At 41.0% G+C, this 144,179-nt stretch overlaps 1 protein-coding gene and 1 pseudogene across 2 annotated transcripts; both read left to right on the top strand.

Annotated features, from left to right (window-relative positions):
- The first annotated feature begins 37,084 nt into the window (after positions 1 to 37,084).
- GNG12 (G protein subunit gamma 12) lies at positions 37,085 to 143,495 on the top strand. Of its 2 annotated transcripts, none has more exons than XM_016164527.2 (4): positions 37,085 to 37,207; positions 82,491 to 82,544; positions 141,309 to 141,427; positions 143,159 to 143,495. In XM_016164527.2, the coding sequence occupies exons 3-4, from the start codon at positions 141,335 to 141,337 to the stop codon at positions 143,282 to 143,284; spliced, it is 219 nt and encodes a 72-aa protein (XP_016020013.1). In that variant the 5' UTR covers positions 37,085 to 37,207; positions 82,491 to 82,544; positions 141,309 to 141,334; the 3' UTR covers positions 143,285 to 143,495. The 2 variants fall into 2 exon arrangements, with proteins under 2 accessions (XP_016020013.1, XP_016020016.1); XM_016164530.2 differs by having other exon boundaries at positions 37,090 to 37,207; positions 141,299 to 141,427.
- Positions 87,217 to 87,335, top strand: LOC118605503 (annotated as a pseudogene).
- Positions 143,496 to 144,179: the final 684 nt, after the last annotated feature.

Below are 144,179 nucleotides of genomic sequence, written 5' to 3'. Positions count from 1 at the left end.
TAAGCTGATTGAAATACAACACAAGGACTCACTTAGATTCCACTGCATATGTGGATGAAAAAGGGGCCACATAATAAACCTGATGAGCTTAGGGGAGGCCAGCTCACAGGCCCTACAAACTCAGAACTAAGGTCAGCTCACGGGCCCTACAAACTCAGAACTAAAAATTCCTAACTGAAAGAAGGTCATAGCCAATAGTCACCTCCTGTGCCTATAGCTTTCTTGACAAAGGTCAATCTTTACTTTTGCATCTAAAATAACCTACCCCTGAAATGTCAGAGTAATCTCTATTTTCCAGATCCCTCAGGGCGCAGCCCACTGTACCAGAGCTGAGACCACAGAACCACTCATGGTTACCTTGCCCACATATACCATCTTTACGTGTTGTAAATGTTAGTTATTAACTCTTCTGTGCCCACCAATGTAAAAGAAGTGTGTGTCCCGTTTTACTTTTTATTCAGTGCCAGAAATTTCCGTCTTTGCTTTCTCCCAATCTACCAGAGTGGATTTCATGTAACCTTCCTTCTGTCTTCTTCTTTGATTCTAATGTATAAAATGAGCTGAAAAACTGTCATTCTCTGGAGCATTTTTTTAATCCGTTGAGATCTTGTTTCCTGGCAATTGTCGTCAGTTGGCTCAAATAAACTCATTGAAATTCTCTACACGTTTGGATGTTTCTTACGTCAACACACAGAAAGAGGATAGAAAATCCTGGAGTACTCAGCTTGCCACCAAAGCAAGCTGACTTCCCTGACATCACTGCTGAACCCTTCAGCCTCAGGGAAGAGTAGCCAAGTCCATGTCCTTCTTGGGGAGGAGAACAATTGAGAGTGAACTGCCAGCCACATCAGATGTTCTAACTTTGGCCAGAGAGACCAGTAGCCGGAAGTAAGCTGGGTGCTTACTTCAAAGAGCTAAGTCAGATCTAGGATGAGTGGTCATAGCCTAACAGTGAGGAGGTGTGACTGGTAGTAGTGTTCTGAGTTGGCATGTGGAAAATGAGGCAGATAGGTGAAGTGCTACCTCACTCTTGCCAGCTGGCTAGGTGATCCTGTGCAAATCAATTCACTTGTTAATTGTATTTTTTAAGTTTATTTTTAGTGATTGCTCTTGGAATTATATAATATAATATATATAATTATGACTTACTTCAAGTTAATAATTCTGGTAAAACATAGCAAATTTGTTCCAATATAGCTCTATTTCCTTCTTTCTTTGTGCTATTATTGTCATTATATATATATATATGTATGTATGTATATGTATGTATATATGTATGTATATATGTATATATGATAAATATATATGAAATGAATATATATGTATATATACATATATATGTATGTATCTAAGTATATGTGTGTGTGTGTGTGTATTTTTTTCTTCCTATGGATTTCCAGGTACTGTCTGGATATATAATATGTAGGTTTCAAGTCTGTCCCAGCTTTTACTTTCCACCGGCCCCACCAGAACTTCTAGTACTGCACATCCTATCAGTCAGCCAGTGATGTGTGGAGAGCTTATCTAATTTTCAAGGTCTCCCAGTTAAATTTCTGGCCACAGCCTCAGGCTGGCAAGACTTAGTTGTTTCCTATTTGCTTTCTAAAGAATTTTCTAGTTTCACAGACAAGTGCCCTGGACTCCACATTAAGTCAGCCACCTCTGGCAACTCGGGGATGGTTTTCTTAGGCAGCCTCACCCTGGAAGGAGGGATGTGCTGACCTGGTAGGTATACGTGACAGCCCCAGGCAAGAAAGCTTTAGATTCCCATTGTTCCAAAGAAAGCTCAGCAGCATTTCCTGAATAAATGTTTCTCAATTTGTTGTTTGCCTTTGTCAGTTTCCAGAGCTCTGAAATGGTTGTTTTGCCTCATTTTCCCAAGTTGTTTTTAAGAGAAAGGATTTGTCATCTTCTTCACTTTGATGGCTGAAAAGTCCTGCCTCCTATTCACTTTAATGGGCTTTGAGTTTCTCATCAGTAAAATTAGGTCTCTTCCTCTCTAGCCCTGTGCTATTTCCACTGGACTGGGATTTCCAATGGTTTTGAGGGAATAGAGTGTATTAGGAGATAACATGGGACATATCACCTAAAGTTTGAGTATAAGCAATCTCAGTGGACTCTGACTGGCTGAAGTATTTTAGAAGGACGGGGGACAGCTCAGACACAAGAATGCTACTAGTACAAATCTAAAAGGATTCTCCTTCCCCAAGTAAAAATATTACATCAGTTAATTATTGCACAACTAAATATTATACTCAGGCCACCCAAGGAAAGTAAAGACCAGGCAGGCAGCTATCTCACCTGTAAAGGAAGAAGAGAAGGGAAAAGGGAAAAGAGTGAAAAAATAAAAGGAAAAAAAAAAAGGAGGATGGCTTTAATTCCATAAATCAAGCTTATTTTTAAAATCAGCGGCTTAAGTATATGCATCCCATCAGAATGAAATGTGACTGAAGCCTCTTGCTTTGACACTGCTGTAGTCTGAATGTATGTATCTCCCTCAAAATTCATATGTTGAAATCCTAATGCACAACAAGGGTCTATTAGGAAATAGATCCTTTAGGGTGAATAGATCATGAGGGTAGAGCCCTCATGAAAACAGAGTAGTGTTTTTATAAAAGAGACCTCACAGAAATCCTTCTCCCTTCTACCATGTGAAGGCACAGTGAGAAGTTGCTGTCTGCAACTCAGAAGAAGTTGGCCTGTCGCCTTTTCCAGAACCTGACTCTGTTGGCAGCCTGATCTCGAACTTCTAGACTCCAGAACTGTGAGAAATAAAGTTTTGTTGTTTATAACCTACTCAGTGTTAAAAAGAGAAAAACTACAGGACCCCAATGGTGTCACTTATGCTAAAGCTCATGATACCAAAATTAGACATAATACCTGACCTAACTGCAGTTTTGACCTTCACCAGAAATGTAATCTTAATTGACTAGTCTGATTTTCTAATTTTCTGGTGGACACCAATGAGGCAATCTGAAATGTGGGCCCTCCCCATCTTTCTACCACCCACATAGGAAGAAAAGGTAATCTGCATGATAAAACCCTTGCCAATCCCTTTCCCCCCAAAAGATGTCCTAATCTGAAACTAACCCCCTCTTTTCTTTTTCTAATAACTCCCCTGCCACACCCTTCTTCCTATAAAAACCTTCCATTTTGTGCAACCCCTCAGAGTATCTCTGTTTGCTGGAGAAGATGCTGCCCAATTTATGAATCATTTAATGTAGCCAATTAGATCTTCAAATTTACTTGGTTGAATTTTGTTGTATAACACCAGACTGCGGTATTTTGGAATGAGCAGCTGGAATGAGCTAATACAGAAATATACCCCCCATTTTTCGGGCCTCTTCAAAAAAAATTTGCAAGGGCAGAAGCAGAAGCTATGGCTACACGCTCATATGTGCCCGCATTCCCGGCTTCTTCATCACATCCTGATACTGAAGCATACACACCATTGGCAGTAGGCACAGTCCATGCCTTCAGCCCTGCTCCCTAACTAAGGGAACAATGTCTAGATGAGTTTGCTCTCAGATGCTCTGATAGCATCTGAGAGAAGTGGAAGAATAGGAAAAGCAACCTAAGAGAATACTTGGGGTTTCACAGGGACAGGACCAGGCCGTGCACATGCAGTTATCAATGAGATCACATGCACATATATGCAGATCTCCAAGGTGAATGCCGATACAAGTTTGCTTCATCAAGAGCTCTCCTCTCCTGCTTCAAGATGCAGCCAGAAGTTGTGGACTTTCCATAATCTATCCCCATTGTCACAGGACTTAATATAGATCTATAACATGACCGCTTTCTCTCACTTAGATGTGTAGTTTCAAGCAGGGAGGTTGTTTCAGTAATTCCTAGACTACACATTAGATTCCTTTAATGATTAGCATATCTATGTACAGGAATAAGCAAAGTTGCTAACTGACATGTTATGAGAATTGGGCAATCTCGAGCAACATGGAGTCAGAAAGACTGATTATTTTATTTTATTAGATGCTGGATACTCAAAAAACTTAGAGCACAGGAAAAAGAGCAGTTTGAAAGACCCAAAATGCAGCATACCACCACTAGGGTAAATGGCCTTAAACTATATTTCATCACCCCATTTCTCTATTAAAGATACAAATTCCAGAAAGCAAGCATCTGATAGACCTTTCTTGGGCTGTGTGTCTATACTTCGGCCAGAGCAGGGCAAGGCATCTTGATTAACAGCCCTCGAGCACTGAATCTAATCAAGAAGAGTAGTTCCCCAAAATAAAATTAAGGTGCTGTTCTCCCAGAAAGGAGAACCCACAATGAGCAGGTAAAAATAACAGATGGCTAACACACAAAAAATTAATTAGGGATCAGATTTCTTTACTGTAGGACTTCTCAGAGACTTTAATTAGCAAATTTTGCTTTTATAAATCTTTAATAGGAGATAAAATATGCAGAATTTCTCAATTATTTTAGCAAGGGACTTTTTTTTTTTTTTTACAGAATATTTCAAGAGAACAATAAGTGTCCCCAGAAAACACCTTTAGGGAAATTCGATCATGTTGCCTATATGCCTACAAATATTGTAGCCCAAGAGGGCAAGAAATTGCCTGTCTTATTTACCACTAAATCTCCAATACCTAGAACAGGCCTGGCACAGAGAAGACACTCAATAAATGGGGACACTGAATGAATCAGTTTACATTTTCTCTGCATTCCATCCCTGAAAATCTGAATTACATGAGGCATTGCAAGCACCATGCTCATCAAAAAGAAATGGAGTTAGGTCATTTATATTGTGCTAGCTCTCCATCCTCTGCAGAGCCCCGAGTCATATTGCTAAAGGCGAAATCCAACCATGTCACCCCTATGCCTAAAACACTTTAACGCCAATCTCAGGCGTACTCAGCATAAACTCCAGAACACGCACTATATACAGCAGCTGCACCCCTTCTAACCACATGTCCTGCTAAAGTAGGGAGGAGACATGAGAACTAAATGTTGAATAAGCTGTATTCAGAGCCTGCCTTGTGCTGCTGCCAGAACAGAGGAAGATTCCTGATGGGATTACTAGCAAACCATTTACCCATACCATGAGGGGAAAACAGTCTTTAAGTTGTAAATTGAAGTGGGTGTTCGGGAGAGGGTGAAATGGGTAAAGGGGATCAAATATATGGTAGCTGAAGGAAATTAGACTTGGGGTGGTAATCACATAATAGAATATATAGATATCAAATTATAGTGTACACCTGAAAATTATATAATTATATTAACCAATGTTACCCCAATAAACAATAAAACAAAAATCAAAAAAAAAAAAAAAAAACAAAGAAAAAAAAGTTGTAAATTGATTCCCTACAGTTAAAACCTCCACAGGAAACCTATGGAACAAAGGTTGGAGAGTGCCAGCATGCTTTCTCCTATTCGTACCTCTCATGCTACTTACCCTATCCGTCACACTGCATACCCATACCATCAAAGGAAAATAGATAAACAAAGTCTTTAAACTGTAATACATAGAAACTACGAATGATATATAAACTGAATTCTCTGAATACTTGGGGTCTGTCTCTGTCCCTCTCATGGTCTTTTCTTTCTATCTCTTTGTCCCACTCAGCTCTTTCATTCTGTCTTTGAGAGGAGACCATGACTGTGTGTGGAACATTATTCCTTCTCTGGTAAACTTTATCTTTAACTCTTGCATATGCTTGAATTCTTTCCTGCATTCAGTCAAGAACCCTCCCTCTCTTGGTGCAGGACTTGAATCTCCATTGGCAGGAATTCACCCCGTCCTGCCTCATTGCCTCTCTCCAAATCCCACTTTACTCTCCAGAAAAACAATTATATGTCTCTAAATGTGAAGGCTGTTTTACCCCTTTGTAACTCTGCAAACACTGCTTCTCTGTCTGGAACGCCATTTGGCACTCTCTTTAACCACTTAGAAAACTCATCTTTCAAAATCCAGCTTAACTGTTAACTCTACTGTGAAGTTTTCTCTGATCTCATGAAGCTGCCAGTTCGGATCTGCAAAAAATTTCTCTCTCCTCATTTATGCATTGCTGCATTCATCATATGCTATATGTTTGTTTCTCTTCCTTTTTAGCCTGAGAGCCCCTTGGGAATAAGAAACATGCTTGTTCACTTGAGTCATTGTAGTTTCTAGTCCCTAGTACCTAGCACTTAGCTGTATCTAACCAGCATGAGAAAATCCTCCAAGAGTTTCAAACAAAGAGAATGTGTTGCTAGAAACTGGATCCATGAGTGATAGAAAAGACTGAGCATCAGGGGCAGTGAGCATCTTAGTTTGGGTTTTGAAGAAGCTGGCTCTGAGATCAAGTTTAAATGCAAGCAATTTATTGGAAAATGCAAGAAATATGGGTAGTTGAGGGGAAGTGCTACAGGAAGGGAAGGCAATGCAGCCACTATAGGGCATCTTATTAAGTCATATACCAATGTGGCCAGCTGGAGTGTGGTCATGTTACCAGTCTAAAATCCATATGCCTGACACTTGGAAAGGCTAAAAGTCAAAATGTCAGAATTTGGAGCAAGAAAAAAATTGATCCAGAAGACTCCAATGGAGAAGATGGGAGACCTAATCCTCAAATCCATCTTTAAAAAGTAGTGAGTTCAAGCTTCTTTTATGTCAAGGGAAGGGGATATTGGAGGCGCTGTTTTTGAAAAACTCAAGCTGTAAACAGAGTTTCTCTAATGATAAGAACATCTATATGCAAGATTAAGCAGAAATTATTAGCCCGAAGGCCATGGTAATAGAGCAGGCTTGAACAAGATGGAGTCAAAAAAAGATCAAGCATTTCACTCTGTTACAGTCTCACATGGACTCCCGAGAAAACAGTGCAAAATACACACTTCAGAATCACCCTGGCCAAGTTGGGAGGAATCTGAAATATCTGCTCCTGTCGGTCATTAATTAAGGGCTAGCCCCACTCCTCACAAAGGGAATACTAATTCTTAGGCACTGTCAGCCTACTGTAAACACAAACAAAGTAGATTGTAGAAGCTGGAATATATAGCCCTCCAACAAAAACACAGGCAGGAGTCAACCTTTGGAAGTCAGGCTGGCTTGGAAATAAATGATAAGGGGATCCTCCTCGGAGATGTGGGCAGAGCACTGATAGTATCATAGCCGAGGGCTAGAGTGAGGCAACTCTGAAGTTTACAAAAACAGTAATTGCTCTACCCCCTAGGCTTGACCTAAGGGGTCAAGTGGGATTGTTGCAGAGCTAGAGCCTTAGAGGCATTTAGCCACTCCCACAGATGGCACAAGTGGCTGAGATGATTATTCCTACCTCCTGCTCTTCAGTTCAGTCTCCTACTGAAACCAGGAGAAGCTACTTGACTAGAGTCTGAGAAACCAGCCAGCACTTCAGTGATACATAGCAGAGTAGAGCAAAGGACAACGAATGGGCCCAGGACTGGCAGATTACCGTGATATGGTAGAGCGCTATACTCTCTGTCAAACCAGCAGCATTAGAATTACCTGGGAAGTTTGTATAAAATGCAGAATACTAGTCCCTAATAAATTCTTGGCCTAATGAAACTGAACCTTGCACATAGGATCAGATCCCAGGAGTCTATATTTTTAACAAGCTTCCAAGAAGTTTTATATAAAATGAAATTGGAGAACTACTATAGAAGTAACAATATAAATGTTTTGGAGATAAAAAAATTAAATCGAATGGAATATGTAACAAGATGAAAGTTCTATTTCTTGCCAGTCCAATAACTCAATTAATAAAAATGGTCCTTTTCAGTTAATCTAAATTTAACTACATAATAATAAGTCCTTGATATTCATTTTACAGAAAAAGTAATCAAAGTTAAAGGGTACTGGAAAATACATTTATAAAAGCCTGAGGTAGCACCAGGGAACAGAGTTCAAATTATAGATGCTTTTGTTGGTACATTTGTCGTGCTATATCATTATAATGATTTTATGGTCATTTGTTTGTTTGCTTGCTTATTTATCATCATGGCTGTCTCTCCTACTAGATTCAGTTCTTTGAGGACAAGATTGTGTCTGCATGCCCAGCACAAAACATGACCAGTTTTATACCAGGAATCTCATAAATGTTTATGGAATTAAATTCAAAATCTACAGCTGCCCCTTAGCCACTAATGACTAGGGTGGCTCTTTTAGGCACAGGCCAACTCAGGATGTGTCCAAAGAATTTCCTTTTTAATTTCCAAAACTCTTTCAGGCTTTCCATTAAATTGGTCTTTACAACTTTTTCTTTTGGTTTTGTGCATTCATGTGGTAAAGTTGTTCAATGATGCATTATACATGATATATTGTATTTATTTCAGAATAATTAAGCAATTGTTATTATAGAAACTGCCTTGCTCGATTTTATTAAGAAAAAGCCCCCTTTTCCTAAGACAGTAATATATTCAGATTAAAAAATATTCCAAGGCAAGAATCAGACAAAACAAGCATTGAAAAGCACAAATACAAAATAAGAAAAAGATTAACTGTGTTCTAAAACGAGATGAACAAAACCAATTTATCAATTTTACCATTTCAAAGGAAAGGACAAGAGGATGAAAAATGCATCAAAATTTTTTCCATTACCATAAAAACTCATATAGGGACATTTATTTACAGGGAAATAAAAATAGAAACATAATGCTATGTGTAAAATAGAAAGCCAGCTAACCCCAAAGCTACAGCCGTTTGGAAAACAGTTCCCAGAAATTAATTAAGAGGATACACTGAAATCAGCTAGACATAGGTTGAAATCCAAGACCCACCATAAAATAGCTACATGATCTTGTGCAAATTATAAGCTATGTACCTTTATCTTATCATTTTGAAAATAGAAAAAGTGATGCCTACTTTATAAGGTTGGTTAACCAGTGGACTTTAATTATTAACTACTGTCTTACTGTTTATAAAGTTTGGAGCTAAATAAAAATAGCAACTGTGCCCCTTGAATAGTCTTCTGGATACCTGGTGTGTCTAATGAAATGATCTAGCACAGAAAGGGAGAACAGAGGGAAAATACGACAGTAAGAAACTATAGCTCAGGGGTCTGCCATGGAAGGATATCAGAGGGAATAAGGAAATTATTCCTAGATAAAGCAAGCCAGGGGTCTCGAGTTTGTGTATCAGTCTAGAGTTGACAGTCATGAGATAGCAACGAAGAGCAGGGACTTTTCAGTCACCCTAGGTTCTAATTCTCACTCTGTCACTCACTAACTAGCTGCATGACCTAGGGAAAGTTACCTGTTCTCTCTGTGCTTCAATTTCATCATTTAAAAAAAATTGCATAATAATGCCTAATTCATTGGATAGCTGTCAGAATTAAGTGTGATCACGTGTGCAGTATGTTTATCACAATGCTTGGCACATAATTAATGTCCAGAAAATGCTAGCTAGTAGTATAGCAGTAGCAGAGTCTTTGTTTCCAGGTCCTGGTTCAGGAATAGAATAACAGGGTAAAATGTGGTTACTAAAACTGGGTCAAATAATCTAATTTTAACTAACAACAAATATGACACGATGGAGTTGGGCCAAACCTACCGACAGATCAAGCAGGCTCTGTTCTTGGCAGAGAACTCTGGGAAAGGCAAACAGGCAACTCATGAAAACGTCAAAACTGAAGTACAGTAGCTCCTATCTCTGTAGGGATCATTTATTCAGTAGTCTCTCTCACTTGGAAAGTAAATAAAAAAGGCTTCTAAGCAATCTAAATCATTGTCATAAAGCCCATGAAACAAATTTTTTTCACTCATAGGAAACTTTTCATCCCCTGATTCAGATCTTTTTTACTCTTTACATACAATTTTAATGAACATTTGTACTGGTTTCCTAGCCCATGACTAACATTGGGAGAAAGGGTAAACTTCTAGTGGTAGAAATCTTGTCAAAAGGGAGGCACCATAAAATTAAACATACTAGAAACAAATCTTACAAAGTATAGCAGTCTCACGCCATTTCATGCAAAGGCAAATTGTCCCAGATGCCTCATAAACCAAGAAAGCACAGTATAGTGCTAGTTGTTTACAATGATAATTTTGAGTCCCCTCATCATAATAAATAGTATTACCAGCCACCCAGTGGATCAAGCCAAAAAACCAGAAGTCACTTTCTTTGCCTCATCCTACATAGCTAATCTATCGGCAAGTCTTATCAGCCTTAAATCCAAAATCATACATGTCTCTTTACTTCTACTTAGTCCAAGCCCCCCACAATCTCTTGCCTGGATCATAGCGATGACTCCTAACTGGCCTCCACAATAACCCATTCACCTAAGTGAACTTTCAAAAACGAATATTAGTATATGTCAATTCCTTGATTTAAATCTCTTGTCGTTCTCTATTCCTTAACAGGAAAATCAAAACTCAGTGTTCTGTTCTAATTGACTACTGCTTTCCTCACTGGCTTACTCACTACCGCCCAGCCACATTCTCCATCTCTCTGCTCCTTGAATATTCCAAGATCACATCCATCTGAGACCCTTTGCACTTACTCTTTTCTATTCCTGAATTGCTCGTCTCTCAGATCACAGCGAACAGCTAAAATGCTACCTCCTCGCATAAGTCTTCTCTGTTCACTCAGCCCAAAGCAGACACCCAATCATTCTATTACTTCACTCTGTCTGAATATTTTGCATAACATTTAACACCTCTGGATATTTCTTGTTTATTTCATAGAGAGCAAGATCTATTTCCCTATATTGGCAGGTGGTCTTATAGCTCTCATTCACCTTTGGTCCCCAGTACCTAGAACAGTGTCTGGCACCTAATAAATGCATCGTAAATATTTGTGAAATGAATACAAATGAATAAATTTGCCCTCCAATTTTTTTTTTTTTTTTTGAACAGGACGTTGTCCGTGAATCTTAGAACATCATTACAGGATACACACAAGTCACTTACACCCCCCTCATCACTAATTGGGTCCTGCCAATGACTGAGAATCTCTACTATGCCTGATGACAAGAGGTGTGAGTATGTTCTTGCAGGAGGACAACTTGATGGAGATCTTTTGGAGAGATGAATCTGGATATATTACAGAGGAAAAGGCAAAAGCCAAAGCGACCAGTTAGATATATATTGTATCTATCTACGCATGAAATTATGGAGCCTGAACTAGCAACAGCAAAAGGACCAGATGCGAGGACCATAGTGTGAAAGAAATAACAGTGCTGGAGGCTGATTAGATTTGTGGAGGGAGTCACAAGGGGGGACCACTGGGAGTTCGAAATCTTGGCAATCATCTTCTCCCACTTATATCAAGTCTGCTCTATGTAAGTAACAAGCTGCTTGATTTAATAAAGAAATATAGAGTCATAAATTGATATAGCAGAATGTTCTTTTTAACTTTAGTTTTCTTTCATGATAATCATGAAAATCATGCATTCTTTTAAAAGACTGGAAAGACTTTTTTTTTTTACATCAATAACATAGCAATTGAAAATGTTAAAATAAGACATGATTCCACAGCATAGCAGTTAGCATGTCTGCTTTACACGCAGAAGGTCCTGGGTTCATGCCCCAGTGGAGCCATGGCCCATGGTCTATAACCATGCCACCCTGAAACAAGCCCCATGTCAGGGTTGGGCTTGGTTAGTACCCGGATGGGATACCATCTAGGAAGACCAGGTGCTGTAGGCATAAATAATAATAATAAATAAATGTTAAAGTAATTACAGCTATGTATTATAAGAATAAAATTCTTTTGAAAAAATTCAATTAAAAACAACAATTGGGTCTATTTTAGTCTTTTTAACACTCAACTTGGCTGAAGTTTTCATTTGACCTATATTTGCTATGGTATAACAAACTACTAAAAACTTAGTAGTTTAAACATAGTTCTGTAGTCAAAGGTCTGGCGCAGGTTTCACTGGGTTAAAACCAGTGTGGGTAGGACGCTTTCCTTTCTGTGACTCAAGGGAAGAATACATTTCCTTGCCTTTTCCAGCTTCTAGAGGCTCTCCACGTTCATGGCTCATGGCCCCCTCCCACATCTTCAAAGTCAGCATTGTTGCATCTCTTTAACCCTTCTTCCATCATTGAATTTCTCTCTCTGACCACAATCGGAAAAGATTCTCCCTATCTAAGGACACTTGCAATTAGATTGGTCCTACCCGGAACATCCCTGCTAATTTCTGTCTCTAGATCCTTAACCTAATCACATCTGCAAAGGCCCTTTGCCACGTAAGGTAACATATTCACAGGTTCTGAGGTCGAGGCATGGGTGTCTTTGGGAGGCCATTACTTTGCCAGCCACATGGGGGTATCCTATAGCTATCGGTTTTACCTGTTAACAGTAATTTTTTTTTTTTAAAGTTGCTCATTCCTGTGTTTTGTCACTGGATTTTCCTAGTGGCTACTCACTCATAGTCATGGTAGAAAGAGGCAAATAAAAAACCTGACTTAATCAAATGTATTTCCAATTTTTTTCTAAAGATATTTTATTTCGTCTATATTATACCCCCGACTTGTCCTAGAAAGAATTTAAGGACCTTAAGGATCCTTAAGAATATGATAAGGATGACGTGTGAGTTATAGGAACAGCAGCCCCCTCTCTTTCTCTCTTTTAATATGAACTATCTTGCAACATTAGAGCCTAATGGTTCAGAACATAAGCTCTTGGACCAGACTGCTGGAGGGAACGTCTGTCCCCAGCTTCATCACCTCTTAGCTGTGTTTATAGACATGTTCCTAATTTCTCTGCGATTCAGCCTCGTCATCCGTAAAATGGAGTTCACTCATTCAATCGATATTTATTGAGCACTTACTTTCTGTAAGTATAATTCTAGGCACTGGGAATTTACCCAGGAAACACACACACTGCATTGAGGGTTGCTAAGAAACTCACCCATCCTCACCCCCAACTTTATGTCTGCCCCAGCCTCTATCCTAGGATCCTCTGAACGTGCCACAATCTAGCAACTAAAGAGGTGAAGCCTGGCAGAGCAGGGGCCCTCCAGAAGCTTGCCACAGTGCCGCTGCCTGCATCTGTGTCTGGGTCGTAGCAATTGTTAATTGTGTTTTAATATGGCCTTTAGATGCAGCAATGAAAAATAAACTGACAAAAATCCCCTTTGGATCTTGATAGAGGAGACAGACAATAAACAAGGCATGCAAGTGAAATGTATATATCTTGTAGGGAAATGGGTAATAAGTGCTATGGAGAGAAATCAAACAGGGAAGAAAGAGAGAATGCCAGGTTTAAGTAAAGTGATCAGAGAAAGCTCACTGAGGAGGAGACATAGGAGAAAAGACCCAAAGAAGGGGAGGGAACGAGCCATGAGGAAACACGGCGAGTGGGGGTTGCGGGGGTGGGGGGGAAGCGGGAAGCAGAGTGCAGGCCATCAGGGAGGACCAGGTCTGGCCTGCCATGGGAACCACGAGGAGCATAAGTGAGCCTGGAGTGGAGGGAGAGGATGAAATGTAATACTAGGACTTGCCTCACGGGGTAGTTGTAAAGATTAAGTGAATTACACTTAATTAATTAATTGAATGATCCTAATCCTAACCCTTAGAGCAAGGTCTGGCATCCAGTAAATTTTAAATAATAATTTAAAAACAAAACAAAACATTATTTTAACTATTATTTCAGAAGTATGCGCTATTGAACAAAGTTCAAATGTTTCCCCCAGGGCTATAATTTCATTCCTCAAAACACCCTTTCAAGGTGTTTCATTACCTCATGGACCCAATATGTCAGGACATTAGCCCATCTCTGGAGGTGTCCAGACTTGGAGTAACAGGGGCCCTTTTCCATCTCAGGACCCTGGCAGCATCACATCCTGTGTGTTTCTCCTCCAAGGAAAGATTCTCCGATATTTAGAAATTCAGAGTTTGAGTTGGAATCCTTAATAATCATGCTCCACGTATTGTCTTAGAGATTCAAGGCACATTGTCCACCACTCTGATATTGCTGCTCTTGTGTTTCCTTATTCCCTAAATATCCTGCCCAACGCTCTGTATTTGTCCAAGGATTTTAAGGCCGCCGTTTGAGCTTTTTCTAGCCTGTGCTCAACATAGCCTCCTAGTATCCTCCCAATCAGGGTGGTGGCCTTTATCTCTATCATTAAGGGGCTCCAGTTCTAGGGGAAGATGATCAGTCTGTGATGCAGATATGGGTGCCCGAAGAGTTGTAAAATCCCAGTTGAAAGCGCGCGCGCGCGCACACACACACACACACACACACACACACACACACACACACACTGTAACCAGTATATCCTGTCCACATATTCAGAGTACAAACGTGGCCATATCACCTTTCTTTTTTACGTAAATACTCAAACACTTTTATGCCCTATTAGCAAGAGTGGTAATGGTATCTTGGGTTATGTTCAACTTTAACTAGTCCAAATATCTCCTAAAAGCTTACACAATGCAACAATGTTCAGAACCGCCCCTCCGAATCGAGCTGAAAGGGAGGTGGTTGGATGGGTCCAGGACTGCCACGCTAGTGGGGATTGGTTCTATCCAGTCCTTGCCATGCTTGTTCCCTCACTGGGACTTAGATGTTATGAGTCTTTCAGATGACACTCTAATCCTCAGGAATTTTTTCCTTTATTCTTTTTACTATGCCAGAATAGTGGTTTCAAAGGAGCTACTAATAATGAATGATGTATCATATAGAAACCAGCATTTGTCACAAACTTTAAGTCTTGATCCAGGTCATCAGCCTAGATGTCCCCCATTGGGTCTAATAGGAGGCCTGTACCCTTCCTCGGCAGGTACAGCTAACCAGACTTTGGAAACTCGCTTCCTTGTCTTCCAAAACGCCTTGGGCTCTTAGGCAAAATCAATTGTCATCTTCTCCCAAAATCTGTTTCCCCCAGGTAGCAGCCTTACTGGATGCCAAAATTCAGATATGCCTAAAACTCAGAAGAACGGGCGCCTATAAGCCCTATATTAAATTAAATTAAAACGGCTGCTCAAGAAACAGCACCACAGCGAGACGAGCCTCTCTTGATATTACATACGCCCAGACATTTCAGATGAAAACGCGAAGGCTGATGACAAAATCAGATAATGCAGTGTGAGCTATTTGTATCTGACACATTTTTATTGGATCTGTCTAAACATCAGAATACATTTCATTAATTTCCTCTTTTGTCTGATTTCGGTGAACCCAGGAAGACTTGAATAATTAAGAAGTGCAGACAGTAGTACAGATAGTGTAACTCTCTTCTTTAAATATGTTTGTACTGACAGAGCTTTCAGAAAGATATTCTGACATAGAAACTCCATTCTCTTCTCTGTTAAAAATATTTATTAAAAGCAAATTGCTAGCAGATGGAAGCCCTCAAGACCTCCCACAGCAAGAGGAGAGTGTTGCTGCTGTGGGTAAGAGATGCACAAGGTCCAAAGATATTAACCTGTCTCCTCCCTCGTGCTAAAAGGAAGTGAGAGCCAGATGCATCATTTACTCTTAATTGTGCATTATAGCCTAGAGACAAAATGCTTTAAGCCACGTGGTTTGAATGAGCTGGGAGAAACACATTCTGCTCACCAGAATTGTTAAACAGTTTATGGAACAACACTTTGGGAGAGGCTGATCCCTGGCCAACAATATCCTGGCCGCCTTAATCTCCAGATCCGTCTCCACAGTTCTTTTCGTCTGGAGCTTATTGGAAAACCTCAATTTCCTCTCAAAGGGAAAACTGATTAGGAGTTGGCTTTCTCAGACTCTGAATCATCTACCCCGAAGCCAGGGATAACAAACAGATTTTCATCTAAAGGGACAACTCCGATCAATAATGGATTCTGCATCAACATGCAGCTGACAACCAAGAGTAATGTCTGCTTAGGCATGGAAGAGGGGCGAGGAGCTTGTCTTATTCACTTTGGAGTTCCCAGGGCCTCGAACAGTGTGCCCAGCTTGTAGAAGGCACTCAATCAAAGCATATTGAATGAATTAATGAATGAACTAATTAATCTATCACCTCTGGCTTCTTTCTTTGATAAAGTGCAGGGTTGTAGAAATCATACTAAACTAGGAGATGTTAGTTCCAGGGCTTCCAACTACCTGGTTAAGTCTCCTTACCACTGAGTCTCAATTTCCCTGTCTCTAACATGAATACGGCAATATTCACCCTGATTGATCAGCAGATGAAATTATACATTATACTGGAAACAACCCAGTGCCACGTGTTTTTCTATACTGAGTCCATCAATTTTGCACTTTCCTATCAGCCATTCAGAATAAGCCTGTCTGACCCTCAGGAACTCCTGGAGACATACATGATTCTTTTTCAGCTGCAACCTCTTCCTGGAAACCAGCCTCAGGAGGACTGAGAAAGACCAGCAATCAGAATTTCAGAAAAGGTAGTTCGCAATGAATAGACTCATTGGTAATGAAATCGTTAACTCCTGAGCAAAATTAGGGGGTGAACTTTACAATAACATAATAAAAGGAGAACATGAAAAATCTAAGTGCTACACAGTGACATTTAGATACAAGAGGTTTTCAGAGGTATCTCCTTGACAACCAAAGGCAGAGTGGAGGGAGCATAACCTTCTGTAGCCTCTTTCTGTCAAAACAAACTATCACTTCATTACATCTGTTCTAGATGGAGGGCTCTCTGTGTTCCACAAAAAATCATATTTACTTATTAGAGTAGATTTCCTACTTGGTTTACATAAATTCAGAAATGAAAATCCCAGGGACATTAGAGAATCGCATTCAAAATTTTAGGGTAGCATTCCAGCTCCACAATGATCAGGCCCCACCTATCTCTTCATTCTCTCTCCTCGGCTCAGATCTCCCCAAAGGCTTTTCATTCACCTGGAATAAAACCCCAAATCCTTATAACGCTGGCAAGGCCTGCGTGATCTGGCCCAGCATTAGCTCCCCACATGCATCTGCTACCATATCACCCCTCACATACTCTGCCATAGGCATGCGCTTTCTTAAACAGCGATGCCCCAGTCCAGACCTCTGCATGTGCTGTGCCCTCATCCTGGAACACTATTCACCTAGACATGCACGAGAATCTCTCCTTCCTTTCTTTCATGTCTTTTTTGACATATTACCTTATCAAAGAGGGCTTCCCTGGCCATTCTATTTGAATTAGTACCTCCTACTCCCACTACCAATTGTCTAACCCTTTTAACATTTTTCTTCATTGCTCTTATACCATTGTAGGAGTGTGTGTGTGTGTGTGTGTATTTACTTTTGGTTTATCTTCCCTTATCAAAATATAAGCCCCTAAAGGCAGGTACTTTGCTTTGATTTCACAGCTATATCCCCAATGCCTACAGCAGTATTTTGTGTGCACGCATCTCCATACTCTAGCACATTGTTGTCTCTCCATGTAGAAAACCTTTTCCCTTGTTCATGGTTCCCAAAAGGAGCTGTCTACTACACACAAGAGTAGAACTGACTGGGAGAAAAAGACAGGAAGTGGGAAGGGGGAGCTTGCCAGAAAAGGTTGTAGTAAAAAAAAAAAAAAAAAAAAAAAAAGAGAGAGAAACACAGGGAAAATTGGAGGAATAATTTACTCTATAGAAGGAGAAGGAAAAGAATGAGGGGGAGCCCCTCAGTGACCATCCTCACCAACTGCAGCCTCGTGCCTCAGACATGTATTTAAGTGTCTGCTTTTTGCCAACGTCTAGGATGCAGTTTTTCTCACACCTCCTCTCTTCTCACCTTTCCATCCATCAAAATCTTTCTTATCCCTTCAGAATCAATTTAGATGTCCACCCAGAGGCTCTCCCACCCCAAACCCTCAGAGTTCAGAGTTCACATAACCCTGCAACCTTGGTTAGGTCCTCTGTCCAGCATTAGAGAAAGGTATGGTTTCCCCTCCCCCCCATTTTTCCCCCTCCAATTAGATCTAAACTCCTTGGAAAACAAAAATATATAGACTTCTGAGATATATTTGAATCTTGGCTCTAATATTTAGTATTGTATTTCGCTGAATACTAGCTGATGTAAGACACAGCACTATTTTATACTTCACTACAAACAGAAAACTACTGCCAGTTAGTGGTAAGAATGCATCACTTGTAACATGCACCCTGATTGCAGAGATCTGAGAATGTGAAAAGGGTGCAACAAAAATCGGTGAAACATGGAAAGCGTGTGGCTTTAGAAAAGTGTCAAAACCTCTTTGAACTTCAGACTTTCCATTGCGAAATGAAAACAATACTTTTTAATTTATTGAATAAATATTTAGAGTGCATAAGTGTTGAGATTTTTTCATTGAAAGGAACAGGAACTGGCTCTGGTTGATTTAAGCAAAAGGAGGTTTACTAGAAGGATATTGAGGGCTCAGAGAACTAAAGAGAGACTGGAGAAGCAGGCACCAAAGGAGTACTGAGACCTAGGAAACAGGAACCATGGTAACAGTATCCCACCAAGAAGGATCCGATCAGGAGAGAGATGCTGGTGGTACTCAAGGCCTCCTCTTGTTCTTGGGTAAACTCAGAAGTCTCTGATGGATGGAGCCTGCCCCCTGGTGTAAGGGTCTGTGTCAGCATCTGCCCCCTTTGGCTTTCAAAGTTGGAGGCAAGCACTTGAATTTGCCATCTCATCAAGACTATATATAACAGGAGATAATTCCAAAAGGCGATTTGAGACACTATTAGGAAGACAAGAAAGGGAAATTGGATGCTACCTGGAAGAACTAAAACCCAAAGAAAGAGAAATTTCACAAAATAGTTTCCAATATGTGACAGGCAATGCCCCAGTCTTACCTCTGCTTTCTTAAGAGTTACATCCAGTGAAAGAAGTAGGTATTACAAAATAATAATAACAAAAATGATAACAACAATAATAACAATAACAACAACAGCACTAATAATGATGATGATGATAATAATAATAATAATGGAATATTTTCAATAGACTTAAATGAGATAGAATAAGTGGGGAAATCTATTGCTTGGCTAAATCCAATAGCCCATTTTCAGGCCCATTTTTCATGAACTGTCAACAGCTTTTAACACAGCTAATCACTCCCTCTCTGTGAAAACTTTCTTCACTTGGCTTCGTGGAGATCATGTCCTCATAGTTTTCCTCCTTCACTATCTGTTCTTTCTCCTTTGCTGGATCCTTCATATCCCCAACCCTTAAAGGTTGGCAGGACTCAGGGTTCGGTCCTCAGATCTGGCTCTGTCTACGCTCACTCCCTTAGAGTCCATTTAATTTCAAGATTTTAAATAATATCTACACACTGAAGACAGACAGATTTATTTCTCCAGCCAGAACTATCTACACTGAACTTCAGACTCATGTAACCTCTTGTCTCAATGTCTCCAATGAGATGTCTAATCAGAGGTTCAAACTTATCATGTCTGAATCCTCATCTTCCCTCTGCCAAGTGGGCCCCACAGTCTTCTCCTTTTTAGGCAATGGCAACTCCATCCTTCCACCAACCTTGGTGTCACTTTTGATTCCTGTCTTTTTCTCACACCCCACAGCTAATCCATTGGCAAATCCTGTTGGCTCCAGATCTGAACACTTCTCATACCTCCACCACTGCCACCTTGGTCCAAGACAACCTCATCTCTCCTGGGCTATTTCAACAGCCCCCAGATTGCCCTGTCTCTGCCCCTGCACCCCTACATTCGAATTTCAGCACAATGCCTTAAGTAATCCTTTAAAAATCTAAATCAGATCATGTACCTCTCCTCAAAACCTTGTGATGGCCCAGAGGTCCTCACAGAATTTCTTTCTAACTTCTCCAAACCTTATTTCCTGGCTCTCTCTTGTTCATTCACTCTGCTCTGGCATGGTTTCTTCCTCTAAGTTTTTGCAATTGCACTTGACTCCTCCCAGAATGTTTTTTCCTCTAGTTTTCCTGGCTTTCTCCCTTACCTTTTCACATCTTTATCAAAATGTCATCTTCTCAATTATGTACTCTTTCATTACCACGTTTAAAATTGTACCACCACCACCACCACCCCAAACACGCACCCACACACAATCCCCCTTCCTCATTCCACATTTTATTTTCTCCCTGTTGCTCATCACTAGCTTGCATGTTATATATTTTACCTACTTGTGTGTTTCCCCTAGAATGTAAATGGAATGAGGGAAGGGCTTTTGTTCACTGTTTACAACATTGCCTGGAACATAGAACACTCTCAATAAATATATGTTGAATGAACCAAGTTGCCTAATCTTCCTGAATATCAGTTGAAGAAAATGTGAAAACTAGTCCATGCTTACAAATAAGATTCACATAAGAAGCCATTGAAACAACCAAGATTACTTTAGCCAGCAAAGCTATCATGCAGAGTTGAAGGACAGATAAAAAGCTTCACAGACAAGAAAAAGCTAAAGGAATTTATCACCACCAAGCTAGTATTATCGAAAATGTTGGAAGGACTTCTTTAAGAAGAAGAAAAAGTGTGTATCAAAAATATGAGTAAAGAATGGCAATAACTACATATCTATCAATAAGTTCTTCAAATGAAAAAGAATTCAATGCTCCAATCAAAAGATAGGGTGGCTGAATGAATAAGAAAACAAGACTGTTACATATGTTGCCTACAAGAGACTGACTTCAGATTAAAAGACATACACAGACTGAAAGTAAAGGGATGGAAAAAGATATTGCACGATGGACCTAGAGGGTATCGTACTGAATGCAGTAAGTCAGAGAAAGACAAAGGGCATGTGATTTCACATACATGTGGAATCTAAAGAACTAAATTAAAAAACTCATAGATATGGAGACTATTCTGAGGGTCACCAGATGGGAGGGAGGTTGTGTGTGGTGGGGAGCTCAGTGAAAAAGAGGAAAGGGATTAAGAAGTACAAATGGGTAGTTACAAAATAGTCATGGAGATACAAAGTATTGCAAAAAGAACACAGTCAATGATATTGTAATAAGTATGTATGGGAGAGGGGATACTAGATTTATTGGGGTGAGTTATATAGATCACTGATCACTATGCTGTACACTTGAAACTAATATAATATTGTATTACAACTATAATTGAAAAATAAAAACTATTAAAAAAAAAAAAGCCAACAAAGTGCTCTGCACTGTATACATGTGAGGAAGTATGAGAACCTACATTCCATGTGGCCAGACCCTGCCAATTTAGCAATCATTTATATGTACTAAACACATGAAAATTTGTTTTGTTATCTGCAACACAATTTAAAGACCAAAAAATATTTTCCTTCCTTCGATAATAAAGGTACATTTCCTGTCCTCTTCTCACTATGCCCTCATTATGCACCTCCCCCCAAAACCCCACATGAAGTTTAAGAAAGCTGAGAACACCCATAAAACATTACTGGATAATATAGTAATAATTAATAGCATTCTGAAAACATGCTTTTAAAGCATCCAAATATTTTAGGAAAATGAAGCATCTGGTGGACTGAGCTACTAGGAAAGAAGGAAGATAAATAGAGTAGGAGGAGCTGGATAATTTCAGCTGTAGAAATATTCCCTGTGGCTGAACTACAGGCACTAGCATCAAGCCAGCTTCTTCTCAAGACAAACCTGAGCTGCATTCATATTGTATCAGCCTCCCAACAAAATGAGTATTTGGATCTATCCCACCTGGCAGGCTGGGGATATATAATTATAAGTCTGCAGATAGCAATCGTACATCTTTCAGTAGCTTAGGAAAGGCAACTAAACAGAGAATGATTGAATTCAATGCAGTGTGTTAGTAAGAAGCTGATTTTCTGGCATTTGTGTTTCATTCAGGCACTTCTCTCTCTTCATAGCTTGCCCATCCAATCAAACAAATCAATTGCAGAAGGGCTCCATCTTTCTGAAAATGCAGTTGGAAGGAAGGATTATCAAAGAAGAGGGCCTGCCATGAGCCAAGGCTTAAGAGGACCTGGGAGGGAGTCTGTCATTTTGTCGTGACTCAAGTGCTTCAGTTGTGAGGTCATGTCTGGAAGGCTGCCCACAACCAAGGCTGGCATAGGGTAGAGCCTTGAGGGAGGGAGAGTGAGGATAAGGGTCATTGTGGGGATAAAATGATAATGAAGTCTACCACGTATTAAGTGTTTATTTTGTACCAGGACTGGGCTAGGCATCTTATAGGCATGCATTCTCTAATTTCAGAGTTGTACTAACCCCATGAAATACTAACATGCTGACCATTCTGCAGGTGAAGAAAGAGGCTCTGAGAGGTTACGTGAAGCTCCCAGTGTTACTCATGTGCTCACACTGAGAACACTTTGGATTAGGGGACGTTTTAGGATACGAAGTACCCAGATCCCAAACATGCACGCATATACCTTTGTCTTCTTGTAAGAGGCTGCAAAAGGATCTTGCTCGTGAAACTGCTGCCGCCTGTGCACATAACGAAGTCAGCAGGCTGGGCTGTAGTTCTGACAATTCTGACGACCTTGGCTGTGTGCCCCTCAAGGATCCATCTTGATGTAGCTGAGAAGGTATGGGGTCTAAATCTGGGCTTTTATAAAGAAATATTGCCATCTGGTGGACACCTGCCCACACTATTTAAAATCTCCATGAAAAAAAAAAAAAAAATTCCTAAAAGCAAAGGGAAGGATGACGTTTTTTGAACCTGAGTTGTTTTCTTTTAGCCTCAATTCTTTCAGTCTCATTTATAGGCCCCTTCTATGTACTACACCATTAAATGGACTTATTATTTTTGTAGACACACATAGGTCCTCACAATTTACATACATCTAAAAATAGCATGACCACTGCCTACCATCCCCCATACAAACTGAATCTTCCTCTTGTTTTTACCATCCTGGTAAAGTCACCCCCACTAACCTATTTGTTCAATCAAACAATGTGGGAGTTATTTTTGACACTCCCTCTTCCTCACCTTCCCACCCCACCCCCAACATATTGCCCCCCACCATATGTTGTCAATTCTATCTCCAAAATATTCTTCAAAACTATCCGCCCCTCTCTCCATTCTCTTGTTTACAGTGGTGGCTCATACCACTGTCTCTTGCTTGGACTTTTACAGTAGCTTCGTAGCTGCTGTCCTGGCTTCTTATCTGGTTTCTGCCCATATTGCTAAACTCATCTCACATCACTTTTCTGCTGGTGCTCTGCATTCCTGCTAAGCTAGCCTGCTTTTGGGTTTATACAACATCTCAAGCTCTTTCCTGCCTCAGGGCTTTCAACACGTGCTCTTCTCGTGCGCTAAGTTGCTCTTGGCTCTATAGTACTGAAATATCACCTATTCGTTTTTCAGGTTTGAGGCGGAAATATTTGACTCTCAATGTTAAGTCTCCAGTATTCTTTTTTATGACATTCTTTTCCTTTTAGGGCACAGTACTTTTTATACTTATATGTATGTGTATTTGTTTAAAAAAAAAAGTTTTCCAATTCCTCACTTACCTCATGATTATAAGTTTCATGCAGGGAAGAGCCATACTGTTTAGTTAACCTTTGTATCCTGTTGCCTAGCACAGGGTTTTTTGCATAGGAGATTAAAAAAAAAAAGATTGGAAAGCTTACTATTATGACCCGTATTACTGCCATTATTGGTAATAATAATACTCTACTATTTATTAAAATGCTATTGTCATTTGACCAAAGAGGATGTACAGGTGGTGCTATAGACGGTATGTTTTTGTCATCCCTCAAATTCGTATGTTAAATCCTCATGACCAATGTGATGGTATTAAGAGATGGGCCCTTTACGGGATAATTAGGCCATGAGTTTCTCCAGTGATAAAATTAGTGTCCTTATAAGAAGAGGAAGAGACCTAGCCCTTCCTCTCTGCCTGCCACATGAGGATACAAGCAGATAGTCATCTGTACACCAGGAAGAGCACCTTCACCAAGAACTCAACCATGCTTCTCCCTGGTCTCAGCCTTTCAGCCTCCAGAACAGTGAGAAATAAATGTTTGTTATTTAAGCCACCCAGCCCATGTTATTTTGGCGTAGCAGCTTGAAAAAGACAAATGGAAAAGCACATGAAAAGATATTCAACATTATTAGGTGTTAACAATCTCTCTACCCATGTGTATCATATCTTTTTAATTGTATTATTCTTTGAAGTTGTACCAAATTGTGTGTCTTTGTCAGACACTCCTGTTCAGTTAGTCCCTAATGCTTGTTTCTTGTATAACCAAAGGGTCCACCTAACTGTTTTACAAACAGGAACAGTTCTTTCCTCCAAAATTATGTCACAAACCTCCCAGAACAATGTTTTCAAGTTGAGGGTCCCAACCCATTAGTGAGTCAAGAAACCCATTGAGTGGTTTGAAATCAGCACTGATTTAAATTATAAAATAAAAGAAACTACTGCAAGCAATGTTTTAAATATTGGTATTTTATTTCCACTACACAAAAATGTTAAGAAGGCAACCTGTTTTTTCTTCTTCCCATGCTTCCACCACAACTCACAGAAAACAGAACACATTTTCCCAGCTTCCAGGAGAGAGAACATCCCTACCCACTCTTCCAGCCCTTCTCTAAGCCCCTTCACAGTTGCCCCAAGGAGGGAGCAAGCAATCACGGACCTGTCAGGTAGGAGCCTAATTGGAATTGTGCCACTTCTCAATGGATGCTGGGTCTGTTACCTGCTTCCTCTTCTACTTCATGGGCCTGTCTTTCCTTCCTATCCTTTATGGAAACCGCACCCTGGGCACAGCTGTCTCTTGGAGGAAGGCTTAGCAATACTTGTGCTCTCTGTCCAGCTTTTAGGTCTGCAAGGTGAAGGTGAAGCAGCCAGCCTTTCTCTCCTGCACAGCGAGTTAGGTGAGTGGATTAGGACCTGATACACAGGTCTCACCCTTCTGAAGTCAGCCATTTGAGGAAGCAGGAAACCCTATGTTGGCTTCTAGACCCAATCCTCCAGCACAGCTAACCAGACATCCCTGCTATTGTATCAAATAAATATGGTTCTTTTTCCAATTGACTATTGATCCTTAGATATGTAGCTCCCTCAGCAGGAAGCGTTGGAGGTCTGGGGCACTAAAACACTGCTTCAAATGTTTAACAAGGAATATGTGTGACTTTGATAATATATAAATCAGATTTATTTCATGAATATTTTAAAACTTTACTTATTTGCTGTAAGACTTTAAGCAAATTGTTAATATCTCTTAGTCTTGCATTTATAAAATAAGATGATAGGATATGATATCTCTTCCATAAAGTGAATTGATAATAATACCTACCTCATAGGGAGATAATAAAATTTCATAAGATAATAAATATAAACATCTTAGGACAGTTTCTTACATATAGTAAGTGCTTAATAAATGTTAGCTACTAGTTGTCCTATTAATTCTTTCCAATTGAAAAAAAAAACCACTGTTTTACTGTATCACAATACATGTATGTGATGACTAGGAATGTAATCCAAAATATCCTCTCATCGTGGATATCAACGCAAGGAAAATGTGAAGGTCAATAATAGTATTAAAAGAAAAATATGATTCAAGGGAGAAGACAGCGAAATAGAACATGTTTTAAGGTCCAAGAGAAAGAGAAAAAAAGAGAAAGAAAATGAGTCATAATAATAGAGGTCTAGAAACATTGAAGTTTTATCTATCTTTTATGTGCTCTCATTCTAAATTCAAGTAATACAGCTTCACGGAGATGTGACTATCAGAAAATCACAGCCTGATAACCACCACCATCTAGGTTGGCACCTTTTTTACCTATCAAACAAGCAATTTTGTGCCCATATAGAGAATTACTAGTACATCAATAAACATAGTTGACTGAACACAAAATTATCTCTATTCTCCCCCAAAATCCCACTAAAATAATATTAAATGAAAAACAGAAAGGTATAAGACATAAGAACAGAGAAATGGGAAGGAAAACTAAAGCAGATCAGAAACAGAAAGTAGGTGAACAAGTGGCAAGGCGACCAACTTAGCAGAACAAGGGAAGCTGAATTTCAAATGTCCACAAAAGGTCGAGGGAATGCTAACTTACGGCAAGCTGGTTCCTTTCACCCTAATCCAGAGAGGTTCTGAAATTGGAGGTAGCAAGGGCTTTTAAAGATGGGGATGTGAGGTGGGGCTAAAATAGGAGGAATGGTTGAGAGTCTTTATAAGTAGCAGTTAGACCTTCAAACTCCTGACACCGCCCTTTGCAGCCAGCCACCTGCCTCCCTCACTCCGGCAGAAGACTGAAGATGTTTTCCTCTTAGAACGTAAACTCTGTGTGGGCAGGATTTTCATCTGTTTGGATTGCTGGTAGATCCCCAGGCACCTAGAATTATGCCTGGCACAAAGTGCTAAGAAGATACTAGATAAATATTTGTTGAATGAATAGATGATCAGGCATCCCGAGAGTATGGCCATGAGCCACAGTTGAGTACGGAGTACTCAAACAAACAAACAAACAAACAAATAAACAAACGAACAAAAAACCCCAAGATTAACTGAAAAATCTTGATTTAAAAAACAAAATGAAAAAAACTAAGATGGGACTTCCAGGCTGCTAGACTGCAGACAGCCAGACTTAAACCTTTCCCACCCCAAGGGGAATATCTGACTTCTTTTCTGATATATCTGACTAGCCTCAGAGAAGAGACCGATAGAAACCGATAGAAGTCGGCAGGCAGACAAAGAGCCAAATCTCTGCCACATCACTTACTCCCATCACTCAGTAAGCCCTGCACACACACACACAGAGGCTCCAATCAGAATCAGCCAAGGATCAGCAGACATTTGAGGAAAGCTGCAAACACAAAAGACACAGATTAAAAATAAGGAAACAGAATTTGTTTTAAAAGTAGAAAGCAAAGAAACTCAAAGGAAACAATGGGGAAAATGAAAATAACAGAAAAATATCTCTCTAAAAATACATAAATAATACTCTTAAAGGGATGAAAAGATATGGCATTCATGTAGTCTGACATTTACTATTAAAAAAATAAAGTGTGTATGCAGGGGAGGGAGTGAGAAAACATGCATTCAGAGAATAAAAGAGGTTATTATTTTTTTTAATGCTAAGAAGACACAAATAATTGTCAGTAACAAGACATCATTAGAACGTATATCTCTTAGAGGAAAAAATATATCAGGTGATGCAATTTCGGATAAAAATATGGACCGCCATAATATTAATTTGAAAAATTCATATTTTTCACAAATAAGGAGTATATAATATCCTTAATATAACACTAAAATAACAATATATATTTTATAAAGACACAAACAAAAAGATACACATTAGAACTATAATATTTGTCTATGGAGGGAGTAGGAATAGGGTAAAAAGGTATAAATGAAAATACAATCAAACAAGAGAAGGTCTTTGTACAGATTAATAATGAGGGTAAGTTAAAAACTAAGAAATATGATTAGCTGAAGCCTCTTCACCTGAGTTAAACAGGTGTCTCTGTGTTATTCATAATTCAACTATAATTGAAAAATAAAAAATAAATAAAATATTAAAAACAAAACAAAAAACCTGTTTTAAACTGAAAAAATTTTTTTGCAATTACAGTTGACATACAATGTTATACTAGTTTCAGGTATACAGCATAGTGGTCGACATTTATATAACTTACAAAGTGATCCCCCCTTAAGTCTAGTACCTGCCTGGCAGTTATTACAGTTATTACAGTATTATTGACTATGTTCCCTATGCTGTACTTTACATCCCATGACTATTTTGTAACTGCCAATTTGTACTTCTTAATCCCTTCACCCTTTTTACCCAGTACCCCAACCCCCTGTTCATTGTAGCATTATTTATAATAGCCAAGATAAGGAAGCATCCTAAGTGGACAGTTCATTTCTAATTCACCTGGTGCAGATGGCATCTGGTCATGGCCAGGAGTTCCTCTTCTACAATAGCTTCTTCACTCACATGTCTGGTGCCTTGGTGCCTCTTGTCCACACACATACACACACCTGTGCATGCACGCGCACGCACACACACACACACACAGAGTGTGTTGTAATTTGGTTTTCACTCAATTTCTATTTCTATAAACTGCCCTTACAAGAAATAACTTAGCACTTGTAAAGTTCTTTATTTTCATCATCTCTTCAGTAATTCTGTCTGTTAACATGTACTGATGGAGCCTAAGGAAATATTGTTGGCCTTAAAATATTGTTCTGGATCCAAAATTTAGTTTCTAAGTGGGGCTAACAGGCTTCACAGAGTAGAACTAAATATATACAAATCTTGGATGAGAGCAGACCCGTGTTCCTATGAATCCAGAAAGCTCGTAGGCAGAATTCAGTGCATTGTGAAAGTACAATGTGTTATACAAATGTGGGGCATATTAAGAGTTGTGGACTGAATATTGTGTCTGCATAGAAAAACTCCCTTCTTTTCAACTTCAGCTTACTCGTAAAAGCTATTTTCTTATTCTGAGAACTTAGAGATTTGGGGTTTTGTTTTGTTGTTTGTTTTGGCAAAGGAAAGGGGCACAAGTAGAAGAGCGACTTCTAGGAAGAGCAATCCGGTCTTATTTAGGGGGAGTTGGGAGAGAGACTAGATCTGTGATTGCTAAACATTTTTTATTGTGAATTTCCTCGGGAAAGACTTAGAGCATGCAGCCCTAGTATAGGTGTTTTTATTTATATATCTGAACTACAATACTAACAAAAGGAAAAGATACAAAATAAATGTAGCTATGATTTCTAATATTTTTATACTGTACCTCAGTGAACTATCTTGGAAACTAAAGTCAGAAAGACGAGTGGAGAGCCTTTTGCAATTATCACGAGGTTTTTATGAAAATTACTCAATTGTCAAGTTCATCATTATGACACTAATTAATTTAAGAGCATTGGGAAAGATAATACCTTAACCTTTCTCTTTTAGGAAGGAGGAGTAAGCTTGCTTTAATGGGACAGGAGTGCTAAACACTGGTCCCAGTATTACCAGGCTAAGAAAAGAGGTCAGAGTGGCAACCCCATTGTGAGACATAATTAATATTTGCAAAGGGCTTATTGCCAATCAGATTAAGAGGCAGGGTCAAAGGCAAGATTCATTATTACTGCCAGGTCTCTAAATTCCAAGCAGATTCCAAAAATATGACCTAATCCACCAAGAACTTTGGCAGATTTACAGGCAGTGTAGCTTGAGTGAAGTTTCTAGCATTGTACCCTACAGTCTTTAAATTGCAAATGAATAGAATTTGATCTATGTCCTTCTAGGCTCAGAACAGGAGCCTCGGGCTCTTAGCAAAATTTGTTTACTTTCCTGATTTGGCATTCAAAGTCTCCCATATTCTGGCCCTGGTCTAGATTTTATTCATTCACTTATTCACTCATTCCTTCATTCATTTAATATCTAATGAGAACTACTATTTGTCAGGCAACGTTATAAGAGCTGAAGATACAACAATAAATGAAACAGACATAGTAAGTGCCCTCATGGGGCTTACTGCCTGAAGAAAACAGACAATTTAAAAATAATAACGAATGTACGAAATAACACAAAGCAATGATAAGCGGAAAAGAAAAATATATGATTTAGAGTAATAGGGGAGACCGCTGCTTACAGTCAAGAAGGAGTAAAGGAGCTATTGGGGGTTTTTTCCCTCTTATCTGAAATAACCTAAAAACAGACAAAATATATAAAATGACATTTCGCAAAACACCGTACATCAGTTGACAAAAGGATAGTGATCCCTGAGAGATGGAAAACAAATGAAGGAAGTCCTACCAGCCTCCCAGATTACTGCCCTGAGGGAGTTTTCAGGCTACAGCAGAGAATGGGGGGGATTCAGGAAGAGCCTCATCAGCTCCTTGTGTTGAGGAGATGGGGATAAGAGTTCAGGGAAACCAAGGCACCTGGGATCCACAGGACAGAGAACCAAAGAGAAAAGAGCTGAACAGAAAGGGAAATCAAAGCCTAGCGGAAGCTCCCCCTTAATCATGATAATGCCTATGATAACTATGATGAGTAATGATGAGCTCAGGCAGGTGAAGCAGCTACCCAAGGCTAGTTAAAGAAGCATCTGTCAGGATTAGAGGGTAACAGTGCCTGATGTTCACACGGGGCCTAGAATGATGCCTCTTCTCACTAGACTGGAAAACCTCAAGATTTATGGAGTGTTGAGTGGACATACAGGTCTTGCTTCAATGGGCAGGGAGAGGGGCGGTGGCGGCGGGGGTGGGGGTGGGGGTGGGGAAGAGCACAAAATTAGCCCTAGAGTGATCACTGCTCCAATTCTGCTGAATAAATCTTAAAAGCAAGATCTAAGAGAACAAATCTGTTTCCAAGTAAGTTAACTATATTTCAGAACAAAGCTCAGGGCTATTTATGAGGAAACAGAAATATCCAGCACAATCCATTAGAGACTGCTAGACGTAGATCTATGCCCAAATTGGTACTGGGACCACACATGACTAGTATAAGAAAAGATGCTCAACCTTCCTAGTAACAACCCTGGTAAGATACCTGGAAAGAGTTTAAACAGGAGAGGAATGTGGGCAGAATGCTCTTTAAAATAATGCACCTATTTTACATTTAAAATTTTAACATAGTATATAATGCTCAGGGTAGTCTCAAGATAGAAATAGTTTGTATTTTTATTTTTAAAAATACTAAGATGATGGAGTAATGCCAACAACAATGCCAGGATTTAGGTTATTGTTGGTATTACTCTATTATCTCAATAATTCTAGGGTAATATTGAAATACTAAAAAAAAAAAAAAGCATTTTAATCATATTTTCTGAGATTCCCTTGCACTCTGAAAAAACACTTTAGATATTTTGAGAACTTTGCAGTGTAAATTAAAGTTACAGAGGTTGTAGGCTTGGTATTTTCCATTCTCACCAGACTATAGAGCTAAATGAAATTAATAAGTCTGTTATCAGAGTGCCAGAGAAAACACTTTCAATTCCCATCACAACTTAACTCACAGGTCCACATAGTTGACTGTGTCTATAGAATAGGCAATAGATGGACCAATAATCTAATTATCATCTACCAGTCTGCTTTTGTTTATGACGTTATTGGGACCTTATATTTTCTTCAGGGAAGATCCGAAGTGAGCGGTTGACAAAGAGAATGTTTATGTTGAACCATTTAATTACTTAACATCTGAGTGAATTCCACATCAGGGCCAACATCCAGCTCTTCTGGCCAAGTTCTGGAAATGAGCAAGGGCCTGGCATTATGTGGACTGGCATTAGTTAACCTTGTCTGTGTAGTTTCTGTGAGAGCATTGGTGCTGGGTACCACTGACAGTGAAGGAGAAAAATCCCAAACCTCCTCTGTGTGCCTGAAAGCCAGATGGATTGTAAAGGAGGGGAAGCGTCAAGGAAAACTGGAGGAAAGTGAGATGGAGGAATGAAGGAAGACAGAATTTGCCTCTAGTTTCCAGGCTTTCCACCTAAAGTCTGACACCCTCTTTTCCTCCACAGCTCCTCTGGCTTTGGGACCTTACCTCTACTGTCCAGGGATGATTTACTTCGTCTGGGACTTCCCCATCATTCTATCTTGGAGAGACCCAAGTCTGAAGTAGAGAGGAACTTGTCTTCCACCTGGCCCTCTCTCAAGCAGAATAGCATTTGAGGGCAAAACAAAGAATATTCTGGTGACCTTATATCATTGGGAAGATGAGAAGGAAGAAGTAGAGCAGAAAAAGAAGGAGGGGGAGGAGGATTAGGCAGAGAAAAAGGGAAGTAGGAGAAAAAGAATAAGAGAAAGAGGGGCAGGAGGAAGGAGAATACATAGACATTAACTGTCCAAATACTGGTATTGTCACTTTGCTCCATTGTTATAATCACTACTCAGAAATGGGAGGTACTTTCAAATATGCAGACCATATATTTTTTTAAATAGAAAATCCAGATACATTGAAATCTGAAGAATTAGTAATATCTTGGTTGCAATTTGCCATAGTGAAAAAGTTTTTTAGTCTAATTGTCCATATCAGGGTTGCTGCATTTTTTAACGAGGCAGATACATATTTTAGGCTTTGCAGGCCATAAGGTCTCCATCACAGCTATTTGACTCAATCATTGTAAAGCAAAAACAGCCAGACACAATAGATAAATGAATGGAAGTGGTTGTGTTCCAATAAAACTTTATTTCAAAAACATGGTTGGTGGTCTGACCTTCTGGCTGTAGTTTGCCAACCCCTGGTCTCAACAATGCCTTTTCCATTTTATAATATGAAAAAAAGGAGATATTTTTAATGTGAAAAAACCCATATTATTCATAATAAAGTTATTCATTTGCTGTAAAAAAAAATTTCATGAGTATAAAAAAAGCATAGGTTACCCAAATTTCCAACATCCTGAGAAAATCACTGTTAACATTTTCCAAAAGCATTGCAGACATACAGACATTGGTGTCTGTGTGTGTGCCTATGCTTTTTTTGTAGATGAGTGGGAAATTCTATACATGTTCTTCTATAACCTGCTTTCTATGTTCAAAAATATATTCAGGGCATCTTGTCATGTGAATATATTTAGATCTACATCTTTTCACAGGGTGCTTTATATGGAGGTACTGTATTTACTCTTGTAGACATTTGGGTTGCTTCCCCTCTACCTCTCCACTTCCTAGCTGACCACTGGTTGAACCCCTCCAATGATGGGAAATTCACTAATTCTAGAGCCCATATATTTGATCTTTAGATAACAGTGTCTGGGGACATCAGCCCTCTAGAATTAGAGGGCCTTAGAAAGTTCACATTAAGTTAGTAATTAACTAACTTGAGTTAGTGACTCAATTTTGGGCCACTCCCACCTAGGGCTCTGAAGGCTCTCACCTATTTGAGGATGGAAACTGGATCAAATTGCCTACTGATCTGCAGCGACAGTCTTGGTCATAGCTCCTGCCTGCGGTGATACATGTTTCAACAAGTTACTTGGGAATTTCCAAGATGTGGATGCTTCTCCCTGACTTAACTTTTACATGGGAATATGGCAGCCTCTGACTGAGCAGAAAAACCAGTTTGTAAAACACTTACCCAGGTAACCTATTTAAAAGAAGATAGCTCTCCATAACTTCTAGGGCAGGTTCAGACAAAGAGTATGGGTGGCCATGTGCAACAGGATCAACAAATCCTTAAGAAGCAAAGCTGATATTCCAGAAGAATTGCTCTGAAATCTGTGGCGACCTGGTCACTGACAGTTTGACTGATTTGTCCTGTTTTTCATGTTATTTCATACATCTCTTTCTTACTGATGCTTTAATTAGGGTATTCTTATTGAATGTTGAATAGAAGTTCAAGGTGTAGAGGTTCACATATGAACTGCAACTAATTTTAAAAATCAATTGTCCTGAATTATAAAACCATTTCTCTTGTATGCATCATAAGGGATTATACAGCAGGAAAAAAACATCTTTTTAAAAACTGTAATTTCCATAGAATTCAGACTTAGAGATCATTCTCTTACAACCTCTTTATTTTAAAGACAAGCAAAGGCCTGGTAAAGCTAAGTGACTGCCCCAAATTCACAGAGCTTTTTAGTGGCAAAGTCAGGACTTTATGCCAAAGGCTTCATCTCATGATGCATACTATTTTACTTTATTATACCGTCACTCTTTCACAGGGTACTATTTTATTTGTTTGTTTGTTTTCTTGAGTGCCAGTTGAGGGGCAGGGTAAGAAACACACAAAAAAAGGAAGGAAAATTAAAAGATGTCTCAGGAAAGAAAACAATAGAAAATTAAATAGGCTCATAATATGAGGGCGGTAAAGCGCAGCCAAGAATTGCCCAGTTGCTACATGAAAGACTAAGTGGTCAGGCCCACCTGGGCTGGGTCGAGTGTTCTGGTTATGGCTGACTGTAAGCTCAAGTGAGCTCTCAGAGATAACCCATCTAAAGTTTATACTGAGGAGATTCTCCCCTGTTCAGAGTTGATACATATATTCCTGGGCTGCTGAGAATTGGTTCCTGACCACTCACAGCTGTGTTCATCAGTGGAACTGCTTTGCCTATGGCTGTATCTCCGCCCAGGAATGCAGGATATGGAGATACAAAAGCCCAGTCCCCTGAACTCAAATTAGTTCAACTCTGAAGAGCCACCCAACTTTATAGTCCCCCCTGGGCTACAGGCCCAGCTGCAACCATGTTGAGTGGCAGCTTCTCCCTCTGCTCAGTCCTGATGGTCTCACTACCTTTCAGATATAGAAGACTCAAGTGAATATAACTCATTAGCATCCAGGGCAGCCTCAGTGATATGCAAGCTGTAGAGTCGCACACACACCTGTGCAAGCTGCACAGGGCCCCATACTTGATTTACCTCTCTTGAAATTCTTAATAATTTATAAACTTAAATCTTTTGTCGGGCTCTTCAAATCACATAGTTGGTCTTGATTAAGACATGTTCCTAGAAAACACTGATAGAAGAGTGGAAAGTGGGACCTGGAAAGACAAGAAAGGCAAGCAAGGATAGACAAAGAGAATCAAATATATGGTTATGGATGGAAACTAGACATTTGGTGGTGAGCATGCTATGGTATACACAGTCATTGAATTATAATGTTGTACACCTGAAACTTATATGTTGTTAATCAATATTACCTCTCTCTATATAATAATTTTAAGAACAAGGTGATATCAAAAAGTTCCATAGGGGAAGGGAGAGAATTTGACCCAATCTCGTAGGGGCTCTATAGATAGAAGAGATCCACCCTGAAGTTGTCCCAACTGGGGGCAAAGGAACTGGAATATTTATATCGCCATACTCTTCAGTCACTGTTTAAAGGCTGGGCCGGGGCACAAGCACATTAATTCCTAGGCACTTTCAGCTGCCCCATGCGCAAGCAAAGCAAATCTTGCAGCTGAGAGTGGTGCTCTGATAAGGAGATGCAGGTGCCCGTGGTGGGAATGAAAGCACACCTGAAGCCAATGTGCACAAAACTGGAAAAGGGTTGGAGCGGATAGGACAGACCTCTGACAGCTTTGCTGGAGTTAGGCATGTACTTTAATGTAATCTAGGGTAAGATATAGACGCTTGCCTATCAAACTCAAGATTTCAGGGGTGGGATTACTAATAGCAAGGTTAATAAACAAAAGAAATAACAAAAGTAAGTCAATCGAAAATATAAATTGAAAAGGTGTATAGGAGGTACAGTGATATAATGAAGAAACGTGAATGGCTGAAGTTTGGACACATCGGCAGAGTAGAAAGAACACTGGATCCAGGGCCATCAGTAAAAGCACAAAGTCTGGAGCCAGATGCTTTGAGTTTGAATTCTGGCTCTGCCACTTTCGGACTACATGACTGAACTTCCCTGTGCCTACCTGCTAGGGCTGTTAGGAGGATTAAAAGAAATAATATATACAAAGTATTTAAAGTAACATCTGCCATGGAAGTGTTAGCTTTTATTATTCTTGCCTTGTTACAACCAGATCAGTGCTTCTCAAACTATCTGTGGCATTTCATTTTCAATCTGTTGCAGGCTGATGCTTTTCTACAGCACGATAGATACTAAATGAATAATGAGAAAAATGAAATAAAAGACATACAAAACACAAGGCCATATTTTTAGTTATTAGATTCAACAGGCAGAAAATTACTCAGTCAAATTGCTATAAAAGTTTCTATGTGCTCATCTTTAATTTCTGTGCTTATTGCGTTACAGATGGGTAACAGATCTCAGACTGTCATTATTCTATGAACCACACTTTGAATAGCACTGAATTAGAAAAACTTCGGAAAGCCATTTAAGTTTTAGATGCCTCCGTTTTTTTTAGGTTTTTGCAAGAGATGAATGAGACTGTGTACATTAAAGCATTTACTAAATTATAAAGTGCCCTCGAAATGAAAATTGCTGGTAGGCCTGTAGGAGTTGATTCTATAGTCTGTGGCCAAAAGATACAAACTCCAGTGTGTGACAGTCTCAGTCCCTATTGGCATCACACTGTTCTGTATATGGGTGTATCCTTGGAACTGTCAGTGTCTGTAAATCAGTCAAGCATTTCCTACCACCGTATAGAGCAGGAAATAAAGGGCTCCTCCGGCAGGCTGTGGCTTGCACTCGACAAGTACTGCCATCCATACGTTACTATGACCACACTCCTGGGGCAAGGCATCCAAGCACAGACTTCCTCTACCTGCAGCATTCCTTCTGCAGCCTGGTCAAATGATTTCACCCAGAGTGCTACTTGAATAAGGGTCAGGAAGAAAGTAAGAGTGACGATATATCCTTACTGTAGTCCTTGGCTCTTAGCTTCTCTCACTTCTCAGTTGATGAAGCTCGACACACTAATATCCTTCCCTCATCAGTGCTCTTAGCATTCAAGTATGGACTCTGCCCACACTGGTTCTAAGTGACCTACTTTGGCCTCACCTTCTCTTTTATCTCCACCTTGTAAAACAAGAAAGCAGATATTTGGGAATATGTCAGCTAAGTGGTAAGACTTCTGAACGAACATCCATCTTTTTGACTCTTTCTGGATTCTTTCTGGGCTTTTTGAGAGGTCTGCGCCCTGATCCATCTTGGTTCCTTTCTCATCACCTTTGGTGCGAAGTGTGGCACATAGCAGGTGCTCAACAAGTATTCCTTGAATGTCGTATGTATAAATAGTTTGAAGTCTGTGGAAACAGAAGTGGCTCTTCAAACTACTCGGCCCTGAATCCATCCAGAAAAGACCAACCAAATCCAATTAATTCATTACACTGAACTCTGCTAGGTACTGGGCGTTCGGAAACACAAATTTCATGGGGGAGAGATGGAGGGGAAGCTCATAATGGGCGAATGTACTTCAAATTCAACAATCCGCAGTTATATCTCCACTTTCTGGGAAACAAAACCTCTCCGTGGCCCCAGGGCCCTTTAAATTTTACTGTGACTGTTTTCTTAAGAAATTCCTGGAGCAGAGCCTAACTTTGGTGTAAGGGGGTTGGCAGCGCGCTTATTCGCGGTCCAGGGGACTGTTGGCATAAGGGTTGTCGAGGCGTTTGCACGCGAAGAAACTTCCGAGGAGTCATAGCAGCCCCCTGGAGGGTCGTGAAGTGGGGTACCCGAGAGTCGAACTCCAGGGCCTCCTTGAATTCGGGGGAAAGAAAAATGGGGATGGTCAAGGCGGCCAGGCGTTTGCGGAGCTTCACAGCTCCTGACCTCCCCTCTCTGCCTGTCTGGACGCGCGCGACACAGGTTCGACAACCAAACCCTGGAACAGCCAGGACGTCTGGGCCAGAGGGAGGGCCAGGGCCTTAGGAAGGAGTCCGGGCCGCCACTGCCACCGCCCCGCCCGTCGGGCTGTGCGCCCCGCCTACCTCCAGCGAGGCGGAGCCGGCGCGGGAGCAGCCGGAGGAGTAGGAGGTGGAGGAGGAGAGGTCGGAGCCGTCTCCAGGAGCCCTTAGAGACCGAGTCCCCGGCGGCGGCGGGGCAGCGCACGGGCGGGCGAGTGAGCAGCGAGGGGCAGGCGCAGGTGGTGAGTCGGGATCCCGCAAGGACAGGGGCGCAGCGCCCGGCGTCGGCTGGCCAGTTTGGGGGCCGCCTCTGAGTTCCCGGTGCTGGGAAGCGAGATGGAGGGAGGGAACGGAGGAAGGAAGGAAGAAGGGAAGAGTGTCCCGGAGGGCGGGGACTGGTCGAGGCTCCGGGCTCCAGAGAAGGGGACGGGAGAGGGAGGGCAAGGGACGCCGAGACCCGAGACAGACGGCGCGCTCGCCCCGACAGGCGGCGGCTGGAGGGCGCGGGAAGCCAGGGGCCCCGCGGGGCTGGGGCTGGGGCTGGAGACGCGGCCCCTAGGATTGGGGCGGAGGACGGGGGAGAGACGTCGCGGCGTCTTCGCGGGCTCGTGGTCGTGTGTCCCGCGCCCGGTTAGTGCTGGGAAGGTCCCGTGTCCCCAGCCCCGTCTTTGAGGTGGTGCCAGATTTTCCAGGAGGGAGGGCCTCTGGGGGCTTCTCGGGCGCCACGCCCCTCTTCCCTACTTTCTTCCGCTCTTTCTTGGGACTAGCCCGCGGGTGCACAGCCCCGAAACCCACTGGGCGCTGGGGTCGAGCGGAGAAATAGCATGTCACGGAGAGGATGACCCAGGGCACATATCCCGCGAAGGACCTCCGAACGGGGAGTGATTCGGAGACTGTATTTGCAGATGATTGATATATGGGGAGGGCAAGACTCAGACTTGAGTGTTGCGTGGTTTTTAGAAAGTATTGCAGGGACACTTATTTCGCGGAAAAGTGTGACTTTTTTTTTTTAATATAACTACGGCATATCCATTAAGCACAATTTCAAACGTTGTCACTAAAGTCCCCCCACACTGACTTACTTGCCCCTCTTCTTATGATCGTGTCTTGTAAACTTAAACCATTCATAACTTTCGAAAAGGAACTGGTGATTCTGGTTAAATCACTGCGGTGGAGTGAAACTTTGGGCAACTGGAAATCTAAATGAAGAAATTGACGAAGGTTGTCATCTTATGATCACCCCTGTCCAGGCGTGGTTGTATGTATACAAACAAGTGCACAGAGAAGGAAATGACCAAAAACCACAGAAGGGAGGTCCCCTGCGCCCACGTGTCAAGGCACGTTTAATGGCTGCTTCAACTGGAAACAAATCGGGAATTTGTTAGACTTGGAGTTAGAGAAACTTCACATGATTAGCTTCCTTCCTATCAGTTATTTCCAGCCCCTTCTCCTCCCCCCCGCCCCCTCCCCCCCCCCCCCCCCGCTGCCTTTTTGGACGCTGTATTTCCTGGGGCTGTTGTAGCTTCGTCTGAATAGATTGTCTATAATGAATCTTTCGGATGTTGTCAGAGGCAGGGTCTGTATCTGTGTTCTTTACTTTGAAAGCGGAGTTCGCCCCCCCCCCACCTTAAAAAAAAAAAAAAAAAAAGCTTTAGTCACCATACTGCACCATTGCTGGTGCTTTTCAGCTCTCGGTGTAAATTATTACAGGATGGCGGCCCTCACCTAGGAGAACCAGGAAGGCAGGCAGTGCTAGAGAGACGGGGTTGGGTTTGACTATTGCCAAAACAATCACATTCAAGTAAGCTGTTTTCTTTTTTTCTTTCTTTCATTTTTTTTTTAACCAAATTATATTAGCAAGCCCCGTTTCCAATAAACAAACATAGGATTCACACACCATGTAATTTTTAAAAGTAATCCAATGTTTTATAGAGACTTCGGTGGTAAAAGGACTTTGGATCAAATGTTTAGTCCCTTTGAGTTCGTAACAGTTAACTAGCCCCATAAAACCCTGGTTTAAGTCCAAAAAAATGCTGAACAGTCTAATCACTGCACCTTTAGACCTTATAAAAATGCAGTTGTGTTTTTACTCTGTTTAAAGCAGATAATTCACAAGGTGTTGAATCCGAACATCATTTAGATTTGTATAGGAATACATAAAAATGTGAATCTGTGTTTCACAAGAGACTGAAAATATTAATATTATAAAAATGTTCTGCATAGCAAGCTCTAGTCTCATTTAAAAAAACTAGCCCTCTAACAATGAGATTTGCGGTGTCGGGCTTGTGTTGTCACTTTTTGAAGGACATGGGTGGTTTGTCAAGTTGTGACAGTAAAGAACTTCATAGTGAAAACACTTGAGGAAATGGTTAGCTAACACCAGATTAGTTTTGTTTTATTTGAAAACCTCTGAGAGAAGAAAAAATTCAAATTGAGAATTACTTATTGTGTTGGATTTGCATTGGGTGTACATTTTTTGTTTTTTAAGTTTTATATGTCAGCTTAAGCCTAATCTAAGGAGATAAATTGTGGAATTCAAATAAAATTTTTCTGAGGCCTCATTTGGAATGAAAGCAGTTTAACAGTGGTTTGTGGTATGGGTTTTGGTGTTAGATCTGGATGGGAATATTAGTTTTTTAATCTTTTTCAGTCTGATTTGTAAAATGGGGATGAGAGTGGTCTCTTCTATTAGGTTTTTATAAAAATATATGAAACAATCTTTCGAAAACATTTTGACTGTACCTGACTCACAGTTAATGTTCAAAATTATTGGGTATTTTACTTATCTAGCTTATTCTAGCAGGAAGGTATTGGATAAATTAGGGATGGCAGCTTGAATGTTCTGGAAACACTAGATAATGCAATTTTAAATTCCAAAGAAGGCACCTAATTTTATAGATAGAGCTAGATATATATATATATGTAAAATATTTGTGTACATGTGTGTCATGTTTCTACCACAGTGTAAATGAATAATTATATGAAAAATGAATTAACAGTTTAAGTATACTTTTCATGTTGAAGTTATAGTCAGGACACCGAATGTTCTATAACATTTTTTTTAAAACCAGGCAGTCAGAAACATTTCATTAATTAGATTTAAATTTAAAGAGAATTTATATTTCAAATAGTCATGTTTGTTAGCCCTGGGTAGGTAATTAAACCAGAACAGAAGTATTTGTTTTTAACCAAGTGTCATTTTTGATTAAAGTATGAAAACATATGACCCAAGGATATTCAGTATGTATTTTTTCATGTACTGATGTCCAATGCCAACAGATAAGCTGTAAGCACTGTTTAGGATTGATTGGGAGTGTTTCATAAATGTTTTGTAAAAGATTTATGATTGATTACAAAATTTTATGGGAATGAATGTTCAGTTAATTCAGGAAATCTACTCATTATATCATTGAATCATTTGCAAAATTTTAAAAGTTTCCATCTTTAAAAACAAACCCTGTTAAGCATCTGTTTTTCTTTAATGCACATCGGGTGCATAGGATGAGACTGATTAGAATCATAGCTCATGCCATAGATGATTTCTCATTTTACTAATTGTTCCACAGAGATGCCAAGAGGGTGCTTTATAATATTTTAAAATAACTGTAAAGGGTACAGTGTTGTTATGAATTGTTTTTGCCTATGACATTATACTCTGAAGTAATGGAGGACGTGATTGAATAAATTACTGATCTTTTCACTCCTAGAGCATCATAGCATAGTGATGGATTCGTGGCTCATGCTTCTAGGTGTGTAGAGTGTGGCAAGTACTTGATATTTATGTGCTTCACTTATGTATTGAGAGGAATAAATGAGTTAATCTAAAGCATTTAGAACAGTGCCTGGAACATAGCTATGTTCAATGACTATTAATGTTAAATTATTACTTACTGAAATTTTCCTAAATGTTATATAATGAGCATGTATTATTTTTGTAGCAAGAAAACAACTATATGAAATTTTAATGTTCCCCCCCCCAAAAAAAACTAAAACAAGTAATTTAAGAAATCCTGCCAAACAGTGCTTATGAAGTAAGAGAATATAATTAGTCAATTGTCATTGTATCTTTTAAATGTGGAATGGATTGCAATGTTACTTTGTTCAACAAATTAATTCTCCTAGATCCCAATCTTACTTTCTTTATTAGAAACTTTAAAAAATCAGCAATCGTGAAGTCCATGTTACAATAGGTTAAGTAGGGGAAGGGCAATTAGCAGTTACAGCACATTATTACAATTATAGCTAGGTTTAAAAAAGTTAATGCCTAGAAAGAAAGTCTAGAGGCAACTACAGAAAAAATGGATGATGGGATTATGATGCTTTTCTCTCTCCTCCACACCCCAATTTTTTTTCACTGAGCATGTGAATATAATAAAAAACAATCCATTTCTGTAACAATTATTCAGTAAAAACTCTGGTTTACTAGCTACACATAGGATTTTATTGTTTTAGAAAAAACGCCAGCCTGTGTAACAGTTGAAGTTTCTTAAGTTAAATGTCTGAACCTCGGTAGTGATATTGTTTAGCAGTAAAAGTCTCTTTCAGAAGTTCTCAGGTTGATCTTTGTAAGAGGTGTTTGAAATTAGGGTCTTCATACAGACCAAGTCCATCAACCTTGAATTTATAGAAGTCCCTTTCCAGATTGAGGCCCTGCATTGGCAAGCTGTGTGCATCCAGCACCATCAGTGCATCAGATGCCTGCAGAACAGTCATGAGAAAGACTTAAGTGTACTTAGTTCAACAGACAAGTTCGATAGATAAAATACAGCAGAATTGTGTGGCTCCATTGATTGAGTAGTTCTACATCCTGTGTCAAAGCCTTTTATAAACACGCTCTTGCTCAGTCCTCAGAACAGTCCAGATGGGGAAGCTGAGGTTCCCAAAGTGGTCAGGCCAGAATTTTCCCCAGAGTTGTTCTGATTCCTCATTCCTTGCACTAAGTACTCTGCTAAGAGCTGCAGTGGAGGTGCATCCAGCTAAAAATTGGGGGAAAGGGATTTTCTGGAAGAAGTCCATTTAGAAGCTATAAATCAAAACAAGAAGCATGAAGAGAGGGCTCCTTTAATGGGTAAGATGACCCACCTGAGGGAGAATTATCAACGCCTGTCATCGAATTCACTCTTCTTTAGCCAAAGAAGTTGAAGCTCCCAAAATTGCACAGAGACCCAGCAGCCCTGAAGTGATCTGTGAAGTCGACCCTTCCATCCCTGGACTCCCAAAGAGAACCTTGAGAGTACAGATAAAGAAACTGGCCTGCTAAGTTCTGTTCTAAAACCAGCTCATACCAACATCTTCTGCCCTCCCCACTTTTCCTCTCTTGAGAACGAATGGAGAGTAGTGAGCAGGAGGCTTGGATCCAGGGCAGAAAGCAGAGGTGATTTCACTTGAAGGTTACTTCTAGCTGGATTATTCTGTTTATTACCGTGTCTCTTGAAAATGATTTCTAGTGTCACTTAAATGTTTGGTTTATCATGTCAGGTTTTATTGGGCATTGTAAAAGTGCTTAGCTGTGAGTGTCTGGTTGCCATCCTCTGACAAGGAACATTTTTGTTTTCTTTTAATGGGTCCACATTTCAGAGGATTACTGTATAATAAAAACCAGGGTGTTGTAGACTCTTAAGACTTTTGATACTTTTAACTCTGCTGGAGAATTAATAGCTAAGAGAATAATTTTTTTTTAGGTTTGCCTCAGTGAATTAGTTGCTAAGAATCTTGTAATTTTTCACAAGTTCTTGGTTGCAAGCAGGTGACTTTGGGGCTAGATGTACAAGGGGCTTTATATCCTGTGTGTTTTCTTAAGGAACAGACCACCATTCCCCTTGCAGTCAATGTCACATCACTGACATAGGATCCCATTTGGTTGACCGAGATGAGAAGTGCAAGTTTTGGTTTAATTTGGGTTGGTGTCATCACAAATGTGGAGTGAGCTCTGGATCACTTGTCGTCTCTGCACTTGCATTCTATGCGTGGAGAGTTGCCTTTATTTCAAATGGTGGTTGCAAACCAGCATGAGCCCATTGGGAGTGGAATCCTACCTCTGCCGATGTAGAATAATCAGGGTTTTTATTTTGCTGCAGATGCTCCCAGCCAAGATGTCCGTGAGCACTGGATATTAAACCCTCAGCCCCCACTGGGTCCCTTTAACTAAGACCCCAAGCTTGCAGTGACCTTAAATATAGCCTACTTTTCAGGGAGAAATTACTGCAGAGGAGCAACCAACACAGTTTAGCTCTCAGCATGAGCTAGGTAAATCTAAGGATGGAAAGAGGAATCCAAATCCAAAAGCTGCTTGGGCTTTGAGGCTTAGTGAGGACTTTATTTCTAAAAAACCATCACACCAGTTTATTCAGCCAGGATATCCGGCAAATTGGAAAAGTGTTGAAACCGGCAGGCTTGGTACCTGTCCTGTACCTAAACTACCCGAAACCCTTTTGAGTTATTAAATTGTGACTGGCACACCACAGGGCTTCACTAACGGTCATGATTGGTTGCTCAGACAAGTTGTCAGGTGGGGTCGAATGCCTGGCCAAGAAGAAGAAAGATTGGATTATGATTTCTTGACAAGGGTACCTTGAACTCTTGATTAGGTCGTATTCACTGCCTAAGAGTGCTGGCCAAGGAAACAAGTGGGGGCTCAAATCTGCTCAAAAAACCATGTGCCCTGGGTTAGACTTGCTGCTGCCAGAGGAAATCGCTGATGCCAAGTCTGCAAGGTTAGGTCCACTAGGAGGGGTGGCCTTTTCTAACTCACAGAAAGGCACAGTGAGGCCAGTAGCATCTCTGCCTCCCAAAGCCCCTTCAGCCACAATAAATGCCATGAACTGGCTGAGTCTGGCACATGCCAGTAGAATGAAGGAATAAAATCACACTCTGCAGTGTGTGCGAGCCGAGTGCATGAACCAAGTGTTCTTTTTTAATGAAAAAAGTAAAATTCACTGTATCTGCTAGGAAATGCACATTCAATGGTACATGTTCCCTGCGACAGGCTTTTTGTTTCTCTTCTGTTCATCATTACCTAAGGGACAGGTAAAGACTAGCACTTGGGGTGTTGTTGACATTGTTTGCTGCTAGTCAAACACCAACAACATGCTCAGTATTGCCTGATGCATGCCAGATTCCCAGCACCTCTTTTGCAGTCCACCCGATGAAGGTAATGCAGGGCTGACTCCTGGGAATGTGCAAAGGGGCTTATTTATTGACCAGCTGTGGGACCGCCCCTTGGGGACAGGATGCAAAGGCCTATGGCTGCAGGAGCCTTTGAAACTTACCTATTAGAGCTGCTTCTTGAGTAAAAAGATTTCTAGTTTAGGGGGTAAAAAATGGGGAAATTCGTTGCTAACGCTTCAACAAACTAAGAAAGGGAATTTGTGTGTGTCCCTCTTGGTGCCAGCTGGCGCTTCTTACACACTTTCTCTTTTAAGTTGATCCTTTAGAAAGCCTGCTCTCTGAATTAACTTCCTCTTTCTGGCTGCAATCCTGGCAGGGAATCTGCACACCAGGTAGGATCAGCCATGTTTACTGGCTCAAACTGCTAAGCGGTTCCGAGGATAAAGGCCCAGATTTGTACTTAGGACCTTGGCCTTCTGCTGTTTTATGGAGAGGCTACACCTTGTGGAAAAAGCCCACAGGCACAGAAACCTAAAATTCTTTCACATTTAATCTGGTTAAATGCAGCCTTCTTCAGGCATACTCAGATTCCCAAAACAGAAGTAGCAGGAGATAACAATTCCTAACAAGAATTCTCTGCAGAATTTTTTTAGATAGCAAACTTACCTGTTGCATTTACAGTATGATTTGATTTTACAAAATTCCAGGAGTCTCAACTTTTCAGGAATATTTCTCTCTTGAATTAAGCAGAATTTTTCAGCACATGCTTTGCTTTCTTCTTTGACGTAAATATTTAATGAGTGACATGCTTCAGCCATTAACTGTCTAAATCCAGAAAGCAAATAAATGCCCTTGGCATGCTGCCTGGGTGGTAATCCCAGTGAGTCCCATTCACCCACAGTTCTCTGACTTCCTTCTGGTTATAATAAATATCAGGGGGCTCAGGAATTTGCACACCCAGCAGGTGACAAAACAGGGCAGAGATCAACCTCTCCCTGCTTGCTGTGCTCAGCTCTCGAACTCTGGACCGAGGTTTCTCTGACGACTGATGTCAACTTGAGAACTCCCCACCTAGACTTAGGTTTCCCAGATTCCTGAGCTTAACTCCTTAGCTTTGTGTCTTCCAAGATGCTCTGGTCTTTTTCTTCATATTCCTGTGAATAATGGCTTATTTTTACAATTTTTCTTCATTTTTTAAAATAGGAAATATATTTATATGGTCTCAAAATATCTCACGACTATATAAAAAGGTAAACACTGAGAAATCTCCCATCCCATTCAAGCTTTTCACACACTCTGTACAAGTGGCAACTTGTAAATACAATTGAGTAAGAATATACATTTTTACTCTTTCTCCTTTTTTCGCAAAAGACGGTATATTATATATATCGATCTGTGCCTTTCATTTTGAATTAGCAATATGTCCTGGAGATCTTTATCAGCATATAGAAACATAGCCCTCTCTCTCTCAGCATAATAGTTTTCCATTGTGTGGATGTACCATAGTTTATTCGGCCAATCTGTATTACTGGACCGTTGGATTATTTCCAGTCTTTTGTTGTTACAGACAGTGCTGCAACAAATACAAGTGTAATAAGTCATTTTGCGCTTGTGTAGGTGTACCTAGAGGATGGATTCCCGGAAATGGGACTGCTGAATCACAGGCCCCACTAATCCCCCTCCGGAAGGGTTGACTCATTTTGCCCTCTCACAAGCAATGTGTTGGATGGCCTGTTTCCCCATAGCCCCACCAGTGAGAATTGTGTCATCTCTTTCTATTTTTCCTAATCTGGTTAGTGAGAGATGATAACTTTGAGTCATTTAATTTTTTTAAATTATGAGTGAGGTGGAAGTTGGAAGCCATTCGTGTATCTTTTCTTCTATGCTGTCCATGCCTATTGATCTTCCTGTGGTCATTTTTTGACCTTTCCTCCTGAAGTCAGCCTCTTGCCTATGGCTGTCAAAATCTCTTAAATACAGACTTAAGAATGTGATGACTCTTTTGGGCCGAAGGGCAGAGTTGGCTGCCAAATCGTCAGTGCAAAATCGAGAGAAGTGGAAAGTAGGGTTTTATGCCAATTGCTAATGTCTGATTTATAAATAGTTTCAGCTAATGGTATTATTAAACTGGGGCTTCTCCAAAACCCTTATAAAGATGATCTTCTACTCTAGAATTTCTCCTTCTCAAACAAAAGACAGATTGAGAATATAAATTCCAATGGCATTTCTGCAAAATCTTTTAAGAAATCTAGTTTTCCATTCCCATGCATCTCTTGAAAGGTTAGGCGTGGCACATTTTTTGTTTATCTGCTGAATCAGGCATCTGTTCTACCTTTGATTTCACCATCAGAGAGCTGTCTACTCCATTTCCAAAATGAAGGAGAAGAGGAAAGTAAAAGTACAAGGTAAGGTGACCGACCAGAATTTGGGATTTGACAATGGTTGTAGCATTGGAGTTGCACAGAATCATCTTTCTTTCTGAGCTGCTCTTTCAGTCAGCTCTTGGGATGCTATTTTAATACAAATTAATTTTTCTCTTTTTAAAAATGAAATCCATTGAGAGAGAAATTATGATTTAGGACATAGACTGAGGTTTTTTGGTTTGCTTTTAGAAATTCATACGAGGTAGTTCTGTATAAAGTTAGGCTACATCTCCATCAAAAAACAAACAAACAAACAAACAAAAAAACAAGAAAATCTCACGAAAACAAAACAACAAAAAACTCTCTCAGAGGTCTTACATTTAGCAGTGGCTCTTAAAAGCTCCAGAAAGGAGGGTCTGATTGTCCAGGCCCAGTGCTTTCTTGTCAGCTCCAAGATATGTAGATTATTACTTTTGTGAAATTGGTTTTCAGCTCTCTGGATGCTTATATTTTTCTTCCAGTGCTTCTGTCTCTGTCACTATAGTGTTGGTCGACCCACATTATAGTGTCAGTTCCATAAAGTCTGGCTTGTGGTCTGTTCTATTGCCTGTATCTAGCACGTTACTTATCACCTTGAGGTGGTCCATCATAGTGAATGAATTACTGAGGGTAGGTACCTTCTATCCTGATTTTTTTTTTCTTTTTTTCTTTTTGCCTGCTAATTTGAGATCCTGGCTAGGTGTTTGTGGTCAACTGTGTTAAGGATCCTGTGTCAGACACGAGCTGGGGGGTGGGGTCAAGTTAGGCTTCCTTTGGCCTTTTAGCAGGATTCCTCAGTCCTTAAGCGCTTTCTGACAGTGTGCGTGGTGGTTCAGAGCTCGAGCCTGCAGTCTGAATCACCTGGGCAAGTCACCTGACCTCTCAGATGCCTTCCCATTTTCAAAATAGGGATAATAATATATTTTAACAAATCTAAAATGCCATCTATTATGAGAGGTGCCATTATTCTGTGTGCCACAAAGAAAAAAATTTCTGCCCGTTTTATATAACCCACATCAATTCTAAGAGTATTAATTTTCTATAGCTGCCATAACAGATTATCACAAATTTAGCAGTTTAAAACAACACACATGTATTTTCTCATAGTTCTGTAGGCCAAAAATCAGCATGGGCTTGTCTGGTTTCTCTGGTCTGGTTTTTACATTTCCGAAACCTCACTGGGAAGCTCTGGGAGGAATCCATTTATTTGCAAGGTCATTTAGACTGTTGATAGAATCCAGTTCTTGCATGTAAAGACTAAGGTCTACCTTCTTGCTGGCTGTCAGCTGGCGGCCACCCTCAGCTCTTAGGGACCTCTCTCTGGTCCTTGTACTTGGAACGTACATCTCAGAGCCAGCAACAGAATGGCACATCATTCTCATGTCTGGAATCTCTTGTGAGGTCCCCTTCTGTTCCATTTCTCTGCCTCCAGCCAGAGGAAGTTCTCTGCTGTAAATGGCTCATGTGATTCACCTGGAATTCCTGGATAACCCAGGCCACTCCCCTATATTAAGACCAGTAACCTTAATTACACCTGCAAAGTCCTGCGTGCCATGTAATACAACATATTCACAGATTCTAGGAATTAGACATGGACATCTTTGGGGAGCCATTCTGCCTGCCACAAAAGATTATCCCAATATTAGGGATGTTAAATTGTGAACAGAATATGCTTCTTAGAATATCTTTGGCTCAGAAATAAAGGAGCTACTGAAGTATATAAAACATGCAGTATGTGAATAGTAAGTACTCAGGTGTTAACTATTGTTACTGTGTAATGATCATAATGCTCACCTAATACCCATAACCTTTAATTTCAATTGAAGTTATTTACATTTGGCAAACACCGATTGAGAGAAAATAGCAGTTAATTTGATGACACTGATGATGATGGTTACTCCCTGAGTGACACCTGCGTACTATGTCTTGGAGCTCTGCATATACTTTCTCTCACCTTGCAGTAGGCGTCTGAAGCAGGTAATGCTCCATTTAAAGATGAGGAAGCCGGTTTAGAGAGACTAAATATTGCTTCAGAGCCCTGTAGTAAGTGGTGGTGACATCTTGTCTTGAATCCAGGTCTATCTGATTCCACAGTCATTGATCTTCATAGTACCCTGTTACCTGTCCATAGTCCCTGGTGGTACTGTGTGAAAAGTACAAGAGGGAGAGGTGTCCACCAGGTTTGGGGCTGGAGGGGGTGTCCTTCTAAAAGGGGAAGGGACACAGGGAAGAGAAGACATTGCATGTGACATTGTCTCTTATACTCAGGTGTTTCTTTGCTAATAACTATTTAGCTCTTTGGAAGATAAAGATCCTGTCTTGTCATTCTCTTTTCAGTTTTTGATAAGCTCAAAAATGATCTTTTTTCCATTCAAGAAGTACTTATCAGTTACCTACTCTGTGGGTTTACAGCTATGAACAATATTGTGATATTATGATTTGTAATAAATATATGTATATGTGGTTTTCCTTCCTTTCCTGGCATAGAGCTAAAAACCTTGGAACTTCTTAAGTGATAAAATAAAGGTATCTTTATGCAAATGTGGTGACTTTTGGACCCCACCTAAGGATGGGGGCTGTTTGCCAGAAGAACCAACCATATGATTTGAAGGTTGGAACTTTCATTCCCACCCTCCAGACTTCCTGGGAGGGGAGCAGAGCTGGAAGTTGAATTAATCACAGTGGCTAATGATTTAATCCATCATGTCTATGTAATGAAGCCTCCATAAAACCCGAAGGACAAGATTTGGAAAGCGTCTGGGTTGGTGAACAGGTGGAGATACAGGAGGAGTGGCACACCTGGAGAGGCCATGGGACTCTCAGAGCCTTTTGCCCATACCTTGCTCTGTGCATCTCCTCCATCTAGATGTTCAGCTGTATCCTTTAACATCCTTTGTAATAAATTGGTAATCTAGGTGAGTAAACAGGTTTTCTGAGTTTTATGAGCCACTCCAGCAAGTTAGTTGAACACAAGGAGGAGGAGGAAGTCATGGGAACCTCTGATCTGTAGCTGGTGGATGAAGAGCCACAAGTGATAACCTGAGCTTGCAACTGTTGTCTGAAGTTGGGGTTGGGGGAAGGCAGTCTTGCCGGACTGAGCCCTTAATCTATGGAGTCTGATGCTGTCTTTGATTAGATAATATCAGAATTGAGTGCAATTGTAGGATACCCAATGTCAAGAATTGCTTGGTGGTGTGGAAACACCCCCCCCCCCATACACCCCTTAGTGAAAATGGGAATTGTTGACCAGAAGAATCCTTTTATATGTTGTATGTGGTTTTCAAAGGGAATTTCCTGTTTTTAAACTATTTTAAATGTAACCCGGACAGAGGAGAAAGAAGAGTGGGTTAGCAGAACTGGAGTTAAAAAAGTACTAGTTACCTGAATTTGCTAAACTACTCTAAAATCACAGTTTATAGAGTTTTCCTAAGACATAGCTTCAGATTGTCTATCTTAGGTTCTTCACATTCAGGTAAGACATTGTTAAAAACCATCTCTTCAACTTCCCATCAAAACCTGCTTTTCTTCCTGACTTTTCTGGAGGGGTTAGCCCAAGACATCTCCATCTACCCAGGACGCCAGGATCTGAACCCCTGAGTCATATGGAACCCCTCCCAGCTCAGACAGCCCTTGCCCCCCTAGAAATGCCTGCACTTTCTAACTAGCCCACATACCTTCTCTTTACCCCCACTACCTCTCACTGATTGTTGCTTTGGCTTCTTAACTGACCTCTACCCTCCATACTACCACCGGTGTGATTTTTCTAAAACATAGATCCGAATATGTCACTTCCTATCTTACAGCTCCCCAAGGGCATCACAGTTAGTAGTAGTTAAGGGTTCGCACTGTCCAGGTTCAAGATTTGCCTGAGCTTCTTATGAACACTGGAATCTTGGAAGAGTTATTTAGCTGCTTGGTGTCTCAGTTTCCCCATCTGTAAAATGGGAATGGTAATAGCACGGGCCTCGGAGACAGGTTGTGGAATTTAAGTGAGTTAATATGTGTGGAGCACTTAAGATAGTGCCTGGAACACAGAAAGCCTGCGGGAAACATTATTATCCCACAGACTTGGATAGCATGACTGAAGCTCATCTTTCCTACTGCTGTTCACATCATCACATTGGGTTTAGGGTTTCAACATGAATTTTGAGGTGACACACACATTCAGACCATAGTACTCTCTGAATTTTAGACTCCACATCTGTAAAATAAGAATCTACCTACCTCACAAGGCTGGAGGCTCACCTGAAATTGCCATATCCGCAGTGGGCTAGAACAGTGCCTGATATCTACAGCTCCATAAGTGTTAGATGGTATTACTCTTGCCAGCACCTTTTCGATCTCTTCTTTGCCCCCATCGCTGGACATACTTAAATTTTCCCTTGTCTGGATTTCCAGCGGCATGCTATTGAATAAATGATTACATTGAATTGTATAGTTTTACCTGCCATATTTCTGTCTCCTCTTCAGAATTTATTGTACCCCTTGAAATCTGTGACCTTCTTTCATGTTTTTGTATTGCCAGTGACAGGCAGTGTCCAGTGTAAAGAAGACTCTATAAATGTTCAGGGAATTTATATGGTATTAAAATAATCCAACGTTGAGCAGTTCTTTTCAAAAAGCTTTGCGAGGCGTCTGGTTGTTACAGACTGAATGTTGATATTCCCCCAAAATTCATTTGTTGAAATCCAAACCCCCAATGTAATGGCCTTAGGAGGTGAGGCCTTTGGGAAGTGATTAGGTAATGAGAGTGGAGCTCTCATGAATAGGATCAGTGCCATTATACAAAGGGCCCTAGAGAGCTGTCTTGCCCCTTCCACCAGGTGAGGCCGCAGTGAGAAGACAGCCATCTATGAAACTAGAAGCAGGCTCTCATTGAATCTGGCACCTTCTTCTTGGACTTCTAGCCTCTGTTATTGAGAAATAGATATTTGTCGTTTAAGCCACCCAGTCTATGGCATTTTTGTTACAGCAGCTCAAATGGACTAAAATGCTGGTCAAACATTAATTTACACTCCACAGATGGAGAAACTGAGGCTCTTTCTAGAAAGTTTCTATTATTTACCCAAGGTCATGGGAGCTAGCAAATGGCAGAGGTGAGATTGGAACCCATGCCTTTTGTTTTTCTGGTTTGTGCAGCCTTGTCCTATCTACCCTGCAAGATAGGGGTCTTTCTGGGTGCTGGCCACACTCAGAACCTTTTATCACCTGGCCCACCTGTATCAGAATGTCTGAGTGGGCAGGAACCAAGCCTGGAGGGACCTTGAGACACAACTTCTCTCCCACCCATCTCATTCACTGGCATTTATGGGTCACACCCTCACCAGTGAGCACCCACCTGGAATCCGGGATGGAAATAGGGGACAGAGGCGGCCAGAGTTGGCATCAGGAAGACCTTAATTCAGAGTAATTTGTAAATAAGACTGTAGGGCTGAGTGCATCCAGGGGGAGGCAGCCAGTGAAGGCAGGGGCTTCGAGATTTGGGAAAGCTCTTGTAAAGATATCCAAAGGGCAGTGAAGCTGTTCCTTAGGTTTCTTTACCCCTCCATAAACGTCTTGATGTATTTCCCTTCCCACCTTCTTGAAAGGGGGTACCCTTTACACTTAAGAATATATATTATGCGCTCTAATCACTCAGATTGGGTTGTAATCTTTATTAGAGAGGCAAGGACTTTGACTTCAAACTTTCTCCCCTTAAGAAAAGTTTAAAACTTAGGGCTTTGTACATTAGCTTATCTTTTTTTTTTTTTTTTCCTAATAAAAGAAAAAAAAGAATAATTCTTAAAGGGAATAGACTTTAGTGGTTCAGGCAGTCATGACAGCAGGAGAGACCAAAGTAGTGGTTAGGAAACTCGTCTGCACATTACATTCAGCTGGGGAGTGATTTTGAAAACCACGAAGCCCTGGCTGCACCCCAGACCTGTGAAGTCAACCTCTCTGGCATGGGGCTCAGAGGGCAGCATCTCTCTGGAAAGCTCCTAGGTGGTTCCAGTACATGGTCAAGGGTGGAGAATGCCAGGAGGGTGGCCTTCTTGCTGCTTGAGTTAATGCTGAGTTTCTGCGGTGTGAATATTTGGCGTGAGGGGATATCATGATTTGGCTGCCAGTGAGACTTATGGATTATGGCTCATTTTCCTCATGTAATTATGGGGTCTGGGAGCAGCCTGTGAGCACAAATCCTATCCGCATGTCAGTGCATAGAGCACCTTCCTTGAAACACACTGAGTTCTACCTTTGAGCTGTCCAATCTAGCTCTTCCTACTTATGAACAAATAATTGGTGTATCCTGTGAGGTGAAAACAGGAAGTATTCTTGAAGGGAGAGTATCACTGTTCTCATTTTGACAGTCACCCATAGTGTAACAGCACAACTCTGGGGACAAGCTACATGGGCACAAAGAGATTTTAGCCAAAGCCTCTCTCTGGCAAGTCATACCACCTCCTGGACACTTTTCTTGAGAAAACTGAATCTTGGGATTCTATGACATAAGTATTAGTCATGGCAAGGTTCGTCCTATGGAACCTAAGAGCAAATTATCTTTTTTGAGGGGTATATGTATGTTCTTAAATTTTGACTAGAAATGTCATTAGTGGTCAACATTCATTTTGTTTTATGTCCAATAGAATACTTTTATCACACATTTAGTAAAGAAAAAATTGAGGGAAGGTGCCCTATAAAATTCATTCATATAAATGATATGCAGATTTGTTCTGCTGGATACAAATACATTTTTTTTGCAAGGTTTTGTTTGAATTGAGTGTTGGCCCCACATAGATTTCCCCATTTCCCCTTGAGAGCTAGAAGCCTTCTGTATGGTAACACTTTCCAGAAGCATCTGAAAGTGGGAGTCTGTTGGGAACTCTTATGGTTGTAAATCAAATAAAAATGAAAAATGAAAGGAGTGCAACTTGGTTTTCAAACTAACTTCACTTTTTACAACTTTGATAATGAGAGCAAGTAACCTTTTTATGTGCCTGCTCTCGACCAGGCATTACTGCCCCATAAAGTATAATTAGTTCATTTTAAGGAAGAGAAAATTACTACTCAGAAAGGTTCAATAACTTGACCAAGTTTGCACAGCTCATGAGGAGCAGTCAGAATTCAAACCTGTGCCTACTTGATTAGACCATGCCACACTCTAGTACTAAAAAAACACATTTAATTCAGGTTTTCTAGTCCCTTTAAGAGACTTTTATTGCCCACAGAAGATTGTTCTGATCAGCATATAAAACATAATAGCACAGTAAAACCTGAGGCTGAATGGAGTCAATGTCTGTGTGAGGACAGAAAGTCCAGAAAAGAAAGTGGACCTGCTTTCTGGCAGGTGCCACGTTTGTAAAATCTCTCGAGATTGCTCGTGGAAATTTGTTATTAACCTAGCTCATAACAGCTGCAAAGACCAGAATTCTCGATTCCCAGCTCGATTGTCTTTATTATTTGTGATGTGCCCTGTTAATATGGAGTTGTCATAGGTAGGAACTGTTTTGCTGTTAACATACCTTTAGTTTATTGTCGCACTTAATGCTGGGGTTTTGGTTATTTCACTGGAAAACAATGTTGAGGAAGTTTAGAGTAAATGCTGGAAAAGTGACAGAATTAAGGGTTGGCTTTCCCCAGAATTTCTAAACAGGAAGGGCTCAGAGCTGGCAATCTGGAAGGGGTGTTTGCTGAGCAAATATAATTTTTTTTTTTTTTACTTTGCTTGCATGTTTTTATAATGTTTTCTAAAAATGTTTTAAAATTTGTACTTTATAAGGTGAGACAATGTTTCGTAGTGGGAGAAAGCAGGAATCTGACTGGCAGAGACTAATCTCAGCTCTGCCACTTGGCTACTGTGTGACCTTGAATAAGTTACTTAACCTTTCAATGCCTCAGTTTCTTCTCCTGGAAAATGGAGATGATAATGTGCCTTCTTCCTGGTGTTATTATGGGGCATAACTTAATATATATCAAGCGCTTAGAACTGTGCCTGACACTGAGTAAACTAAAGTGCTCAATAAATGTTTGCTATTGTTATTTTAATTAATTGAAACTTAATTAATTTAATTGGGAAGGCTGACGGAGATAATGGTGGGGAGGAGGATGCTAAAATCTCCCCAAGCCAGCCTTTTGTGAATTCTGCCGTTCTGATAAGTAATTCTGTTCAGCTCAGTCATTTTGAGGTTCATGGTTTTTATTCCCACAGTACTCCAAATTCGTATTTCTGCAGTGCGGTATAGTGGGTAGATCATTGAATTATTTAATTTTTTAAGCATGTTATCATTCTAGCTATATTTTGAAAAAGTGTTAGAGACTGTCTCTGCTGAAAATATTTATTTAGTGTCATAGAACTACAGTGCTCAGACGCCATCAGGAGCTCTGTACACGAGACGTCGGGTGCTGTGGAGACAGAGTCCTGTGTTTAGGCATCGACTGATATATAATCATCTGATCCTCTGAGAAGCGAATAACCCCTCCCCACCCAAAATCAGAGTGAACAATGTAGTTTTCATTCCGTGGCGAAAGGAAATTACCAACTGTCTAGAGAAATATAGATTTTTCTGGCCCTAACGTCCACCAAATTGGTCCTGTAGGCCCACATGTGAAGGACACTAGGGACAGGTTCCTTAGCGTCATCATCAGTGTTTTCTGGAGAACGTTTAGAGAGATTGTTCTCATGGCTACTTCTTACATTAACCCTTGAAATAATGTGGGGGATGGTATTTAATTCTTACTCAGCAACTACATTTCTACAGGAAATAATAGAGTCCAAAAGCATTGTTCTCTTGATCTAATTTGATAAGGGGCCAGTATGCAAGTCCTAGGAAAGAAAAGTGGATGGTGTCAGGAGTCTTCCCTCTGGAGTTTTAGGTTCAGAATTATGGGATGTTACAGCTGAAGGAGGCCGTTGTGATCATGGAGCCCAACTTCTGCTTTTTTACAGATGAGGAAACTGAAGCACAGAGATTTGCTTGAGTTCATAGAACTAATTGGTAGTGACCTCGGGACTCCTGGTTTCAGGTTCAGCTGCCTGTTCCACCTAACTACATTCTTGTCATAAAGCATGTGCTTTAGAGTAGCTCTGTCCAGTAGAACTTTCTGTAGCGATGGACAGGTTCAGTCTGTCCAGTAAGGTAGCTACCAGCCGCAGGTGGCTCTCGAGCACTTGAAATGTGACTAGTTAACCGAAAAGCTGTATTTTTAGCTTTATTTAATTTTAATCAGTTAAAATTAAAATTTATCTAGCCACATGTGGCTAGTGGTTACTATTTTAGATGGCCCAACTTTAGAAACATTGAAGAGGAGAAAAGACGTGTCCTTGGCTCCTTCTGCATTCTCACCAGCTGAAAGGCTCTCTTCGCTAGTGGCTCAGGTACAGCTGGCCTGTGCCAAACCAGGAGAATCACCCTGGGCCAATCACACCCACTTTCTGAATGAAAGGTGGCCCCTCTGTAAAATGAGGGGGTTGGACTAGATCTCTCTCCAAGGCCTTATTATGACTGTAGACCTGGTACTCTACTGATCAGCAGTGTGATCTTTAGCAGGGCACTTACCCTGCCTGTGCCTCAGTTTCCTCATCTGTCACCTGAAGTTGACACCTGTTCTTTCCCCGTCCCCTCGCCACCCCAATGATACTGGGAAAGGCTCAAAATTTCAAGTTAAAAAATAAGTGAAAATAAATCTCTAATAGAAACTTAAAAAAAAATAGTCTGGTGTCTGAAAATATTTTTATTTTGATACAACTCATGAGTGGGTTTTCTTTAAGATGCTGCAGTTGGTGAACTTACTGTGTCAAGGTGATCCTCACTGTCAGAGTAGAGACAATAACAACACAGCCCATATGAAATATGAGCTGGAAGACATGGTACTGATGACAGATAACTGATTTGATCAGTGGATGCTTAATAAATGTGCTTAACTAGGCATTCCTTACCTATTATTCCACAGTCAGTTTTTGCCTAAAACCAAAGCAGATTCTGCCTCTGGAAAGCTGTGGCTCTCCTGGCTTGCTTTCTTTTGTTCCTTTTCTCACGTCAGCCTGCCTAAGTCCCATGTGGAATACGTGGTACTCTCTATTCTTCAATAAATAAAACCCCCTCAGGATTGTGTCCTTGGGTATAGCCTCCACCTCAGTGGTTTTTAAACTTCGTTCCTAGGTACCAGTTCACTGGCGTGTCCACAGCTCGCTGGTGGGCCTCAGGTCTCTTCAGAAGTGTACCGCCACCTTTTGACTAAGGCATAAATGTATATTTGCTACCACAGATTAATTGGGTCTTCTGATGATATGAGTGGGCTGCAACTTGCTCTGGGTTATAGGCAGTGTAACGTGAAGCTGGGGTCAAAGGAGATAGGTAGGTTGGCGCTTGTGAGAACTTTGCCCCAGGCATGTAAGATAGCTGAGTGGGGCCAGCAGTGTGGTGCTGAATGGTGACCCAGTGAAAAGTGGCTTAGTTGTAGATGTCCTTTAAAACCCCAGGGAAGCATTATTTTATTGCTTAGGGTTTGCCCTGTAATTATGGTTAAATGGTTTAGTGTTGTGTTAAGTCTTTTAATTCTTCCGATGGTGCCACCAAAAATTGTAGGATCTGTAACTACAAAAATTGTATACAGATTACTGTTTCCTGCCCCTGTGGTCTTTCAGGATGGCTCAGGGAATGAGGCAGGATCCAGAAGGTACATGTCAGAGTTTTCTACCTATTACCATTAGAGCAGTTGCAAATGTACTTGTTTCACAGACTAACCTTCTGAATAAGATCTCTTTTGAAGGAAGGATTCCTCTGCCTATAAAGGGGGGGGGGGACATTGAAAACCATTACTCTAAAGTGGTTCTCAAATTTTAGTGAACACCAAAATCACCTGGAAGCCTCGTTAAAATAAATATTGCTAGGTCTACCCCTAGAGGCATCAGTGTGTCTGAGGTGAGGCTCGCAAATTTCTATTTCTAACTATGATGGTGATGCTGCTGGTCCCGGACTTCGCTTTGAAAATGGAACCACAAATTGTAGAGAACAGAAATAATAATAATGACCCGTTGTGTATCTGGTACTGTATTAGATGTAATCAGTTAAGTCTCATTTGAAAGTAAAACCCTTGTATTACTATTTCCATTTCACAAAAGAGAAAGCTGAGTCATACGGAATTTCAGCAACTCACCTGCCATTAAATTGCTGGTCATCAGAGAACTGGAATTTGAACTGAGGTTGGGGTAATGCCAGACCTCTTCCCTATCTAGGACGTCACTTGGCCTTTCTTGTATACCAGTTGTCCCCAACCTGTGGTCCAAGGTGGGGGTTTATGGTGGGGAGGATTTATTGCAAAGGGTTTGCAAATTCAGATGTAAAGCAGGCATGGACTAAAGGTCTCATGTATTAGATGTCTGTTGTTCAAATGCATTTTTATGATAAAGACACTATGAAATCACATTAAGTGTCTCAGCTGGACAAAGTTAATGTGGATCGAGCATTTTCTCACACAACAGAGACTAAAACAACAGATATTATTCTGTGCCTGAGGAGTTGTTTATTTTTTGTTTCTGATGGCAAGAATTTGTCTTCATACTAGAAAAGGTTGGGAATTACTTCACTAAAGCACAGTGGGTGGTTACCTTTTCTAAGTCTGGGCTTTAGGGAGCAGGAGGGAGACGTGATATTAATGAACTGATTGTCATTAAAGAAGGTTGCTGGAGAAAGTAATGCTGTCCTGTTGATTGATTCCACCAGGAATTTATGCAGTCTGCCTTCAGCTGCTGGCCCCAGTGGGGATAGGATTACTCCACTCCCGCTCTCCCCCAAGGCCCTGCCCCCATCACCTGCCCACAGCCCCGAACCGGCTTTCTCAGCTTCCTTCCTGTCTCTCTGCTGCTCTGTTGCTGCTTGCCAAGGCAGGCCCTTCCTCCTGGAATCTGTCATGTCCTGTTGCCTGGATTCCGTCTCCATCAGTTGTCTCCTCTCCCTGTTACATTTTCACTTCTCTACTCTCTTGTTCAAATAACTTTATTTATATGTATATATACACACATACATACATACACACACACACACACACACACACACACACACACACTCCACGTAGCAGAAACTTCTTCCTCTCTTCCAGCAAATGTGCTCAAGTCTGCCAGCTCTGCTTAGAGTTAAAATAATTGCACTCCTACGATGTGTCCAGCCTGGGCTAAGTACTAAATTCACATCGTTTACTACCAACCACTTGTGGGTCCTTGGATAAACTACCTACATTCTCTAAGCATCTGTAAAAAAGGGAACATAACTTCATAAGGTGGTTGTGAGGATGAAAGTAAAATAATACATGTAAAACACTGAATGCAGGAGCTGACGTGTAGTCAGTGCTCAATGTGATTTTGGCTCGGGAAGCTTATCCATGAAGGGAAGGACGAGAAAGCCACCTTCACTGCTATTTCCCCCACCACCTCCTTCTACATTCAGTGCTTACAGGGTGCCTGCCATTTTCTCACCCCTTTTACGGAATCACCATCTAGGTCAGTGCTTCTCAACCTTTTTTAAAAATTATCGCCCCAAAAGGAGAAAAATGGAAATATTTATAATTCAGTTAGTTAATTTGCTTACGTTTAAATACTCCCTAATGAGGAGAATTTTCTCATTTTATTCATTAATGTCTCGTTTCATTTAATATTTTAAAATAAATATTAAGGAATAAGATTTTTTTGTGTGTAGGACTGAGCTTTAGAGGCCTCAAAGCTATCATATAAGGGTTTTTGACCTTTCTCTCTCCAAAACCAGTTTCCAGCCACTGGGGGTGGGGGCAGTACCCCTCCCAGTGTGAATGCATGTGTTAGATTTCTAACAGTCTTCTTTTTATGAAATCCACTAGCTTTTCCTAGAGCGGGCACTCTCGGCATTTTTCTCACACCTTGCCAGAGCTAGCCATTCTCTGCCTGCTGTGCCTCTTATGGCACTTTATCCACTTTCCTTGCCTACTCAGCCACCCAACTGGGACTGAGCATCTGAGACATCTCAGGAAAGAGAAACACACCTCACTATTACAGCAGGATACAGACTAAAGAGTGGTGGGTGGAAGGAACAGGGTCCAGTGGGAACCTGGGAAGGAGCCAGGGAGAGGTGAGTGTGTGGCAGGGCATGAAGAGGTAGCAGACAGGACAACCCCAGGGGCGATGAGGGAACCAGATCTTCAAAATTGAATGCTGCTCTCTCTAATGATTGTTTTGTTTTTGCTATAATCTTAATATAGGACCTTAAAAATAACAATTGCCGTAAGGGCCACTTTTCAAAAAACTATGCTCTGGGAAGCAGTAAATGCCTTGCAGGCAGCGAGAACAGAGTCTATAGAAGTCTGATGCTGAGCAGCAGGAGCGGCTGGCTAGAGACAGAGGAGATAGTCTAAATGTGCCTTGCAAACAAGGTTTTGGAGCCAGTACATAGTTTAAAGTAGATGCTTCCTTTTTGTAGCTCTCGTTTTATCCTCCTTTCTATTTGCCCTCATTTACAATGCCATATATCCCATAGACACTAATTGATCCATTACTCTGCGCCCTTCCCCTGACTGTCCATTCCCTCTCCACAGTAGACCCCTGGACTTCTGGCATCCACAGTATCAGCCTCCTGGGCATCTCCATTTGGATGCCCAGTGGGCACACGCATATCAGCTCATTCTTCTGGTCACCCAAGCTTGAAACCTTAGAATGATCCGATGTTTTTTTTCTTATTCTCAAGTTAAGAATCTACAAGGGTTTATAGATTAGCTCTCTGGCACTTCCCAGGTTCACTCAGGCATTCAACAAATAGTTCCTTCTCCTCCTCCCCCTGTTTTTCCTCCCTTCACCTTTCTTCCCTCCCTCTTCTTTTCTTCTCCCCTTTCCTTCCTTTTTCTCCCCTTTCCTCCTCTTTATTTTTTTCGTGGCTAATATTTATTGAGCCAAGAACTGTGTGCCGTTGCTTTGTGTACATTTTTTTTGTTTGTTTAACGCTCAGAACAACTCTATGAAATTATATATTATTATTATCATTCTATTCTGCAGATGAGGAAAGTAAAGATTAAAGAGGACAGATAACTTGTCCAAATTCACACAGTTTAAGTATCAGAATCAGGTTATATTTGTACCCCAGCCCCTACCCACCCAAGTCATGCTTTTCCCCTAGACCACTTAAAAAATCCAAACTGGTCTCTCTTCCTCTCCACTTTAAGCTTTCCCAGGTCCTTCTGTGATCGTACAACTAATCTCTTACTAAAAAATTCCTTTATTCATAAACCACTTGTACTGACATCCAGGCCCCTCACAGCATGGCCCTGGTTTCTGTCACTTTGAAAACATCAGGGTATGGTGAGAACAATGTGAGATTTGGTTCCAGAAGACCTGGGTTCAGTCCTGAGGCCACCACTTCCTAACTACGTGATCTTAAACAGATAATTCCTCTGAGACCCATTTGTTTATTTATTCAGTTAGTATTTATTGTGTGCCTTTGATGTGCTGATCACTGTGTGAGGGTTTCTAATATTCATTAGTGAAGAAAACAAACATGGTATCTGCCTTCAGAGAGCTTCCAGAGTGACCTCAGTTTCCTAATCTGTATGAGAGGGATGATAATCCCCATCTCTCTGGACTGATGTGGTGAAGGAATCAACAGAGATGATGGGTGTGAACGTGCTTTGCTGTGTATAAGGTGCTGGCACCTGAATTTGTATTTTCTTATGCTTCTGCTTCTGGAAAGTTCCCAGCACATTTCTAGTTCTTTACCTTTGCTTGTGCTTCTCCCAACCCTCTCTACGTCAAACATCCTATGTGGTCTTTGTGGCCCAATTGAAAAGCTATCTTATCCAGAACCTTCCTGCTTACTATGAAGTTTTATTCATTCATTGAGGGATTCAAGAATATTTATTAAACACTTCTTAGAACAGTGCGTTTCAAAGCGTGGTCCATAGACCCTGAGGGTCTCAAGATCCTTTCAGAGAATCCACAAGATCAAATTATTTTTAAAATATTAAGATATCATTTGACTGTTTCATTGCATTGACATTTGGAATGATGCTCCAAAAGCAGAGGTGGCTAAAACTGCTGCTGCCTAATCATTAATCAAGGTAGCCCTGCACCAGTGCCCACATTCCTCAGCAACACACACTCGAAGTAGAAAAACAAAAATGCCATTTTCACTTATGAATGTAAAAATTATTAACTTCATTAAGTCTCAGCCCTTGAACACACATCTTTTTAATATTTTGTGTGACTGGGGAAATGAAAGCTCTTCTGCTGGTAAGATAGTATGATGATTGTCTCCAGGAGAAACACTCGTGTGATTGAGTTGCAAGCTGAACTAGCTGCTTTTTTCACCCAACACCACTTTCACTTGAAAGAATATCTCATAGATAAACTGTGATTATTCAGACTTGGATAATTGGTGGACGTTTGTACAAAAAGGAACAAACCCAGCTTGTTACTTCAAGAAAAAAAAAAAAAACTGCCAGTATTTGTTGCCAATGATAAAATTCTAGCTTTCAATCAAAAATAAAAATTTTGAAAAACTTGTGTTTGCCACCATAAGCTTGACAATGTTCTGATTCTTTAAAGACTTCCTGGTATGATCAGTGGTGATGTCAATGAGTATGCTTTTTTGATACTGTGTAATGAAATGTGTTGAAATTTGGAAAACCTGCATAACTCAGTGAACCAGTATTTCTCAATGACCATCCAATGTATGGTGTTACAAACCGTGCATAGGTAAAAGATCTATTTAAATGCAAGATAGACTAATCCATTTTAATACTATAGCAGACCACGAAAAGTTCACTGAATGGGTTTCAGTGAGCCTTTCTTTAAGAAACCATTCCTTAGGTTTGAGTGTAATAGCAAAGAAGAATATCCATAGTTATCTGAAATGGCTTTTTATTAGTATCTGTGTGAGGCCAGACTTTCTTCATATACAACAACTAAAACAACATATCACACAAATTGGACCTAGAAGCAGAAATGAGAATCCCGCAGTCTTCTATTAAAGAGATTTATAGAGACTTAACATTAAAGAGATTTACAAAAATGTAAAAATAATTCCCACTGAATTTTGTTTTGGAAAAGTTATTTTTCATAAAATGTTCTTTTTGTTAAGATCTAATGGATTTTTCACATATTTTTAATGCATTAGTAAATATATTTAAATTTTATTTTAATTTCTAATAGTGTATCTATCAGTAGATTAAGCCAAATAAACATAAGCCCTTGGTGATCCTCAATTTTGAAGATTGTACAGGGGACCTGAGACCAAAGAGTTTGAGAACAGCTATATCAGAACTGTGTGTAAACAGTTCTAGTTACTGACATGCACCAGTGAAATCTTAAGTCCCTCCTCTAATGAAGTTTCTCCATAAATATCCCTGTGTTTCTAGGTTCTCTGACATGACCTCCTAGTTAGGTACAAAGTTAGGACATATAGGCATGAAACGGTCATAGTAATCACAAAATAGTATACAGTGCTCTGTCATTCATGGCCAAGCCTGAGAATGCATTTTATTATAATTGCATTAGAGATGTGAAGAGCAATTCACTGGAGAGACTAATAAATGTGTCTGCCATAACTATAGCCCATTCTAAAAAGGTCCGGTTTCTGCTGAGAGAAGCAGTCCAAACTATTCCTTAAAAATGGGTGGCTACGTTCCTAAATGTGACCATTCTCACTACCCTTCTCCCTTAGCCTCAGTCGTCTGGGTCAAGAAGAACCCCTGACCCTAGTGCAGCCATAGTCTGACTAGCAACCTGGTCTGCCACGAGAGCCTTAGCCCAGTTTACAGGCACCGTGTGCCCAAACCGGATGCTTTATAGGAATTTGTGAATGAAAGATACCCAGGACTGGGAAAGTTGGCAAGTGACATTCTAATCTGTGGCTGGGAAGACAAATAAAGAGCCTATGAGGCAAGCTATGAGTCAGCAGAAACTATGAGGAAGCAGAAGCAGAGGGGAAGACCCAAGATGTATGGCAGGAGGAATAGAAGCAGAGAGAAAAGGCATAGTCATCATCAGTGTGGGGGATCCCACATTCTCGTTGACGGGAGACCAGAGAATTCATTTCCCAAAGCTGCCTTGGCTCCTCTCGGGTCTTGGAACTACCTTTTATGGTCTGAGTGAGGCCTGTCCCCAGGGGCCTTATTGTCTTGTGTATCCTTATAATAAGCCTCTAATATCTGAGGTCACCTGAGGGAGTCTGTTTCTTTCCACAAAGAGCTTAATATACAGGAAGATGATTGGAAGTCAGTCGGGAGGTGAGGGTGCGCGAGTCACCTTGGAGGAAGTGGAATTAGCAGGACCTGATGGGACTCGAGTGGACAGGACATTCAAGGCTGGGACCACAGCTTGGCTTAGAGGCATGTGTGAGGAAAGGAAGAGGATGGGAGGAGAGGTCACCAAAGTAGAGTAAGGAAGAGGTTGATTAACTCAGGTTGGTTAGCTCAAGTGACTTCATGTTGTAGGCAGTGAAAGTGAACAAGAGGGTGGACTAAGGAAGAAGGTAAAAGGATTGTTTCTATGTATATAAGTTCTTGAACAGAAGATAGAAAATGAAATTTGGGGAAGAGTAAACTGGCTCGGTGAATAGAAAGGATCCGAGGAAAGAGCATTTGAGTAAGAGAAGCTGTTTTCGAGGCCATGGCTTCAGCCCTTCTTACAACAGAACTTGAAAAGCTTGGTTTGCTCAGTCACCTGAGAAAGGCCTTGGCTCTGAGGGAATGATTTTCTTGTTAAACGCCCTGTGCCTGTGTTCAGAACATCCCAGAAGCAGTGCTCGTGTCGACTGTAAATGGACTGACCCTTCTTTTTTCACCTCCCACCCCATTTTTTAGGTCAGAACTTAAGGCAAAGTATAAAATGTTCAACTGAAACTTATTTTAATAAAGTCAACTGGGGATTTTTCCAGAAGTCCGAGACTTTCCCTAAGCCTCATAACCTTAGTTGGGCTTCTTGAGATTTTCAGGTGTGGAGTGTTGTTTTATTTTAGTGTTATTCATACTTGAGTCATTTTTTTTTCACAGTCGATTTAATTTATGATTTTGTGCTTCTTGAGTCAACTGTGCTTATAAATCTTAAGTGCTCAAAAAGCAGCGGGACTGCCTTTCCACAGGCTCTTGTCTTGCACTTGGTGGCACATTTTAGGAGGACATTTCCACCTTTTAACTAAATATAAGGGTAGGGGAGCTCTGCTTTTCAGGGGCCTGTATCTTAATGACAGGATAAGTTAGATATGAATAGAAAAACAATGTTAAATATTGTTCTGGTGATCATGCCATTTTGTTTTATCAGTTAATTTTTAACTCAGAAAAGTGTAATATTCCAGGTTAGAATGAGCCAGGTATTGAAGTGAGGTGAGCCGAGGTAGGTAGCTAACTAATCCATTTCTCTTGACCTTAACAAAATAGTTATTTATAATTAAGCAATTGATTTTACTCTCTGTACTCTATCTAAAAGTTATTGATAATTACAATCCCTTTTTTTTAAATGTGGACATGAGAGTTAAAAGAACTAAAAGGCAAATCGACTAATAAATGTGTATTATTGAGCATCTGCTATATGACATATACTTCATGTCTGGGGTTATAATAGAAAATGAGATTGAAATAGAGCTCACAGGAAATTTCTTACAACTGTACTTAGTATGTAGGAAAATTTTCATTAAATGGTACCATTGTTATTATTTTTCTTTAAGAGAAATGCACCCAAGTTCAGAAATTCTTGAACAAGCCAGAGTTAGCCAAGGGAAGGGTGTAGAAATTCAGGCCTCAAGCAAAAAAGACATTCTGAGCATGCCAGTCTCGGCAAAGAATGGTTTGTTCCTGTGAAGCAAAGCCTGGTTATCTGAATGTACAGTTTGGAAAGAGTCACGTATTTGCGCTCTCGCACACATGCACAAACAGAGCATTCATTATCGTGTGGCCATCAGGCACTGAGAACAATGTATATGTTTAGCCTGGCAAGTTAATGGATGTCTTTTATCAGTAGGACATTCATTTTCATGATAGGCACCTAGAAGGCATGTTTTTCAAAACTGGTCACACGTTAAATTGTGAACATGCATTTTTTAAGACTTCTGTGATATTGATCATAAGAAGGGCCGTGGAGATAAAATAGTAGAAAGAGAGTCAATTATAAGTGATTTTACTAAATTATGAATTTTTATTAGCCACTTAAGATAACAAGCTGTTTTTTTGAGTCCACACTCACATTCTGATGCCAGGCAGTTTCCACATTCTTAATTTTGTGTAGTTGGGATCAGTGTGTACATCCTTTTTGTTGGTCTGTTTTTGAATCTACCTTGGTTCATGTTGTCCTATGTCCTTAAACTCCATATCTTTCTCCTTGTGATGGCAGTAAAATGATTCCCTGCACTGATAAATAGACATTGGTTTAACTTTTCATTCAAATACTGGACATATGAGTTGTTTCCATTGTTTCACAGTGAGGAATATATTGGCTATAAATATTGTGTACAAATTGCTCAGTCAGCAATTTGTTCACCATCTAGAATGGCACTCTCTGCCAAAATCTTGGACGTGTTATCAACTCATTAAACTAAGAGTCTTAAGAACTGGCATTCAGGGTTTCCTGAGACAACATCTTATTCTTTGGCTTATTTTTTTTTTTATTATTCAATTAGCAGATATGTAGGGAGGACCTGTTGTGTGCCAGGCAGTACCAGGCACTGATGAGCAAGGTAGAAAAGGTCCCCGACTAATGGTGCATACAGCGGCCTGTAGATGGAAGATGAAAAGCAGAAGTCATCACGGTGACATTGCTATCCTTTGTAAACACAGTGTTAGACTTCCAGTTGAAAGGTGGGCTTTTGGTCTGGGTGCTGCAAATGTCTAGATACTGTACAATGTAACTACTTTAGATTAACTGTAATTGGTGGGATGGGGGCCCCTCAAATTTGTAAAATATTGAAAAGCAATACAGTTTTTGTTATTTCTAAATTAGGCAAACAAAGTGGTGGCTAGATTTGAAGCTGCATGGTATAGTAAAAAGCACAAGGCCTATGAATTCAGGTAGTCCTTAATTTGACTCTTAACTCTGCCACTTGTGGTTTGGGGAAAAACATTCGAACCTTCTGAACCTCAGTGGCATTATCTCTAAAATGGACATAGCATTTTCTTTCTTTTGGGTTTTTATATCTCCAGTGTCTAGTGCAGTGCCCAAAACAGGGTAGGGACTCAGCAGTTGGTTTTTGGAAGATAATAAGAAAGGATGCATGGATGGATGAATGGATATTTGGTTAGGTAGATGGATGGGTGGGTGGATGGATGGAATGATCACTCTGGATTTAAAAGACTGAGGGCCTCTGCTCAATAATTTAGATATATATATATGCGTAATAGAAATAATTTAAGTAAGTTATATTTGCCCCATTAGTTTGAGATTTGTCAAGCAAATTTTCTCACTTCTCTGTTAGTGGAGATCAAATTAAAAAGCTGTTAACCTCTCTTTTGTCATCGCATGTATATCAAGATTATAAGTAACAGAAAAGAAAACATGACTAATTGTGGCCCTATCAAGGAAGGGGTTATTTTCCACACCTTCAGAAAGTGTGAAGGAGGTATCTACTGCATCTGCCATTTACCACTGATCTATATACTCTTTTCATTCCTTGATCCACCCTCTTTGCCATGTTGAGTTTTTAACATTCGGACTTCCTTTCTCATAGTCACCAAATGACTGTCACAGTTTTGCTCTTCATGACCAGTTTTAAAGTTGAGAACCAAGGAGGAGCCTATCACATAGCTTCTGTCTTTCATGAGGAGGCAAAATCCTTTCTTAGAATCTTCACAGAATTTCCCCTTGGGTCTCATTGGATTGACAGGGTACATGTCCACCCTTGGAGAAGGGCTCCCACCTTTACTGAGCTCATACCTTCTCCATCTGAACAAACTGGAGTTCTGTTAGTAGGGAAATGTTGAGGGCTGTATGGAGGGGGGACCATCATAGTGTCACAGTGTCAGCTACATTTTCACTTAAATAAACTGGTTAATAAAAAAAACAATTTCAAATGTAGTGGATATGATTTACTTGTAAGACTTTGTTATCTGTGTTTGGGGATTCATGATTTACAAGCCTCATTTGGGGTGTTAAGATTCTATTGGTTTCAAGCTGATTAGAAATGTTTTTGTTGTGTGTCTTCGTTATGTGTGTGAGCATTTTTTTTTTCCTTCTTCCTTTTTGAGTGGTAGAAGAAAAGAAGCATAAAAGAGTTAAAACACTAAAATATTTTCTGGAATTAGTGCTAGGCCTCTGAAATGCTGCAACCCTGAATCCCTGTGCTAAAACTGGCCAAAAGACTTGTCAACAAAATACGTCTCCGACCCAGCTAAGCGAAGAGAAGAAAATATGAAATACTATTTGAGGGAGGCTGGGGATCGGGTGGGGATAGTTGTGGGGGCAGTGAAAGGAGGGTTGGCGGCAAAGCTTTGCAGGAGAGTGGAAGAATTTGAGGGTCAGTCACTAGTATATGGTCGACGTTGGCACTACGCACGTTCGCCGTTCAGAAAACAGAGGAAGAAAGGGAGCCCATTTGCACAGCCTAAGAGGGATGCAGAGGGCAGTGGAATTAAGTCCAGAGTTAATTGGCACACACACATGTTTTAGGAATCCAGATTTGTGGTTAAAAGAAAAGAAAAATTAAGTGTTTTTTGTGGGATCTTTTGACTTGGATGGCAAAATGCTTACTAAGCAGCATCCACCATTTTCCTCTTTTGGACACTTACATTCCTAAACAATAAAATAAATAGGATTCCAAGTAACACACATCAAAATTTTAAGGTTTATAGAAATACTTACACATGTAAGTAGAAGTTCACCAAGACTTGCATGTAATTTATTACATTTTATTTATTGAGGAGGTAAAAGGGCAGAACTGATACTGATCACTGTTTTCTATTTATGTTATTTCTAATGTTAGCATTTGAGCATATCCTTGAACCGGGCTATTTCTCAAGTGCCTGGAGATTAACAACATCTTTTTATACAAGAATTCCACAATCTCTTGTATAAAAGCTCCAGAAAGGTAATGCTATAAAAAAGGAGAAAAGACACAGTAGACAAATGCCAGTTGACCTAACTCTCTGTAGCTGAGGTTTGCTCAGAGGCCGAGGAAAGGAGAGAAAGGTGGAATTTACAGAAGAAGATACTGGTCCCTGCAGGGTAGCATTCCATTGCCGCACTGGGAAAATGCCAGAGGGCTTGGGGAATGGCTGTCCCCTCGGAGCTAACACTGACTACTTGGTGCTTCATGATAAATGGGGCTCATTCATGAAGGAAAAACACTGCTCTTCTGAAAAGCACCCATATTGAAGAAGCAACCAGAAACCCCAAAGAAAAGTATTGGAGATGCCTCACGAGAGGAATCTGTACTTCCTTCTTCCTTCTGCCTCTTCTGAAGGGTTTTCTTAATATTTCACAGTATTTTTCTATAGCTGCTGGGCCCAAACTGCCTGGAAGCATACAACAAAGGTAGTGTAGCAAACCAGTTGGCATTGAAATCAGAGCCAGCCGTATTCAGAATTAACTGAAAGAAACACTGACACTGCCATAAATGAGGCAGACAGTCTCTTTATTGAATTCTCCAAGGTCTTTGTTTTAAGGCAGTAAAGCTGTACGCCTTTAGTGTGAGGCAAAAGATTGCAAAACATGTCAGATGCTTAGTAAAAACTCAGGGTATATCTATGAATTTATACACATTGAACTCAACCACCACATCATTGATCCTCAAGGGGATGGGGCACCCTAGCCCACTCCCCAGTGGTGTGTTTCAGAGAGGGCGGACATGTCAGAATCTAAAGGGGGAGGGGCATGTCTCATCTAAAAATCATATTATGATTCACTTGGGAAGAGGGGAAGTACTTATTTCATAATACAAACATCTGAAAGTCAAGCTCAACAAAATATTTTGGCTAGTTGAGAATATGCATTCATTCAATAACAAAAATGTTTTATTGAATGCCTAGTCTGTGTCAGGCATTGCCTCAGGCACTGAGGGTGTAACAGTGAACAAACAACATCCTTTTCTCATAGAGTTTACATTCCAGTGCGGGTGAGGGCTAATAGTTCAGTAGGACAGAAAATAGAGCATTAAGTACTATGAAGAAAAAAAAGGGTAAGGGGAGAGAGAGTAGAGCCTCTCTGAGGAGATGATTCTTGTCACGGAGACCTGAAAGTTGTGGGGTTGCAAAGTGTGCAGGCTTAGGGTATCTGAGAAAAAGTTAAAGCAGAAGGAAGAATCTGCCACAGCCCTGAGGCAGGGGATTGCTTGGCATATTTGAGGAGAAGGGTGGTCATTGTGACTGGGTAGAGTGAGCCAGGGTCAGTTCGTGTATAGCCAGCCTGGTAGGTCAAAGGGCTGACTTCGGTGTGTGCTAAACATGCTGGGAAGTCATTGGAGAGTTTTGAGCAGGGGAGGCTAGATGTTGGGGCTAGGGAGCAAGAGTGACGCCCAGTGATCAGTATGGAGGCTGCTAAAGTCGTCCAGGTGAGAGATACTGCCAGTTTGGACCATGGGGGTGGGGGTAGGGTGGTCGGGTAGGCAGTAGAGGAGATGCTGGGCTGTGATTGGATTCAGGAGCTATATTTTGAAGGTAGGGCTGGCAGGATTTTGCTGGTGGATTGACCAGATGTAGAGTAGGTGACGATGGAGACAAAGATGAGTGAGGATTTGGGCTTGAACAAGGGCATGAATGATGCTGTCCCACTTTCAACATTGGGAGCCCCAGGGGAGGAGGAGTGGTGCAGAAAGATTGTTAATTTGGCGGTGGCATGGTTAAGTTTGAGAGGGCTAACAAGACATCCTAGGAGTATGTTAAGAAGTCAGTTGGATAAATAACTACAGTTCAGAGAAAAGGCTGGGGATAGAGACACAGATTTGAAAGTTGTTGGATTTAAGAAAAAGAGAGAATCCAACAAAGGGAGATGAGAGTATATGTCATAGTTTCTCAAAACATCTAAGGAAGGGCGCAGCAGAATCTAGTTGGGGAAGGGAAGGAGTTCATGGTCAAAGATGAGTGTGAGTTTTAAAAGGTTAAGAAAGACTATCTTATAACATCAGTACATCATACAGTTGTTCATAGAATTTGGGGAGACATGTTCACAGGAACAAAAGCTAGCTTCGGCAATAAAAGATAAATAGGCACTGTCGATATAAGAAACACTTAAACCTGTAGAGAATTTTTATGAGTTTATTTGAACCAAACTGACAACATATATCAGGGAGCAAGATCTTAAATGCTCCAGAAAATGACAGTTTTGCAGCATCTTTTATGCATTTGAAATTAAAGAGGTAACTAAGGAAGATTATATGGAGGTGAGGGAAAGCAAAGTTGGGATCGGATTATAGAATAGTTAATAATATGTGTTCTTTTGAGGGTGATTAGGGCTTATTTCAAAGGTGTGTTAACCTAGATGAGCAAAAACAATGGACAGGGCTCACTTAAGGCAAAGATAAACCTTTTACTAAAAAGTTATATGCCTGGGGCATGACTACCCACCATGCCCTGTTGAGAATTTACGAACACATCACTCCGTGAGGTTACTTTCCACAGAACCTCCTTTATTCGTCCACAGAACCTAATTTCTGAATTAGCTGGTCCATTACTCCTCCACTAGACCATTGAGCATTTCTGGTGTAGATAATTAAGTTTATGTAAACATGTATATCCAGAGTTCTCCCCTCCCCATTTATTGTAAACCTAGGGTGTATTACCTAAAGAGCTTATTCTTATGGGCAGGAAAACAAACACTTAGAAGTATGAAGTATAGGATATGCAGTCAACGGGCCTCTTGAGTTGTCTATGCAGATACATAAACAAATGAGCAACGGAAGGACCCAAGGAGAGGGGTTGAGCATGGAAATGGCTAGCTCCAGAGTTAAAGCATTGTCAAAGGCCCTGAGCTGCCTTTAATCCCCTCCCCAGTGGTATGATGAATGACAGATTTTTTTTTTTTCTTGGCTCTAGGTGGTGGTTTTGTTTTTTTCTGGTACAGTGAGTGTATGTTTTTGTACTTCCCCAAGGGAGAGTCATTCAGAATATATGTAAATGGGAAGGTCCATAAAAATGTCTGGAAAACAAATGTTACAGGCAGCAAAGGTGGCTTTGCTCAGGAAGCAAGTGGGAGGTGTAAGAACAGGTAGGTTATGTAAGTTGTGCTGGTTTCCCTAGAAGAGGTTTTCTACCCTTTTAATTATGTGGCTTTGAATGGATTTTGTTGAGCACAATTGAATTTGTTTTATTAAGCTATTGATCTCTTGATAATATAGGAACAGAGGAACAAGTCCTTAGAATCTCTATTAGTTATCTACTCCTTTGATTGATTTTCAATGACAAAAAGATTCTTAACCTCCAACCGTGTTTTGGTAGCTACAGTTTAAGACTAGACCATTCATTGGAGTCAAAGCCCCCAAACCAGGGTGGGATATTTCATGGCACACCCACTCCATGGGTCTGTGAGCCACTCACGGCCTCATCTGAGAAGCACTTCTCATTTCCTTCTCTTTCGGAGTCCAAGGCTTAGAGAAGTATGCTCATTCACACCAAAGGTCTGGCAGTGTAAAAACAAAACCTTCCATGCCTTGTTTTTCTGACCCGTGATCAGGGCTGTACCCTTTGCTGCCCTTATTATGCTGCCTGACTCTCTGTGGCAGACGTAACCTGAATATTTCTGTGATGACTCTCTCAGTATCTAGCAGAAAGTGTGTCATCAAAAGATGTGATACGATTAGAAAGCTAACCCTTGTGAACAGAATGATAATTTTCAACATACTGCCAAATCTCAGTTACCCACAATGCTCCCCTAAATTGAAATGTTTTAGCGGGAAACATAGTTGTAGTATATATTACTAGTGTTAAATGCTGCTAAATTTTATACTTTTTATTTTAAAAAAGTTTCCTGAGGCTATTAAAACTTTAACTCGACGAAACATTTTTTTCTTGAGCTATTCAAGCATGGGTGAATTTTGAAAATATTTTTTGTGTTGAACACTAACTAGAAGTGTGTTGGAAATCATTGTTGCCGGGGAGTCTAAGGCTCATATCTTTATCCATTGCCGTCAGGAGTTCTTACAAGGAGTGTTGAGCCTGGCTAACATTAGCTGAGCTTCCTTTGAATCAGGATTCAATGGTGGGCCCTTAGCTCTTATCAGTGTAAGTCCTTCCTGCATCTTCCTCAGGGGCTATGTACTCATTATCCCTTTGCAAGGAAAGGAGTAGTCCTGAAGAGCTTATGTTCCCTTTTATCAGACAAGAACTGTGTGCAACAGCTGCCTGACTCAATAGCACTGTAGCAAAAACTCAAGTATTGCCATCATCTCATCCACAGTCGCTGGTAATTTTCTTTTTTGCAGTTCTACAAGGCCCAATTTTTTGCTTTCATTCGGTGAAGATTTATCAGCCACGCTCTGCTTGTTAAATATAGCCAAAAAGCAATACTCTATTGTGACTGTAATTCATTGGAAACTCTGTTGTATTGTTTTTCTTTGTCTTCTAAACATTCTTAACTGTCTTTTGAATAGTACGAATGTAAGCTGTTGCAATGGGTAGGGCACTGTAAGAGCCCTAGTTAACAAAGATGTTTGAAAATACACTTACTAGTCTGTGTGTGTAAGTAGACTCATTTTCTAAAGGAAGATTTTCAATACGAAAAGTTAAAGTTGAAAGATATTTGGTTAATTCTCAGTAAACAACAGCAGCATAAATTCAGCTCTTTGGCTAATGATTGCTTTCTGTAAGCATTAAGTGATTCTTTACCTTCAGCATGACAGCCATTGATCACTAAGCTGGTCTTTATGCTTTGCAAATATTATGCTGTATGAATTATTGTAAATAATATGGGATCCCTAGGTAAGCCCCCAAGAAACCCCCAAAGGGTCCCTAGCTAAAGAATCTAGGTTAGCTTCTGGGGAATTGGATCACATTTAACTTTGTAGCAGTTCCGTAAAAACCTGGGGGCGTAAACCCTGTTGTCCACTTTATACACACCTCACAAACTCTGAGTAGGTGACCGACAGTCTTGGTTTATATGGCACTGAGGGGATTTCTGGACAAGGAACTTTTAGTACTAAAACTGGAAAGTCCCAGTCATACCAGCATGAGTTGGTTTCCCAGTCAGAAATAGAAATAATGAACAGAAAGGAATATCAGTGTTCTAAAACCAGCAGCTTATCTGTAAAATGGAGGTAATTCTATCTTCCTCATGGGGCTAAGATAAAACCTGCTCACTTTTCCTGTCCGTGGGGTTAAGGAGCTGGCTATTGCTTTTTCCTTGGAATTGGGGACAGGCATCATCTCTGATGGGCCAGTCTGTCTCCTTGCCCACAAGAGGCCTGTCACCTAAAAAGGCCTTGGCTGTTCCCTCTGGATGAGCTAGCTCTTTCCAATGTGCAGATGCTAGAGTTCCTGGGTTGTTTCTTTGGGGCCCCATGGTTCTCACTGTAGTTACCAGTTTTGGGTTTGCCTGCCCCTGCTTCTTGGGTAGTTAAGGTTCTCTCTGATTTGAAACTCGTTTACTACATAGCACTAAGCTGTTTACAGCACAGGTATTTGTTTCCTCTTGAGCATTTGCTCATGCCTCCCTCCTTTCATCTTCTGGCTCACCCTGGTCATTTTTCACGCTATAGCTTCAATACTGCTGCCTCCTGGGAGCCTTCTGCGATCATCCCAGACTGGTATAGGTATCTCTCCCTTGTGGTTGCAGAGTTCCTTTTGTGTACTGTGATTAAATTATGTGCAATTGGAGCTATAATTGCCTGATGACTTATCCGCATGACTTATTGTGGGCTCCTTGAGGGGAGAGACTATATTTTGTTTTCTGTTGTATCCCCATCACCTTCCATATTGCCATGGACATAATAGGTACAGAGAGGCTGATGTGGGGCAGGATGGTGAAAGAGCCACCAAGGAATAAACCACCTTCATCTACAATTTGCTTTGGCCTTGCCGTGGCCCTGTCAGCCACTGTCCTTCCAATTCTCCTTGGGAGACATAAACCATTAAATCTTTTTCAAGAGCCACATCCTCTCTACCCAGAGACCACCATTCCATTCAGTTAGGTCTTAATTTGCCCTGTAAGGCACTGAGCATGTTAGGAAAATGTAGATGCAGTAACCAACCCAAACTGTCAAGGGTTACATAAATATCAATAGGACCTGAAAATATTATGTAGGGTGGGGCATATAATTTTATGTTTATTTGCATGTGCACAGAATAAAAATATTTCTACTCTGACAAGTTTTAATAAAATGTGAAGTCTTTCCCTCAATCATGAAGATCTAATGACCCTCAGGCTGTACTGTATTAAATCGTGCATTTTAGATGTTTCATTTCATAATTTGATCCAGATTATATTCTTTCTCCTTAGTGAACATTAATTGTTTCCTGTGAATTTTCCTGATATTAGGAAACAGATGTTTCATATTTTTTATCTGAGTTTTCCCTAAATGCTGACCCAGGACTTGTGTGTGTGTGTGTGTGTGTGTGTGTGTGTGTGTGTGTGTGTGTGTGTTTACACAGTGAATTTTTAAGTTATATCAGAATCTGCATGTAAAAGCATAACAGATATATCTACAGAATTATACATATTTGTTCAAGGCTGGAAACGTTTTCAGACATTCTGTTTACTGTAGTTTAGTTTTATTTAACTAACATGGACTTCTGGCCTAAGAATGCAGCGGAACTGTCTCATGATAGTGTGGTTGCCAAAATAAGGAGTAGTGTAACAAAGAGCACAGAGCTAATACAACCTGTACTTTAATGCTATGGTTTTTAACCAAACTATTTCTTTTTTTACTGTTGTCTCCTAACTACATAAAATTCTTCATGAAACACTGAATGAGTGTCGCCTCTATGAAAAGCAGGGCTCTAAGCCCTTTGGGAGATACAAACACAAATAAGATATGGACACTTGGTACCTTATCCAGTACAAGAGATAAAATATATCTAAAGTACCTGTAGTAAAAGATAGAAAGTGGTAAAGTTTGTAGAAATTCTAGGAGAGGAGGCAATTCATTGAGCCAAAGAATGAGAATACTGGGAGAGGAAGTGGTATTCATACTAGGTTAAAGAAAAAAAGGCAACATTTAATTTAGGTTTTAATTATTTAAATTTTTTTAGCTGCATAAAAACTGCTTAAGGATGGTCTTTTACATAAGCTATTGTTTTTGGTGGTTTTGCTCAAATAATGCTAACATGTTTTGAACACCTCCACTGCTGTAGGCATAGTTCTCTGATGCCTTTTAGAAAGGCTTTTTAATAGGAATGATGGGGAATTGTGCTTTGGATAATAATGCATTTTGCACAAAATATATCTCTTTATTCTATCTCTTTATTTTACCTCACAAGCTTCATTTCAAGAGAGGTTCTTTGTTCAGAAAAGGGACTCAGTTCACACTTGGCCAGTTTCAGGATTTGTGGTCTCTAAATCACCTAACTTGTCTGGGATTCGGGTTTCACTGCCATACATAGGAATTATCAGACCCCCCAGCTCACTCAGAGTTGCTGTGAAAATCAAAGTAGGTGCAAATGGAGGATAAAAAGCAATACAAATCCATTTGCCAAGAAGCTATAGCCTAGCTCATGAGATTCATACAAAATATGACTGTTGCTTATTGTTTATCAAAGTTCTGTGTAAATGAAAAGATTACCTTAAAATTATAAAATATCTGAAATATTTTTGTAGCAAATACGTATTGACTCTTGATTATCATCCACTATAATGAACTCATTCAAATTCGGAAGAAAAATAACAAGATTCTACTATGCTAATAAGCAGACTATAAAGTTATTATTTTTCAAGGTGACGAACCACTAATGAACAGAGAAAAATGTTCCCTCTCACTATCTTAAAAATGAAAGTCAAAACAGCATTAGGTATACTATTTTATGGATAAAAAGTCATTTTCAGAAACTCTCCATTATTTGTTAGTGATATTAGTATATGTTAATAAATGACCCTTTAAAAGCAAAAAACTACTAATTCGACTGTAAGAATTTAGGGAAACTAGGGAAATAAAGGAATGAAAAAAACTAAAGGATGAAGATATCCAATGTAATCTTATTTATAATAATAAAAATTGTTAATAAATATTCAGCATTGGGGAATTGATTTAATAAATTAGGACTTTTTAACATGAAGGACTTATTAGGCCCCTTAAATAATACTAATCATGGATATATGTACAAACACAAAAGATATTTAAAATTTAAATTAAAATGGAAAAAGAAAATAATAGCCATCATTTATGGAGTCTTTCCTAGTGGCACTGTGCCAATATTCTCCCTTTTTATCCTTACAGCAGCTGTGTGCAAAAGGTATTTCACACTTTAGAAATTGAGTTTTAGAGGTAAATTGTTCAAATTCTTAAAGCTCACTAGTTGAGGAGCCACCATTCAAACCTAGATTTGTCCAGCTCCAGTGTCTTCACTAGGTTTACGACCAATGGCGTATAAACTGACTATAGTCATATAAAAACACATATGTCTATGGAGAGTAACAGTTAGAAGCAGAGAGTAACTAAGAGGGTGGGAACATGGGTTAATTCCAGAGAACCTTACTATCCTTTTAAAACTATTATTGAAAAACAAAACAACAACTACTGTTGTCCTTTCAACAGAAAAATAGAATAAAATATGCTGCCTGTAACATATCATTTAATTGTTTACTGTTTTTATATTCTCTTCAAGGTTGGCAAGGTAAGAATCAATACATGTGTATCTTCAAAATTTCTCACTAGCTTTGGCATATTCATAATTTCCCTGCCAACTTATCTATAATTTAGTTGAGGATCTATACCACCAACTCCTCAATTACAAACACAATTTTAAGTCTCTAGAAGCTCTCTGGATTAAGGGCAGTGACCAGTTGGCGGGTTTCTCTCTATAAACAGCTCAGACCAGCTCTTCCGGACAGGAGCCGGTCTCAAGGCAGAGATAGTAGGGTGGCACCATTTGGTTCAAGCAGGTCAGTTCACCCACCCAGGGTGTGTCCTTCCCTGGAACAGAAGCCCTTGCACAATGGGGGAAAGTGTCACCATCTTGGTTCCAACTTTCTTTTACCTTTGGGGCTCAAGACTTGATTCATGATTCTTGGGCACGTATAGCATTATTTTATAAAGTCAGTATCCCTGCCAGCATCTAGTAACAGATAGATTTCTGTGATGGACTCAAGGCACAGGGTATATTTCTTTCAACTTAGACACACCTTTGCGGTACATGTACCCTTTATGCCTACAGGAGCATTTTTTACATGTTTCAAAGGCCATTTTATATCTGTTTTGCCACTTGAGATAACGTCATGTCAGAATTTGCAAGTGAAAACTAAATAGACCTGACTAAAGAACAAAAGAGAGATCGCGAGACCTGGAAACATTCTCTAACATACCTCTCAATGTGGTCCATTCAGGGTCACTCCCTGTTTTGTATATGGGAAAATTGAGGTACATATAAGTTAAGTGATTCACTAGAAGTCACTGGTAGAGAAGACAGATGGAAGTCAGGCCTATAAATCTAGTGTTCATTCCACTCTCCTACAGTAACTGTTTTATTTTCTAGAGGATTAAAACGACACTAAAAACAAATATGTTCAGACAAATCAGAATACAATCGCCATTTAAAGCCGAAGATCTCCCAGGGCCATACAGTAATCCCCTTATACACAGTTTCACTTTCCCCTGTTTCAGTTAACCACAATCAACTGCAGTCCGAAAATATTAACTGGGAAATTCCAGAAGTAAACAATTCATAAATTTTAAATTGTGTGCTGTTCTAAGCAATGTGAAATCTTGTGCCATCTCATTCTGTCTCGCTTGGGACATGAATCAGCCCTTTGTCCAGCGTATCCACACTGTATACGCTCCCACCTATTAGTCACTTTGTAGCCATCTGAGTTAACAGATCAACTGTCTTAGTACTGCAGTGCTTCAGGCGACTCTTATTTTACTTAATAATGTCTCATTTACTTCGCTTCATCTCATCACGTAGACATTTCATTATCTCACATCATTACAAGAAGGGTGAGTACAGTACAATAAGATATTTTAAGAGAGAGACCACATTCACACAACTTTTATTACAGTATAATTGTTCTATTTTATTATTAGTTACTGTCGTTAATCTCTTACTGTGCCTAATTTATAAATTAGACTTTATCTTAGGTATGTATGTATAGGAAAAAACATAGCATATATAGAATTTGGTACTATACATGGTTTCCGACATCCGTTGGGGGTCTTGGAATATATCCCCATCGATAAGGAGAGCTACTCTAATTTCGTATTTTATAATTGCAATAACCTTTGTAGTAATGAACCAGGGTATCTTATGTCACCTAAACAATTGAATGGCCTCATCTGGTCACCATTGACCCATTCATCCACTGTTACCTCTTCTAGACAACTCTATACACCTACCAAAGAGACACTATTAAGCTCCTTAGTAGGTCATTTTACTCACTGCTTGTAATGAGAACTTTGTAGAACTTATCACTGTTTGACATTATCTTGCTTGCCTCTTTGCACACTTAACTTTCTGTCTCCCGTTACAACAGGAGGGCTCCTATATCAGGAACCTTGTTTATCTCATTCACCATTCTCTCCGTCACCTACAACTGTGCCCTGCACACAATTGCACTCAGTAAACTTCTCAAAAATAATTAATGTTTATTGTGGAAGGAGATGAGATAGCAAGAGTCAAAATACAGATTTATAATTTGGTTATTAATAACTGAGATGATGCTGACATCAATATTCATGGGAATTTGGTGGTTTCTTTTACATTCTGGATACAAAAAGGAAGGGTGGGTGTTTTGGCTAATTGCATTTATCTGTGAGTGGGTAGATTGGCCCACAGTACTGATTCAATCTCTGACGTGAGCTAGAAAGAGTGCTTTTTCTCCCTAGAGGTCTTGTATGTCCCAGATCTTGAAACTTTTGTCTTCCCCACTGTTAGAGAGAGAGAGGAGTGTCCTTCTACAAGGTCACCTTTTATATTCATCCAAGGGGAGTTTAGATAGTGATGGAAAGATACATATTATGAAACCCCAGGGTAAAGAATGGCAAAGTCATGTCTGGACAGCAAAAGGAAGTTTTCAACACAAAGCTGTGGTTTAAAAAAAAATGTATTTGGAATATGCTCATATTGAGTTATTTGAAACCGAAAAAAACCTTAAGAAACAGGTTTTATATTCTTTTTTTCTTGCGTTTTTAAAGGCAAGTATCTTTTCTAGCATTCCTTTGTAATGGCCAATCAAGGCTTTCAGAGGGCCTGTTATTACTTAGATCCATGTGCAAAATTAAATGAAGCTGACGAACTAGTTAGAGATATGATCATGCCGGCCAGGCTCTAAGTTGTGTCTATTTCTTCTGGTATTGAACAGGCCCGAGATATGACCATCCCTTTGGCACTGGATGGATTTAGAAGATGAAGTTGAAGCTTGCTTTGTTGAAGTACATATTTGGAGACACTTTATCCCAATGTATTTTTATTAGGCCTGAGTTTATAGCTTTATCCCCATCCTTCCAATGCTGTTCCAGTGTTTTCCTGTGTGTGCCTTTATTGAGCATCTACCACATACTGAACACCTTGCTAGGTCCTAGAAAGACAAAGTTAAAATGCATTCTTAACTTTCAGAGATTCTCCAAACAAGTGGGCAGAGAAACCAGTAAATGAAAAACCAAAACATAGGAGCCTCTTGGAATAACAGAGGGAAGTATGACCACAATAAGAGTAGAGGCAGTGGAACATGGTAGGAGGCAAGTGTGTTACAGCCATTAGGAGTGCAGGCTCAGAAACCACATTGTCCAGGTTCACAGTCTGGCTCTGCCACTTATAAGTCATGTGACCTTGGGCTGCTGACTTAACCTCTATGCCTCAGTTTGCGTACTTGCTAAATGGAGTAATTAAAGAACCTACCCCATAAGGTTACTGAGTGGATTAAAGGAGCACACAAAGCACATGGAACAGTGCCTGGCACACAGCTCCATAAAAATCAGCCTTTGTTATTGTCAGCAGTAGTAGTACATAATTACCAATTGAATTGAATGACAAGTACTATTACTGCAGAGAAGTTGTTCCTAAGCCAGCCAAGCGAGTTCACAAAGGCTTCCCAAAGGAGGTGGCTTTTGAACTGAGACTTGAAGATAGTCTGAAACTGTAGGGAAAGGACATGTTTTACAGAAAGAACAGAATCTGCAAAGCACAGAGCATTGAGAGAGTGTGGGGTGTTTAGGGACCTATAAATAAGTCTGTGTGGCTAAAGAACAAGATGCCTGGGGGAGAGCGCCCAGAAAGGAGAGTAGGCACAAATCACTGAGACTTGGAAGACTGGGCTGAGGACTTGGACTTGATCCTAAAACCTACAGGAAGCCACAGAAGGACCTTCAGCAGGTTCGGGGCTCAGCATGCGATACTGCGCAGCCTGTGGGCTGTTCATTCTAAACATTGTTACTCACCAACCTCCTTCCCTGATTTGGGCTGAGAGTTCACATGTCTGGATCTAATTTGTCTCACTAGGTGTGATTTCTTTAGGGACCACAGATTAATAAAGTGAAAAAGGTGTGTTTTCTTAATTCCTTTCTACCTGATTCTTCCTCTCTTTACTTCCTACCCTTGCTGAGACAAATTTAGAGGTGTCTGTCTTACAGACCCCTTTGGCAATCAGATGACCATGACAGACCTTACGCTCAGGAAATTCATGGAGACAAGATTTTCTGGCCCCGCATTAACCTCTCCCTGCATCCAAATAGGTCCTCATACTCAGTGTAGTTTTTCGATCCCAGTCCTGTTTGTGGTTTTTGTGCTCTCGCCCCAAATTGTCTGTAATTTAATTTGCCTGCACATCCCATAACGCTTACATTTGCCATCACTGCTATTATCTGACTATCATGAGCGCAGTCTTGGATCACTTGGTGATTGTAATTAAAACTGAAAGCAATTACCTTATTTTGAGCCATTCAAATTTAATTGAGTATGGTCACTAAGGACATGGGCTCAAGGGGCATACTACATAGATTAGAACTCCAGCTCTGTCACTGTCTTGTAACCTTAACCTCTTCATGCCTTAATTCCCTCATTACAAAATGGGAATGCTAATATACTTACATAATGAAGTTATTGTGAGGAGTCATTGAGAAAACAGGAACATACTGAGAATAGTTCCTGACACATTATAGGTGCTATATATAAGTATTTGCTATTATTACATTATTATTTCTACTAAAATGACATCATGAATGGGGTAATGATGGATTACTAGAAGCAGGAAAATAGATAAGTAAAATCTCCACATGCATTTGACTCACTTTGGAGCCTTGCCAGTAACCGAAAGCCCAGAACAGATTCCCCAGGCCTGTACAGTCTGGTGTAGCGGTCACCAGCCACTGTGATTATCAACTACTTAAAAAGTGACTGTCTCGAGTTGAGATATACAGGGTCTTGAAGATTTAGTATGAAGAAAAAATAAAATAAAATGTCTCAATAATTTTATATTGGTTATGATGAAATAATAATATCCTGAATAAATTGTGTATGTGGCTTGTGCTATATTTCTATTGAACAGCACTGCCTTAGGCTCACCATTATCAATAAAACAAAAATTTGTGGTTGTGATAAGGTGACCACTATTGAAAAGCGTTGTATACTCCTCTTGCTGTTCAAGTTATGCTGGACCATCCATTTTTTGTTGATTCTTTAGAGAGCCACGGGTCGGTCCTAGCAGAAGGGGACTGAGGGACCAAGGCAAGAGCAACAACTAGGGAGGCTTCCGCTGACTTGGAGGGGTTTGGATGAAAACACTACCATTTATAGTTATACTGGGCTCAGCCTTTCAGCACTCTCCGAAGTAGATGAGAGAGAGAATGCTTTCTATTCGGGAAGTTGAAATATGTAGGCGAAAAATTCTCCCTATTCCATCAGGAGCCAGAAAAAGCTTTGCTAATCTTTAACCAAAAGAATAATACTCAACATATGTCAGCCACTTGGGACAGAAAGCACACCCTTTCCAAATGTGATGTACTTACGGAATGTTTGTTTAATTCTATTTCAGATTCATTCCCCTGACTTGAAACCTGAAAACAGTGGGCCACACAAAATCTTACTGGTAAGTTCTCTTTCTTTTTTAAAACAAAGTGACTGTTTGACATTATTTTTGAAGTGATATTTACACTTCTAAGTTAGATGCATCCCTACCAGTACTATGATTAGAGGTTTATAAATTCACACTTTTTTCCCTCTCTGAAAAGATTTTAAATGTTTCTATGCCTTAAAAAACAAACAAACAAACAAACAGATCAATCCATGTTCTTTTGCTAAGTACATGTTTAGGGAAAAGATATATGATTACATGCCAAATACTATTAAAATAAAACTTTTTTTGTAATGAAACTACTTCTAGGCCTCTGTCGATGGTCCACTAGTTTCAAGCAGTATCCGCAACAACAAAGTGTTACTTCAGCCAAGGAATGCAGACAGTCCTTTGCAGTATGTTGTAATGAAAATTGGCGCACAGCTAAAACATGTTAACTTTCTTATTGCTCTATTTTTTTTTTCTCATCTCTCTTTGAACCTGAATGTGATTGTTTTGAGCTAACAGTTCTGCCGTGGTAGAAAAGTTCCTTTAGAGCTAGGAGAGCAGTATACTTTTTAAGTGAAAAGGCTTCTGGGTTTTCATGTTGTATCACTTCCTGATGTTGTAGTGATGCTGTTACTTGCAGTGTGTAGCAGATAGTAGTTTTACTGCATAACAAACCTCTCCCAAATTTGCGGCCAGATATTTGAGCCAAAATTTACTGACTCAGAATAACAATTGTTTCTTCATCCTACAATTCTGTGGGTTAGTTGGACTCAGCTGGGTGATTCTTCTGGTTTCAGGTGAGGCCATTCATGTATCTGCAGTTAGCTACCGGTCTAGGTCACCTAGGCTTTGTTTCCGGAAGTCACCTGGCTCTTAGCTGGATGACAGTGGCTAAGCCATGCGTCTCACCATCCCACAGGCTACCCTGAGCTTGGGTACCAAGAGAGAGCAGAAGTGTTGTGAGGCCAAGGTTCAGAACTGCCACGACATTGCTTCTACCACATTCTGTTAGCTAAAGCAAGCTATATAGCTAGCATAGATTCAAGAGATTATAGGTATAGATTCTATCTCTTGGTGAGAGGAGCTGCAGGTTTACATTGCAAGGAGCATGGATACAGGGAGTGGAAGAGTTGTGGCCACTTTTACCATCTACCATACCATATCTGAGCCAAATGAAAACAGCTGTGATTGAATGAAGGCGCATGGGAGCAAGAGAACTCAGATCCCACTCCCATCTCATAGCCCATCCTTTCATCCCATTTTGATTGACAGGCCCTAGAATCCTGGTCTTACTCTTTGCCATCTGCCATCCCAGTCAGTTCAGCGGGTTCTTAGGTAGTCTTGCCAATATCAAGTTTTGCAGTGTTCAACCCTTCCTTTTTTCTACATAGCATTGCCACGCTAGTCATTCAATTCCTCTTTCAGGATATAACTTCTTTGCTCACAAACTGTCAGTGCCTCCATATCACCTGCTATACCTTCTTAGATTCCTCTCTGTCTTCTTCACTTTCATTATATGGGTCCTTCCTCTCTTCCTCGCCTCCCACTATCGCTTTTATTCTAGGCACCTCATGCTACTCATACCTTCTCCACTTGGAAATCCTTCCCATTCTGCAGGGCCCTGTAGAATCATCCTTCCTCCATAATGTGGCCTCCCCCTGCCTGTTCCTGCTATCTATGATCATCCATGCCTTGAACTACTTCAAATCCAAACACTGTCTTTAGTGGTTCACTTGTCTTGGTTAGTCTGACTTCCTCCATTGCTTTGTCAGCACTTTGAGAGCAGAAGGATGCCAAGCCTTCCTTGCAGTACTCAGCACAGGGCTGAGAACACAGTAGGTACAGCATGGACACTGCATTGGGTCACCCACCAGCAGCTCATCAGGATCACACGAGGCACCTGTTGTAATATAAGCTTGTCCCTTCCACTGTGCCAGGCACACTCATCAGGTCTGGGAAAGACCTCAGCAATCTTAAAGTTCTCTGATGATCCTGATGTGATTGCTATGCAGTTGGCAACCACTTGTTACGGAAAGAACAGGAAATGAGACCTGGATTTGAGCCCTGGCTCTGCTACTCCCTGGCTCCAGGACCTTTATAAACTCAGCTTCTCTGAGCTTCAGTTTTCTTATCTGTAAAATGGGAATAATATTCAACTTGAAGATTGCCAAGAAGATCAAAAGCATGATGTATGTGCAAGTGCTTTATAAACCAGAAAATATTATTAAAAGGCATTAATTGGTTGTAGGTCTGCAGCTAGCTGATGTTAAGAAAGGGGCAGTTACCTGCATGGTGATGGTCATGTAGTGACAGGGGAATAGGCATAGAGTAGTTGAGTATTAGTGGATAAATAATAACAACAAAAATAGTCATAATTAGTGTCCACTGTTTATTGAATTCCGACTATGCCGGACACTGACTATATTGGCTCTGTTAGCTGCTTTACATAGAACCTTTTGATATTTATAAGAAGATCCCCCTGTTCATTTGGAGCTGTACCATAATTATAGCCTATTTCATCATTAGTGAATTATTCCTTTGGTTTTTCCCTCTTCAAAATACCTAGTTTAAATGTATTCATCCCTGAGAGAGGAACTATTTGATTAATCTGCTATCAACCATTGACAGCTTATCAATATCAGTTACAAGGTCTTGTAGAAGTATGAGCTGCTTTGAAATGGTGGGAGAAGTTGGGGATAGGCGAGCAACCAATGACACTAAAGAGAAAATAGGTGTGGGGTGCACGGGAATAGGCCAGCGGGCACCCAGCTGCCCAAGGAAGGATGGAGTTGTGGGAGATACTCAGGGGTGTGGAAGGAGAGATTTTAGACATTTGCTGACTTGAGTTTGGCCCTGGGCTATTCCTGGTCCAGGGCCACTACCTACCTTCACAGCAGGTAGTATTGATAGAATTGTCCTCCATTTACCATCTGATTTGTTTTACATTATTTTGATTGCTGTTAATATAGTATATGTGCTTATGTTCTTTCAAAGATTTTTGAAGTGGCTTTTAAATACACATATGACATAATGAGATTCAGAAATATAATGAAGGAAGGAAACTTTAGGGGCAGGAAAATAAGGTGAAGTCAGAGGTAAGGTTCGGCCCCCAGGGCCTGGGTGACAGCCTGTATATTTGCTAGCAGGTACCATACTCCTGTCTCTAAGCTTCTGAGGCATGAGTACAAGGAGGAAAATGCACTCAGTTAATAGTTCCCAGTGGCTGGAAGAGAAAAGCACAATAGTTACTCAGGAGAAGCAAAATTAATCGTGATTCAAGACTTAGAGTAATTTCTCCCGAGTGCTCATAAAGAGAATACCACATAAGGTAGCAACATCCCTTTGGTAACTAAAATAATGAGGACCACCCTGGACAAATGATGCAACACTGAGTGTAGTCCAAGAAAAGCCCTTCCAGTCTAGATGTGCATTTCTCTCTTGGCCTTGCTTAAAACAAGGATAGAATGTAATGGTTTCAGCTGGGATAACAAATACATATTGTCATACCATCCCCCATCCCCAACCTGTGATGAACTTCACAGATTGTCATGGCTTATGATGCTGAACCTGGGTATTTGTCTGTGCACTGAACTTGACACACAAGTTGAAATCTACTTTTCATCCCTGTTTTAAAAGAATAACGAATAACTTCTTGAAAATACTCTGTGAATATTATTTCTTCCCACTCCCAAATCATTCTGCACTCTGCCTCAGCCTATGGAGTGTCTTTGATACACAGAATTTACATTGACCCTGTTTACTATGACCTGTGTGGCTCTTTTCCTCATTCCAAATATCTCTCTCCTGTTTTGAGCCCATGGATACTGGAGTGTTTTGGGAGAGCCAGGACAGTTTGAGAAGCTCGTGGGACTAGACACAGTAGGTAGACTCCATGTATTTGTTTGATGGTAGCAAACTATAACCTGGGCTCCTGTTGTCCACTTCTGGGACTCTTCTTCTGGTCGGTAACATTAATATTAATTGTGAAAAGTCGTGTCTGATTGGTGGCAGCATTGTTAAGATAAACTGGCAGGGACAGAAGGTAGTGTGAAGGTAATATTAAAGCTAGACTTTTTACAGGAATGTCATAGGATCATATATTTTTAATTCAGTAAAGATCATTGTCAGAGAAGAGCCTAGAATTCTACCAAGGACAACCCATGAATGGGAATTTCTTTGGGGGCTTTGTTTTCATTTAGATCAGATTTATTAGTTAGAATTATTTTGTTTGCAAGCGACAGAAATCCAACTTAAACTAGTTTCTTGACTTACATCTCTATGTTGTCCGTGCTGGCATGAACTTCAGGCTTAGCTGTGCCCAGGGGTTCAAAAGATATCATCAGGCCATCATCTTTCACTCATTTCATCTTTTGGTTCTGCCTAGCTCTCATCAGCTTCTCATACTCATGAGCAAGTGCTCCCTCACCATGATGCATAGGGAGCCAACAGCATTACATTTCTGTCATCCTCATAGCTATGGATCTCAGTGAAAAGAACATGCCTCTTTTGCTATTGTTCTAATAGTGTACTGAGGAAGGATCTTAATTGACCCAGTTCAAATTTCTTGCCCGAATCAACTTAGCTGGAAGTAGGCAGTAGACAATAAGCAGTGTCTGTCTAGCCATATCTTGTTCAGGGAGGGTACATACCACCAGAATCATATGGAATGGGATCCCCTAGTAAAAAGGAAGGAATTTTATTCTATGGCTATGCCACCCTGAACATGCCCGACCTCATCTGATCTCGGAAGCTAAGCAGGGTCGGGCCTGGTTAATACCTGGATGGGAGACCACCTAGGAAGACCAGGTGCTGTAGGTGTTAAAAAAATAATAATAATAAAATAAAAAAGAAAGAATTCTGTTAACAGAAGAAAAAATTTTAATTCAGGAAAGATCATTGTCAGAGAGGAGCCCAGAATTCCACAAGGACTACTCACAAATGGGAATTTCCTTTCGGACTTTATTTTTCATTTAGATCAGTCTTATTAGCTAGAATTAGGAAGGGAGAAAGGGAAGGAAGGGAAGGAAGGGAAGGGAATGGAAGGGAAAGGAAGGAAAGAAGGAAGGAAGGAAGATGCCAAGCAGATAAAATTTTTAGATATCAGCATCCACTGATTTAGAAATTCTTAATTTGAGGTCCACTAAACTTGAAAGGTTTAAAATTTAGATTCATCATCAGTTACATTGACTACCAATTCCAAGTTTGGTATCATGACGACGAATAGCAATGAGCATGTAGAGAGGATGAGCACCTGGATAGGTAGCTTTCAGCCTGAGGATCTCATGTCGCATCCTCAGGCTCTAGAGGAGTGGTTATTAACCTGGAGTCAGTGAATGGGCTCTGTGATTACTTGCGAAATCATGTGTATGCACTTATTTTTACCAGAGAAAGGGGTCATGCTGCCATCATTTTCTTGTAGGATTTTATGGTCCCCTGCTGCTTAAGAGCCATTGTTTCAGACTTTATTTTAGGTTTGACTAGCTCAATCTTATGTATGGCTCGCTTCTTATCTTGGTTCAGCTAGTAAAGTTTAGCGTCCATGATAAACATAGCTCCTTATGGAATAGAGACAGTGATGTCAGTGGCTGAGTATGTTGCATTAAATTACATGTTGATGCTTTTAGGCATATATGTCAACTTTTCATAGTCATAGCTGCCATTTACCTAGTCCTTACTTTGCTGCCAGCCTTGGTGCTAAATGTATCATGTGCATTACCTGAACTATATATTTATACACATGATTATAATTCTGCGAACCTCAGGTCTGTTATAGTCCCACCTGCTGGAACCAGCTCCTTCTAGATGTCTGGGAACACAGGATACAAACTCCAAGTTTCTCTCCTTCCCCATGTCTGCTGTTGTGGATCCACCTTTCTCCACCTTCCCACCTATAGACAATAGAATCGTAGGATCCCCAAATTGGAAAGACACCACTAAGATCATGCAGTTCAGTAGTTTTCTAGCATAAGGACTCCTGAGAAGGAAGGATGAACAGGACCCAAGTCCCTGTCCTGCTATGATCACAACTGTCTCCTGAAAACAACTTATCTAGGACAATAAAAGAGCTCAGGGTTAGATGTCAGACTTGATGTTGAGTCCAGGCTACCACTTCACTTATTTGCCTATATGGCCCTGGGGAAGTTGCCTAACCTCTCTGAGCAACAGTTTCCTTATTTGTCAAAGGGGATAATAATACCTGCCTCGTGGAGTTGTCAGGGTGACTGAATGATGTAATGTCTATAGTCTTTGGCCTAGTGCCTGGCACATAGTCAGTCTTAGCAAAGGTTAGGTGTAACTAGTAAATTGCACAACATGACTTGTGAGACATAGTTAAGACACCACTTTATTTCTTGTCTCCCACTGTTCCTTTAAAGTTTATTAAATGGGATGTGTGTTCTCATTTTTGGGGGGGGGGGGGAGACTTGATCAGGCCTATGACTTTTCTGGTTACTCCTAGGTAACAAAAAGTCCTAAGGCTACTTTAAGTCACACACATACTCACACACATGTTCACTTTGGAAACTGGAAATACTCACTCTAGTCTATGGACAGTCAATAATTATACCAAGAGGGGATCTTCCTCCATCTTGCCGTGAGGGCCTCCCCCTCTTCCAGCTACGTACTGCTTCACACCTCCCCGGGTGAGACCGGGGGAAGGAGGAAAGTTTTTACCTGATCACTACTATCACACTTGGCACTGGGTTCTCTGAGCCTGGCTATCGGTGAAGGGACTCTTCTCTCTTTCGGCTGCTTCTGTGGCTTTCTCGAGGACTCTCTACTGGAACTTTCCATCAGGCTCTCCCAGGATTCGGGCAGTGCCTCTCTTGCTGGCTGCTACCATCTGCCATCAGCTTCTGATTTCCATTCGGATTCTCTTTTGGAGTCCTCTCACCCTCAGGCTGAATGAAGCCCTCTTGGGTAAAACCTGTTTTGAGGAGATGCAGGGTGGCATTCACGGTGCCCAGACTTCACATTCCTTTAACCAACCCCCACCCTCACCACCACCATGTGAGAAGAGGGAGACCAGTAACTTTCCCCAACACTGCCTTCTGCTCTGCCACTTGAGGCTGCTTTGGTTCCCCCTCACATTTGGTTCCCCAGGCAGATGTCAAATAACAATCCCCAAACTCTAGGAGACACATATCAAGCCCTCCACATGTTGCCCTTGAAACCCTTTTCTCCAGCTATGAGATGAAGGCTCACCTACTCTACCTCGCCCACCTTGGGGAGGGTAGGAATCAGAATATTTCTGAGGAATCTGCCTCACAAAATCCTCCCCCATTTCCCACTGTTCTGAACCTGTTTATATCCTCTTATGGATCTTTGAGCCAGCCAGGCAAACTTCTTAGAAATTTCCACATAATGGTCGGGCCCCTGTCTTTGGAATTTCCCATCTGCTGAATCTTGATGCCGCAGTGGAAACTTCCACTTTAGCATCCTGTTAACTGTTAACCCCGGCCCAGTGCAAGGAACTCCTCTTCCACACCCCTAAAAGTGGTCCGTCATCCTGGGCTTAAAACCTGTCCACACACGGAAAGCTCTCTCTCTCTCTCTCCCCCTGCCTCCCAAGCGTCCCATTCCAGTGTACTGATAAGTTGGAATTGTTGGAAAGATGACGCTCCCGTGAAGCCAGGCCTGGCTCCTGATAACATTCCTGTTAATGGGATGAGAAGTGTGTGTGTGTGAGAGTCTCATCTGAGAAGATCTGCATTGGGCAATAGGGACTTCGAGTGGCAGCCAGGCTTTTACTGATACCCTGCTCTCTAAGACCACGGGGAAGCCTTTTTCCTTGTCTCAGGGAAGGTTTTCTCTACTGTCATGCCAAAATGCACTTGACCGAAGGGAAAGCTAGTACTTGAAAACACTGCTCAATCACCGTTTCTCATGCTCATGACCCTAACACAGCTTCTCTTGATCTGAGAGCCGATTTGCCGTGGTTCATGGGGGCATGTTGATCAGGGCTCCATCTAGAGTTTATGAACTCTGCAAAGTCAAGCCATACAGAATGTGCCCTCCAAAAACACCCCTCCCCCACATTTTTGCAGTTTTTCATTTATGCTTAAGCATCCTGGGAATCAGCAGATTTTTCTGCCTTCTCTGGCCACAACATTGTGAACTTGGCCTCTCTGCCAAAATGTCTTCCTTTGTCATGTGCTGATTGGGTCACTGTGATGGTGGGTCCCATAATAAGTAGGCCACTCTCCATTTAGGCCTCCTACCCCATGGTAAAGGCAGCATCTCAGGTGAACAGGTGGCCCATGCTGGCATGATGCTTGGTTCAGATAATGTTGAGGTAACTTTGGAGACAATGGCCTAAGAATGCATTTTGAATAGTTCTGTCTTGGACTAGTTCCCCTGGGCAAGACTCAACATTATGTATCCAGATTTGAACCTGGTTTTTGTCCTCATGTTATTTTTACTGGCTGTTTGCCAAAATGGTAGACTATAGCTCCCTCCCTCAGGCCCATCCCATGAACCTCATGCCCCAGATGATGTTGGAGACTGATGCTGAGAGAATAGAACTGAACTCCCCTAGCACTTCTCACCTGTCTTCTTCTCTTGGCCTGAAAGAATATAGTGGTTTCCATTTGGCCATTCAGAGATCTAGATGTATGAAATAGCTAACAGGCTGTTAACTAAAAGATACTATTTGTGTACATTGTAAAGTAGGGAGGTGGCATAGTATAGGCAGATAGACTAGAGTTCAGACCTCTCCTTGGCTACTAAGACACTTTGGGCAGAGTGATTGAGCCTCTCTGAGCCTTGATTTCCTCATCTGTTAAGTGAGGATAATGCCACTGCCTCATAAGACAGCTGATTAAAAGAACCTGTACGTGTAATGAATTAAGCACAGTGGCCACACAGTTCTGCATAGTGTATATTCAGTAAACTATAGCTATTACCTTTATTTGTATATCTGTTGTGATGATTTCTTAAAAAAAAAAAATTAAATCCTTGGAAAAAGTAGCCTTTAAAACCTTGAAAAAAAAATTTCTCTAGCAATAGTTTTTTGAAAAATCAAATAGGAATTTGAGAGACTATTAAAATATTCACATCTACCTGGTTTAAAAAAAAATTATTATCTTGCAAAACTCATTACTTCTTTATAGTGTACAAGTGATTCTGGTTGCAGAGGCGGTGTGGCCCAGGGGCTAAGAATGAAGCTCAACCTGCCCAGCCTCAAATCCAGCACCAAACCACCTTTGTGACCTTGGGCAAGTCACTTACTCTTAAAGTCTTGATTTCGACATCAGTAAAATGAGGCGAATACTGCACAGGGTTATTGAGAGAATTAAGTAATCTATATGAAATGCTAGCACAGGCCTGGCACACAGCACTCAAATAATGGCAGCCATTATTTACCCATCACAATATTATTTTCATTTTATGGGTAAGAATTTTTAGAACACTTTTTCTCCTTGTGATAAATGGCTTCATGAGGACGCTGTTACATGTAAGAAGTTGTTCTGTTTTATTCAAGAAAGAACAAGAACATTTAGTAGCAGGTTTGCTTATAAATACCAAACTCTAGCATATACAAAAGCAAGCTGCATTAATGAAACCGAGCAACTTTCCCTTTTTTAGGTCTCACTTAATTTGCTTGTTGTTAAGATTTGGGTAAGTGTTTTTGCTGGTAGAGTAGGAGAAATTAACACATTATTTTTACAAGGACTGTGAAAATATGCAAAGATAGCTGTGTTTAGCTAGGTGCTTTAAATTTAGATCAGTTTATTTTGTTCTCTTTCAATAAGACTAGCATAGTTGGCAACTTTGCGGAGCCCATAGTGGTCTTAGAAGGAGGTGGAGGAGGAGGCAGGGTCTGAACCAATGTGATGATCCAAACTGGGAACCAAGTCTTGGTCAGGCAGGTCTGGAGAGCTCGCCATGGCCGAACTGGGATTCCTGATTAAGGAGGTTTGTTGCCTTTAAAAAGACTATGTGGGCATTCTCTTAAGCATTTCTGTCCTAGGATTCCCCTGGAGCAATAGACAATCCTGAGCCAGTAGATTTCCAGTCCCTGTGTCCTACTGACCAGTTGCCCATGCTGTGCCAAATAGACAGAGCTTGTATATAGAAAGAAGACCTCATCATTATTTGTTGGATTGATTTTAGAGTTTGTGGAACTGAATAACTTTTGGTGAATGAATTATCCAGGTGAGCAAGAAACTGTCCTTAGAGTGGGGTCTGCTTACCTCCACAGATAGGTAGTTCAGGAGTCATCTTTTTTTTTTTTTTTTTTTTACATGGAGGCTTGAAACCTGGCTGGTAAGCTAGAGAAAGGGGAAGCAGTGCAGCCTTAAAAGGAGGGACAAGTAAGTGGAAAAGCCACCACTTTAGTTGGCCGGTCAGTCAGTGAGTATTTATTCAGCATCAGCAAGTACTTATCCAGCATCAGTGAGTATTTATCCAGAATCTTCCACATGCTCAGGGCAGGATGAAGAGGTAGCAGAACAGAAGAGAGACTCTGGGTGGACGATCACCTTGCACTCTTCCCCAGATCCTTCGTCCGCTCCCTGAGGCAGAGGCAGAGCTTTGGGACCTCAGAGAAGCCATAGGTTGCCTTATGTGGACAAGACTATGGAAATTCCTTGCCAACGCATTCCTCAACCATTAGGGCCATCCACAGAGCTAATGCTGGTTATAGAGCTTAAGATTTAGAGTCTTCACTACCAAGGACCCCTTCTGATGCCCTGTAGTTAACGTGCTATTCCCAATTTTTTATTCTTTTTTTAAAAAGCTCCTCCCCCACCAAATCGTATAAGGCTCAGAATCCACAAAAACTAGATCTGTCCCGGGACCAGGGAGAATCATCACTCACGCTGGGAGTTTCCCTCTGCCTCGTTTTGCCATCACCGAGACACTGAAACTGCAGTTTGTTTCTTCCTTAGGTACAGGCTTTGCCCCTGTGTGTGTCCTTTACCGTGGTGGACCTGAGTTTCCACAGGGAGTTCCTAACCCTTTAAGTGAGAGAGAGGGAGGCCCAGTGAGGAATCATCTGGGCTTCTCCTGGATCCCGGGCACCCTCCACGGGGTGGAAGGGTCCCACCGTTCCTGCAGGAAGGCAGAGAGGGTGCTCTCAGAATGTCAGTGCCTTTGTGGTTTATCAGAGAGAGGCCCTGTGACAGAGCCCATTAGGAGGGAGCCAGCCCTGTGTGAGGGCTGTATTGGCTGGCCAATATAGGCTTGGTGGAAAATTCTCCTTCAAAAAACAAAAACAAAACAGAACAGAATATCCTCGAAACTGTATCAGTTTTAGGCCAACTTACAGGACAACGCTGATAAAGTATTCTGCTCCCTCTCAGCCCTTAATCATGGCCGTTCCCTCTTATTCCACAAGAAGGCTGGAGTGCTTTTCTAATCAGCCAGAATTAAATGTATTGAGATGAAGGGGAGGAGGGAAAGGCCCTCTTTGTATGTATCTTTCTAGCACTCTGTGAAAATCCAAGTCTGAAAATCATTTCCTTTTTCAATGAAATGCTGGCTAATGTCTCCCCCTGGAGGATAAATAGAGAATCGTTTAAAATGGGCTGTAGGCATCCTCATTATTCTGCCTGATAATCTGGAAAGAACTTGTCAGCCTTGTACAAATCAGTAAGTAAAGGGAAAGGGGCCTAGTCTATAAGGTTTTTGGTATTTTGGTGGTGTTTTATTTTATTTTATCACCTTGAAACAATTATGCTAAACTTAAGGGTAAATACTTTTCTTATACTTGTAAAATGGTTAATATACCTCCAGACTTAAGGCACACACCTATTAGACTACAGTAGACTTTTTGCCAAGTCTCTGCCACCAGTGCTGTTTATGGCAAATCCTTACCAGTCTCGAGGCTCCTTTTGCTCCTTAAAGTTGTGGCAGAGACAGAAAACAGGAATTTTCAGCCAGCTACTCTGTATCTGTTAGTGGTCATAATGGACAAACTCCAGCTTGCTATTGCCCACCTTGAAATATTTTGATTTATTCCTGCTAGTTTAAATTGTTTGCCTCAGTTTGTTTACATTTGCTACTAACAACTTCCAGAAAGTAGCTTTCCCTCACAGTTAGGCTAACTAGGTATAGTTATTTTACTACTAGTCTCTACTCTTTCTGTATATTTTTAAAAGCAAGATACAAAACAGATTGAGAAGGATAATGGTTAAAATATAAAAACCTCCTCACATATTTAATCCTCTGATAAAATGTGATTTTATCCTGACACTTTTATTAATCTTTGGTTAATTACTCAACTGCTTTTAAGTATCAGATCCGACCCACTTATTTAGCTGCTATTGTATCTTCTATAAGTAAAGACTTCTCATCTATCTTTTGTTCACCAAGTAGTAGTTTGTGTTCCTGGATGAATGTTTATCATTTTCATTGTTCAGGATTTTCATCCCCTAACTGGAGGATATAATTGTAGCATTTATATTAGCAATGCTTATAATAGTTGGGTTCCCCCCTCCCCTTTCTCTGCTCTCGAATGCACTTCAGTGTTTGAGGACATAGCATCGTTAAGAGGTTGTTACTCATACATCAGATTAATTTCATGCTTAGGGCTATTTTTCCTGAAAAAGATATGAAAGGAAAAGAGTATACACAAACCTTGTAGGTTATTGTGACTTTTTTTTCAGTATTTGTAGAGATATCTATAATTATTGGTCATCTTTTCATACATTTTGTCTACTTCAGTTTTTTTATTTATTACAATTTTGGTGTGAGAAAAAATTTTTTTTCATAATATCTATTTGCTTTTAGCCCCTGGTGTATGGAAACCAATTATCCTAAGCATTGAATAGCCATTATTGGGGGTGAGGGATATGTATTTCCTCCAGAATTAGTTCCTAGGAGACTCTTGTTTCTTGCCTCCTGACTCACTCCGACAGAGCCAGGAGGAGGGACTAGGCCTAGGGAGCTGGAATTCCTGCTGGCCCGGTCTCAGTCCACAGCATAGCCTGGTTCCTCCTTACCTGTGGCTGCAGCCACCACCCCTGTTATTTGGAAGAGATCTCTCTCTCAGACACTGCACACACACACAACACACTTTTTTCTTGGGCATCTGTCTCCTTTCTTCTTGCAAGTGGCCATTTATCCAATATTGAGACAGCCCGATTCATTAATGATTCATTGATGTTCAGGTAATTGCAAGGCTGAGCAACATTAGAATAGTTTGTGAGTTACCTTTAATTTCAGAGCGTTTTCAGGCTTTCATTATTATTCACAAATTACAACACGCTGAAGTTCAGACTCTGCTGACTGGGACAAACAGGTAGAAGGGCAGGCTTAGAAGTGGATATTTGGGGTAGGGCAGAATAGGGGTTCGTATTTTTAGTAAAGGGCAATGTTTTACAGACATTTGGATGGAATTTCATGGTAAGTTCTATGAGATGAAACAGGAGACGCTCCAGAAGCCATGCCCTTTCTTCCCTGTGCTCCCCAGTAGCTCCCCACACCCGCTTGGTCATCTTTCTCCAGGTACCAGGCCTCTTCCTATGTCTACCTGGAGTACCCCCTCAAGTTACATGTTATTGGACTGTTTCATAGCCCTTAGCACCAGCTGTATTATCTTGTTTATTTCTTTACATGAGAGCTTGGTATTAGCATATAGAAGAATACTGGCACAGAGCTGACACTCGGTGACTATTTGCTGAATGAATGAAGGAATGAACAAATGAATGAATATATTCAGTGTCATGAGAGGAACAATGCCCTTCATAACCATGCTGTTAGATGGAGTCTACAAACACAGCAATGCGATATTGTTTTTTGTCTTTCCAAATCAAAATATATCTTGTAACGTGCGAGTGTGCAAGGCCGTTTGGCCTGAGGTGGAGCAGACAATCATTAGTTGTGGGAGTGCAAGTCACCAGGAGCTTTTTAGAAAAAAGTTATTAATATATCAACGGCCTTGAAATGTCATTCTTTTAACATAACTAATAAATTGTTAATATAGAAATTAATGAAGAGCCAATAGACAGGTAGTTGATAGGAAGAGAGGGAAGGAGCTTCATTTTGAAAATAGAGAAAAATTATAAAATTGCCCACAATTCTATAATAAGGGATTACTTATGTAAAACAAAATCTTACTACAATCATTAAAAACCATGTGTGTTCATTTTTGTGGATCAAAAGCGAATAACCTGAATCTGATCAGGAAGAAACAGCTGAAAAACCCAAACTGAGGGGCAGTCCCCAAAATAATTGGCCTTTGCTAAAAAAAAAAATCAATATTGTGAAATACAAGAACGACTCAGGAACTGTCCCTGATTAAAAGAGACTAAAGAGATATGACAATTGAATGCAGTGTAGAATTTAGAATTTTCTTTTACTGTAAAAGACATTTTTGAGACAATTGCTGAAATTCGAATAAGGCTGTACACAGATAATAGTATATCAACTATGGTGTGGTTATGCAAGAGAACTACAAAACACACTGAAGTGTTTAGGGGTAAAACAACATCATGTGTGCATGTCTCTGTCTCTCTGTCTGTCTGTCTCTCTCCCCCTCTCCTGCCCCCCTCCTCCCTCCCTCCCTCTCTCCGCTTCCTGGGGGGTGGGGAATGAAAGGATAACAATAAATACAGTAAAATTGTTGACATTTGAGAAATCCAAATCTGGGTAAAGGGTATCAGAGAATTCTTTGTACTATTCCTGTAACTTTTCTCTAAGTCTAAAAGGTTGTATCAAAATAAGATTTTTAAAACATGATGCTAATGAAGAGTTCGTAATCACATAGGGAAATTCCTTCGCTGAAAAGGAAAAAATATAAAATTGAATAATAGAGTATGATTTCAGCTACTTTAACTCATGGGGAAAAGATTAGAAGGCAATATAGCAATATGTTAACTTGTTATCTGTTATACACATTAATATATTTATACATTTTTTTTCTCAAGAGCATGTATTTCTTTAAAACTTAGGGGGAAAAAATCTAAAAATGATGCTAACTCTCAAAGAAGGAAGATCTGAGTGAAATCTTGCTTTTTGTGTCTTTACCACTATTCTAGTAGAAAAAGTAATCTATCATATAGATATAGATAAACACACATGCTCTTTATTAAATTTTTGTTTTTCTTTAATGATATTTTGAGGGAAATCCTATATTAAGCAGGAGTTTAAAGGAGATGACCTCTTGACTTCTCAAGCCTCTTCCAGCCTTGGAATTTTTTGCTTTACTTTCTATTGCTTTACTTTTTTTTTTTTTTTCTTTTTGGCTTTGCTTTACTTTTCAGCACCTTTGCAATCCAGACGCCTTAGGTACTAAGTTCATAAGGATAGATGAGCCACCCAGTTCACCTTCTGAAGATGTTCACAGTCCACAGATAAGCAAATCTGTGATTACAATCCTGCACTAGGCACTAGGAGAGTGTAGCAGTTCCTAAGAGGGACAGGCTTGGCTTAGGGCCAGAGTGGTGGTCAGGCAAGGCAGGCATTAATCTCTAAACCTAGAAAGTCAAGTGAGGTCTTGCCATTCAGAGAAGGATAGCAGAGCATTATAGGCTGAATAGTCCAGCATATCTAACAGATGTTCTCGCCGTGGCCCACTGCAGTATCATTCTGGCAATCCTGTCCAGAGAGGATAGTCTCTACAAGACCTGGGGAGCTCCAGGTCCTGCGTGATCTGCTTTCCCAGGTGTAGGAGGAAGTGATCCTGCTACAAGAGATGCCTCCTGTGGCTCTGAAGCAAGCCCTCGCCTCCCAGAAACTCAGTGCTTCCATTTGCAGAATCTCTGTGGGAGTTTGCCCGATGGCCTCACCATGGAAAGTGGATGCTTTGTAAATATCCCCAGGGAGGACAGGATAAAGAATGGAGACTTTGCTGATCTCCAATTTACTCAGTAGAAATCTTGGAAGGTGCTTTATTCATTTGGAATCATAAATAAAACCAAGGGGTTGAGTTTGCCTGGCACTTGGTTTTGCAAGCTCTGTAGAATCCCAAAGTTACCCAAAGTGATGTGATTAAGAAATGTGCTCCATATTTCCCTGGACAGTAATTCATCTTTGAGTCATCATTTGCCTAGGTGCATTATCCATTCCTGCTATAAGAACCTGAAGACACCAATGTACATTTTTAACCCATCACATAACTAAATTACACAAAGGCAAAACAATGGTTAAGAATCTTACAACTGGATCAAGGTTAGAAGCTTCTCCACTTATTTTAGGACCTTTTCTTTTTTAAAAACCATTTTAGAACATGATATTTTACTCAGGTATATTATTTCGATTTTGAAGGTATCTCACAGGTTGTTAGGATTGCACAAGCTGATATAAAGTCACAGGACACGGCATATAGTGAGCATTCACTAACTACCGGTTATCAATAAACAAAGATTAGCACAGTGTATAAAGGGAGACCTGGTTTCTCATCCCAGCTCTACCTCTGAAATCCTAGAAGTAAAGAGAAACTGAGCTGGAAAGAGTCCTTAGAATTCTTTTAGCATACAGTCCAACAACCTCATGTTCAAAAACTTAGAAAGAGCCCTAAGTTTATTACTTATAGCTTAAATGTCTCCCACTCATTTTTCAAGCATGAGTAATAATTGCACCCCGTCATGTGATTGTTGCTAGCATACCTCAAGGTCTTGGCACAGTGTTTGGTAGCAGAGTGAGTCCTTAATTCATATTAACTACTGTTGTTTATTCCCTGTAATTATCATCCTCTCCCATTTGACTGTGAAAATAAGAGTCTTGTCTTCCTTGCTTCTTGTCATGGCCCCACCATCTAGGACAGCTATTGGCACATAGTAGGTCCTTAGTCAATATTTGTTGAATGGTCAGTTTGTCTTGGTGAGGGTAGAATTTAGGCAGTCTGAAATGCACGCCCTGACTCCAAGGTCCGGGTTTTCCACATTGTTCTACATTGGCTTTCTTCTCTCTGACATTGAGCACCATCCTTCATTTCTCCGAGCCTCAGTTTCCTCACTTTGGACCGGTTGCAATCCATCAGGCCCTTGATATCTTGAGCACTGTATTTGCCGCCCATCTTTCTGCCTTTTCAGGAGAGCATGTTTATGCTTGACTGACCACTAGGTGGCGAGGTTGGCCAAATATCAAAGAAAGCAAAAAAAAAAGAGAGAGAAAAGGGATAGCATTGAACTGAATGCCCTCCAAAGAGTATAATAGGAGTGATCTAATAACTAACTGGAAATAGGAAGAGCTCTATAAGGTTAGCAGCTATGAGAGTAACTTCTGGTATTTGATACCATAAAACACCACTTTTTTCTGTTCCCTGCCAAGCCAAGTAGACTGTCTTCAGAAGCCATTGCAGGAGAAGCCTTTGTGCTCTGTTCCCTGTTTTACCAAGTCAGAATTTTTAATAACCCCTAAATGGCAGAGAGTATGGCATATTAGTATCAGGTAAAGAGAAGCCTAGAATATTTAGAGGAACATCAGAGTTCTTAGGAGAGTCACTGTGGAGCTTTATCAGCCCAAAGTAGAGTGTTTTGCACATGATGGAGACTTGGCGTAGAGGTGGGTAATGGGGTCAAAAATTTTGCTGAAATTGTTCAAAGAAAGGATTTCTTTGTTGCATGAAACATTCTGATATGAGTGTATTATTTTTTAAATGATTAAAGGGGGGAATCTTCTAGGAATAACAATGAGTAGCATTTATTGCACACTTACTATGTACAAGTTATTATGCTAAACATTATAGACATATTATTACATTTATCCTCACAACAACCCTGTGAGGTAGGTTTGATTATTATGCCCATTTTATAGATGAGGAAATTGAGGTGAAGAAAGATTGTAACAGCCAACAAGTACTGCATACTTACTAAAAGTCAGGCATTATTTTAAGACCTTTAAGTATCTTTGTCGTGATAACCCTATAATATAGATAATATTATTGCCTATTGCCTTCATTTTATAGATGAGAAAACTGAGGCACAGAGAAGTTACGTAACTTTGTCGAGGTCACACAGGGAGTGAGTGGAACAGCCAGAACATAAACCCTGGCCCATCTGATTCCAGAGTTCTTTTTTTAGCTGGCGTACAATGGTGCCTGGCCACCTGGGGCTGAGGCACACCTGAACCTCAGCCAGGGAAACTGGATGAGAAGCTCTGGCCCACAGAATCATGAACCTCAAAGTACAGGTTACTCCTGTAGTTGGTTTTCAAGGAGCCTTATTTCACCAAATCCCTTTGTGGCCCAAAGTTGGAAATTCAAAGTAGATATTGATTTTGGAGATTTTACAGTTCAGATTCTTCATGGGACTTGTGAAAACACTGAGGGTCAAGGAGGCTCGAGCTGACTCACAGAGGAATCAGTGGCAGTGTTGAGATCAGAACTATCCCCATGCTCTCATTACTGTGGGATGGGGGCGAGTGAGGAAGTAGGACTTCGTATCACCCACATTGTATGTGTGCACACACGTGCCACACAAACACACACACACGCCCAGGTTCAGCAGAGCTACTCTGCTTCTTTTAAAGTATCAGGTTTTCATATTTCCTTCTAACAAACTGTTTTACAACCAAATAGAAAATTTAAACCACTGTGCTGTACCACGTTGCCTCCAACGCAAACCTACTCCCAATCCCAAACCCAGAATGTAGAAAGCTGATGTCCATAGATGTCATCCTTTGAGCAGCAGCCACAGCACCATGAGCTCTTGGGGACCCAAGCCCAACATCATTTGTCATCACCTTGTTTCTTGCCTGAGAGGCCCCCATTTTTCTGCAGGGAGTGTCGGTACCAGCCTCCCACCTGGTCTCCCTGGCCTCAGCCTTGTCTCTGCCACCCCAGAATGCAGCCAGAATGGGCTTCTTATAAACCACAAGCCTAGTCCTGCTACTCCTTTTTCTTCTTCCTTTATCCCCCTCTGATTAACTAACTTCCCCTCTGCATTCAGAGGCAGTGTGGCCATTCCTCTGGGAGGTGTTCCTGACTCACCATGTGTGGCCTGGGAATTCCTTTTTGTAATACTGACCCCACTCTTTTGAAGTTGCCTGTTTTCCTCTCCCTAGTTCTCAGATGCTAAGCCCCAAGAGGTCTACCTTGGTTGTAACCCAGAGCCTCATACAAACAAGATGGACATTCAGGGCACATTCGCCAGGTACCTGAGCTGCTCAAACTTTTGTTTTTGCCTTGTTCTGCAATGCCTACCTCTGCTTGTTCTGTTCTAAAGCCTTCACATCTTGGTGATATCAAGGCTGTCACATAGACAAAAAATTACCACTAGTGATGTCCTAGGATCAGGTTATATTTAGCACAATTTGTTGATAATTACTGTTCATCAATATGACTCTAGGACACTGTAAAAGTCTTAAGTGCCCTTGACTCATCAGAAGCAAATTAAATTATTCATTTAACAAACACTTTAAGTATCCACTGTGCACAAATCATGTGATCAGTACTATAAGGGATATAAGGATGGATAGCATAGATTTTGCCTCCCAGAGCTGACCATAGAGCTTTTTATATTTTGTTCATTTTTCTTCCTATGTTGAACATTTTACAAGCACAAAAAGAACAAACAAACAAACAAATTAAGCCCCTAAGAAAGGCAAGAACCTTTAAAGGGTAGATAGGGACCTTACAGTATGAATTCAAGCATAGGATTGGGATAAGCCACCATGCCTTTGGGAGATTAAAGGACATATCACATGCAAACCCTGCCCTCAAAGCCCATAATCTAACAGAAGAAACAAAGTCTATACCCAGGTACCTCTAAGATAAAATAGAAAGTGAAAAACGCCCTAAGGGAAAGCTGTATCTGTTTGGACTATAGGTAACAGAAACTCAAAATGGCCTAAACCCAAAGGGGACTTATTCTCTCATCTAAAAAGAAGTTTAGAAGTAGGCTGTCTGCAGCTGACCAGTTTAGCAGCTCATCAACATCAGATTTGTTTCATCTGTTATGTCATGCTCACAGCATCATCTGGCTCTCCTCTTAGATACAGAAAGGCTGCAGGCATCCCATCTACTCACACCAGTGCCAAGGCAGATAAGAACCGTTTCTAATGCATCTCTCTTTTAGAATGTAGAGACCTTTTGAAACCCCCCGGCCAGCTTTCCCTCGCGTCTCCTCGGCCAGAACTGGGACATGTGCCCACCCCTAAAATCATTCCTGACGAATGGGATAGGGTCATTTATGTGGCCTAAACCAATCTGGATTTACCTTATTCACACGAGTAGAGGGTATACTTATTCTGCCAGCTGAGAGGAAGCGGAAGATGGCTATCGAGTGGCAGGCTAGAGTTCCCACTACAGAATGAATCATAAAAAAAAATCTCACAGTTCTCAGAGGAAGACAAGGTGGATGTTCACAAAGTTTGCTTCTAATGGAGAAGACCTACAAATACAGTCATTATTCTAACGGAAGAAATACAGGTGCTACAGAAGCACATCAGGAAGGCTTCCTGGAGGAAGCGAGGTCTAAGTTGTAGAACAACTCTAAAAAGCAGAGACATATAATCAGATCCTTCTTTCTGATAGATCACTCTGGCTGAAAAGAGGAGATCAGTTGGGATTCTGACAGAAGGTAGACAAGACCAGCAATGAAGCTGTCACAATGTTGCAGTAATCCAATGGAGAGCTGCTCGTAGTCCCAACTAGGGTGACTGCAGTGGGGATAAAAACGTACCAATTTGGAAAATATTATGGAGGTAGACTGAGCAGGACTAGGAGATAGAAGAGGAGGTGCAGTGAGGGAGAGAGGGGAGGCCAGGGTGACTCCAGAGTGTGACTTGGGCAGCTGCCCAGGTGGTGAGGCCACTCCCTGAACTGGAGACCACAGCAGTAGGTGGAGGTTTGTGGTAGGGACTGAATGATGAGTTCAGGTATGATTGGAGCTTCGTGTGTGGGAGGTGGGTGGGGTCAGAGACGAACTGGAGAGGTAATCAGGAGTCAGAACACGCAGAGCCCTGTGGGCCATGCTGGCAGGTTACACTTGAGCCTCCTAAGAATTTGTGCAGAGACAATGGTAAGAAGAAATGGAGGCAAAAAAAAAAAAAAAATACTGTGAGCCATGAGTGTTAGAAAGGTCACAACTCTGCAGGTCTGGGCACAGGCAGGGAACAGCAAGCAGGTTCTCATACATAATGGTAAAACGGGCTGCACAAAATGGACTAGGGTAAAGTGTGAGGTGGCCAAAAAGGGATAGGATATGATAGAGTGACAACGCCAGCCCTGTTCACTGCAGAGTCACAAAAGGAGAAGTGCTAGATAACCTGCTTTTGACTTGTCAGAGTGCGTGCAGACACTGTCACACTTAATGGGCTCCGCCTCTTCTGCTGGGGCAGCCTTCTCCCATCAGCAAGCCTGAGCGAAACCGCCAGTGGGATCAGGGCAGTTCCGGAAGCAGCTCCCTGCTCTCTCAGCTCAGGCCAGCGTTCTCCTTAGTTCAGGTTCCTTCCAAGAATCTTTATTCACTGCTGCCCAAGCACTCAACTAAGTGCTGGGATTATAGAACTGAATAGAACACATTGCAGTGTGGGAGGCGGGGAAAGGCAAAAAATAAAAAAAATAAAAAGAAGTAGGAGGAGGAAGAAGAGAGAAGGGAGAAGAAGATAATAGTAAAGTGTAAAGGCAGAAACAGAGCATGGGTGAGCATGGCTCTTTCAGTGCTCAGGATGCTCAGACCTGTGCAGGCCATCGGGGACTGCCTGGCCCTGCCTGCCTGCATTCCAGTTTATCTGAGCCAGCACACCTTGCTTTATGATATAAATGACCTCCCATAGTAGCAGTTGTTTAGGATTGTCTGTTTATTGTAGAGCATGAGTTGAAGCCCTAAAAGTATTTACTGAACACCCACTGTGTTCTGAGGGTGTTCCAGGTGCTGGGAGTTCAAAGGTGAGTAAGACAGGGGTCTTCCCTTAATGGAAGTGAGTAGGGAAGACAGTCGCGTAGATTTGTCACTGTTAAGGGAGGTCAGTGCAGTGGTGGCACTGTAGGAAGCTGAGGGAGGCCACTTATTCAGCCTCAGAGTCACCAGGGAAAAGTGGCGGAAGTTGTAATACAGATCAGATTCAAGCTTACCCCTCCTTCTTTGATATTTTTGTAAAGACACCGGAACATAAACTGGCACTTTATGTCTAACAGTGTCTGGCACATATCAAACATGCAATGGATGATAGCTCATGTTATTTGTAGCTCAGATTAGCAGAGGGATTAGCTGAGAATTAAGAGCATGTTGCCAAAGAAATGATACCTTAGCCAATTGTCAGTTGCGTGAAGGTAAGGATATAAATTGTACGTAATCAATTAGAACAGGAATAGCTAATTGTTTTCAACATATGTGGTACCTACAATGGATTGGAGCCAGGTGTGGAAAAGAGGTATTGATTAGCTCATGTCTGGGCCCAGGAAGAAAGAGCGTTGAGATCCATTAGTGATGTCTGCCGTGGGTGCAGTGGGAAAACAGGCAGTGCACATGCCACGCACCTGCCATCCTAAAATTAGAATACTTCAAATAACTGGGATCTGACTACATAAAAGCTATTAACCTCACCCCTGCATACTTGGCATTTTTCGGGGACCAACAACAGTGCACTCTTCGTGTGTGAAATTTTTGAAAGTAAACAGTCATACTTTCAAAGGTGTCTTTTGGAATCCAGGTACTTCCAGTCTCCTGTACTTGCTACAGCTAGACAGCTGCCCTCAGTGTCACTGATGAGAGCTGGAAACAGCAATATCCCAAAACACCAAGGAAAGATGAATATAGGGTAATTAATTGCTGCGTTGATTAAATTACATTTCTCCCAATGTTAGGAGAATAGAGGAATATATATTAGAGTTTCTCTTAAGAGCCTATGTAAGAAAAGGGCAGCTAACAAGAATAGTTATCCAGAGCTTCTCATTAAAGGGTCAGTCAAATCAATCACGGATGACCCATATTGAGTTCTTACCAAGCACAGTGGGGTTGAGAAGAGACTGCAGTTTCTTCTGTCTTAGTAATAATACTTCTTGCTGAAAGACAGATGTGATACAAATGTACTGGTACTTGTCACGCTTCATGGTTATTAATGTGACATCTCTGTTCTGCTGCATTAAAGGATAATTTGGGTTAGAAAGGCACTGTGAACTCCAAAAGATGGGGAGAGGCACATTTAGTGTAAGAGTTTTGCATGTTTGGCTTTGGGAGAGTTTCCTGTTTGCGTGTTGTTTCGGCTTGGCACTTCTGGAGTGTCCACAGGATAATCCTTTACACCAGTCTTAGAGATGGAAGAGCTTTTGTGCTTCTCATGCTGGCAAATCATTTAGATTTATCTTTTCAGAATGCTACTGTATGAGAACAAGGGCCGAGGTATGACTTTTTAGGTTACCTGTGTGTCCGGGGAGTTATTACCAGGACCATTACAAGAGCAGGCATTTGGGTGCATGTATTTTGTATTAATGGTCCCAAACACCGTAACTGACCTTCTGGAAGGCCCCTTCTAGACAGTGGACAGAGTTCTCCCAGAGCTGCCATACCGCAGGCCCTGAGGGAAACTGGGTCCTGAGGCCCATACTGCCCTCACCACAGGCCAGACAGCTGATGGTGTTTGGCCTTCCCTCTGAGCCACAGAAAGCTTTTTTTCTTCAGGGCAGTGTTACTCCCAGAGGCAGACCATTAAACATGCTCCCTGCACCCCAGTGAGAAAGCGTCTTATAGACGCTGCCTTACTTTTGAACAACTATAGCTTTTACTTTAAAAGCTAATGTTATTCACTTGTTTAGTGGCTAAAAATAGATTTTAATGGTCCCAAATAAATATATAATACATTAGTATGTATTTATTATATATGTCATATATATGATATATGTAATGTGTGTGTGTGTGTGTGTGTGTGTGTGTGTGTGTGTGTAAATAGTTGGGAAAGTTCAGGGTGACTCAAATAATTGTAGTTCCGAACTGTTGAGAAAATATCCTAATACAAAAGGAAAAAGGAATTACGTGCATCTTTTTTAAAGATGAACAAAAATAATTCCTTCTTAGTTATTTTTGAAATATCTAATGTATAAATCGTGACCCACATAAAGTATCATAAAATATGAAAATACATCCAATAAGAGGGGGAGAAAGTCTGTGCAAATCACTGATGTTGTAACTAATCGTTATGTTGAAAGAACATGCCCCGCACATGTACCACCAGTCTGTTGCAAGTCTGAGACAAGTGATAATGCTCAATAAGAGGGTATATAAATATGAATTACGGTAGTCTGAGAAATGAGCAGGCCTGGAAACCTAACCTCCCCAGTTTTAATACTGTTTCTATGGGAAAATATGCTCCATAAGGACCGTCTTTGAAACCCATTTCTGAAACCCTGCAGATTCATAAGTTGGGGGTTAATGATATAAAGTGATCACCTACTGATCTGTAAAATTCCCAGCACTAATCCATCATCAAGCATTTATTGAGTAACTGCTGGGTGGATTACGCCGTGATAAGCATAGCAGGGTGAAACAAAAGAAATAAAGGAGTGTTTCTGCCCTCCAGAACTGTGTACCTAGTTGGAGAGAGAAACCATGCGTGCAAAGCAACCTGAGAGCTTTCAGTGCCGGGGCCTACAAAGCCAGAGTCCTGCAGGCAGCAGTGCTAGGGAGAGACGCAAGGCCAGTGTGGTTAATCAGGAAAATGTGGGGTTCCACTGGCAGAGCATGTTCCCTATTCATTTGTAATCCCCAGGGACACATCAGAGAGAGAGAGAGAGAGAGAGAGAGAGAGAGAGAGAGAGAGAGAGACTCATTCTTCCTGGAGAACCTTGCACAAGCATGAAGGGATGGCTGCTGTGAATGTCATATGATCTTGGAGTGCTGAGCAATTCGAAACCACAAATGGCATGAGGCATTACCTTATTAGGAAAGGTTCGGCTTTTTTCTTTCTTTCTTTTTTTTTCTTTTATTTCTTTCTTTCTTTTTCTTTCTTTTTTTAAGAAGAAGACTGGCTCTGTGCAGGCTGGGCAGTGGTGTACCTCCCGTCCCCAAAGTTCCAGCTCTAAAGCACACCCTGGTGAATCACAGCCTTTCTGAGATTTGGAGCCTTTGTGTATTTTGTGTCATTTTCTGGGAAAGTCTACAAATGGGACAAGCCTTACCCAGTGAATCGGTACCAGTAGGCAGGGTCCTTGCTTTATTTGTCAGCTGTTGCTTTTTTACTCCTCTCAAGCTTTGAGGTCACCAAAAAGGAAAAGAGACTTCAGGAGTGGAGCAAATTAGCTGTAAATTCCTGAGTCGAGGGGATGTGGCTGAGGGTAGCACTCCAGGTAAGGAAGGAAGGCATTCATATCAATCAATGTGTCCTCACTGGAAATGCCTAAAAACAGGCCCTTTTCTCCATTCTGCACATTCATTGTCTCTAAGAAGTGCTTCCCAGGGGATGCAATCAGCAAATGATGGCACCCAAGCCTTCCTTATGGTACTGTTTTTTAGCTTTTAAAGTACTGAGTTCTTGTTACTCTTTATGCAGTGGGGGATGTAGGGTGACATTCCTACCCAAAGGGTTTACATCAAAATAGTGATGATGATGATGATGATGATGATGATGATGATGATGCAGCAGCAGCAGCAGCAGCAGCAGCAGCAGCAGCAGCAGCAGCAGCAGCAGCAGCAGCAGCAAACAGTTGTTGAGTATTTACCGTTTCAGGAACTGGAAGCATTTCAAATGCTTTGTCTCATTTAATTCCCCTTACAGCCCTGGGTGGGTTTTTACATTAGCATCTTCATTTTGCAGGTGATAAAACAGACTTTTTGGAGGTTAGGTAACCTATCCAAAGCCTCGCTGCTAGTAAGTGACAAAGCCAGGGTGCAAACCCAGAGCTCTTTGCCTCTGCATTTAATTGCCAGACTGTTCTTCCTCTCAGATACCTTTTTATTTACAGTTTCCTACAGATTACTTCTACTTTATCCTCCTGCGTTATTTAGGAAGGAGGGGAGCGCTTTCACTCCTCACCCCCACCCCTCCACCCCCACCCCCACCCACCCCACCTCACCCCTCCCCCCCCCCAGAGTCAGAAGAGGGAGAGGCCTTGGAAAAATAAGTCAGAGATGAATTCATTTTGAAAAAGGAGAGTTTGTGAGGGGAAGTGTTGAGTTGGCCGGCAGAAAGGGAGAGGTTATTCTGGACTTTGCATGTGTTTCAGAAGAATGCATGGAAACGAGTGGGAGAAACAGAAAGTAAACCAGGGCAGAGCAGGATCCAAAAGAAGGAAATGTGATCGTCAGCAAAGAAAGGGGCAGTCCTTCCTTCAAAAGCTGCTTGTTAATGATTAGCCCTCTGCAACCATTTCCCGATCTCACGTGCTCTTTGCGGTATGCAGAACTCCCTTGTTTGGGGGAGTTTTGCCTTCCAAAAAACAAAACCATGACATTTAATTCTGAGTTTCTACAAGGACTGGATGAAGTCACTACTGGAAAAACAAGAATGGCAGCACATGTTAATTATTTCGGGAAGTCTTAGAGGGCGCAAATAAAACACCCGCCATCCCAAGGAGAGACACAGCAGTCTTTCCTCCACCCTCTCTTGCTGCCCCCAGGCCCCTCTTCTGCTTCCCGACCCTTCTTGCTGCCTCAGCTGAAGATCCCACATCTCCTGTGTTTCCCTGAAGACAAATAAATGCATAAAGGAGATTTTTGTAAATCTAACTGCCTCTTCCCAGAAGCCTACGGTATCTTTGCTGGGCTTCTCTGACCTTCTTATGGGATTGACCTTTGATTGGCAGCCTGCTTCCTAACACTTTAGTTTCTCTGCTACCAGTACCTGAAAAACCAGGATTTCTTTATTGTTCTTTAACCAAACTCTTAAATACCCAGCACTTCCTCTCTTCAAAAAAACCGTTTTGCAAGCAGAAGACTCTTAAAAAGTGAATTGTAGTCCACTTTGCAGGTTCTCTCCTTTTTTTCCTCCCTAAAAGGAAGGCTCTTTTTTTCTTGCCCTTCCCCCTACCCCTCCTCACAATGCAGACTAACAGTCTCTGGTTTTAATAAAGCAAGTTCCGTAATTATTTGTCCTTTGCAGATTAGGATACTGAAACTTTGGGGCCACTCTCTAAGAGTCCCCGCTTTGCCCCAGTGAATAGATCTGTGCACCACCATCCATCCTTCTCGCAGCCAGCAGCCTCAAGTCCCACAATATCTCTGCCTTGGCACGGGGAGCCAACATTGTTTGCATAGCGTACATTCCTGGACAATTGAACTATCCAATTTAACCTTCAGAGCATCCCCATCAGTTTGTGGGTGTTTGTTCCGGCAGAGGGGGAGAGATGGTGGCTTTCATGGTTCACACATGATGCTACCCACACGCACACACAATTGCAAATCTTTACACTCTAGAGATTAGTTAAAAATTGTGTTGCTAAAATTAACAAGTGAAATCAAATATATAAGGTACTTCATTCTTTTTGTCCAGAAGCACATAGCTTCCTATAATACTTCCCACTCACCCCACTCCCATCCTATAAAAGCCTTTTAAAAATAGCCCCATTTCATGTGAAATTGATCTTCATTAAGATGCAATAATAGCACATCTTTCTCCAAGATACATTCTGATTATGATTGGTGTCTAATGAAGGAGACTTTAAAATTCTAATCCTCAAGTCCAAGTCTTAGACCTCCCAACACTCAGAAGATTCTTTATGCTTTTCAAGCTGTCTGTTAGGAATTACCTGCAGTTTTGCATGTATGAAGGTCGGTTCCAGAAATGGCATCAGGAAAGATATGAGTAAGTTAGAACTTACCAGTTTTTTTCCCATTTATTTTGAGTGGATTGTAGCCCCTGTACCTCCACTCCCACCCTCACCCCCACCCCCCAAAAAAAACATTTAAAACTTTACGGATGTCAAAAAATATAAAAAATAAAAAAATAAAACTTTATAGATGTCTAGCTGCCTTTTGCTTTCAAACTGGAATTTAAGCCTTCTGCATCATTATCACCACCTTCCTTTTATTTCTTGTCACTTTTCCCCATATTCTAAGAGAATAAATGTTTTAGAACCTTGAAATCAAAAGAGAATTGCAGGCTTCCTGAATTACTTACCAGTACTCACTAGGGCTTAAGCACGGTTTTTTGTACATAAGTTAAAAATCAAAACACCAACTGGTGGATTTAAGCCAAACCTCCTATTTTTAGAACAGTATTAAAAAAAAAATGCAGATTTAATTTTAGGCGGCACAGACGAACAGTAACGGGGAGGCTCCTGGGCATTTCTCCATCCCTCAGTGAAGAGCTGGTATGGCCACCTCGCCTACGTGCCTGCCCCCCCTCCAGGATGCTTTCTCCAGCACCAGCCACTTCTGAGACTGACCGATTGGTTACTGGGAAGAAAGGATGTTGCAGGCTTAATTTAAAAAAAAGAAAAGAAAACGACAACAAAAAATGTAGTTCCATTTGGTTCTAGAGAATTTAAGTACTCATTGAGTTTGTGGGCAAAGTGGGGGCTTTTTAAAATTAAAAATGGAGGAGAAAAGTTTCCTTCTGTATTCTTACAGGAGTCAACTTAATTATGCCTTTGTCAGCAGGTAGTTTATAGGGGAGTCAATTAAAAAAAAAAAGGAGAAGGCTCAGGCCTTTAATTATCTCAGCTGGTATTCAGCTTTAGAAAGTCAGTGTACCTGCTGAGAATGTTAACCACTTTATAGTATCTTAACTCTTCCATTCCCCATTTAAACCGTCTTCCGGAAGAAAAGAATTAAGAGTCAGGTGATACAGAAGAGCTTTATACCTGAACATCTATCTCCCTTTCTGTTTCTCTGTACTTTGGGCTTTAATTAAAATCTTCAGGTCAGTTTTTTCTTGTGTTTTTTTGTTTTGTTTTGTTTTTTATCTTTGTGCAACTTCCACGTCATTTATTCATTGACTCATGTATTCCTGTTTTTTACAAATTTAATCAATACATATTTTTGAAGTGCTTACTTTTTATCAAGTATAAGAATATAGACAGAGTGTCCTTTACAGACTTTAGATTCTAGGGGGACAGAGACAAGTAAATAAGGGAGGTTATTCCAGATTGTGCTAAGTGATAGAATTATTTCCACATAAACAAGGGCATACCTATGTTCCACTAAACTTTATTTGCAGAAATTGATAGCAGCCTGGATTTGGCGCGCAGGCTGTAATTTGCAGACCCCTGTTCTGGGTGAGTGAGGAAGAAATATGAGACTTAATTATATTTCTTTGCCATATTCTTAATTGTTTTTATTGCTCACACAACAATAGCAAAAGAACATTTGTAGTCTTGTTTAGAAAATTAACTTTATCTTCCTATGGTCTGACCACTCTGTTCATTTGTATGTATGATTTTTATATAGCTTGGAGTAGCATGGGTAGAAATGTTTTAATGTAATATCTAAACATTTTTATATTGCAATACGATCTTAAGAAATTATATCTTTAGTGGTATAGGATGCTTTATCTAGCTGACATGACATAATTTATCCATTTCTATGTTTTATGAATTTTTATTTTCTTTCTTCATTTTTAATATTTTAATAAATAATAGCACAGTGAATCTCTCTACACATGCCTTTTGCTTTGGATTATTACCTTAGGATAAATACGCTGGATTAGGAGTATTGCTTCAAAAGATATGAACATTTCTGTGCTTTTTGAAAAGGCTGGAAAAGCAGCTCTGAAAGAGTTGCACCTACTTACTGGTCCGTGGCAGTTCCATTTTTACAGTGGCCTTCGTGACTGCGTTAGGCTTAGATTAAGCAGGCCATTTGGTGGCCGAATATCTGAACTCAGTGTGCCTGCTTATGCCCAGCTCTGGTTTGCTCTGGCCTGCAGGAGTAGAAACATAACACTTCCCTCACCACTGAGGCCCATCTGCCGGACATTCTCAGTCATGGGCTGACCTTTAGGAGTAAATCTCTGATCTTCCAAGTAGAGTTCTCTGAAGCCAGCTATCCCTCTGAAGGCACAGACCTTGAACACCACTTTCAAAAGGCCATCCCTGATGCCCAGGGCCAGTTAAAGCCCCTTTGCCCTGTGATTTCCCAGCATCGAGCATGTGTCCCCATACAACACCCCTCACAGCTGTATCCCTAGTACCTCATGTGGGGCCTGGCATGTAGTTGGTTTCTAGTAAACTTAGATCCCTGTGTTGAAAAAGTGTTGTGCATTGGTGGTCTGTGGCTAGAAGTTCGTAGGAACTCACTCCGTTCTTCAGCAGAGCCTGGACCTGAGGTGGCCTTCTCAGACTTCAGCTCGTAAAAATCCAAACACAATGGAGGAGATGGAGTATCTGTAGTTGTCATCTTGAGGGAGAGGATCCCAGAGCAGAAAGAGCTGATCCCAGAATTCTAAGCATGACCTGACTGGATGCAACAGAAACCATGGTCCCTGGGGTTTCCCTGTCTGAAGACTGAATGTGTGAAAAGAAGTCAGGTCTGCCTGGGGCCTGTAAGTGGGAAGAATCGTTGGTGTTTACTAAGCACTGTCCAGGGCAGAGACCTGGCGGATCTGCGCTTACCAGAGAGGCGAGTCTGCTTCGGGGACAGTGAGGCCTGTGGGCCTCACCATAGCCCAACTGAGCCATCTGTTGGGGTTATTTACCTCTCTTTGCTCAGTGTGCTCCTCACATGGCTTCCTGGTGTCTTATTTGGCATCTTCCCTGAGGCACCTGATGCCAGGGAGGGCTGAGCTGTGCAGTGAGCACAGGCCTGGTTTCTCTGTCTCTCTGATCTTTACTAGCACAGGTCATTCCCTGAGAGGATTCCCTTTGTGGGGAACTGATGGAGTTTCAGAACCTGCTAAGGTCAGAGCTAAACCTGATCGCAGTGTCCTCACTGTGGTGCTGCCTAGCCCAAGCACACAGCTGGGGATGGCTAGTCATCTTCCTTTGGGACACCTTCCTAAAACCCGTTCTACCTGCTTCAGAACTGTCAGTCAGCCCATGTGGTCAGAGAATGGGCTTTGGAGTGAGGCAAACCCGGAACCTCTTATTTTTCATCAGGGAGAAAGAGGCCAGTGTGAGCAGAGACTTGTGGGAAGACAGGACTTACGTGAGGGCCCAAGGATCGTTAGGACTGGGAAGTGGAACAGCCAGGGACTCAGAGTTCCCTGACTCACCCTCACCACCATGACCCTTTCAGGAGTTTTTACTACTTCTTCAGTGCCTGCTGGAATAATTTCAGTGAGCTCATTCTCACAGAAGTGTTAGGATCCAGCAAGCCACAGGCCCACCCACATCACCGAACCTCCCACACAATATTATGTCCTCAGCTTTCTTGTCTCACACATGCAACTTAGACTCTGGTTCAAATCCTACCTCTTCCAGGCAGTGAGACTATCATTTAAACATGTTTCTTCATTTTTTAAATGGTTATGATATTATTCACCTTGTAAGGTTGGTATAAGAGTTAGAGATCATATAAAAATAGAACCTGATATTATGTCACTCAGTCATTCATGCAACATATATATTTCAGGCCCTGTCTCAGGAGCTGGACAGACAGCATTGAAAAAGACAGACCATGCCTTCGTGGAGCTCAGATTATAGGGACAGAGGCAGATGAAAAACATGTAGAATATATCAGGGAGTGAGTGATTAATTCAGAAGAAAATCGAAGCAGAGTAAGGGGGAAGAAAGTGACAGGTAGGGTAAGGCGAAGGCTACTTCAGGCATGGCAATCAAGGAATGCCTTCCGGAGAAGGCGATGTGAGTAGAAACCTGATAAAATGAAGAGAATCACCCATGGACATATCTAAGGGAAGAGCATTCCATGTAGGGGAAACAGCATATACTAAGGTCCTAAGGCGAGCACAGGCCTTGAACATTTATGGAAAAGCAAGTAGACCACTGAATTAGGGGAAAAGTGGGAGAGAAGACTGGAGTAGTATGGCCAGGGACCAAGAGGGTCTCATAAACCATCCAAAGATCCTGGAATTATTCCAGGAATGATGGGAAGCCACTGAAGGGTTTGAGAAGAAACACAATGTGATCAGATTGGATTTAGAAAGCTTCAGATTTAGAAAGCTTTCCTCCAGCTGCTAATTGTAAAATAAACTATAGGGCAGCAAGAGAGAAATGGGAAAGGCCAACTAAACTGCTGTCTCAGGAGTCTTAGAGAGAGATGAGGGTGGCCGACACCATACCTGGAGCATGGAGGTGCTAAGAAGCTGCTGGGTTCTGGATGTGTTTTTGTAGGTGGTACCAGCAGAGATTTCTCCAGATTAACTGATGGATATGAGAGAAAGAAAGGAGGCAAAATGACTCCAAGTATTTGATGTTACTATTTGAGAGGGAATGCCAAGGGAGGAAGGATTTTGGCAGGCATGGGAGGAGGGATTGATGGTTGCTTTTACATGTGTTAAGTTTGAGGTGCATTTTAGATACCCAAGGGGAGATGTTGAGCAGGGAGGTGGATATTAGAAGCCAGAGCTCCAGGAACAGGTTGAAGCTAGATACAAAGAGAGGGGTAGGCTCAGGATCATGAGGAAGATTTGCTGTAGAAAAGGCTTTGTGGAGACAGTGACTGTGGCTGTTTTATTTACCTCTCTGCACCCAGCATGACCAAACATTCATTATGTGCCTGATGAGTAAATTAATCCACAGCTGTTGAACCATTGCATGATGAATGTGCTTTAGTGCAGAACAAAATCACTAACTGAAAAGTTGCCTCATTGGTCCAAACAAAAAAATAGAAACCTGATATGTAGTTTCTTAAATAATTGGCTTATGATAAAATCAAAGCCTGTCACAGAAAGGAAGTCATTTAATGCAAAAGTTCAAAATTTGTGGACAGGGGATGGTAAAGGGAGTAGACAGTTTATTGCTAAGGGTGAGCGAATGTTTATAAGGGTCACTCATTGACAATAACCTGAATAAATATGATGTCTCCAACATCGATGCACTACTCTTATTGAAGTATATGAAGATATTGTTGCAATTAATAAAATAAAGGGGAACAACATTTCTGTTAATATTTTGTCATTATTTTTAGAACAATAGGTTCCAGAAGAATAACTGTGGCAAGGAGAGTTTAGTGTTTGTACATTCAAAGGAGTCTTTATGTGGAAATGGGTGGGAAACAAACCTAATCCAAGCCCTTTGTTTTACTGATGCAAAAAGAGAAGGGGAGCAAGATTAAGTGACTAGCATAATCACACAGCCAATTAATGATGGAGAGGGGCAGACAGACCCTAAGCCTCTTTATCCTGGGTTTTGGAGAAGCTCTTTCTACCACCTGCAGGCCCGTTCTGTCTTTCAGTATCAACTTTTTTCAGACCAATAAACGAGGCATTGCCTTAGAACAGAAGTCATTCATGTTTGGTCATGGAATTACTTTAGTGATTTATTTCGTTAATGATTTAATATGAGGATTACAATTATACTTTGCTTTAGCTAATTTCAAAATCCATGTGCAATTCCCTAAGCACATTCCGTTTGGCAATGAGAAAGAATAAGTAGTCCACGAAGGGTCCCTAAAAGTAAAACTTTTCATTTTTAGTAGAAAATTTACCAAGTAATTTTCATGTCAAAAACTAAGACTTGATTTTAGTTGCAAGCATCATTTTAAAGAAGCTGAGAAGCCCATGTAGCATTTCAGGAGAGAATACATCTAAGTATCCGCAGTTCTCAGTTCAAACCCTGGCTCCACAACTCTAGTACTTGTAGAGACCCTGGCCACCCTGACTCGCTCCTCCAAGGCTCAGTTTGTACAGCTGCAAGATGGGCAGGGAGACACTTTCCAGCATGGTCGTGAACATTAGAAAGCACATGTATTTTTGATGCCTACAGAGGGGAGATCTTGGAGAGAGATGAGACCCTGTCTTCTTGCATGTGAGGAAACTGAGGCTGATTAGAATTGACCAGAAGAAACCATTCAGTTTGCCTGGAGTCCGGTCTTCTAAGTTTTAATTAACTGCCCACTCATTCCCCATCTCCTGATGTTCCTGGCTCCTGTCTTCCCCAGGCTCTGCTTGCCAGGAAATTGGCTGTCCATATCACATGGACAGTTTCCCTGGCAGAGAAGGTGGCCTGTGAGGCAAGCATCATGAGTCTGAGCCTGTGGGCTGCCTGAGTGTGTTCCACATCCCTGCCACACAGCACAGCTGGCCCTGGCCCAAGCACATGGTTCATTTACATAGTTGCACAACAGGAAACTGGTCCAGTGTTAAGAGCCACTCTGGCCCACTAAGAGCAAATTGCTTCAGGTACCCTGGGTCCTAGAGCTGTGGGCTGTGCCCTTGGCTTCCACTTTTGCATCAGGGAGCAGCATCCTTCTCCTTCAGGTGGGGGGTTTTGGGTTTTAGTGGTTTCTTTTTTTTGGCGGGGGGGGGGGGGTGGTTAATCAGCTGTCACATGTTTGGCAGGCATAACCGGAAAGGGGGGGGGGTGGTTTGCCGAGTCAGGCCATGAGGGGAATGCCTTTTGTGGAGTCAGAGTTCCTGCAAAGTTCTCCCACAGTGACTGCAAGTGAAATGGCAGATGCGTGAGTCACTCCATAAGATGGGAACAGGAAGACATCCTGTTAATGCCAAGCCATTTTCAGTTTAATTATGAGAATGTATCTCCATAAAAAGTCAGCATGCATCTCCCTGCTTTCCCTTAGTTCACTGGGTCCAGCACCTGGCTCTGCCCTTTGTGAAGGAAGTCTCATCTTGATTTAGTGCTCAGGAAGTTGGCTAGTGTCCTTGGTCTGCTTTTGTTGCCATATCAGAGAACCCTCTTTGCCAAAGGAACTTCTGTCTGAGCTGGTTTTTTACAAATATTTTCCCTTGTTTCTTCTTCCCTTGGAATGGTAATGTACTTTATGGTGTTTTAGAATTTTCTTCTGTGTAAACATTTTTCATGTTTTTCTAACAAGAACTGTTGTTAGTGAAGATCACTCCAGAGTTATATTTACAGGGATTCTCAGCTTCTTTTGATGAATCCTCATAATTCCTTTCTTCTTTAATAATTCAGTATTATTGATAATCATTATAATATCTCCTATTTATTGAGTGCTTAGAGCCAGGCATCATTTTGAGGACTTTACATTTGCATTTAATCCTCACAACAGCTCCGTGAGGTATAAGGACTCTTGTTATTCCCATTTTGTGGATGAGGAGACTGAGGCTCCGGTTAAGCAATTTTCAGTGATGCAGTTATTTAAATGGCAAGGGGCAGAATTTAAGCCCTGTCCCTAATAACTCCCTTTGCCTGCATTTATTCCAAGTGTGGCTAGCAGAACTCTGTTTTCATAAGCTGTTCCTAGGAAAACATATTCATGTTCAAATAATTGGGGAAAATGCTATAAAGCATATGCCTCTTACAGTAAGATCATAAATACATCTTACTGTAGAAAGACCTTGAGAAGTTTTGCATAAAAGAAATGTGCTTATCTTTGTTTGAACTAGGACTTTTCAAAGTATATGTGTCATAGAACCTCTTTTTCTGTATATACCTGCTAAGTTGTAATACATTTTGAGAAACACCACACTACCATAAGAAAGCATGTAGCCTGATGGCTAAATGTGTAAGCTTTGGAGCCAAAGGACCTGGATTCCAATCCCCTATCTGCTACTTCCTAGGTACACTATTTAGCTTCTTCTGCCTCACTTTTCCCATCGGTATAATGAGAAAACAAGTACTAGCACTCTCTCACAAGATAGTTGTGAGGACTAATTTAGTCAGTGCATTTAAAGGACCTTTAAGAGTGTTGTGCACATCAAGAAGTACTCAGAATCAAAACATTTGCTACCTGTGGGGTCTGGCCACCATCAAAATGCTGTTTCATGATGTTCGGAAAACACATTACATATGAAGCATGCCCTCCCTCTGACTCAAGGGCAGAGACCTGCTCTTTCCCTTGGTGCTCTCTCTAGCTACTCTGGATTCTGTCTGCCTCTCACCATCTGGTTGGGCCAGATAGCAGTTCAGACCTGGGCTCGGGTCTCTGCCCTTGTGTCAGGATTAGCACGTACTCTTCCTGAGACGGGAGAGCTATCAGGGTTAGCCATATGCTTGTGGGTGGCCCAGGCAGAATCTGCAGAGAAAATGTGCTGGTGAGAAAGGAACTCAAGTTCCCTATGTTTAAACAAGGCAGCTGCCCTTGCAAACCATTGGCCCCGGATTTCCAGAAGGGGAAACAATTGCAAAGCACCGAACTTGCCCATCCCCCTGTCATCTGCCACTAACCAAAACAACTCTTCCAAAAGGAACGAGTACTGGGTGAGGAGCCTTGCAATTCTGCAGGCTCGCCTTCTAGGTACCGGTCTCTCAGCACCCGACCAGCCTGAGCCACTTCTTGGAAAGTCCTGCAACAGGCAGATATCACTTGTGAGGTCTCGTTCTTCTCCTCAACACATGGTCTGAGATTAGTCGTGCAGTGACTCCCAGAATGAGTTGGGGAGAAGGCAAGCAATTGCAGAAACTTACTAATTTTCAAAATAATTCCTATTTATGTTATCCTTTGTGTTTTTTCTATAAATTTTAAATGTCTCAAGAGAAATTAAAATTAGAAAAATGCACCAAGCATCTCTGTATGTGCAAGGCTTGTTGCTCATGATATATTTATTGTTGGGTGAAAAATGAAATTTGCAGAACTATATGTAAATATGATCCCATTTGTTTAAAAAACCACATACTTGTGTATGATGTGTTTGTGTGTGCAAAAGCCTGAAGAAGGTGCAGAAGGAAAGAAAAAGACAATGGACAGTAATTACCCCTTCGGAGAGAAATCGGAAGAAGTTTTAATTTTTTATTTTATTCACATGCATATAGTTGGAATTTTTCAACATATTCCTATTGTTATTTTTAAAAAAGAAGAAAACAGTACAAGGCTAACACCCTGAGCTAGCTCCAAAAATAGGGCTAAAGAGCAGTGGCCAGTAATGGGTGTTGCCTGACTGGGCTGGGAGGTTTTGCAGTAAGAAGGAAGGAAACTCAGGCCAGACCAGAAAATGGGCCAATTCCTGTCACAGCGCAGTGCACACTCAGCGGGGCCGTGCAGTGTGTGGCTTTGGAGGCTCTGCAGTTGTAACTGGTGCTACTGAATTTTGCTTTTCCTTCCCAGGACTTCCCTCAGGGAAGCCACCCAAGCTGTTCAGATCCTCCAGGGTTCAGCTCTGCCTGTATTGCCCTTGGCCATGATACAGCACTTTAATCACCCAGGCCCTGACCAAATGGAGGGGGGCCCACCCCAAGCTCAGATACAAGTGGGAACAACTGCCAGAAGGGCAATTGTTATCACTGGGTCACCTCTGTGGAGTCCTTGCTCCCCTAAAGTTACTCCCCCAATCCCTGGAGGCCCGCCAGGGTGGAAGAGATCAGACTGTGAGATGAGTAGGGCAAGCCTTGTCTGAAAGTCAGCAACTGGGGTTCTTCCCCAGTTCTGAGGGGCTTTGGGCAAGGCATCCAATTTCCTTTTGCCTCCATTTTTTTCATTTCTAGATGTACAAAGTAATTACAGGGTGGTCATGAGGGTGGTAATAGAAGTAGAAGAGCTTCAAGAGGTAGAGGGTGGTGACGTACGAAGAAAAACCAGCCTAGCGGACATTATTATTATCGGTGCTGAGCAAGGGGACCTGCTGCTTGGTGCCTGAGCTTATTTCTCCCCCAACGCAGTGTTTTGCTGTTTCTGTTTTGATTTGTTGCCAGAGCCCCTTCGTTTGCAGCATTCGAAGTACTTGCTATCCTAGAAATCTCCTTTTTGTAGAAAGAAACCTGAGGGCCTAAGAAGTCTGTCTCTTTTTCTCGCCTTCCCAGATCCCACCAGAAGTCAGGGAGCAGGGACCTAGATGAGGCCGACTCCTGGGTTCCATGTTCTAGGTGCTAAGAAGCATTTAACCAAGCTCTTCTGATATAATAGTCCCTCTATTCTGCGGACATCCCTGGACCCGATAGCATTCACTGAAGAACACAGGCTGGGATGCCACTCTTCGCATATACTTCCTGTAACAAGGCCTTGAGCAACTTTAAACGTAGTTCTCTTTTGTGATTGTAGTTTTTCACTCTAAATGTTAGCCATTCAGTATAGTGAACATCGAATGTATGGACATCGAATCCTAAAGTAGAATGCAGCACTCGAACTTGTCAAGCGCATTTACATTATAGCCTGTTGTTGTTGTTGTTGTTGTTGTTGTTTTATTTTCTTTCCCACATTCCCACTTTTTCCTCATTCATTCAAAACCCATTTTAAGGAGACATTGCACATTCATTTGTTAAGTAAATATTTGCTGAGTGCTACCATGTGTCAGACAGTATGCTAGCATTAAAACTGCTTTTGTCTTTGCTTAGGTTAAGTCCAGTAGGGTGTGGGAAGCACAAAAAAAGGAGCTGGTAGATAACCACATTACCAAGCAGGAGGCAGTTAAGTGCTGTAAAGGCAAAACAGTGTGTTCGAGACCCTCAAAGGAAGAACAGATCGTCTCTATCCACCTGACATTCCAGGAAGGCACATCTCTGATCATAGCATTCCCTGCTTAAATTTTTCCGTGTCTCTCAGTTACCTACAGCATAAAATCCAAACTTCTGAGCCTGGCAGCCGACATTTTGGTGCCAATACACACCCCTTCTAGCTCTTCTTTATGGTGTCTCTGTTCCCTAACTACCTGTCTTTCCCTGCATTGCACCAGGGCTTTCACAACACTAGCCTTTATTCCTCTACTTAGAATGCGCTCCCCTCCCAGCTACAAATCTTGTAGTGCAATGCCACCTTCTCCAGGAAGCCTGCCTGGATTTCTCAGCCAGAAGGAATTGGTCCCTCCTCTGAACTCCCCTGGGGCTGGTCTCTCTTCTGATGCTTCTTTTCTGCTTAAAGTTATTTACGGATGCATCTATCTGTTTTTCTTCTACTGGATAGAAAGCTCCTTGAGGTTTGTTTATTTGTACATGCTCGGTGCCTACCAAAGGATCAGCACCAACCCTGATAAATAGCTGTGAGAGGAAGGGGTGGGGGACAGTGTAGTTTCTGGTTGGATGATCAGCAGAGACTTGGTCGAAGAGGTAACCTGACATGACCTGGAAGCAGGAGTGGAACCTCAACAGGGGAATTAGGAGGGGCCAAGGCCTTCCGAGGGAAAATAACAGAACAAGTTGGAGTTCAGTTCCAGGAACCATTTGAGTTACTGCAAGTAGGATGATTGTTCTTTACCTATTTTGGGTTGTGAGACCCCTTCAATTAATGCTATAGACCTTCTCTCCAGAAAATTTACATACCCACAGCATTTCACAGCATCTCACAGAAGGTACCTGGACCTTTTAGGGATCAAGAATCCCCCAAGACAAAATAGTTGAGAGAAGACTGTAAAGATAGGTTACAGCCACATTGAAAAGGGCTTCTGGGCCACAGTGAGAGTTGCTTTTAAATGGGAGCAGTTGACAGTTCTGTTTTTGTAACTTTGTATCAAAGTATAATATCATACAGCCACTTACCCAAATCATAAAAATAATGATTTTTTTCCCCATAAACTAAACACACACTTGTAGCCAGCTCTGGGAAAAGCCCCCTTGTGTCCCCTTGGCCACCTTCCCTTTCAGAAGTAACCACTAGCCTGACATCTGACAATGTAGATTAGTTTCACCTATTTTTGTACTTAATGAACTCCTAAGATATATACTCCTTTTTACTCTTTTGTGTCTGGCCTTTTTTTTTTTTTTTTTTAATAGTTTATTTGAGACAAATTGACGACATATGGCGGGAAGATCTCACTCCCTGTGTCTGGTTCCTTTTACTCAACTTTATGTTTGTGAGAGTCATCTTTATTATTGCATGCATTTGAGGTTTGTTCATTGTCATTTCTGTACAGTACTCCATTCAGTGAGTTATTACTCTCCTGTTTGACTCATTTGGGCACTTTCCATTCGGGGCTATTAGCAGTGCTGCTCCGAACATTCCAATGCATGTCTTTTGGTGAACATGTGTACACATTTCTGTTGAGCTCATACCTAGAACTTGAATGGCAGTATGTTCTGCCTAAGTGAATACTGCCATCATTGACATTCCCACCAACTGATAAGTTTTGAGGGGCAGCATATGATTAGAGATGAATTTTAGGAAGATATATCTGGCTGTGGCATCTATGATGGCTCAGAGCCATGGTTTCACATGGTGCCCCCAGGAGCCCTGGGAATGTGCAGAGTCCCTTAGGGGCCGCCACCAGGGAGAGAGAGGGAAGTATGGGTTACTGGTAGTGCACCAGGTTCCTCATTCCCAACCACTCGAACAGAGCAGTCATACTCACATCTGTTTAATGAGCTTTTGCCATTTTCTAGGATTATTGGTCGATGGCCAGCAGTCTGACAGGTTGACAGCCATTGGGGTAGAGCACAGGGAGACCAAGAAAATGAAGGCCATTGCCGTCATCTCCCAGCAAATATCAAGGGAGGGGCTGACCAAAAGGTTGACCACAAGGACCTCAGGGAGGAAGGTTCCGATAGGAAAATAGAACCTATAGGACTGGTCACAAATCTTTGGATGTCAGGGAGCAAAGGGGTGGACTCAGAAACAGAACTAAAGTTTTAAGTCTAGATAACTATCATAAAAGTTATTTCATTAGGAGAGAGATTGAGAAGCCAGCTCCAGAGAAGAGTCTCTTTTGTCAAGGAGGGGAGTAGTCTGACTGTCGTTGAGTTTGAGGGCAAGATGTCTCAATGAGGGTCCGGGGCCGAATACAAATGTAAGAAACCTTCCATGAGCTCTTGGCTATGGATGAAAAGGAGGACAGAGGGAGAAAAATCAGGCACTTGGGCAAAAGCTTCAAGGACAGCCAAGCTTAGAGGACTCAGAGAGAAAGTTGTCAGCCCAGGAGATAGAGTAGGACCATCAGAGACATGAAGATGCACCCAGAGGAGGGCAGGGCCCAGAGGGCAAGGACAGAGGACAGGAGAGCGGGACAGCTCAGCAGTGTCAGTGCCAAAAAAATGGACTTACTTGTTTAAAGAGTTTTTCAGCTCTATCTGGAATCATGAAATTTCACGGAAGTGCCTTCTTAACCATCAGTTATGTTCAAGGTTACGTGTGTATTGTGCCGTTTCTTTGAAAATTGGCAACAGTGTGCCTCACACATCGTAACTTAGCCAGAAATTTCAGTTTGCTGTAATACCCTTTCCCAGAAAATGCTGACTAAAAGAAAGCTTACTGTATTTGTGAGCATGGCTTTATTTTAAAACAACCATAAACACGTTTCTCTCCTGTATACTTGCTTGCTTTAGAACCAACTTGGTAAGGAGAGCTTCTCTACCCCTGTTTGGGCTGGTCCCCAGTTGTAAAGTCTTCTGGGGCTTCATTCAGAAGCAGCTCTGTGCTGACTCTCCTCCCCCTATGTTCATAATTCTTTCAGGGCACTAGATGTAGCTGTTTATGTCATCTACATGGTTTATTTTAGTGACCCAGTCCCTGCCTTGATCGTTATGACAATATATAAATGTTAAGCATTTAAACCAATGGTCTGAGTAGTTCCGAAGAGCAGAAAAGAGAAGACCATTGAGAGGGAAACGAAGAAGGGGCACAGAGCACCTATATGTTCTACTTTGTTAAGGATGAGTACGCGGAAGCCCAGAAAGGGGAAGTGACTTGCCCAAGACCACCAGCTTACTCCAGGCAGAGCTGTCAGTGAGACCCTGGTATCATGCCTGAATAGTCTCGATGTGTTTGTCCTGTGGCTCTTTCCCCAAAGTGTATGTCCAGATCACCCTGAGGTTTTTCAGAATCACTTTTCCCAAGACTGACTCCTGATAGTCTCTGGAGGTTCAAGGGTGAGTTTTAGACCTGCATGCATTGAAAGAGCTGTCTAGGTAATTTTGAAAGGCAGCCCTGTTAGAATTCAGCTTCTAATCATTTTATAGTGTCTGTCTTCCATGCTACATACCTCTTAAGTGCAGGTATAACCCACTTCTAAGAAAATGTCATCAAGTAGGTTATATTTGAGAGGAAAAACCAATACTTTCTTCCATTTAAGAAGCATATGGAATTACACTTAATATTGAAAGTAAAAATGCACTAAATATTAAGAAGGAAAGCACCATAGGCTACTAATAGAAGTCTCATTAGGCAAAAGGATTCCAATTTTTTTTTCAATTATCTGCAAAAAATATTTTAGTCATGGCGATATAAATTTGCATGGTCAATTTAAGAGATTCACTCAAGTTCATAAGTAGAAATTAAAATAGAATTAGTTGACCCTGCCTAATATAGATGGTATATATAAATTGCAATCTTTTGATGATATTATTATATCAGACTTACCACATTAGAAATAGAATGCTAGATTTCTACATTTGGTAAAGGCAGAACTGGCATACAAATATGTGCCAGCACCTACATGTGGCACTTAGGTATGTTTCCCCAGAATTTAGCCGGGGATGGTTTTCTTTTGTAAATGAAGGCACAAGCATCCAGTGCTATACGATCACCAGGTCTGTTCACTTATAAATGAACAGATAGATAATGGCTGACTGTTAAGACTTGTACATATGTTTTTACTCAGTCTACTAAAATCAATCTCATAATTGCTACATGTAATATAAACATGCATCACTTATTTTGACTTATATTGTGCTTAAAAGTGTTCCAAAGAATCTCATGCATTTCTGAAACTATCTCAAGGACAACCTTCTGGTAGGACCAACTTCAGCCTTCTGAAGTGCATGTTTGGTCACAGACAACTAAATGCCAATCTCCTGTGATGTCTCTCATTTTCGTCCATGGACTCATTAAGTGTTAGAAGGGTTTAATTAACTTTACAGTTAAATACATGAATAAATAAAAGGCACTAACATCGTTGGACTAGCCATTAGGATTTGCTTGAAAGTGTATGATGATCACTCATAAGGTAGGAAGCAGCCCTTTTTCTTCGCTTAAGTAGCCGAGCTGCACAGGCAGATTGGAACATGGAGGCATCTGGAGGGTACTTCTTTCTTTCCAGAGTTTGTAACAGCAGAGTTGGACTTTCCTGTATTTGTCCTTAATACAAGGAGAAAAGTGCCAAAAAAGACAGAGGCTAGATAAGGAACCGCTCGTGATACCAAGGGTAGCAGGTAGCCTAAAAGCAAAGTCCGTATCACCCTCCCTTTCATAAGTACAGGAAGAAAGCATAGGCACTAGCATTATACTTTGGAAACTCAAATAGAACTGTGTTCAAGACACAAGGAGTTGTGCAAAATGTTATATTTTAGAGATGTTTATTATGGTTCCTAATTAGTATTTAGTCAAAATCAGAGCTAAACAATGAGTTTCTCTGACTTAACTTCTTTGTCCTATAGAAAATGCATCTAGGAAAGTGCTATCTGAATGAATCCTTTTGTAATGTGATATGATCCCCATTTGTTTCATAAATTCCAATTTTCATGTTGGGTTCAGGCCCTTGTCACTCACTTAAAACACTGCCACAGATCTGTGTCATCAATTCATTGGATAAAGTATTTATTGAGTTCCTGCTCTGTGTCCAGCCCCAGGAATATATTGTCCTTTCTCTTTCCTGAATTAGGAAGAGGAAAAATTACAAAGCTGTTGCTTCCTACCAAGGCCACTCATGGGACTCATAACCAATCAAATCAGTATATATTTATTCTTTGTGTATTGTATATGAAAGAGGTAAAGAACTATGTAATACGGGGTGCTTAGTCTCATAGGACCCACCATCAGACAGAGGATTAGACTTTAAGAAAAACTCTGATGTGTGACGGGAATGTCAGTATTTTTGAGAGAAGTATGATGACCATAGTTTTAAAGCCAACTCTTGGGACTCATGGTCTCTGGTTATTTACTAATGTACCAAGAGAAGCAGGATATTTGAAATAGTTCTGGCCCGGAAAATCTGGGGCTGAGAGTAGCCATAGGAATTCTTTTTCAGGCTTACAGGCAGAAATCTTTCCCACTGCATTCCATTTGATGATCCTGTTTTGTGAAATTCTTGAGTTTAAGAGAATAAAACTTAACAAGCAAGTTGTTGGTAGAGACATGCTGCATATTTAAATTGGTATCATCTTTCCAGTTGTTTTAAGTTATGTGCTGTCATGATTTGTTTTGGTTAACAGCCCTTTTTCTCAAAAGTTCTATATCATTTAAAGAAAAAATAATAATATATTTTAATTAATTCATCTTTCTGGGAAATTTAATATCACTCCTTAAAATGAACTGGAGATATTCTGAAATATTACAAAACTCAGTGAGTTGTGCTTTTTGGGTGCCAAGTTATTTAAATTGCATTAATGTTGCTGACGAGTTTTGGACCTTAAATGACTTGGCTTGGTTTCCTATTCCATGTTTTCCCTCAAGTAAATTTTATTTAAAAAAGGTGTTAGTCAGCAAGTTTGCTTTTAGATGGAGAATTCTCATCAATTTACGTAGAGAATGAAAACTAGAAAAAGCTAACATGAGGGTTCCTTGTATCTTCAATACTTTTCTTTTGAAAATAAACTTTTAGGTTCTATGGGGCTCAAAACAACAAGCACTCTGGCCATGAGGGCCTGCATATCATGTTCATTTTGCTGATCATTCTAGGAATTCTATAGACTTTGTTTTTCTTCAAAGCAGATACCGAGTCTGAACATGTTTGAAAGGAGTGGGTCATATTCCTTGCTGTAATTTCATTGGAGGTGAGATGAAGGAAGAAAGAAAAATTGAGTGTCCTATTTTGTAATCTTTTGGTGTGTACAGGTTATGGGTATCTGGACCACAGTGTTGGGCCTTTTGGTTTTTTTGTGAGTGAATGCAAGGAGAGACGCTTCCTGGCAAGTTAAACTTTGGCATCTGTGACCCAGGGCCTGAGCGCTGTGTAAAATGGGCAGAGGGCCCAGATCATGGCTCTTTTAATCCCATCTGTGCCTCCTCAAAAGGCAATTACTTCCTCTGCACTGTGGACATTGGACATACTTGCCAGATCATGATCTAGGGGAGGAAATGGTAGATAATAATTAACGTACCTTCCATTCTTTAATGACAGAGTTCATCTTATAGTGTTAATAATTATCGTGTTATAGGTTATGAAGTATCTAGGATCATAGAATTTTACTTTCAACTTTTTATTCCTGAAATCTTCAAATACATACCAAAGTAGAAGGCATCCTGTGTACCTGTCACCCTATTTCGACGATTAGCAACTAACTCAAGTCTTGCTTCATCTGTCTCCTTCCTTACCCATTCTCCCCACTCTTCCAGTCTCTGTTACCATAGATTAGTTTTGAACTTTATATAAATGGAATTAAATAGTATGTGCTCTTCTGTGACTGGCTTCTTTGCTCGGTGGAATTTGCCTGTATTGTTGCGTGCTCTGGTAGTCGGTTTCCCTCTTCTTTTTTTCCTCACCTGTTAGAAGACTTCCAGCCTGCTCCCTGCTTTTCCATTTGTATCTTTCAGGTCTCCTTTTCTCCGCCCCTCATTTCCAAGCTCAGTCCTGAGCCCATGCTTTCTGGCTCTCTCAATGAACTTCTTCTAGTATCTTCACCCTCTCGCTAGTTGCTCAGCACTCCTCTGCTTTTTAAAATGCTCAAACGACAATCCTCTCTTAAAACAATCCTCCTCCTTAAAGTTTCCATCCAATTCCTTGTCTTCACACTGCCACATTTCTTTGAATATTCACCTACACTTACTGCCTAAGTTTCTGAACTAATAGTTCTCTCTTCTTCTACCCCATATCATTTGGACTCTATTCCCTTCTCACTGTGGAAACCACTAGCTCAGAGTTCCCCAGTAATACCATAATCACCAAGTCCCATGAGCTATGCTTGGTCTCTGCTTCCTGTAAAGTGAGTAATAACTGCTCCTCCTCCTCCTCCTCGTTTTGTGAATAACAATTACTAGGATAATTTTTTTAATCATAAAAGTATCATGTGTGGTTAAGAGCACAGACCGTGGAGCCAGGCTGCAGGGATCAGAGTGCTGGCTCCTCCACTTACCTTCACTCTGACCTTGGCTATGGTCTAAGCGTCTGCTTCCCTCAGTTCTTTGAATCTTAAATTGGGGAAAACAATAGTAACAACCTCAAAGCATTGTTTTGAGGATTAAGTAAAAATAAAAACTGACAAACTGTTGGAATGCGCAAAACAACATTATAAATCCCCTAAAATTCTTACCACCTAGCAATAGCTACATTTTGAAGTTTATGCTTCCAATATGTTTTCTAGGTAAATTGTATTTTTAACTAAATGTAATCTCATACAGCATTGACTTTCGCTCTTCTTCCCCAAACTCACTCTATTCCCCTAGCTTTTGTGACAGAGTTGCTCTGCCCCTTCACAAATGCTTAGCACCTCAGGGTGCAGTGGGACTGTATCTTGCATGAGTTCTTATCTTGTTTGGAAATCATTCTTATTCCAAATAGCATCATTTTCCCCAAAAGCAGTGAGTCCTTTGAGGGCAGGAATTTAGCCTTCTGCTTCTTCCATCATTCCCACTTCCTCTCTTCAGTCCAAACAAGCTCATAATATGGGACCCGCAGGCTCATGCCATATGCAGTAATGGCACTTACTCATGACTCACTAGATGTCCTTGAGAGGTTCAGTTTCCTCATTTGGAAAATAGGTTGATAATACCACCTTCACCATGATCTCTAGAATATAATGTTAATTAAAAGTAAAAGAACAGGGTACAGAGAAATGCATGTGACATGCTCTCATTTATATTTTTTAAGACAGATATATGAATAACTGTGTTTGTGTATGCATGGAATGTCTTCGGAAAGAAATATGGGAAACCGATAACAGTGATTCCCTCAGGTAGTCTAGAGTAGAAAGACAACTAGTTTTTGTTTACATCCTTTGGGACTATTTACAGTTTTTACCATATGCATATATTCTTTTAAAATTTGAAACCTAGTTAATGAAATAATAGTAAATTCTTGTTCAGGGATGTGGTGAAGAGTAAATGAAATAACTACATAAACCCCTTAACACAGTGCCTGACACAGAAAAAGCACTCTTTAATTGTTAGCTTTTATTTTCAATGTTAAATAGTTATTGAATTCATCCATTCATTTATTTATTCATTCATGAGTAAACAAATGAGACATGCAGCTATCCTAAGCCTGCTATGCAGATATGAGCAAATCATTTCTCAGCCAGCCTTGCTATGCTTGGTAGAGAGTAAAACTTGTTTGTAAAGGTCATTCTCAGTGTTGACTGTAAACACATACTTCTGCATAGCTGGATCCTGGGCGGGCATACCATAGGAGGGGTGCTGGCTCCTGCACCTCTGCAGGTCACATGAGAGAGCTGCTTCTCCAAGGCCTACCTTCACCTAGCTGAAAATCTATTTGGGCCACGGATGGGGTGCAAAACAGCATCGCCCTCAGAATCTGAACGTCACACACATGGCCGGCCCATGCTGGAGGTGAAAGTTCATAGCACCAGCAACTGGCCTTAATCAAGTGCACAGGATTCCCAGGGACTCCACCCTGGCTTCTCAGAGCTGTATAGAAAACCAAGCAGGTGGGTAACCTTTGGCTTAGAACACTCCATATTTGCAGGATAACTGTGGGAAGGAGCAGCAGGGTGTATTTTGTTTCTAAGAAAACAAATGCCAGGCATATAAACACTCCAGGGTGAGAGGTTCGAGCTGGCTGGTATGTTGGTTGCTACATTGCGTGTCCTAGTCTAACCCAAGTATTTATGGAGGCCCCATTCTCTTCATTAGTCAATGTGAGAGGGAGAAGATGGCACAGGATAACTCACTGGCCTGGTTAAGGACATGCCTCGAAGTAGGAGAGATCTGTGTTCAAATCCTGTTTCTACCACTTACTAGCTGTCTGATCCTGTGCAAATTATTTAACCTTCCTTAGCTTCAGTCTCAATAGGTATGAAAAATTTAAACTCTATGGTTGCAGATAATATTAAATTAATTAATATCTATAGAGAGTACTTGATATAGTCTCTGGCATATGTTAATCAGTGAATAAATGCAATTGCTATACTCTTAGTATGAGCTAAACCTTCAACAGTTTACTGGGAAGACAATACACACACAGTTACGTAAGAGTAATCATTCAGTAACATACAGTCAACCACCAAAATAAATGGTGTTGTGGACCCTTTTGAGAGCTTGCTAATACTATAAATCCTCAATTCAGAAAGAATAAACATGGGCACGCACGCTGAATTTTGCATACAATTTTTGGGGAATCATGTACAACTCCTCCTGCCTGACCTCATGCATGGGCCAGCCCCTTAGGGGTTTGAGAACCTCTGAGCTTTAAGCATACAGCAGGAATTCATAAAGGGAATTCATGATTGTAAGCAAAAGTAGTTAGGGAGACCTTCCTGGAACAGGTGAAAATATAAACTAGGGCCTGAAATAAGAATTTAAATAGATCAGGAGAAGCAGGCCAAGAACTTGGGCGGAGACTTGCAGGTCTGACTTGTAAACACAGCCCACAAAGCCAGGGAATGGGGTGGCAGCCCCCTAACACCACAGCAATACTAATAGCAATAGAGCTTTTTGGCCAGGCCTCTGGACTGAGACTACTTGGGCTTAAATCCCAGCCAAGCAGCTTGCTAGCTGTTTGACACTAGGCACATACTTAACTTCTCTGTGCCTCAGTTTCTTCATTTGTAAAATGGAAATGAAAATAGAACCTACCTGACACAGTCATTGTGAGGATTCACTAGAATAATGTCTTGACAGTGGTTGGCATATAGCTGGTGTCTGGCATATAGTAAGCTCTATATAATAACAAGCTGCTTTTACGAGTAGGGTTTTTATTATGGTGGCAGAAATATTAGAGAAGATCTTGACTGCAAAGTCAAGCCCTTTGGAGTTTTCTGGGGAATCTTTCTTTGAGACAGAGGGAAATAGGCTGAAAGTGGTGCTATATCTGAGCATAGTGGTCAGTATAGATTATGTTGGAGAAAGATAAAGGGCATGAGTCCTGTTCTGAGGCTGATGCGGTAGCCCTAACTTGAGATGTTTAAGCCAAGACTGAGGTAAAATAGAAGCCAAGAGAATGGGGAAAGATAAAAATGGGGTGTTGCCAAAGTAGGAATCAAGAAACTTTGGAAAGTTCCAGGCTCTATGATTGCACCATTCAATAAGGCAGTCAGTATTAATGACTGTTGAGCACTTGAAATGTGGCTAGTCCAAATCCAAATCAATTTCATTTTTTTTTTTTTTTAATGTGACCACTAGAAAACGTAAAATCCTATCATGGTTCACATTTCTTGGACAGCAATTGGTCCAAGGAGTTAGAAGGAAAGCTGAGGCCAAAGGATGCCCCAGTGACCAGGACAATGGTGGTGTCAGTCACTGAGAAAGAGGCATCAGAAAGGTTGGGGGAAGGCAGCATTGTTTCATTGGGCTTACACGTGTTGTGTCCGAAGCAACTGTGCACCATTCAAGTGTAAATTTAAATAGGCTTTCATTTAGACATTGGAATAAAGGAAAAGAGTCAGTGCTGCATGCAAAGTGCACTGGTCATAGCTAAAGTCATAAGTGTAGAACATGATCTACCCTGAGGACCAGTGTGGGTCTGGCAGGTGCTAAGTAATTTACATATGTTCTCTCATTTCCTCCTAGTAACAACCCTGTGAGGTAGGTACTATTATTATCCCTTCCCATTTTATAGATGAGGGAACTGAAGATCAGAGAACTGAAGCAATGTGGGGTAGTAAGTGATGAGCCAGGATTTGAACTTGTCTGACTGTAAAAGCTTTTATTCGCTCTGCTACACCAGCCCTGCAGGACTGAGCCTTGAGAAAACCAAGTCAGAAGAAGAAACAAGTTGTAGAAAGGCATATCATTGCACAGGAAAGAAGGGCTGGAGAGTCTAGCCTTACTGAAGCCAGAGAGGAGGAATGTTTCAGAAGGAAGTGGCTGTTAAGCAAACAATTTTAGACTTTTGTAGCAAAGAATTATGTTAAATGATAAGAGCCATTTCAAACTGTAGGAATCTTAATCTTGCGGGTTAAGGTCATCAGAAGGAATTAGAATTTTCCAGAGCTTGTTTAGAACTTTGGAAAGGTAAGCATACCTAGGAAGGGGCATTCTTTTAAACTGGTAAGTTCAGGTAGAACCAAGAAGCAGAGATTCTCATAATCATCATTAGTGTTTCTCATGAGGACCTGTATCAGAATCACCTAAGAAGCTCTTTTAAATACAGCTTCTTGGGCCTTGCTGCAGACCTACTGCATGAGATTTTTTTTTTTTTTAACAAGTGCCCAAAGTGTTCTAGATACACAGTGAAGGTAGGAACCTGCTGCTCCGGCTCTGCAGCTCTGTTCTCTGGGTTTATTACCTGAGATTGGCTCATTCTCATGGTTCCCTGCCAGGTTTGCTAGGGCATGGGAGGATGATGGGATCATCCTGTTCTTTAGCAATAGTCTTACCTGGAATCTGGGCCAGTTCTTTCAAATAAGAGCGAGGATTTCTCCTTTGCCTAGGTCTTCTGCCAAGGCCACTTAACTCCACACTTCATACTGTTGTTGTTATGGAGACCACCTATCTGAATGAACAACCGGCCTTAAAGGGAGCCCATGTCTTCTTTTGTCCAGTGCTTCTGGCTCACGCTTGCTCCTGCTTTCTCCCAACTCCTTCCTCATACCCTTGATATTCAGAGGCAGGCAATATAGAGTGGTGATTAAGAGGATGGCCTTAGGAGTCAGGTGACCCTGAATCACAGATATCCGACATAAATCAGTGTAATCTTCAACAAGACTTTTTTGACAGCTCTGTGTTTTGTCTACAAAATAGAAATGACAAAAGGATTCCTCTCTAAGAGGATTAAATGAAATGATTCATGGAATTTATTTACCTGGCACATACTAAATACTCCATAAATGGTGGTAGTTATCCAATTTTATCATAACAGCAACATCCTCATTATTATTATAATTCAGAGACGTGTGCCCTGCATGGCAGGTAAAATCAACAAATCAAAGATACCAGATAAGGAGCTCAAAAAGATTTGCAAGTATAAAATCATACTGTTTTTAGAAGAGGAACTCTATTGAAGTCTTGGGAGAGAGAGATGTTCTCATTCTTTTGCATTCTGCTGATTCTGAGCCTCTATAAACTCTTAGAAGATTCCCAGTCACTATCTTCCCCATCCCAAGTGTTTTCCACCACTCCATGCAGCCTTTCCTCATCTCTCACTCTCATTTTCCTCCCAGCATCTTGTTCTTTTGCTCTTTGCTGTCAGAACTGGATGGGAGCAGGGCAAGATGAGCAGCTGGTCACACGGTCAACCACCTTTGGCCTTAGGGCCTGTAAGTTTTGGTTGGGGAGAAGAAGAAAAAGAATTTTGTCTTACCTCTTGCTCTTTTCAAGTCAGAGTTTGGTGTGTTTGGCAATGATGGCATGATAAGGGAAATCATAGCCCATCCTTATAAGTTATTTACAGATTACAAAACAGCACAACAGTATGTATCAGTCAGGATTCAGTTACAGAAACAGAAAGTGGTCTTGGCAGTGTTAGCAGAATGGGCTTTAATACAGGGGATGGGGTGTTTGCATAATCAAGAGCATGAAGGAGCAGGCTCTTGATGGAACCCAGAGGACCCACTTCCAGACTTGCCACAAAACTGGCCCCCAGGGCCAGGCAGGAAGTGAAGCATTGGGAGGCTGCTGCAGGGACATAGCTTCTTAGCACAATATTGCTAGTGACTGAACACTGGATGCCACCGCCTCAACATGCCTACCGCCAGCAAAAATAAGCCAAGCAGTAAGAAACTGGCTTTCTTTCTTCCATCATCCAGAGCCCCAGCTGCTAGAGAATTGGGTGTCTTAGTTGGCTTGCGCTGCCATAACAAAGTACCACAAATTAGGCGCCTTGAACAATGGAAATTAATTTTCTCAGTGTTTGGAAGCTAAACCTCTGCGATCAAGGTACTGGCAGGGCTTGTTTCTTCTGAGGCCTCTCTCTTTGGCTCATAGATGGCTGTCTTCTCCCTGTGTCTTAACACAGTTGTCCCTCTGTACCTGTCTGTGTCTGCATTCCCTCTTCTTATGAGGACATCCATCATATTAGATTAGAGCCCACCCTAATGAGCCCATTTTGACTTAATTATCTTCTTAAAGACCCTGTCTCCAAATAACTCAGTCCATTCTGAGTTACTAGGGGTTAGGATTTTGACACATGAATGGGCAGGAGGGAGGCACAATTCAGCCTATACCAGTAGGATATATGGCTTTTTAATGTCCATCCCTGCACTTCAGCAAAGCACACCAGGAGGAGGGCAGCACAGCTGCCCAGTGAGCACCAACCATCAGGGCCTGCAGAGTGCATAGAGCCCTTTGCATGAGATGTGATCAGAGGATGCAGGTATTTAATGCTCAGCAAAAGTACTCTTTATTGCACTCACATGCTTATTTATTTTATTTATTTATTATGGTGACATTGGTCAACGAAATCCAATAAATTTCGAGTGTACAATTCAACAGTAACTCATATATACATTGCATTATGTGCTCACCACCCATAGTTAGATTTTTTTTTCTGTTACCACATATTCGACCCTCTTTACCCCATCTACTTCCTCCTTCCCTCCCACTCCGATAACCACTAGTCTATCATCCATGTCCATGAGTCTCTGTCATGTTCATTTGTTGCTTTTAGGTTTATATCCCACATATAAATGATATGTGGTTTTCAATTTTTTCCATCTGGCTTATTTTGCTCAGCATGATTATCTCGAGGTCCATTCATGGTATTGCTCCATTCATGGTATTGCAAATTGCAGTATTTCATCTCTTCTTATTAGCTGAGTAATATTCCATTGTATATATGTACCACATCTTCTTTATCCAGTCATGTATTGTAGGACACTTCGGTTGCATCCATGTCCTGACCACTGTGAAAAATGCTGCTGTGAACATCAGTGTACAAATATGTTTTTGGATATAGGTTTTTCAAGTCTTTGGGGTAAATACCCAGTAGAGGGATTGCTGGATCATATGGTAGATCAATTCTTAGTTTTTAAAGAAAGCTCCATACTGTTTTCCATAGTGGCTATACCAATTTGCAGTCCCACTAGCAGTATATGCATCCTCTCCAACATTTGTTATTACTTGTCCTGTTGATTGTAGCTATTCTAACAGGTGTGAGATGGTATCTCATTGTGGTTTTGATTTGCATTTCCCTAATAGCTAGTGATGTTTAGCATCTTTTCATGTTTGTAGACCATTTGTATGTCCTCTAGGGAGAAGTGTCTGTTCAGGTCCTCTGTCCATTTTTTGACTGGATCATTTGTTTTTTTGTTGTTATTGAGTCGTATGAGTTCTTTGTATATTTGAGATATTAGGCCCTTATCAGAGGTGTTGCTTGCATATATATTTTCCCATTGAGATAGTTGTCTCTTTACCTTGTTGACAATTTCTTTTGCTGAGCAGAAGCTTTTTAGTTTGATGTAGTTCCATTCACTTATTTTTGCTTTTACTTAAGTCAAAAGTTCATGAGTTCAGTTTCTATGTTTTCTTCTATGCAATTTACTGTTTCAGTTCTTATATTCGTGTCCTTAATCCATTTTGAATTAATTTTGGTGTGTAGTGATAGACAACAGTTTCATTCTTTTGCATATGGCTTTCCAGTTTTCCCCGCACCATTTATTGAAGAGGCTTTCCTTTCTCCACTGTATGTTTTTGTCTCCTTTGTTGAATATTATTTGCCCATATAAATAGGGGTTTCTTTCTGGACTCTCAATTCTGTTCCACTGATCTCTATGTCTGTTTTTCTGCCAATACCATGCCGTTTTGATTATTGTCACTTTGTAGTATAATTTGAAGTGGGGCACAGTGATGCTTTCAGCCTTGTTCTTCTCAGGAGACTTTGGCAATTCAGGGTCTTTAGTGCTTCCATACAAATCTGATGATTTTTTGTTCTATTCCTTTAAAGAGTTCCGATGAGATTTTGATGGGGATTGCATTATATCTCTATAATGCTTTAGATAATAAGGTCATTTTAACTATGCTGATCCTTCCAATCCAAGAACACGGTATATCTTTCCATTTCTTTGTATCTTCTTTAGTTTCTTTTAATAGGGTCTTACAGTTTTCATTATATAGGTCCTTCACATGTTTCATTAGGTTCATTCCTAGGTATTATGCTCTTTTTGTTGCAATTGCAAAAGGAATTATTTTTTCCACTTGTTTTTATCACATCTTTATTTTATCTGATACTCTTAACAGTTGAGATAAAAAAAAAAAAAAAGCATTATTATCCATTTTTCCCATGAGAAAATCGAGGCTTAGATAGGTGACAAGTCCTGCCCAGGGCCCTACAGCTGGGAAGTGGCAGGGGCAAGAGTGAGAGCTCAAGTCTTCTGGCCTAATCCTTGAGCATGTCCCGGGAACTAAATATCCAATGCATAGCATAAACACCATGTCACAAGTTCAAATAGAGGGCCTGGCATGTGTGCCAGCAAATGTTAAAGGGGCATCTACTACTCAGATACAGCTTTGCTTTGTAAGATTTTCTGATTTTCCAGTAATCATTCTTTTAAAGTGAAATATCTCCATTTTTTAAATATTGACAATCAATTTAAAGTTAAAACACATACAGATACTATTGAGTTGACCCTGTATGGGGCCCGGCCCAAACAAACACATCTGCAGTCTGGATTCAGCCTTCAGGCTCTGATAGAAAATAGTAAATGTTCACAAAAATAAAAAAACTACAGTCCCTACCCCATACTTCTTGCTATATCAGAAAGATGCTGCTACCTGGTCATAGTACTTTGAAATTCTTTTCCTGTCTGAATTTTTCTTTTGTACTTTGCCACATCCATGGTTTTTGTCTTAATGAGCTGAGGGGCCCAGCATTTATTAAGCATTTGTACGTTCAGGGTGCATTACTGATAGATGCCCCTGTCTGACCTCCCAACAACTCTGTGAGCTAGGTATTGCTGCCCCTGCTTTAACAGATGAGGAGACAGGCAAGGAAGGAGCTGGAGCAGTATCTTGATAGTTATAGGTGAGATCAGTGTGCTTTTTTATTATTATTGTTTTGTTGTTGTTGTTGTTGTTGTTGTTGTTATCATCATCATCATATTGGCCTACTCTTTTATTATAGCCACAAGGGGTGTGTCTGCTCATGAACCCTGGCTTCACTCCAGTTACTCAGTTGCTGGGCAGGCCATAACTTATGACGTGGATCCTGGGGCGTCTTGCTACCTCCCTCCCAGAGTGCGTGCTCTGTGGCACTTTCCATCTCCACCCTCCTCTCCCTGCTTTCAGGCCCTTCTAGACAAAGATTAAAATGTCCTTATTTCCCTCATGGGTCAGTCATCTTGTTCCTAGGAATTCCTAGGAATTCCTGAGAATTCAGATGAACAACAGCACCAAAACCAATGCAAATTATTTGAATAACTAAGTACTACATATATTTATTCAAATCTGTTAGCTACATGTAACAATGAAAGCAAGGCTACAGAAGCGATAGCCAGCCAGAGTTTTATCACACGAGGGGTCTGCTCAGGCATGCACAGGCCTTGGTGCTTCTGGGCAAGATAGATCACTGGTGGCTCAAGATTTCCAGATGCTAACCTCAGACCTTGCCTAGTAGCAGGAGCAAGAACATTCTTGCTTAACTTGCAGATACGGAAGGGAAGGCCCGTCCTTCAGGGCATTAGACAAACAGATGTCTTCTGCACCAGAAAGGGGTATTGCACAAATATGAGGCAATCAGCAAGCCCACAAACACAGGTCACAGAGTGTTAAGGTCACCCTTTGACTAAGACTCACATTGTGGACTATTTAGCGATCCCCAGAGTGTTTGTGAATCAAATCAATTGGAATTGCATCCTTTCCTTGGTACAGTGGCAAGTGTGGCTTCTGGGGTGAAAAGGCTTACAAGCTGGTTTAACTCAGAGTAAGTTTTTCTAACCTCAGTTGCCTCATCTATAAAGCAAGAGTATACCTTTTGGGACTACAGCAAGGCTTCATGGACTAATTTGTGTGAAAGTGCCGTATGCTGTCTTAGGTTCCATACAAACAGCAGGTATTGTTTGCCTTGGAAGGTCTTCTTGGAGTGAGAATAAAGCAAGCTTTTCATCCACCTAGTAGCACAAACAGCCAGACATCCTTGCCATTGAGGGAAAAACCAAAGAAAACCCTCTGAAGGTGCAGAGATGTTCAGAGATATTTGTTTAACAGCCTCTGTCTGGTTCTGCCTCAGCCCAGCTGTTGAGATGCAAAGCAGCTGCAAGTTGGGCAGCTGCAAGTTGAGAGGAAATCCTTGGCTAGACCAGATCTCTAGCCTCTGTAAACACCTCCCACTACTCAGTCAAACAGTAGTGACTCTCCTTGCATAGACAGGAGGCAACTCAGCAGACTGAGTTCCTTGAAGAGGCCTCTTAAGTTGAAACTGTATAATTTTGATCTGATTTTTCCATAGGAAGAATGTTATGAGATTATATTCTTGGGGAAGAGAAATTGTATTTGAGTTGGGAGCTTAAGAGAAGTTGTCAGGGCAGAAATGTCTGGCACTCTACCTGAAGCCAAGGAGAAAGGAGTCCCCAGTAGGAGGAAGCAGGAAGCTGTTCCGGTGACAAAAGAGGCTCTCTCTGAAGGGGCAGGCCAGAATACAGATATCAGAATAGGAGAAGAAGCTGTAAACTAGCATGTGTGCATTGTGAATTGCTAGCTGTTTTTAAGGAGAACCTGACTGTGGACTGTTTCCCTATGGCCATGCAGGTGGGGGCAATGACTGATTCAGTCCTGATATGTGTGAACTGTTCAGCAGTTACAGGAAACTTTATGCCCTGGAGGTTGAGAAGAAAAAGAGAATGCTTAGCATTATTCTCATGCAAAGGGAACATTTAGAACCTCCTTAGGGTGCAGCTTGGAAACCACAGGCTGCTCAGAAAGGGTGCCATGTTCGCATTCCAAAGGCTAGGGGGTGTACATCCTCAGAATCAGGGCCAGCTGGTAGGGGAGCCCAGTTTAACATGCTACAGGGAATAAAATATAGAACCAGCAGGCCGTGAATCAGGGCACTTTATACTTTTCACAGTGAGGTTGCCCCTACTTAGTACCTTTGTCTAGGTCCCATTTCAGAGGCTCTGTTAGTAAGTTCTCGCCTGGGAGTACAAAAAGGGGCTGGGCCAGGCCACTGGGTGTGAGCAGAATCACCAGGAGGAGATCCTAGGCTTCTGCTTTGGGTGGGGCAGGATGCCTGAGGAATCCGAGGAAGAAGCAGCTGGTCAGGGAATGTATTAAAACGAGGTCACCCTTGGCCACGCTGCCCCGCCCCATGATTCCTCCTCTCAGTTTTCTGTACTGCCAGAGCTTCCTTATTTTAGGGGAATCCTCTATTGGCTGTCACTAGCCATTCCATTCTGCCCTGACACTAAATGTAAATTGCCTAGGATGCTCTAACAAAGGGCTGATGCCAATAGCCCACCAAGACCTAGTCAGTCAGAATCCTTTAAGCTCAATGAACAGTGGAAGCAGACAGGTAAACAGGGAATTCTGAGTCGCTGTGCTGGGTGTAACCCCCAAGAATAAATATAATAGCAGCTGCTGTTTTTAGAGTGCCTTGACTATGCTATACTACTTGCACATTAGCAAATTGAATCCTCAAAAACAGTAGTATCCTTACATTACAAATGAGAAGATGTGGGCTCAAGGAGGTTAAGTCATTTGCCAGGTTTCATATAGCTAGTAAGTAGCAGAGGCAGAGTTTAAAACCAGGAATGTGGAACTTGCTAATTAGGCTGGATTTTGAAGTTCTGCACACAGTTTTATTTGTGCATTTGACCAAAAGATGCTTCTGACCTTAGAGTGTACAAGCCCTGCCCAACTCAGCCACTGGATGCATTCTAAGTCTGGAACTCGGGTGGAGCACCATCGTGCCCACGTGGTGGACACCAAGGAGCCTGTGGGTTGCCAGTGTTTTGTACAGCCTTGTCTGGTCTAAGCCTTTATGGCAGATATGCTTTGTGTAACTGAGGCCCCTCCAGAAAGTTGAGTCAGCCTGAGTTTCCTGCCGGCGCCACGGTGCCCAAAGACTTTGCTGAGCCCTTGCATAGTGCCGAGGAGGCACACCTACCATCCACCTGTCCCTATGAGTCATAGAGCTGCCACACTGCTGCCAGGCCTGCCAGCTTTGCGTTTTCCTCCAGTCGCCACTATGCCGAGAAAAAACTTAACCCTGCATGACAGGGGCTCCAGACAGCACTCTTCCCCTTAGAATATGCCATAGGCCAACCAGATGGGTAAAAGGTCCAGGTTTCCTTTGATTTTCACCAGGTGGCTAGGGAAAGAGAGGAAGGGGGCAGCCTAGAATCCAAGGGCTCAGCCCAGAGAGGAGAGTCATCCCACTAACGTGGTGAGTACAGGAAGTAGCAAGTGCCCTGGCTGCCAGGATGAGGCCAGAGAGGTCAAAGAAGGGAGTGATAGTTTCATTAAACATGTCAGACTTTAGGCCGTTCAGTGTATCCCATGTTACATATGCTGTGGCTCTATCATTGAGAGTCTTGCAACAGAAAAGTTTCCACTTTTTCTTGAATACACTTCCTTATCTGCCTTTCTCCCAACAATTGCAAATCTTGCATGCATTGTGCAGAGTTTCTCCAGAAAATGTCTTTTGCCATTTTTCTGTTGCCAGGACTTGCATGCATGAAATAGTTGGGTAAAAGAGCCAAAATTAAACAAAACCAAACCTTCCATTAAAGTACACAGTAGTATGAAACTGCTCATGTATCATGGCATCTGGTTGCACATGCTCACGTTTGCTGGAGGCCCCCTAAATACTGCAAATGTTTATGTGCATTTGTTTCCTCTTAAAAAAAAAAATCCTAGAAAAGGCTACTAGTACTGGGTTTCTGCAGACCAAAGATTTATAAAGGTTTTCAAATGGATAACAAGCTTAGACAACCTAAGCCGGCACTCAAGTTGCTAAGGGGCATTTTAGTAACTACCTCCTGGAGGCTGCGAAGACTGGAGAAAATGCTTCCTTTTCCCCTAAGATAATGCAAAGCATTGTGAATGTTTTAACAACTTAAAGACGACTGTTATTCACCTTTTAAAAAGTTCTCTTTAGTTTCCAGGTGAAAACAGTGATTGAAGATGTCAAGCAAAACAGCAAGCACCAACAACATCACCCAGGCGCGGAGAACTGTGCAGCAGTTAAGACTAGAAGCCTCCATTGAAAGAATAAAGGTAAGATGCTTTGATTGGATTAGACTGTTTTCTGACAGGTTCCTTCTGCTCTCCAGAGGCTAGGCCACCTTTCAGAGAAGGTAATGCTATTGACTGCAGCTTGGTGCCAGGATTTTCCTAGAGCGAGCTAAGTCTCAGAATCTTAACTTTCATTTCTGCCTAGCACAGACCTCATTTCAAAAGCACGGGGGAGCCAAAGTGTCTGAGTTAGCCTCTCTATTTGGACAGAAAACCTGAAACTCATGACAGGATTTCCTGAGGACCTGCCTTCCCTGAATGAACATGGTTGAGTCCTGTGATCATTGTGTTTTACATTGGGACAGGGGTTCCAGATAGACTTTATAAACACCCTCGTCATCCCTCTGGAATTTATTAAGTGATGAGTGCAGCTGAGGTAGCCTAGCAAAACAAGTCAACAATCAGGGTCTCCTTTTTAGGAGAAGGCAGCTTTTTAAATGTGTGTGGACTTCTGCGCCCAGGCTGAGTACCGCCAGCCTTAGTTGAGATCTGGAAGCAACCGGAAGGCACTCGTTAGGTCACCTGACTTTGAAATTTTTTTCCCCCCAAATCCCAAGAGAGGACTAGGCTGTGAGTGCCCTGGAATGTTGTGAGTAATGCTGTTTCCTAGAAACTGAAGCAATCACCTGATAAATTCCTCTGGGCCTGGAGATAGTCACCTGTCTTCAAAACATGAGGCTGCCTGTGCTGCATTTGACAGAGGTCAGTTGAGGACGCTGATCTGATTATTCTGAGGGATCTCCCACCCAGACTTCTGAACAAGGCATGGCATTTTCCACTTTTAACTCATGCCAGAATAAGACACTGCATCATTCCATGCTGGTTTTGTCTGTCCCTCTTTTTATTTCCCCAAGCCCAATCTCTAAGAGCAAATCTTGAAACTACTAGAATTTGGCTCTATGCTTTCAGATTTTTGGCTCCAAGCCCATAATTCAGTTCTTTAACTCCATTCTGCATCCTAATTAATTTTTTTATTAGATAGAAACTAAGATACAACCGTCCTTTGATGCACATATGCTTTTCTTCACCTCTCCCTAACTTTTTTATTTTGAGAAATTTCAAATCTATAGAAGAGCTGTATAACAAGCACCCATATACTCTTTACCAAGATTCAGCAGTTAGCATTTGCCACATTTGCTTTTTCTCCCTTTTTCTATCTGTACACACACATACTCACAAAATACTTAATTTTTTCTTTAAACCACTTGAAAGGTATTTGCAGACATCGTGATTTTTCACCTTAAGTACTATTTCTCTCAAATACAAGAACATTCTCCTACATAACCACAGTACAATTATAACATTCAGGATCAGCTGAGAATATTATCTAACATGCAGTTCATTTCTGAAGAATCTAGGCCACTCACTTTATGGAATGGCCCTCACTTTAGATGGAATTGTTTGCTGATGATTAGATTCCAGTTAAATATTTTGGCAGAACACCAGCTATCTGGTAGTGTGTCCTCAGTGTTCACACTAGGAGACACATGATGTCAGTTTGATCCCTTGGTTAAGGAATCCCTTATCTGCCAGATTTCACCATGTAAAAGTACCTTTTCCCTTTTTAACAAGTAATCTGGAAGTGATACTTTAGGACTCTGGTTATCCTGTTCCCCAACAGTCTTCCACCCAATGGGTTAGCATTCAAACACACTTTTAAAAGTTTACAAATAAAGTTTTTTCTTTGTTTGTTTTGGTTTGTCTGCATGACAGGTTTCGAAGGCCTCAGCGGACCTCATGTCCTACTGTGAGGAGCACGCCAGGAATGATCCTTTGCTGATAGGGATACCTACTTCAGAAAACCCTTTCAAGGATAAAAAAACTTGCATCATCTTATAGAGGAGTGAAATGGTTCCTCACCTCTTCTCAACAAAGCAAATTATGAGCAGCTCCTTGAAGAGAATTACCTTCAGCTTATTTGGTAACCACTGCTAATAACTAAAATTCTCTTAACATGGAATAATAGACTCTGAAGTCTTTATTTTCCAACTTGTCCTGTCTCTGAAATACCCTTTACTGATTTAATACAATTCCATTTTCCATTCGGTAACTGTGGTGTTATATTGGGTTACTGCTTAAGGAAAGTCAGTCTGGGCCCTTTAAAAAACTCAGTTATATACTTTTAAATATATGAATGACTCAGTTATATCAAGACCTAAATTAACTAAGCCCCTGTCTAGATTAAAATGCCAAGAGTAACTTAAGTCCTTAAACCTTTATATCATAATGTGTTCTTAATAGGGTTGTGCCAACCTGTACAGTCAGTATACATGGGTGAGGAATGTTTTGTGTATATATGTATGTCTTTGTATATACACATCTCAAAGCTTATTTCCTTATTAAAATTTCTCTCTCTCCATACCATCAGTTCCTCAACTCCGCAAGCTATACCTTTATCTTAAGCTGTATGTAGGTAGAATAAGAAATTCTTGTCATATAGTTATTGTACAAAAAGTAAAGGACATCCTAAAGGTCATATTCATTGTAATCAAATAATGAAGTCATCTCTTGCTGACCCTCTAGTCTACAATAAACTGTGCCAATTAAAATTTTAAAACTCAGCTAAAAGCCCTTTTATAATATGAGATATTCATTCACCAGGGGCCTTTCGGGCTTCAGTGATCCTGAGTCTAAAAAAGGGGAGTACAGTGGGCAGCTGTGTCCCCAGGGCTCACATTCTCTGGATTAGGGCTTACACCTCTAAAGTTTTCACCCTTATGATGGGGATGAGACA

The sequence above is a fragment of the Rousettus aegyptiacus genome, unplaced genomic scaffold (genome assembly GCF_014176215.1).
Source record: "Rousettus aegyptiacus isolate mRouAeg1 unplaced genomic scaffold, mRouAeg1.p scaffold_m13_p_1, whole genome shotgun sequence".
In the NCBI taxonomy this organism is placed as follows: Eukaryota; Metazoa; Chordata; class Mammalia; order Chiroptera; family Pteropodidae; genus Rousettus; species Rousettus aegyptiacus.
Note: the sequence above shows the minus strand (reverse complement) of the source record. Positions and strands in the feature narration are given on the sequence as shown.

What these genes read in the sequence shown, in the direction of transcription:
- GNG12 (XM_016164527.2), top strand. Translation starts at nt 141,335, where the DNA reads ATGTCAAGCAAAACAGCAAGCACCAACAACATCACCCAGGCGCGGAGA. An exon ending in CCTCCATTGAAAGAATAAAG is followed by an intron (nt 141,428 to 143,158) that starts GTAAGATGCTTT and finishes TCTGCATGACAG; the next exon opens with GTTTCGAAGGCCTCAGCGGA.